A 133,187-nucleotide genomic window follows, 5' to 3' on the forward strand; every position below is an offset into this window, starting at 1 on the left:
CCGATGTTTCAGGCCCTCTCACCGGGATGATGGAACTCCGGCGTCAGAAGAACGCTCTCAGCGGCTTGAAATTCTGAAACGGCCGCTTCCTACCGGAGACCGTGGCTTCCAAAGTCCACAGGCCGTGCTGGTCGAAGCTCCAACACTAGAGATCTCGGCGAAAGATCTCGGGCTCCGCGGTGTTCAAAGTCAGCGCCTCCCGCAGCTGGATGCTCCGCGCCCATAGCTCCGCGATGTTGGAGTCCCAGCACGCTGGAGCTTACCACACGGTGACTCTCGGTAAGGCATCGCCCGCTCTGCGATGGTGCTTCAGCACTGCACCGCCGCCAAAGCTGAAGTTCTGGCTGGTCCCGGCAGGAAACGCCGCTCCAGTCCAGTTGGTAGGCAGCGAAGATGCGGCTCGGAGGAAAGACGCATCTCCGAGCAGATAGGGACTGAGAAAAACAGTTTCCCCCTTCCGCTCCCCACCCCCCACATAGAAAAACTAGAAGACCTCCAGGACAAAATGTTTTGACACTAAAATAAAAGGGTGAAAGGACGAACAGTTGCAGGCAGGGCAGCTATACTCGACGACGTCCCTACTGACAACGCGGAGCAGTCAATGCCTTACCGAGGATCGCCGTGTGGAGCTCCGGAGTGTTGGGCCGTTTAACACCGTGGAGCTGTGGTTTGCGGAGCTTCCAGCCGCGGGGGGTGCTGACTTTAACAAAGCGTAATCCTGGGATCTCATGTCAGGGGTCACCAGCATTGAATCTCCGCCCAGCTCGGCCTGTGGACTGCGGGAGCCGTGGTCTCCGGTAGGAAGTGGCTGATTCGGAAACTTCAAGCCGCTGAGAGTGTTCTCTGTTCGGACACCAGAGCTCCAATCATCCCGGCGAGAGGGTCCCGACAACGAATGAACAAAGGGGAAGATGACCGAACTGCATTGCCTTCCCTCACGGTGGGGAAACTTTGACTCTGCTGTGTGGAAATGTTCATGTCAAATTCTATCATGTATTGTGTTCTATTTATTCGTATGGCTGCATGGTAATTCAAATCACACTGTACCAATGGGTGCATGTGATAATAAATGTCTCTTCAACTCTCTTCAGTAGAAGGGCAGAAAAAAAGAAAATCAGGCATGGTGATGGTGGCTAGTTTTGTGGGAAGGGGGTTGCAAACAAGAATTGCATAATGTGTACCTTGCAAATCAAAAGAAATGGTGAAAGTGGGACTTGAGAAGGAATAGTAGGTATGAGCATAGCATCATCTTCAATCTTTTATCAGAAGGATGACTACTTTTCCCAACAGTGTAGGACTAGGATCTGATGAAATAACAATGACACCCATTACTTGGAGGAAATGTTTCAGATTATAAACAGATAGGAAACTTTGATAACAAATTTAATTAAAATTTATAAACACACTAGACCAAGTGGGACCCGTTGGGCCCCATTCCCCCAAAGCAATATTCCACCACTCACCTGTTCCCCCAACACAACCCGTTCCCCCAACGCAAAATTGCACCACTCACCCGTTCCCCCAAAACAACCCATTACCCCAACACAACCCGTTCCCCCAACGCAATATTGCACCACTCACCAATAGCCGCCAACTGCGCAGGTGCGGCTCATTTCCCCTCATCCCCCAGCACTCTTCGTCTCTTCACCCTCCCTCATCTTTCCCCTCTCCCACTCTCTCACCTCTCCTTCCCCCTACCTTCAATCACTCCCTCCCTTCATAACCCCTCTCCCCTCCTTACAACCCTCCTCTCCCTCTATCTGTTTAAATAACATTAAACAACAATCCTCTCCTCGTCCCCTTCCCCTCTCTTTACAACAATGTTACAAAAATCTCATTGGACTGGGAGTCCTGTCTTTGTTAACATTGTCCATAACCCCTCTCCCCTCCCTACCCCAAGTGGGACCCATTGTGCCTTGTTCCTCCAATGTAATATTCCGGTCTGGAGCCGTTGGAGGGGGAGGGAGGAGCGCGGCTCCGGGTCCAGTCCGTGTCTGTGTCTTTGTCCAGCCTGGGCTGTAGTTCAAGGCTGAGCTGGGTCTGGGGGCTGCTGCTCCGGGCCCGCGGGGAGGCCTCTCCCTCCCCCTCCCGCGGCATCGCACACACGGCATTTAAAAATAATTGAAAGTCTTGAGGAGAGGGAAGGAGGAGCCGGGCCCAATCCGTGTCTGTGCCCAGCGTGCTTTTATCGGGGACAGCGAGTTTTTTAAAATGTAAATGAGATGCCTTTGTGATGTCATAGCTGTAAATGCCATTGCAATGTTCAAACTGGAGTTTGTAAAGTGAAAATGTGAATAACTTTGAAAATATAACATCAATCGGAGCAAAACTTGATAAAAAACAAACCACAAGTAAGTAAGGTGGTCCAAAAGTTTTAGCGTTATCGTGTGCCGTTTTGACGTAATTCAGGGCATGAATTACACACAAACAGACTCACAAACAAACAAGATGAATGTTTTGTATATATATGCTTTAATTTGGTGAATAATCATCATTATGGGTACATAATGATGGATAAACATATCTTCCAGGCCCGACGTGGGAATAACTTCTTATTGCCATGTCTTTAAGCATGTAATGCTCGATTAATCAGTTTTCTCTTTGCTGGTGTAAGCTTACTTGGAAATTTGATATCAAACTGGATGATAAGATTTCCTTTGTGTGTTGGATCCTTGGATAAAGGCATTCCTTCTCCTGGAACTACCTTGCTGTATTTAGGACTATGAAGGAGAAACAAAAAATAATTACTATAAACTACGTTTTTGAGAATTTCAAGTAAATAGCAAGAGTCCACAATTCTATATACCATTTTCACTGAGTGCAACATATTGAATTTAGTAGGTGCGGAAATCATAAAGGATTTAAGGAACAATCTTTTCCTAAACGTTGGTTAAATTTTGCATTAGATGTTGAAATAGCTCTACCTTGTAGTATATTTGGCAACATTAATTGGGTGATTAGGTAGAACAGGTTACTGGGTAATTATTTTCAGCAAGGGCTGATTCAGTTCTTTGAAAGTTTTGCATATTTAAATACCGGAGACTTTTGCTAACACAAGGAATTCATATCAAGGACTGCAGTAGAATGGAGTCATGTTTCTACTTTGAACTAACACGGAATTTGATTAGGTGGGGAATTTGGTGCGGGTGTTCTGCTATTCTATTTTAGGAAAGGAGCACTCGGAGAGAAAGAGAGATGTTGTGCAGTAGAAATAGCAAGACCAGATAGTTGGAATCTAAAATTATTAATTAAAATTAGTGGTTTAATCAAGAGATTAACTGGATTCTGAAAGATATATATCCGATTTATCATTTCACTAGACCAAATGCAGAGATGCGGGCGCCAGCAGCCGTTATGGTCGCTGGCCAGCAGGAGGCGACAAAATGTGTGGGGGGGGGGGGGAGAAGGATTTTATTAAAAATGTGTACATAAACACGACAAAATTTAATGAGGCGTGGATACTTGGAATGAAAAGTGAAATCTCTACCGAAATGGAAAAAATGTCGGCGTTTCTGGGTCTGGCTTTGGCATAGCAACGAATCAAAGGCTGGCAACCACAAACCAGGCAGAAACACAGCCAGCCAGCAGCCACAGAGTTTTAATATATAGATTTAGATAGATGGTGGGCAAACAGACCTTACTGTATGTGGTATCAATAATATAGAGGTTGGGCATTGTGGTTTTGAGGTTTAATCACCAGATTTTCAGGAGATAGAAAGGAAGTTTAAAAGTATAACGTTGAAGGAGTATGTCTCTGGATTACACGTAGTAGTAAGGGTAGAAATAGGAAGAAAAGCAATGTATTGTTTGACCCATGATGCAGGAGCAAGGGCTTAGGACCTGTGGGACATTGAAGTTACTTTGGAATCAGAAACAAAAGAGTGGATTGTACATCCTCAGGACTGGGACCAATCTTGTGGAAAGGTTCACTAGAGTGCTTCGGAAGGTTAGAACTAAACTGGTGGTGAATTGACAGTTCATAACAGTTGAATAGAGGGATATGGCGTGTACAAAATGTGAGAGCATTGGTTAGCAAGAGAGAAGAAAGTAGTACCATATTAGAGAGGAGCAGGGTAGGAAGGATTAAAAAGAATAGAAATGCATGTACGTAACACACAATGAAGATTGACACAAAATGCTGGATTAAATCAGCGGGTCAGGCAGCATCTCTGGAGAAAAAGAATAAGTGATGTTTCGGGTCGAGCCTCTTCATCAAACCATACTTCATCAAACATACATTTGCCGAACAAACAATGGTGTAAATGGAAATGAGAATGAAGTAAAAAAGGTTGGAATTGGGTGTTTAAACATAGAAACATAGAACATAGGTGCAGGAGTAGGCCATTCGGCCCTTTGAGCCTGCACCACCATTCAATATGATCATGGCTGATCATCCAACTCGGTATCCTGTACCTGCTTTCTCTCCATACCCAATGATCCCTTTAGCCACAAGGGCCACATCTAACTCCCTCTTAAATATAGCCAATGAACTGGCCTCAACTACCTTCTGTGGCAAAGAATTCCAGAGATTCACCACTCTCTGTGTAAAAAATGTTTTTCTCATCTCAGTCCTAAAAGATTTCCCCTTTATCCTTAAACTGCGACCCCTTGTTCTGGACTTCCCCAACATTGGGAACAATCTTCCTGCATCTAGCCTGTCCAACCCCTTAAGAATTTTGTAAGTTTCTATAAGATCCCCCCTCAATCTTCTAAATTATAGCGAGTACAAGCCGAGTCTATCCAGTCTTTCTTCATATGAAAGTCCTGACATCCCAGGAATCAGTCTGGTGATCCTTCTCTGTACTCTCTCAATGGCAAGAATGTCTTTCCTCAGATTAGGAGACCAAAACTGTGCGCAATACTCCAGGTGTGGTCTCACCAAGACCCTGTACAACTGCAGTAGAACCTCCCTGCTCCTATACTCAAATCCTTTTGCTATGAATGCTAACATATCATTCGCTTTCTTCACTGCCTGCTGCACCTGCATGCCTACTTTCAATGACTGGTGTACCATGACACGCAGGTCTCGTTGCATCTCCCCCTTCCCTAATCGGCCACCATTCAGATAATAGTCTACTTTCCTGTTTTTGCCACCAAAGTGGATAACCTCACATTTATCCACATTATACTGCATCTGCCATGCATTTTCCCACTCACCCAGCCTATCCAAGTCATCCTGCAGCCTCCTAGCATCCTCCTCACAGCTAACACTGCCCCCCAGCTTCTTGTCATCCGCAAAATTGGAGATGTTGCATTCAATTCCCTCGTCCAAATCATTAATATATATTGTAAGTAGCTGGGGTCCCCAGCTAATTCAAAATTCACAATTTTCAGTAAATATTTAGGTAAAGCAGATTTGAGAGGGTAGAATTTATCTGGTTGGTGCTGAAAAGCAAAAAGAATGTGATCCTACCACAAGCAGTATTTTATAGGCCTTCAAACCCAGGGAGGAAGAAAGAGATGAAAGCAAATCTGCAAAGAGACTAGAAACATTTCAACTGGAGATGTTTGTGATCAGATAATACAATGGTGTTCCCTTAGCATCAGGGTAGCCGATATATATACGATTAATTTGCAAAGTAAAATACAGAATGAAATTTCAAAATTAGCTAAGGATGACCAGCCTTGGAGGTGTGGTAAACGGTGTCGGGAGCAACCATTCAAATGTGGCAATAATTAGATAGGTTGGCTGGCAAGTGGCCAACAATAACATAGTGTGAATACTTACTGGACAATATCATTGATTGGAATGCTGAGGAACCTGTCATCCAGAGTCTCAATTTCCACAGTATGACCTGTTAAAGCCTGAAATCCAAATTCATCATGAATGATTAAAACTCATGAATTGTGCAAAAGCTGAAAGTGTAAACAATAGTGTCATTCAACTGCTGTAATATTTATTGGAAAGTTGATAATTCTCTGTTTTTATACACTGCAGTTATTACACTTGTGCATGCTGGATCACAATCCTATGGATGCCAACAACTTCCAGTTTCTCAATCTAATCTTTGCATTTATGCCTTATCAGTATAGATAGATAGATTAATAGGGAGTGGTGACCACAGCTAAATTTGATCCGGTTCTCATGCAACATTTATGTATGTATATACAGTATATGATTTCTAGCAGGATTACAGCATAACACTCTGGACAAACCCCAATTGGTTTTGCTCTTTTCTCTCATCTAGGGTCACATGCATTAAAATTATATAAACACCAAAGGGTTTTTTTTTGGTAAATGACATGACATGTGATAATCGATCACTAATGGCCTTCAGGATGGGTAGAATACCTAGTTTGTGTTCATTCATTGAGCCTTACCACATGGTGTCTTCCTGCTCTCAGTCACAATGTTAATAGAAGCACTTGGAGCTGGTATAATGTCTAACTTTACCTTGGTTTATGCACATCTAAATTTAATTTCGTATTTCATATTGGGCTATTTAATTAGAATTCTAAGTAGTTTCAAGATCCTACACTTCTTAAAATAGGATATAAAGGAGTGCCATTAATGATTTATATTCTATATAGATTCAGGAAAATCTGATCTCATACTATGCTATCTAACTTCTTCAGACATGATTGATAATGGGATATGTCAGTTGACCCGAGTGTCTCCAAGCAAAGAGAATATTGTTGAGAAAAAGAAATACCAGCCAAGGCTTCTGACCTGCTCAGTATTTTATAGTCCCATACCAGACAATGTGAATAGAAAATGTTGCAACTTATCAATAGGCCTGACGAGTTGTGAAGCGAGGAAAATAATTAATATTTAATCTCACTATATTTTCATCAGAACTTGGCAAAGATAGATACATGCATGTTTTAAATTACAGAGAGGGTGGGGTGGAATGAACAAAGGTGATATAATGGAGACCAAGAGAGACTTTGATACAGAGGTGATGCAGGCTGAGACTGATGAAGGTGGTGAAGCTGATCTATCTGCCTGAGATTTAAATAGGGAGTTGAAAGATGACAGACAAACGAGTGAAACAAAGCTGGATCTGTGAGGTATCGACCATTGCTGAAGCTGGAAATCTGAAAAGATGCTGGGAAAAGGTTATTAGGTCGGGCAGGATTCATGGAAAAAGAAACACAGATTTATTGCTACATCTTAATGACCTTTCAGCAGAACTGGCCAGTTCTGGTATAAAATGGAAAGGTTAGTTAAGTGTTGAATTCATTTCCCAGTCCCAAGGACGGAAGAAGTATCTCTACCCGAAACATCACCTGTTCCTTTTCTCCAGAGATGCTGTCTGACCCGCTGAGTTACTCCAGCTTTTTGTGTCTATCTCAAGGACTGCGATTTGTTTGGTCAGGAGATGAGATGCTTTGACGCTTATATTAGAATCTTTGACGCTTATATTAGATGTTGTTGGAATAGAGTAAGATGCGGAAAAAGTGATTAGAGAAGGGAGTGGATGGAGAATTAAAGCAATAGACAATTTGAAGTCCAGAGTCACCACTGCAGACTAAAGAGGAGCTCTGAAAATCAGTCACCTAATCAGTGTTTAGTTTCTCCAATACAAAGGAGAATACCAAATGAAGCACACTAAGTTAGTAGCAGAAATTAATCACTGCTTCACTTTACAGGAGTGTTTGGATCTCTGGATGGTGGGAAAGGAAGAGATCTTATGTTGCTCGTCTGCAAATCAAAGACTTTTCCTTCTTCTCTTTGGTTTTAGCAGTTCCTCGGAAACAAGGAATATATTTTCATTCAGGTTTCTGAGGTAGCTAATGAAGCCAATGTTGGAACTGCAGGCTCTTCCACAGATAGGGGAGGAGTTGCCAAATGGGATGGGTGGGTGAATACTTAGTGAAAGTGTCACCCACACTAACTCAATATTTCAGTCTTTGAACTAAGAATCCAGTAATCCCCTAGATTTAGTCAGGATCAAATTGGTTTATAAATTCAGAAAACATAATCTTATCATCTCAAACTCCCAAGAAATCCATTGTCATAGGTTTTCATTGGAACTTCATATTTTCCAGCTGTGTAAGGTGATTTAGCCAAGGGGTCGTGAATCTGTGGAATTCAGTGCCACAGAGAGCTGTGGAGGCCAAGACATTGAGTATTTCTAAAGCGGGGAATTGATTGGGAAGGGTGTCAATGGTTATGGGAGAAGGCAGGAAAATGGGGTTGAGAGGGAAATATAGAACAGCCATGATTGAATGGTGGAGTAGACTCAATGGGCTGAAGGACCTAATTCTGCTCCTATGTCTTATGATCTTATGGAAAACTGGACAGAAAATTCTAGCTATTCAACTGCCCTGGTTAAAGATTTGACGGTCTATTTGTTTTCACAGCAATTCCCTGCTACCGATTACAGATCATTAATCAGAACCCCTAATGTTTCTCTTACTTAGCAGCAATTCGAGATACCTGTTCTGTACCGATATCAGGAATTACTCCTGCACAAATGCATTATAACTGAATAATATTTGCCCCACTGTGTGACATAGTTTATTCAATTACTGGATGAATATTCTGAAATCTGGACTACTGATCTGGAGATAACTTCAATTGGGTACTAGGGAATTTAAATGCAAGCGCTTAAATAAATCTGAACTTAAAATACTATTTTTGTAACTGTGACCCTAAAAACATTGCATTGTTGTAAAAGCCCAATGGGTTCACAAATACCTGTCAGGGAAGGAAATCGCCTGCCCTACTTGCTCTGACCTATATGTGGCTCTAGAATCACTAGTGATTCTTAACTGGCCTTTGAAATAGCAATTTAAAATTGGAAATGCACCCTTGCCTGCAATATTCACATGCTCTGAACAAATGAATAACAACTTGGCTCTCTGTGTGGCATAACTCAGCTGCAGACTATATTGTTTGAGCTCTATTAACCAAACATATTTCAGTGCCTGCTATTCCCATGACACAAAACATCACTTTCCTTTAGTTTAACACTTTTTTTTATAGTGGTCATTTTTTCTGGGTTTGATGCTTCTGGGGTTCCAAATCCCTTTAAGGGGAAGTTAAGAGGCAACAACATTGGCTTGGAGTGGAGTCATATTTAGGCTAAACCAGCTGAGGAGATCCTAAACTAGTTGTGGTTTTTGCAATGTTCTGACAATTTCATGAAAACTTTTGCCAGCTTTTAATTTTTAAATTTTCTATACTGATTTTTAATTCTTTTTCATGATGACTGCACATTTTAAGTTATGAGGCCAAAATATCAACCCTCTGAATCCTCTTCATAGCACAGTCTGTATTTTATTTCCACTTCTGCAATTTACAGCAAAGACGTCAGACCTGAGCTGGCGATCATGTGCTGGCTTTATCATTAGACTCAGCACTATGGCCACGAATGGAACACAAATACATTCACTTCAGATCTGACTTTCTCAACTATTCCTGTGATGTATTTCTGTGCCTTCTTCAATGAAGACAGACATGTATTTATATGGTGAGGAAATGGAAAAATGGAAAAATCCTTTGTAGATACTCATAAAATGTTGGAGTCACTCAGTGGGTTACCTTTCAAGTGACCTCAGCAAGTAACCTTTCAACCCATCAGCCATCATAGAGCACATAATCCTCCGATCATTTTTGCCACCTCCAATGGGATCCCAGCATTAGCCACATCTTTCCATCCGCAACTCCCTGGTTAACTCATCCCTTCCCACCCAAACCAGCGCCTCCCCAGGTACTTTCCCTGCAACCGCAGGGGATGCATCACCTGTCGCTCGACTCCGTCCAAAGACCCCAACAGTCTTTTCAGGTGAGGCAAAGGTTCACTTGCACCTCCTCCAACCTCATCTACTGTATCTACTGTTCCAGGCGTGGACTCCTATGAATCGGCGAGACCAAGCGCAGGCTCAACGATAGTTTTGCTGAACATCTCTGCTCATTCTGCCTAAAGCTACATGATCTCCCGGTTTAACTCCCCTTCCCATTCCCATATTGACATTTCTGTCCACTGTCAGAGGAAAGCCGCTGTCCCACTTACGTGCCTTTGGCACGCTAATTACGCGACCTCTTGGTCGCGTTAAGGCGCGACAGTCCCGCGAAGGTCACACGCGGCTTCATGCGCCTACACACCCGTCTGCCGGTCCCACTGAGTTACTCCTGCATTTTGTGTCTATCTTCAATTTTCTTGGCCCCGCTATGGGAGTAGAAGTGAGGGCAGATCTGGACCGCAATTGCCGTGAGCCACAGGCCGAGCTCGATGATCGTTTGCCTGCTTCTGCTGCTGTTGGAGGTGAGACGTTGCGCAGCGCCAGGGTCTTGGGCGTTTCTAAGTGGGACCGGCCTCGCGCGGCCACACGATGCCCGTGCACCTCAACACGACGACGAGGTCGCGTAATTTGCATGCCAAGGACACGTAAGTGGGACAGGGCCTTTAGGGAATGCAAATCGGAGGAACAGCACCTCATATTTTGCTTGGGCGGCTTACAACCCAGCGATATGAATATTAACTTCTCTGACTTCAAGTAACCCTTACTTTCCCACTTTTTCCATCCCTCCCCCATCCTAGTTCTCCGACTAGTCTGACTGTCCTCCTGATTAAATGTTATCTTTGTATGTTTCGCCGTTACCTTTCCCGATCTAACAACGCTTCTACGTTTTCCTTGACCTTCGCCCCCTTTGATGTATTTTTTTCACCCTTCCATATCTCTGTAAGCTTTTTAAAAGTTGACTTACAGGTAATACCATTGATAATATTGACCCAAATAAAAGATAAATGGTTGAGGCCATTTGTAAAACCATATTCTGGACTGAGATATATACATCGATTCTCTGGTCATAATGTAGGTCACATTCACACTTCCAATCTACTGGAAATTCTACGTACCTTTGCCAATGATATAGGAACAGAGAAGATTAGATCATTTTTGTCTCGACAGAACCACGGATGTGATTTCTCTTTCACAATGAATATTATGTCTGATGGAATATTATTTGGACCCTGCATGACACAAAAGTAACAATTCTTATTAACCAATACGAAAAAGGGGTTAAATGTCATAATTGTTTCATAATGCTTCTAAACATTATTTAATGGATCTTATTGCATGAATTATTCTATCATTTAACCAACTTATAAATACAGGTCATTTAGACAACTGATTACCAAGCTGCCTTGACATCCGACTGCCAGAATATAGGAGTACATTGATCTGGGCTTACACTGCATCTTTGATGGTATTGTCCCACATAGCATGTAATACTCATGATATAAGTTTATTTTATTAAATCAGATGTATTGCCAGTTATCATCGGTGTTATGCTTACTTTAGTGGCCCCACTTTAAGGCCGCCAAGCCTATTAGCCTAGATTTTCCTTAATAAGGTTCGCAGCCTGTCACTTGGGTTTTCCGTTTACTTTAACTTGTGTTCTTGGGATCTGGAAGGCCAATCATGGTGGCTTAGTCAGTCCTGCAACTGACAGGTAGGATTCTAGGTGAAGGAACTCACCTTTGAAGTGGTCAGGTAGAAGTCTAGCACGTAGGACATTGCAGAAATGCTCAAACACAGAAAAATGGGAACAGAAAGAGGCAATTCAATTGCTTACACCTATTCTCACATTGATTGGTCACTGATCTCTATTTTAATTCCATCCACCTATATTAGGTCCATTCCTCTCAACACCGTTGGCTAGCAAAAACATTAAACCACCTCAGAGTTAAAGCTGTAAATTGATCTGAAATGCTCTGCTCTGTTTTGTTTTGCACTACTTGAATATTCAAATAGTGCAAAAAAACAGAACAGTGCATTTCAAATCAATTTGTAGCTTTAATAGTTCAGGCAGTAAGAATATTGCTTGAGAATAAAACATATTTACTTTATAATGTTTCTGCTGATGACAAGGCAGCCATTACAAATCCACTCCAAAATTCTGTCTAGGGGTCTGGCAGAGCTGGAAGTGGGTACCCTTGTCTCTTGTGAAACTACTTAAATGAAACAAAGTCAGCAAACTGGACTGGCACATGATGAATGGGTTATGGCTGCTGCCAGGAAATTGGTCACAGCCTTCCAAAGTCCGTACACTATCTGGATATTGAGGAAGTGGAAATCGTTTTCAATTGCTAGAGACGCTTGTCTGAGGGAAAAGTGGAAGCATGCAACAGAACATAGAACTATGACATTCCGCACCTGGGAAAAGTGCTCTGTGCGTAACTGCGGGGCTCTCTTTATCTGCTTCACTGGATTCACAGGGAAAGTTATTTAGCTTTCCTCCCAGAGCAGAGCTTCAGCCACCTCCCTGATTCAGTAGTGGGAAAAAAACTGAGCTGTTAATGACGTCACCTGCTGCAGCTTGAAAGAAGATTGTGGCGGAAGCTTTAAGTCCCATGTGATGAAGGGAGGGGAAAGAAGGAATGAGGATCATGAGAGAGGAGAGAAAACTAAGAATTATGCAACATCTATAAAAATCATGTGTTTAATATTACTATGCATTTGTGTAGCACAAAATAATAGAAACTGTAAGTTATATGTAGCCTTGAATTTCAGCTAGCACACGTCAGCTGAATGTGAATGTCAGGTTCCATGCAACTCAGTCACATGACTGGCTAACTGAGTGCCTACGAAGGATGAATATCAATAGACTCTCAAGTGTAGTGGTAGTCAAGGCAGATGTAGCTGGCATCATAGTTAGCTGACACTCGAAAAAAAATCTTAGAAATAGATTATTTCTCCTTAAGGCTGCAAAAACACACCATTCATTCGCACTGCGTTGTGATCTGTGGGGGAAAATATCTGTGAACTATTTGACACAGGAGAAACAAACAAAACCTGTAAAAGGCTATTTAAAATATAAGCCTGCTTATATTTTCAGGAGTCATAAAAAATAAATTTAGTTGTACAGTTCTGTAGTTCTGTTACTGAGTAATCAGTGATAAAATCAAAAATAAAATAGGACATTTGATTGCTATTTTTGTGAGAACACATGAATATAGGAAAATAGGAACAGGCTACTTGGCCCCTTAAATCTGTCTGCTATTCAATAAGATTAAGGCTGATACCCCCGCCCTTATACCCTCTTCCCTGCCACCTCCCCATAGCCCTCATTTCCTTATCCTTCAAAAATTATCCATTTCCTCTTTGAATAGCTCCAATGATTTATCCTCCACAACCCTCCGAGAAAGAGAATTGAAGAGATTCACCACTTTGTGTAAAGTTCCCATGCACCTCAGTTTTAAATTTAAATGATCTCCCCTTAATCTTGCAAAGATGTCCCCTCATTTGCGATTCTCTCACTGGTAGAAATATCTCAACATCTACCCTGTTATGCGTCCTCAGAATCGTCATATATGTTTCAATGAAAATCAGCCTTTATTTTTATAAATTCCAAAGATTATAGATACAATTTCTTCAGCTGCCCATGAGGAGACAACCCTCTCATCGCAGAAATTAACCATATATATCTCTTTTGGACTGCTTCCAATGCCAGTGGAACCTTTTTTCAATAAGGGGACCAAATAAGTGTGCATTCTCCAATTGTGGCCCCACAACATACCCTGTCTAGTTGTAACAATTTATCCATATTTCAAAACTCTAACCCTCTTGCAATAAATACTAATATTCCCTTGCCTTCTGAATGAATTTCTGCACCTGTCTGCTTACATTTGCAATTCATAAACAAGAACATCTAGATCACTTGTACTTTGCTCATCTGCAATCTTCCTCCATTTTGATAACATTTTACCTTTAGATATCTCTTACCAAAGTGCATGAATTGACATTTTGCCATATTCGATTCGATTGACAAATTTTTACCCACTTACTCAACATTCTGCTGCAGAGTTTAAATATTCCCATTGCAACCACGCCTTCTACCTACATTTATGTCACTGATAAACTTGCACTCTGCCCTCTCTTCCAGATCATTAATATTAGTTGTGTATAAATGAGAGCCAAGAAATTATACTTGGGCACTTTACCAGTTAAGTTCTTCCAACCTGAAAAACATCTAGTTATTTTGACTACCTAATTTGTGTTAACCAATCTTCAGTTAGCCATGTAGCCCATACAACACAGAAACAGGCCCTTAGGCCTAAATTATCCGGGCTGACCAAGACACCCAATTTGCCTGCCTATGGCCTATATCTCTCTAAATCTTCCCTATCCATGCAATGTGAAAAAATACTCACCCTATCTTCTTTTCATGTTTTTATACACCTATATAGGATCACTCCTCAGCCTCCTGTGCCCCAATCAATAAAGTCTTAGCTTTCACAATCTCTCCTGATAGCTCTGGCACTCGAGTCACAGTAATATCTTCATAAATCTTCTCTGCACTCTTTCCAACTTAATGGCATCTTTCCATAGAAGGGTGATCAAAACTAAACACAATACTCCAAGTGCGGCCTCGCCAAACTCTTGTACAACTGTAAGATAACGTCCCAACTTTTAAACTTAATTCCCTGACTGATGAAGGCCAGTGTGCCAAAAGCCTTCTTCACCACCCTATCTAGCCGTGATAATAAGATCATAAGTGATAGGAACAAAATTAGGCCATTTGGCCCATCAAGTCGACTCCATCATTCCATCATGGCAGATCTATCACTCCCTCCTAACCCCATTCTCCTGCCTTCTCCCCAAAACCTTTGACACCCGTGACATTTATGATGTCACTTTCAGGGAACTATGTACTTGTATTCCTAGATCCCTCTGTTCCACAAAACTCCCTAGGGCCCTATCATTCACTGTGAAGGTCCTACCTCAGTTTAACTTTCCGAAATACAACACCTTGTATTTATTTGAATTAAACTCCATTAGCCATTCCTCAGCCCTTGCCCAGCTGATCAAGCTCCCGCTATAATTCTTGATAACTGTTTTCATTGTCTATGATACCATCTATTCTGTAAACTTTCTAATTGTGTCTTGCCCATTCTCATTCAAATTGTTGATAAAGATAACACACAGCCGTAGGGCCCAGCACCAATTCCTGAAGCACACCACTAGTCTGAAAAATAACCTTACACCACCACCCTCTGTTTCTACCACGTAATACACTTCCCCAATATCATGTGTTCTTATCTTGTTCACCAGCCTTTTGAGTGGGACCTTATCAAATGCCTTCAGATAATGGATCAGCTCTGCTTAATGGGAGGAATTACATCCTCAATAAACTTGAGCAAATTTATCTGGCATGATTTATGTTTCATACTACATTGACTTGGTTTATTAAATTGGGCTTCTCGTCAACCCAAAAGATCAACTATCTTTGTTTTCCAGAATTGCTGCCGGACCTGCTGAGTTACTCCAACATTGTTCTCTGTAAACCAGCATCTGCAGTCCCTTGTTTCTACACGCCTCTGAGTGACTATCTATTTCTTCCGTGATTACAGACTCCAGTATCTTGTCAAAAGGAGGCGTTAAGCTAACAGGCCTATCCACAGTCACAGAACACAAAATGGCATTTTAGTTTTCCTTCACCTTTAGCACCTTGTGAAACCACTATAGTCACACTGCCTGGTTGGTACATGGGTTCATTGCACTTTCTTTCAGAAAGTGGACAAAGCATTTGTAATTGACCCTGTTGACATACTGTTTTCAAAAAGCAAATCAATGCATTGAGAAAAAAAAGACTTCATTAGTAAATGTAGCTGAGTATTCTTGTAATTGAAATTAAAATTCCTTTATTGCTTTGAGATAGTCGGGCTCGTCTATGAGGCATATTAAAGTTTCCACCTAATCCGGTAACACCCTCCCCCTGGAGAGTTATCAGAATATGTGGAAACTTCAATATGCTTCATAGCCATATCTCAAAGCAATAAAGGAATAACTGCCAGCTACAGTCTAAAGGTCTTTAAAAATAATTGCAAGGCAACATTTACAATTTTCTGCTCTCCGAAAAGCAAGATACCATTAAGAAATCAAGAGTTTTAAGGTCATGTTGTAGCATACCAATACAGGATGTCCAGGGGTAATGAAAAAGTTCCCTTTTCACAGACATCCATATATCAAATTTATCCACAAGTTGGAAAGTACACAAAAATCACTCCATATCGTAACCACATCGTAATGAATGGGATCAAAACCATATAAGACTGATAAGTAAAAGCAATGCATTATAAAATCATGAGAGGAATAGATCGGGTAGATGATGAGAGTCTCTTTCCCAGAGCAGGTGAATCGAGGACCAGAGGACACAGGTTTAAGGTGAAGGGGAAAAGATTTGATAGGAATCTGAGGGGTAACTTTTTCACACAAAGGGTGGTGAAATGGAACAAGCTGCCAGAGGAGGTAGTTGAGGCTGGGACTATCGCAACATTTAACAGTTTGACAGGTACATGGAAAGGACAGGTTTGGAAGGATATGGACCAAACGCAGGCAAGTGGGACTGGTGTAGCTGGGACATGTTGGCCAGTGTGGGGCAAGTTTGGCCGAAGGGCCTGTTTCCACACTGTATGACTCTTCTAAAAGTGGAGAAAGAGAAGAAACTAGTTCTGCCACTTGTAGGAACAAACATATGTACACAGGCCCCCTTTTGAAATTAATAACATTTGGAAGTGGGAGTGTTGAGTGTTAAGAATCAGTCTTTAATGTTATAGAATCCTACTCCAAATCGTCTTTCCAACCATCCAATGGCTAGTGACTGTACATCCCCAGCAGCTTGGTGCTATAACGTTTATTTGCAATTACGCTCTAAGTACCTGGTCTCCTTCATGTGGGAATGTGATTTTGGTTCCTGACAACCAGCCTGGTTTAACTTGAATGGTTAGGATTTTATCCTTAATACTTGACGTGTGACCATCTTCATTCATAACCTGTTCAATAATAACAAACCACATGAATTGTCTTTTAGCATAAAATTAATTAAAAACAATTATAATCAGTATTTAGTCAGACGATAAACACATACCCAGGCCTCTAAAAATTCAATGTATCCATAGAGAGAATAGGCAAATGTATGAGATTTTATGCTAAGTGACTTCTCTATTCGATCTCTGCAAGTGGGCTTCATTTGCAAAGCCAACATTTAACACCTATCCCTTGCAGCCTTGAGATGATGGTGGTGACTCAAATTCTTTATGTGCTGCTGTGTGCCAAATAAATAGCAACAATAAAGGAACATTGACTGATTTTCATGTCAGGTTTAGGTGTGACTACATAAGATTTCATTTTAGAAAAATGAGGGGGGACCTCATTGAAACATACAGAAAAGTGAAAGGCTTGGATAGAGTGGATGTGGAGAGGATGTTTCCTCTAGTGGAAGAGTCTGGGACTAGAGGTCATAGCCTCAGAATTAAAGGATGGTCTTTTAGGAAGGAGATGAGAAAGAATTAAAAGCATAGATTTAAGGCAGAGATAGATATATTCTTGATCAGTACGGGGTCAGAGGTTATGAGGAGAAGGCAGGTGAATGGGGTTAGGAGAGAGAGATAGATCAACCATGATTGAATGACGGAGTAGTCTTGATGGGCCGAATGGCCTAATTCTACTCCAAACTTTTATCTTATGACTTTTCAGGCGATAGCACTCACCTGTAGCCTTTCTCCTACTGGCTGATGCAAGTTCCAGATTTGGAAGGGGTTATTGAAGAAAATTGACAAGTTACCGCAGTGTATTTTGCAGATGGTGTGGATTGCAGCAACGTTGCCGCAGTGGTGGAATGATTGAATGTCTAGGATGAGTGATGAAGTGTCAATCATACAGGTTGCTATCACACAGATGGTGTTGCACAGAACTTTAAATCGTGAAAAGGCTTTGAAGAGTCAGGTTGTGAATCACTCACTGGAAATTTCTCAGCCTCTGACATGACGGAGCCTATGGTGACGGAGGAACTGAAAGGAATTCTCATTAGTCAGGAGATGGTGTTGGTAGACTGATGGGACTGAAGGCTGATAAATCCCCAGGGCCTGACGGTTTGCATCCCAGGGTACTTAAGGAGGTGGCTCTAGAAATTGTGGACAAATTGGTGATCATTTTCCAATGTTCTGTAGATTCAGGATCATTTCCTGTGGATTGGAGGGTAGCTAATGTTATCCCACTTATTTAAGAGAGGGAGGGAGAAAACAGGGAATTATAGATCAGTTAGCCTGACATCGGTAGTGGGGAAGATGTTGGAGTCAATCATAAAAGATGAAATAGCCGCACATTTGGATAGCAGTAACAGGATCGGTCCGAGTCAGCATGGATTTACGAAGGGGAAATCATGCTTGACTAATCTTCTAGAATTTTTTGAGGATGTAACTGGGAAAATGGACAAGGGAGAGACAGTGGATGTAGGTGTAATTGGACTTTCAGAAAGCATTTGATAAGGTCCCACATAGGAGATTATTGGGCAAAATTAGGGCACATGGTAATGGGAGTAGGGTGCTGACATGGATAGAAAATTGGTTGGCAGACAGGAAACAAAAAGTAGGGATTAACAGGTCCCTTTCAGAATGGCAGGCAGTGACTAATGGGGTACCGGAAGGCTCGGTCGGTGCTGGGAACGTAGCTATTTACAATATACATCAATGATTTGGATGAAGAGATTCAAAGTAACATTAGCAAATTTGCAGATGACACAAAGCTGGGTGGCAGTGTGAACTGTGAGGAAGATGCTATGAGAATGCAGGATGACTTGGACAGGTTGGGTGAGTGGGCATGCAGGTACAGCAGCAAGAAAGCGAATGGCATGTTGGCTTTCATAACAAGAGGAGTTGAGTATTGGAGCAAAGATGTCCTTCTGCAGTTGTACAGGGCCCTGGTGAGACCACACCTGGAGTATTGTGTGCAGTTTTGGTCTCCTAATTTGTGGAAGGACATTCTTGCTATTGAGGGAGTACAGCGTAGGTTCACAAGGTTAATTCCCAGGATGGCAGGACTGTCATATGTTGAAAGAATGGAGTGACTGGGCTTGTATACACTGGAATTTAGAAGGATGAGAGGGAATCTCATTGAAACACATAAGATTATTAAGGGATTGGACACGCCAGAAGCAGGAAACATGTTCCCAATGTTGGGGGAGTCCAGAATCAGGGGCCACAGTTTAAGAATAAGGGGTAGGCCATTTAGAACGGAGATGAGGACATTTTTTTTTCACACAGAGAGTTGTGAATCTGTGGAATTCTCTGCCTCAGAGAGCCGATTATCTGGATGCTTTCAGGAGAGAGTTAGATAGAGCTCTTAAAGATAGTGGAGTCAAGGGATATGGAGAGAAGGCAGGAACGGGGTACTGATTGTGGATGATCAGCCATGATCACAGTGAATGCGGTGCTAGCTCGAAGGGCCGAATGGCCTGCATCTATTGAAAATTATCTATTGATGTTACATCAGAGTTTTTATGTGACTGGTTCCCAATCTCCAGTCGCAGCCCACTATTGGACTGGAAATGATTGGAACTGAGCCAAGTGGGGGTCCATTTTCTATTTAAACTATGGAAAATTCAGGCAAAAGTTGTTGAAATGGTGAATGTGCAGCCGTGCAGCTATTGGGCAAGGTTCAGCAACCAAGGATGGTTAGGTAGACATGACTTCAGAATTAAGGGACAGAAGTTTAGGGGTAATATGAGGGGGAACTTCTTTACGCAGAGAGTGGTAGCAGTGTGGAATGAGCTCCCAGTGGAAGTGGTGGGGGCAGGTTCATTGGTATCATTTAAAAATAAATTGGATAGGCATATGGATGAGAAGGGAATGGAGGGTTATGGTATGAGTGCAGGCAGGTGGGACTAAGGGGAAAAAAATTTGTTCGGCACGGACTTGTAGGGCCGAGATGGCCTGTTTCCGTGCTGTAATTGTTATATGGTTATATAAGAGCATTCAATGCCATGGGAATATTCATTGTGAGTCTTTTATTTCATTACATTTGTTTTCATTTATTTTTTTGATTTTAATTTTGTGATTATTAGCCGCAAAGCCAACATAAAATATTTTGAAAACTTAAATAATTTTGTCATAATTATCAGTTCATTTATCAGGCTATCTTAAAATATGAGCAGTCGGTCCTAATGTTTGATTTATATTTGGATGAAAAAGATTGTGAGCTACAGCTCTAGATGTTGATTCTGGGGAACCTGGCACTGGACATGCTGATGAATGCCAAAGAGGAGATTAGACTCTTTCTTGTTGGAGACAATCATTGTCTAACATCTGTGTGTTTCTCATTAATTCAATTTTGGGATGCGGCCATCGTTGGCAAGACCAAAACTTTCCTCATCCTTGCTTGACCTTGAGATAGAGGCAATAGACTATCTTCTTGAATCAATAAGCTCCTTCTGGTGAAGGTACATCAACAGTGTTTTTGGGTGGTAAACTGTATGATGCATACCCGGCATTGATGGAAGAACCAACAATTAATTCCAAGTCAGGATGAGGTGTGACTTTGAGGGGAACCAGTGAGTGGTGACGTTTCCAGCAGCATGGTGCGCTTGTCCATCTCAGTAGAATAAATCTTGGGTTTGGGGTTTCTATCAGATTAGCCTGGGCTGTTAACTGCAGTGCAGTTTGAAGATGTGTCTGGTAGATATGGGAAGTCTTAAATGTCAAAAGATGACTCAAGCACAGCAGAATGCCACCCACCTCTCAGACTTGCTCTTGCGGCTACAGCATGTATGTGGATAGTCCAGTTGAATTTCTGGTGAACGGTGACTCCAGCATACCATTGAACAGAACAGTAGGTGGGCTTGGCATCATTGGCAATTAAATGTCAAGGCAGATGGGTGGACACTCTGTTGGAAATGCTTGGCATATTTGTGAAGTAGTGCTAATTGCCATATCTTAGCGCATGCCTAAATGTTATCTAGGTCTTGCTGCATGAAATTATGAACCTCTTCATTTGCTGAGTCGCGAATAGAACTGAACATTGTGCAAACATCAGCAAACATTCATATTTCTGACCTTAGGATGGAAGAAGTTTGCCGGTGATTGTGATTAAACTCAAGCCGGTGTGTATGATGGGAGAAAACTGTTGGAAAGGAGGGAAAGGAAAGGAAAGTCTGAATGCATTGACAACAGTAAAAGTTAAATGTCTAATTAAGTATGACTGTAGTTCTGAGGAGTTATACCTGGAGCCAAACCTTTTCATTACAGCTACAACAGGCACATCTATATGACAATTTTTCCAGATTGGTCTCATCATTAAAAACAATTAGCTTTTACTGTTTTCAACGCATTCAGCTGTTTAATGATTTTGAATAGACTGGCTGAAGACTGGCATCCATGATGGTTGGGACATTGGGAAGTGGCCAAGGTGCATCATTCACTTCTGTCTGAAGAGCATTATAAACACTTCAGGCTCATCCCTTGCACTTCAGCCTTCAGTTCATAGCAAGGATGTACATGGATCTTCTTCCCCCTCATTCGTTCTGTAATGTTGCGTCTACAATTAAATATGTAGGTAATCTTATGTTGTTGCCTCTCTGTTTTGGAGCTTTTGAAGCGATCTTGGCACTGCTCCTGCATGCTCTCACAATCTCCAACGATTAAAGGGTGACCTCTAGTTTGATACGAATGATGGAGTCAGGATGACATTGGCTTATAGGGTCATACAAGAATAAACAAATTTAGGAAATTGAGGCCATACAGTGCCACAAATCTGCTCTGTAATTCAATATCATGATTGATCCTCCTCCTTGTGCCCTATACTACCTATCACCTTATTAGGTTTTATTGTGCCATTTTTGTAAAACCGTCTCTTGATAGGCTATTTCTCAAAGGGCAGTTACTTGTGAACCATCTTGCTATGTGTCTAACGTTCCACATTTGACAGGATAGGCAAGGGTGGAGATTTCTTTCCCTAAACGACATTTATAAACAAGAACAATTTTTACTTCAATTTCATGGTTACAAAGTCACCAGTATAAATTTAATTGTTTTTAAATTCCTGATTATTTAAATTGCCTGCCTGCCATGTCAAGATTCAAACTCATACCTCCGGATGATTAGTCTAAGTTTTTGAATTACTTACTAGTCCAGCAACATAAAGGCTATATTACAATTTTTATCGAACAAACTTTTTCACAAGCTTTTCGAGTCTCAGGACCAAGGCTGCGACCTCAGAATGCTTGCAGGCCGAAAAATCGACTGAAGCATCTGTAGTGATTTAGCTGACGTTTGGCCAGTGTGACAGTGTACTTACCATTGACTTCCTAGATGGAAGGTTAAAAAGTGCCTAGGCTTTAAATCTTCTAGGACACTGAGAACCTGCAACCTGTCGTTCAGATTTATGAACTTATTTACTCCTTAACTATTTTCTTTTTCACATGATAATAATAGCTTCATTTTGAAAGGGACAAAGAACAACAATGTGTACTTTACACTTCTGTCTTTCAGGATCAAATAAAAGAACAAAACAATTCCTATTTATTCTAAACACTTAGGCGACTGAAAGTACAACCCATTTAAATACTTAGCTGTATGATCTTAAATTAAATTTCATCAATGAGTTAGTTGAACACCGCATCTGGAGTCATTAGGTGAATGTTCCCATACATTTTCAGCATTATCTGTTGAACAAAATACATCTGTGTGATATTCATGCTAGTTCAGTAAACTTAAAGCATTTTACCCTGCGTGAGATTTTGATCTTCTTCAAACATCCATGAAACAAATCTTCCAAAGATAAATGCAGCTCCCGTTCAATCGGAGGATCTTGCGTCTTAACTCCACGCCCTCGGAGACCGCCAAATCCTATATTTATCTCTCCTTTCGCGTCAAAAAAATCTGTAAAGAGAGTAAAGAGTGGTAACCTTCACAAATGAATATGCCACGCATCAATTGCTCATCTGCACTAATCCCATTTACTAGCATTTACAGTACTTGGTCTGTAGTCTTACATGCCTTGGCAATTAAAGTGCTCATCTAGATTCAAAATCATGATAAATCTTACCACAGATATTTTCTGAATCAATGGTTCAATGGTGCTTTATTGTCTCGCATATCTAAGTACAATAAAATTCTTGTTTTGCATGCAATTCAGTGACAATCCTAATGTACATTAAGTATAATCATACTTAGTATAAGAGTGTAAGATAGTAGACCACACAAGTCACCATGTTTTAGGCACCATCTTGTACCTTCCAAGTCCGAAATTCTTTACAAATTGTTAGTCTTAATTTGGCCATAAAGACCCATTGTTGTGGTGGCTGCACTAGGTTGGAGTTGCAGGGGTTAGCCTGGTCAGGTGATGTGTTGAAATTCTCCACCACGACTTTGCCATTCTGTGCCATTGCAGGCTGCGTCTTGGAGTGACATCTGGCCTTCTTGAACCCCAGGCTGTACAATCAGTCATGTAGAATGTAGGTGGGCACAGCGATATTCCCATCACCTCCTCATTTAAATTAGAACATTTAATTCAATTTGAAATATTCTTATTAAATTCAGGACTAGCATTTCCAGAGTCAGTATCTTAAGGCATAAAATAAATTGTTTTTAAAGTTTTATACCTTGTGGCTGACAGTGTTACCTTGGCCTATATATAACTGGAATTATTAGGACAAATTATCTCAGAGAATAGTCGTAAAATAATGTATATTAAACATTGTGGAGCTGAAATTTCTCAGAGTTTGGTGCAAAAGAGGAGGGAGTTTCTTTCACTTGCCTCCAATGTTTATAGTGGTTGGTGGAAGCCTGAGGAACAAAGCGGTAGTCCATAATTAGGGGGCAGACAAGCAAGCAGGACAGGGAGTCCATATGATATGTTGCCAAAGTGAAGGACATCACAAATTGGTTTGATTAGATATTGGATATGGGAGGGATGATCCAATTGTTGGTACACGAGACAGCAGATATGAGAATCTAGGACATAAATGGGAGAGTTGCTGGAGAAACTGAGCAGCTCAGGCAGCATCTATGGAGGGAAATGAACAGATGATGTTTCAGATTGAGACCCTCCACCTGGACTGAAAGATAGAGGGGAAATAGCCAGTGCAAAGAGGTGGAAAAGAAAGGTGGGGCAAGACTTAGCAAGCAAATAAGGAGGCAGATAACAGTCAGGTGGGAAGGTGGGAAGGTGGGAAGGGTTTGTGGGAGAAATGGAGGCAGTGACAGAGGCAGGAGGGTGATAAATAAAGAACAAAAGACTACAGATAATGGAAACTGATAGAAGGTGAAAAGTGGAATGAAATGTCGGAATTGTGACAGATAGAAACAACTGAGGAGGGGGAGGGGTTGAACCGTGGTGTGGTAGGGGTGGGATGATCCAGCAGGAGGAGTGTGTGGGTGATAGGTCTGTGGGGTAGATGGAGGAAGGAGAAATAAATGGGGATATAATATAATAATAATAATTATTATTTATTTTATTGTCATTGCATGTCAGTGCAACGAGATTTAGTATGCAGCTTCCAACTGATGTAAAAGAAGAGTAAAATAAATAAATAAGCTGTGTGACGTGGCCATCAGAGGGAGACAGTCCGGGGGGGTGGGGGCACTCAGCAGGGCCGGTTCAGAGCCGCTATAGCTCTGGGAATAAAGCTGTTCCTGAGTCTGGAGGTTTGGGCGTAGAAGGCCTTGTAACATCTGCCGGAGGGAAGTAGTTCGAACAGTCCGTTACAAGGGTGTGAGGAGTCTTTATGGATGCTGATGGCCTTCCTGAGGCACCGTGTGTGGTAGATGGGAGGGGGGGTAGTAGGGTATTATTGGAGGGTGTATGAGAGGACCAGGATAGATGGGAGGAGAAAGAGATTACCTCCTACCACATCCGTCTTGTTTCTCTCTCCTCTTATTTACCCTAGTCTTCTTACATACATCTTTCTTCCCACAATACCCCACAACTCCTATCAGATTGTGATTTTTTTTTTAAATTAAAAAAGAGTTTTCATTTTTTAAGAAATCCAATTTTCCTTTGTCTCTTATTTTATTCCCTTCTCTCCTTTTTCTCTCTGTAGTTCTCTAGATTGGCTTTGTCACATTCTTTTACAAATCTCTCAGTCCTTCCTAAACTTATTTCCCCATACTAACATCTTATTGGTTGCTACTTGTTTCATTGTTCATCATGGGCGCTGATCTATTTACCTTATGGTGTCATCTTATTTTTCCCGAAATTGGCTTTTTTTAAGTCACGTGTACAATGCAAAATGCTCTGTTTCAGTAAAAGCAGAGTTAAAAAGTTAATATAAATAATAAATAATTTAATTAAATAATAAATATTTTAAATATTAACTCAGCAGCAATACTTTTAGGCAGCTAGAGGGGTGGTGAATGCATAAGTCCCTTATCAAGCTTGATGGACACATTATTATAACTGGCCAAGATTAGTTTTCTGTTCCTGTGTTATATGTTACAATTCTTCCCACACATTTTTTTTAGAAGAAATGTCCTTGCTTTTACTGGGAGAACCTGCTGCAGGTTATTTCCTCCGCCTGTTACACAATCAATTTATCAAGTCAATTGATTTATTATCGTTCATTATATGCCACCCAACTAACCCCACCACTTCCTAATCATGGCAATAACTACTTTAAATATATTATTTTATTTTAAAGTTAATGAATGAGTAACAAAGTGAGATTTGCAGTTAGAAGGTAATGTAGTCTGGTAAAGCTTAAAAGACAAAGCAAAGCTGCTGCTAGTATGGGATGCGGATCATCATGAGCAGTGTTTTAAAAAAGTTTAAAGGAGAAGTTGTGTACTTAGACTGGTGCGGTACTAACTTCTCTATGAAGGATTTGTTTAAGAAAGAACTGCAGATGCTGGAAAAATCGAAAGTCTGAAGACGGGTCTCAACCCGAAACGTCATCTATTCCTTCGCTCCATAGATGCTGCCTCACCCGCTGAGTTTCTCCAGCATTTTTGTCTACCTTCTCTATGAAGAACATTGATTTGTTTTATCACAGGAAAAAGGTAATACTATTAATGTTACAAGATAATACAGATTTCTCTAACTCTGATGATGACCATTTTATGTTTGCAAGTAAACATGGTCTGTCATAAAGAAAAGTTAAATAGAGCCATAGAGTGATATCCAGACAGGAACATGGCCTCCAGCCCAATGCATTATGTTTACTAAGATATCAATTCCATGCTGGTTTCATTTAATCCTTATCTCTCTAAACCTCTCCTAAACATATATCTGTCCAAGTATATTTTGAATGTTCTTATAGTACTTGCATCACCCATTTTATCTGGCAGCTGGCAGCTCATTAACCTGTTCACTGATAAGTTTGTTTTCACTAAGGGCCATGACCTGAGTATACACAGGGTGGCACTGAACAGGTTAAATCAATGTTTTAAATATGCAAATGTGTCTGGTTCGGCAGACCTGAAACAATGATCCACAGAATATATTTCTCAAATGTTCTTTTAACATAGAACAACATTCAGTCTATTGAGAATATGTTCACCTTTAGAGTTTTGCTATCAGACCCATCACCCTACATATTTCCTTACAACTTATTACATACTCATCAACTTTATCCAATCCTCCTGCCATCCATCTACACAAACAGCTTACAGTAACAAATCTTTGGGATGTGGATGAAATCAGAACACTGGAAAACACCACATAATCATAGGGAGTAAATACAAATTCTACACAGATAGCACTCAAGATCTTAAAAGAACATGGGTCACTGAAGGTGGGAGGCAGGAGCACTCCCTGCAGTGCCACTGTGCCATCACTAGTGAGGAATTATCCAAATACATTTGCCATTGTAAATTGCTACGTCAACATTCGTGTTCAGGTTTGCTAAATTAACTGTCACATTATTCGGTGCATCTTCAAGATCCAGTATCAATATTCCAATTAGAACCGTTGCCAATACTCTACAACTAACTGTGAATAACATCACTGACACATTGCTATCATCACATTAAAACACTGCCTTTAATTTAGAAATACATGCAGCAAGAATGTCAGCTCTGGGTCCGTGTTAGCACCCATGTTTGCTAAGTCAAAAAGTTATTAATTGAACTATTCATTCAATCTATCTAGTCACTTCAATCCAGGACTGAGAAAGGCCAGTAGTGTCAGCAAGCCCTCTCTTGAATGAGTGAGATTGAGGCCCTGTCTGCCTTTTGAGGTGTGCATCAAAAAATCCAATTTCCAACCAAAGGTGAGAGAGAATTGCACCCTTCTCAGAAATTCTTAAACCTTATTGAGATATAGAAAATCCTTAAGGTGGATGGTCACTGTGTTTTTCCTGAGTGGAGAAATCTAAAACTAGAGAGCATAGATTTAAGATGAGAGTGGAAAAGATTAAGAAAATTATCTGAGAGACAACTTTTTCACAGGAGGTGGTGGGTATATGAAAATGAGCTGCCAGAGAAAGTTGTAGCAGCAGGCACAAATATAATGTTTAGAAGACATTTGGACAGGTACATGGATGGAAAATAAACAGAGAGATGCGGGCAAAATGCAAGCAAATGGGACTAGTAAACATCTTGGTCAACATGGAGGAGTTGGGCAGGTTCCATGCTGGTCAACTCTTTGATAGTTTGCCAGTACTAAGTAGTGTCAGGGAGTAATATTTCTTCAGTAATCAATTAGTTTAGTTGCTATCTGGCAAAATAGAAAGTGTCTATCTGGCTGTTCTCTTTCCACTGTTATAATGCCTCATGTAAGTTTGAGAAATACCATATCATTTTCCAAATGGGCAGCCTTCTGCAATATTGAATTCTACAATTTCAGGTATCTCTTTTCCCTATTTCAAACTGGAATTTTAATCAGCCTTTTTCTCTCCACTAGCAGTGCTTGACCTGCTGGGTATTTCTGACAGTTCCACATTTCACAGAATTTACATCCCTTTATTCATGTTCTTTCTAACTTACCTCATTAAGCCATTAACCAGATAATGTCATCAATAACTGATCAATAACAACATTAAACATAGAAACATAGAAATTAGGTGCAGGAGTAGGCCATTCGGCCCTTCGAGCCTGCACCGCCATTCAATATGATCATGGCTGATCATCCAACTCAGTATCCCGTACCTGCCTTCTCTCCATACCCCCTGATCCCCTTAGCCAATGAACTGGCCTCAACTACCCTCTGTGGCAGAGAGTTCCAGAGATTCACCACTCTCTGTGTGAAAAAAGTTCTTCTCATCTCGGTTTTAAAGGATTTCCCCCTTATCCTTAAGCTGTGACCCCTTGTCCTGGACTTCCCTAACATCGGGAACAATCTTCCTGCATCTAGCCTGTCCAACCCCTTAAGAATTTTGTAAGTTCTTCTATAAGATCCCCTCTCAATCTCCTAAATTCTAGAGAGTATAAACCAAGTCTATCCAGTCTTTCTTCATAAGACAGTCCTGACATCCCAGGAATCAGTCTGGTGAACCGTCTCTGCACTCCCTCTATGGCAATAATGTCCTTCCTCAGATTTGGAGACCAAAACTGTACGCAATACTCCAGGTGTGGTCTCACCAAGACCCTGTACAACTGCAGTAGAACCTCCCTGCCCTATACTCAAATCCTTTTGCAATGAAAGCTAACATACCATTCGCTTTCTTTACTGCCTGCTACACCTGCATGCCTACCTTCAATGACTGGTGTACCATGACACCCAGGTCTCGCTGCATCTCCCCCTTTCCCAATCGGCCACCATTTAGATAATAGTCTGCTTTCCCGTTTTTGCCACCAAAATGGATAACCTCACATTTATCCACATTATACTGCATCTGCCAAACATTTGCCCACTCACCCAGCCTATCCAAGTCACCCTGCAGTCTCCTAGCATCCTCCTCACAGTTAACACTGCCCCCCAGCTTAGTGTCATCCGCAAACTTGGAGATATTGCCTTCAATTCCCTCATCCAGATCATTAATATATATTGTAAATAGCTGGGGTCCCAGCACTGAGCCTTGCGGTACCCCACTAGTCACTGCCTGCCATTGTGAAAAGGACCCGTTTACTCCTACTCTTTGCTTCCTGTTTGCCAGCCAGTTCTCTATCCACATCAATACTGAACCCCCAATGCCTTGTGCTTTAAGTTTGTATACTAATCTCTTATGTGGGACCTTGTCGAAAGCCTTCTGGAAGTCCAGATACACCACATCCACTGGTTCTCCCCTATCCACGCTACTAGTTACATCATCGAAAAATTCTATAAGATTCGTCAGACATGATTTACCTTTCGTAAATCTATGCTGACTTTGTCCAATGATTTCACCACTTTCCAAATGTGCTGCTATCCCATCTTTAATAACTGACTCTAGCATTTTCCCCACTACCGATGTTAGACTAACTGGTCTGTAATTCCCCATTTTCTCTCTCCCTCCCTTCTTAAAAAGTGGGGTTACATTTGCTACCCGCCAATCTTCAGGAACTACTCCAGAATCTAAAGAGTTTTGAAAGATTATTACTAATGCATCCACTATTTCTGGAGCTACTTCCTTAAGTACTTTGGGATGCAGCCTATCTGGCCCTGGGGATTTATCGGCCTTTAATCCATTCAATTTACCCAACACCACTTCCCGGCTAACCTGGATTTCACTCAATTCCTCCAACTCCTTTGACCCGCGGTCCCCTGCTTTCCGGCAAATTATTTATGTCTTCCTTAGTGAAGACGGAACCAAAGTAGTTATTCAATTAGTCCGCCATATCCTTGTTCCCCATGATCAACTCACCTGTTTCGGACTGCAAGGGACCTACATTTGTTTTAACTAATCTCTTTCTTTTCACATATCTATAAAAACTTAGTCTTGCCTCATCATAGATATTGCCTTTATCATGTCCATCTCTCTCTCTCTCTCTCTCCCTCCCACCCACTCTGCAACATTTTGATTTATTTGCCCAGTGGTATCATCTCTTTCATCATTTAATGTATCCTCCCCTACTCTGCATCACAGATGACAGATCACTGACTCAAAGCCCGAGCTTATTTGTCTCTCCAAAGAAACCTAGGATGTATTTTGAGAATTTTCTCCTTTGATTCTTGATTTTCTTCATATTTTTTTGTAGCCTTATATATAATGCGAAAGATTGTTGCAGGATGCTCAAATGGAATGGGGACATTTACACACATAGTATATGGTGACTTGATGTCCAGCATATTACAACAAATTACAGATCAAGGAAGAAGTGATCAAATTGTACATATTCTAATCCAATGGTTTAATACTATAATAAATTCCAGTTGCTGAGACACAACAGTGACATTCAAGATTGGAGACATCCACAAAGCTGCTCTCTATTGTCAACATCTGAGTTATGAGAAATGATTGGAGAAACATACTAAGTACTAAGTTACCCAGATGCTACTGGATGGAACAGTCAAAGCTCACAAATATCACAATAAAAGCACATATTCTTTCTTTCTTTGCATGAAACAGATACAGTCCAGCATCAATTGTTAGCATTTGTTTTCACAGTCTGGCAGTCTCTGGCATTATTTTCCAGCTGGCAAGTGTGAACAAACAGCTTGTTCATGACCCGGCATATAGAAGTAACATTACACTCTGAATTCGACTTTTCACATTGTTATTTGTAAATACCTGCGAATGGATTATCTCCGCCAAAGAAATCTCTGAAGATTTTGTTGGCATTGCCATGAAAAGTATATCCTGATGTCCAAGCGCCAGTGACACCAAATTCAGGTGGAATGCCTCCCTTCAAGCCATCTTCACCAAATTTATCATACGTGGCTTTTTTTTTTACTGAAAAAAAATAAGGTTATGTATTTCTTGATTTATTTTGAATTTCTGAGCATCCAAATATCTCAATCTTATTAAAATTCCAGTTGAATCATTTATAAGACTCCATTTTACACTAACACACCTACATGAGGGTTATGTACATAGAACTTGATCTGTATCCTGATGTTTCCACAAATCAACCATATCAATGTATTTTAACCATATAACCATATAAACAATTAGGCCATCTCGGCCCTACAAGTGTGCTTTTTTTTTCCCCCTGAAAAAATACCATAACCCTCCATTCCCTTCTCAATATGCCTATATGTATTTTAAATGATTTATTTGAACCTGCCTCCACCATTCCACTGGAAGCTCATCCACACCGCTACCACTCTCTGAGTAAAGAAGTTCCCCCTTATTAAACTTCTGTCCCTTAATTCTGAAGTCCAGTTTGAATCTTCCCTATTCTCAAAGGGAAAAGCTTTCCACATCAACTCTGACTCTCATCATCATTTAAAGACCTCTATCACTAACCCACTTCTGCGCTCCAGAGAATAAAGACCTAACTTATCTATCTCTGTAACTTAGTTGTTGAAACCCAGGCAACATTCTAGTAAATCTCCTCTGTACTCTCTCTATTTTGTTGACATCCTTCCACAAAATTGTACACCATATCCAGATTTGGTCTTTTCATGCCATGATTTTAACATTACATGTAGCTTCTATCTCAATTTATTTTTCATTGATTAAATATGTAGTTATCAAATGTATTGTTCATAAGGACAGAGCATGAGCATCAATTGTGTTTTATGATTTAAGACATGGGTTCCCAACCAGGGGGTAAATTTCACCCCCAGGGGGGTAAATTTAGCCTACCCAGGGGGTACATTTGTTGATTTTGGATTTGTTAAAAACAGTATTTTAATATTTCCCCTTTGTCAGTTGCTTTATTATAGTAGAAGTGTAAACTCAAATTACTGAACAAAACAGGGTGGGGGTAAATTTACTTTTGAAAAGTTGCCTGGGGAAAACGGGACGAAAAAGGTTTGGAACCCTGATTTAAGAGATGGTATCTAAAACAGTCTGCAGTCGGGCTAAAAAACCTGTTACAATTGAGCTTTGAAAGATAAAAAAACATTGATTTTGGAACATTCTTGTGACACTGCAAAGATCGATGGAGTTAGAAACTGATCACAAAGTTGGGCATCTAGAGCATGGGTCTTTTCCTCTAAATTCCAAATTTGTAATGAGGAAATCGGTGGCATCTACAAGTCTGACACCATACATCAAATATTATAATTTAAATTTAGGATGATCTACTGATTGGTCCCAGACCTGACATGAATTGTTTCTCTTTCAACAGGTATTGCCTGACCTGCGGTATTTTTCAAACATGTTCTGGTTTTTATTTCAGATATCTAGCATCTGCATTTTTTTGATTTTCATTTAAATTTAGGATGTAGGGTCTTTCGTAGCTGCAATTGTCACGCACATAAAGCAACCTAGATTACCAAAAACTATTGCAGTAACATCTTAAAGCTAACATTTTTGCATTTTAAGAAAAATGTCTGGCATTTGTACCAATGTTTTAGCTACATTTGTGCCTTTAATTTCTGTAATCAGTAATTTTCAAAGTTAAGAGTCTGTCACCCCCACAGTGAAGATGCGGATTACAGAGATGTCCGAGACACTACACTTGGAAAGCATTAGGCTTATCTTGGCGGAAAAAACCAGATCATTTTCTTAAGACATGGATACCCTTTACTGAATTTTTACAACAACAGAATGGTTAAAACACAAATTTAAATCCGATGCCATGATGGGTGAAGCGGGGGGTGAGGAAGGTACATCTCCATCTTTTTTTTATTATTACCTTTTCTCTCTTCTGCACTGCTTTGGTAGCTTAGGGGTCTTTTTCCTGCTCTTTTTTATTTCACAGCGTCATTCTTTTTTTTTCTTCTTTCCTTGTTTTCCTTTCTTTTTCTTTTTTCTTTTTTTTTTAAATTTAGGTTATAAGGTTAAAAATGAAGCTGTACAATAATTGTATAATTGTTATGCCGATTGTCTTATCCTTGTACAATTGCTTCTAGTAAAAATAAATAAATAAAAGAGTCTGTCACATATGGTGTGGTACCAGAGTCACAAACTGGCCAGACATGGTAAGAAGGAAAAGTTTGTTTTCCTTTAAAATTAGTAATCTGTTGCCTTTTTTTTTTTTTTACAAAATTAGCTTCATGTTTACTTTCATTAATACAAGACTTTTATCTTCAGTTGATTTTGTGTGATTCCAAATTGTCAAAAGTGCACATTAGGATTTGAACACATTTCAGGCATCTGCATTGTTCATGTAGTAAAATACCCAATTCATTGCAAATCCATATTTAATAATATCTACAATATTAAATGTTTATGTCCATCAGTTTCTTCCCAAGAATCCTCAAGATTGGCTGTATCTATCGCCGCAACATCATTGGACTCTGCCTCTATTATTGAAACCTTTAATCATACCTTTATTATCCCTTTATGCCAAACATATGCCCTACTGCCCAACCTCCTGTGGTCTATTATGAATACATTTGAGATCATCCAAACCATTACTATGTGTTATCTGATACCCTTAAACCACTATGTTTGTTGACCAAAATCACTGTAAAGCATTGTCATGCCGTTTACAAATCCCTCAATTGCCCTCCCTATATCTGTAATATCCTCTAGCCCATAACCTTGGAGATATCTGTGCTCCTCCATTTCTGTCTTCATGATCATTTATAATGAAATTACTCAATCACTGACAACCATTCCAGTTTGTCATAGAAATCCCTCCTTAAAATTATTCGCCTTTTCCCTCTTTAAGATGCTTCTTAAGACCTCCCATGTTTTTAGCTATTTACCCCAACACCTCCTAATATTGTTGCATGATTAATTTTGTTTAATAATACTCCTTCGAAGTTTTTGTCATATTAAAAGCACTGCACAGAAACAAATTGCTGTTAACAGAATGAAAACCACTTGAGTATCATGAAGGGACAAATGTTATTTCTCTGAGTAGGAAGATTCAATATGATTATTGTTTCCATTGTCCTGTTGATAGTTCCGTCCACTTTCCTTCATCTCATATGCTGTTTGCTACCTAACTGGGGGAGTGGAAAAAAGCATTTTGACAAGCATTTACAGTTAAAAAAGAGTGGAGTTCTTCCATTGAGCTTCAGGTTCCTCTTATACCTACAGTTGACCGTAGGGATAATTCAGGTTGCAGAAGACTCAGCTTTCATTTATTTCAAAACTAAACCGATAAACTGTAAGGTCTGGCAGTGAATATTTATGAACTGAAACATATGGGGCACCTTTCTATAATTACATCACTCCTATAAACATTGTTTGTTAAAGTGTATGACCAAGAAAAACCATCCCCATTCATTATACAAAATATTATCTTTGTAATGGAATAATTGTATTGAAAAAAAATCCATATTGAATTAGTAAGAAGCTTTAATCATTTAAGACTCTTTTTTAAACATTACATGCACCACTTTTCTGAGTGCATTATATTTAACAGACTACTAGAGTTTAGTAATGGATTAAATTGTACTGCAAAACCACAAAAGTAATTGTTTTAAAATTTAGTATTTCAGTTTAAAACCAATAAATGCTACATTAATCATACTGTGTGATTAGATACAAGATAAACAGAGTATGACATATGGTTCAGGCTGATCATGAGTTTTTGCAATTCAAAGCTGTGAAAATACATAAGAATCACAATACTCACAATCACTCAGAACATCATAGGCTTCTGCAATCTGCAAGAACTTTTCATTTGCACATGGATCTGCACTTCTGTCTGGATGATACTTTAAGGCTAATTTTCGGTACCTACAATGACAGATACATGTTGTCAGGAAAATACATTAAGAATCTTCTCACTTTTCATCCATTTGTGGTATAAAGCTAAACATGTTAAATAAATCACCCAGTCACGCCAGACTTTGTTCTGCCCTCCTCTCGACCTGCTTTCTCCTCCCCAACTACAATCATTCTGAAGAAGTCTCCCCAAAACATCACCTATCCTTGTTCTTCAGAGATACTCTCTGACCCGCTAAGTTTCTCCAGTACATTGTGTCTGTTTAAATAAACTGCCTCAATGCTTAATGCAAAAATACACTTATGTTCATGCCAAACAAACTCAAACATAAAATTATTTCCAACATAAAGCCAGAACACATAACACTGCATCAAAGTGGCCAAACAAGTTAACTTCCATTTTTAATACAGATTTGAGAATTTTCAAATATGTTAGGATCACACGTCATCATTATGCTTTTTATGGAAGGCAGACCTTCCTTAGGAGGAATTACAGGGAAACACAGTGGGTCACATGCTTGGTATAACAACCTGGAAATGTAGACATTTCATTATGTCCTGCCGTTGGGAAAATTATACTAAAGTCAAAGTAATGAAATTTTGAATGGAAGCAAACAATGAAATGAAAAAAAAAATGTGTAGAGGGATCTGGCTACAAAGTTACCAATACTTTTTTTTTTAACAGATCATTGCTGGTGCATTTTTCAGTATTTTTAAGTTTACTTTAATTCTACATTTGGCAAATCAGCCAAAAATAGTGAAGAGTGGGGAATGATGCGTTCTCTGGCCTGTCGACCACAGACATCACAAAAGGTAAGGCAATTCACAAGTACCCATCACAATAAAGAAATGAACAGAATGAGTGACAGAAGAAGTCAGTGTTGTCCACCATCTCCCAACTTATTCAATATAGACAATGGAGCTAAAAAGAAAGCACCTCAATATCGATCAATATCGAGCTAGCTTCCAGGTTCCTCATTTGGACTGTAAGGAACCTTGCTCAATCAATGAAAACAATGGAGTGAGGTTTCCCTGAGCTTACAATGTTTAGTAGTCTTGCCTGGCAGCAGTACTTGCACTGCGGATTCCTTAGGAGAGCAAAATACAATATTCACCTTTAACAACTCACATGAAGGCTCCTGAAAAGCCTGCCAACTCTTCTGAGTGTCCAAAGCAACCATACACACATTTCAATACAACCCAGAATACCATATCACAAACCAGTGATCACTTTTGGAATGATGAGAGGTAAATTTGAGTCTAGTATGCTGATAGCATAGAAAATATTGATTTTCACCACCATCATTTATACATAGATGCCACTCCAGAAACACTGTGAAATGTTGGTGGTAGCCATGCACATTTGTCAATCATACTATTTGAGCAATACCTGCAAGCTGGTATTAGCTTTTATTTAATTAGTTACCAAAGAAATGTGTGCATGTTATAAAATATTTGCATTTAAATGGGATGTTAAGGCAAAGTAGGAAGCTGGTGGTACAAAAAAACACAGAGAAAGGCAAAATAAATGCCTAATGAATGCAGTTCATGAAGTTTCATTTTTTAAATTCTTAGCCCCCAAAAAAACATTTACCATCTTTCATATCCCTTCAAACACTTCATTATGCTCCTTCTACCCTCTCTAGACCTCTTTATTTCTAACTGCCAGCATGACATCAACTGAGCACCAGGCCTTAATCTCAAGCACCATTATTGATTTCATCACTTCTGGCTGTCTGCCTTCCACAGCCTCCAACCTTATCGCTTCCCAACCCTGCACAACCCGTTTTTACCTTCTCTTCAAAATCCACAAGCACAACTGCCCTGGCAGACCCATTGTTTCTGCCTGCTCCTGTCCCACGGAAATGATTTTTGCGTACCTCGACTCCATGCTATCCCCCCCCGGGTCCAATCACTCCCGACTTATGTCCAAGATACCTCACATGTCCTTCGTCTCTTTAATGACTTCCGCTTTCCAAGCCCCCACCCTCATTTTTACTGTGGACGTTCAGTCACTCAACACCTCCATCCCCCACCTGGAAACCCTCCGTTTCTTCCTCGACCATCCAATTTCCCTCTACTAACACTCTAACAGCCTAGCCGATCTGGTCCTCACCCTCACCAACTTTTCCTTTGACTCCTCCCACTTCCTCCAAGTCCCAGACGTACCTATGGAGACCCGCATGGGCCCCAGCTATGCCTGCCTCTTTGTAGGGTACATTGAACAATCCCTGTTCCAGGCGTACACTGGCCCGATCCCAGAACTCTATCTCCATTACATTGATGACTGCATCGGTGCTACCTACTGCACCCATGCAGAACTCATCAACTTCATCAACTTCACCACCAATTTTCATCCTGCACTCAAATTTACTTGGACCATTTCCGACACCTCCCTCCCCTTTCTTGATCTCAGTCTCCATCACAAGAAATACACTATTGACAAACCCACTGACTCCCACAAATATCTCGATTATACTTCCTGCAAAGGCTCTATCCCCTACTCCCAATTCCTTCGTCTACGACGCATCTGTGCTCAAAATGAGGTGTTCCACAACTAGAACATCCGAGATGTATGGATTCTTTAGGGAATGGGGGTTCTCCTCTCCCATCGTAAATGGGGCCCTCACTCGTGTCTCCTCAGTACTCCACAACTCTGCCCTTGCTCCCCCTCCCCATAATTGCAACAGAAACAGAGTCCCCCTAGTCCTTACCTTCCATCCCATCAGCCGTCGCATACAACACATAATCCTCTGAAATTTCTGCCACCTCCAACGCGATCCCACCATTAGCCACATTTTCCCATCTCCACCCCTTTCCTCCATCCGCAGATACCGTTCCCTCCGCAACTTCCTTGTTAACTCATCCCTTCCCACCCAAACCACCCCCTCCCCAGGTACCTTCCCCTGCAACCGCAGAAGATGAAACACCTATAGCTAAATCTCCTCTCTCGACTCTGTCCAGGGACCCCAGCAGTCCTTTCAGGTTAGGCAGAGGTTCACTTGCATGTCCTCCAACAGCTGTATCTGAGGTTCACTTGCATGTCCATCTACTGTATCCGTTGTTCAAGATGTACCTCGGCGAGACCAAACGCAGACTGGGCAATCGTTTCACAGCACACCCTCGCTCAGCCCGCTTGAACCAACCTGATCTCCTGGGTGCTGGACACTTTAATTCTCTTTCCCATTCCTACACAGACCTTTCTGTCCTCGGTCTCCTCCATTGTCAGTGTGAGGCTCAACGCAAATTGGAGGAACAGTATCTCATATTTCGCTTGGGCAGCCCACAGTCCAGTGGTATGAATATTGATTTCTCTCACTTCAGGTAGCCCCGGTATTCCTTCTCCCACCCAAGTCGCACCAGCTTCTCATTTTCACCTGGCAGACAGCTTATAATGCATTGCCTGTTTCCTTCATCATCGATTTTTTTTTGCATATCTTTCATTCATTGTTCTTTATCTCTCCACATCACCATCTATATCTCTCGTTTTCCTCATCCCTAACCAGTCTGAAGAAGGCTCTCGACCTGAAACGTAACCCATTCTTTTTTTCCAGAGATGCTGCCTGTCCTGCTGAGTTACTCCAGCTTTTTGTGTCTCTGGTGCTTTATAACTAAATAAGTATCTCTGAATAGTGGTAATTTCTAAGTTTAAAGTTATTAAATCTATGGCAGATAATATCACGATCAAGTAAAATGCAGCAAGTAGCTTTTAGGGGGTAAATGATGTCCATGCACTCGCATCCCACTAATAGTTAAAGCATCTCAGGAACCTCCATAGTTGTTCATAAAAAACTTTTTTTTTAAACTCACGCTTTTTTAATATCCGCGTCGTTTGCATTTTTAGTAATGCTAAGGATGTCGTAGTAATCCTGCCCCATCTTCGTGCTTTACGAGTTTTTATACTTGAATGTTGTTGGGTTCCTCACTTATGTTTTCCTTCCCCCGCGGACCTTTGGTTGCTGAGGCAACGGCTTTGGACAGGAAGATGGCGTCGTGAGGTCGGCAACCATGGTTACCGATGCAAGCCCTTCTGGGAATTGTAGGCTGCACAAGTTCATTGTAGTCAGTGCTTTTCCTATAAGAATTATCTCTTTCTTCAATCAAGCAATGCATTACGAAACCTTTTTAAATTTGTCAGCAAACAATAAAATTAATATGTTTAATTGTTAAAAAATGGCACCTTCAGTGAGTACTAAACAGTAAAAAAGACTGTCAAGCACTAAGAATTCTGCCAATTTCCCATTCTAACAGCTGTAATAGTATTTTAATTTTTGATTTAGCGCTGATTTTAATTCTTAAAGTTAAATTAGGCTTCATATTCAGTTTGAGTATTAAAACATGTGGATCCTATACAATAATCCAAAAGGTACAGTATAGCTATACAGTATAAGGACTACAGTATAGCTATACAGTATAAGGACTGCAGAGAGTAGTGCGTTCGGCCGAACGCACTATGGGAACTTCACTCAGCCCCCTGCAGGAACTATACAACAGGAGGTGCAACTCCAGAGCAAACAAAATCATGAGAGACCTCTTCCACCCCTGCAACGGACTGTTCCAGCCGCTACGGTCAGGCAAACGCCTCCGTTGCCATGCAGTGAGAACGGAGAGGTTGAGAAGGAGTTTCTTCCCAGAGGCAATTCGGACTGTAAACGCCTTTCTCACCAGGGACTAACTCTACAGAACGTTTTTCCTTCTATTATTTATTATGTAAAATAATAGTGTGTTATGGTTGTGTTTATAATTTGTTTGGTTGTTTTGTTGTTCCGCGAGCATTGCCACTTTCATTTCACTGCATATCTCGTATGTGTATGTGACAAATAAACTTGACTTGACTTGACTTGTTCAAGAAGGAACTGCAGATGCTGGAAAATCGAAGGTAGACAAAAATGCCGGAGAAACTCAGCGGGTGTGGCAGCATCTATGGAGCGAAGGAAATAGGCAACGTTTCGGGCCGAAACCCTTCTTCAGAGTCTGAACCCGCACCCGCTGAGTTTCTCCAGCATTTTTGTCTACTCAGTATAAGGACTTACCTAAATCAAGTCAAGAGAGTTTATTGTCACGTGTCCCAGATAGGACAATGAAATTCTTACTTTTGCTTTAGCACAACAGAATATAGTAGGCATGAATATAGAACAGATCAGTGTGTCCATATACCATTATATAAATATATACACACATGGATAAATAAACAGATAAAGTGCAAATAAACAGATAATGGTCTATTAATGTTCAGAGCTTTGTTTCATTTGAGTTTAATAGCCTGATGGCTGTGGGGAAGTAGCTATTCCTGAATCTGAACATTGCAGTCTTCAGGCTCCTGTACCTTCTACATGAAGGTGGCGGGGAGATGAGTGTGTGGCCAGGATGGTGTGGGTCCTTGATGATGCTGCCAGCCTTTTTGAGGCAGTTGCTGCGATAGATCTCCTCGATGGTAGGGAGGTCAGTGCCGATGATGGACTGGGCAATGTTTACTACTTTTTCCACTCTTGGGCGCTCAAGTTGCCGAACCAAGCCACGATGCAACCGGTCAGCATGCTCTCTACTGTGCATCTGTAGAAGTTAGAGAGAGTCCTCCTTGCTCTCCGTAATCATCTCAGGAAGTAGAGGCGCTGATGTGCTTTCTTTATCATTGCATCAGTGTTCTCGGACCAGGAGAGATCTTCAGAAATATGCACGCCCAGGAATTTGAAGCTCTTGACCCTCTCCACCATCGACCCGTTGATATAAACGGAACTGTGGGTCCCCATCCTACTCCTTCCAAAGTCCACAATCAGTTCCTTGGTTTTGCTGGTGTTGAGGGCCAGGTTATTGTGCTAGCACCATTTGGTCGATCTCTCTTCTATACTCTGGTCGGTCGATCTCTCTTCTATACTCTGACTCGTCCCCATCAGTGATACGTCCCACAACAGTGGTGTCGTCAGCGAACTTGATGATGGAGTTCGCACAATGACCGGCTACGCAGTCATGAGTATAGAGTGAGTACAGCAGGGGGTCGAGCCTTGAGGTGCACCCATGCTGATTGTTATCGAGGCTGACACATTTCCACCAATACGAACAGTCTGTGGTCTGTGAATGATGAAAGTCGAGGATCCAATTACAGAGGGATGCGCAGAGACCCAGTTCTGAGAGTTTGGTAACCAGCTTGGAGGTGATGATTGCGTTAAATGCCGAGCTGTAATCAATGAATAACAGCCTGACATATGAGATGGTTGAAATGCTCAGTAAGCAGTCAGCTGTGGAAATAGAAAAAGAGTCTGGGACTCTTGATCAGGTCTGAACTATTTCCTTATTATTTTATTTCAACTTATTTGTAATCTTCCCTCAATTTAGGTAGGGTTTTAGCAAAAGTGTAACAGATAGATTATTTTGTAGGAATTGCATATTTTAATATTCAAACTGAATAAGAAGTTTGATTTAACTCTCAGTACCAAAAACAGAGGCAAATTTGAAAAGGTCAGATGTGGCCAAAGGACCTCAGAGAAACCATAATCATAGTCCTCTTCGAATAAGGAAACAAATTTGATTGCAATAACTTCATAAGAGATTTTGTTGTGTGACAACAAGAATAATGTATGGAGCTATATCAAGGATGCTGAGGATGAACTCAGGGGCAAAATTTTCATTGAGAGGGTAATCCACATTTGGAATGAGCTGCCAAAAGACATTTGGACAGATATGTGAATAGGAAGGGGTTAAAGGAATTATGGGTCAAATGCAGGCAATTGGGTCTAACCCAAGGACAAGTAGGGCCAAAGGGCCAATTTCCATGTTGTATATATCTATGACCCTGACTCGATGTGAGGAAAGAGTGTTATAAGATCTTCACAACCAACACAAAGTTCATTATCTACCAAGCAGATTCCCATCCTCCTGTTTGTTTCTGAGACACAAACTACTAATAGCGGGCACTTAAAGTACTGGAGAGATATGTACTGGAGAGATACCATAATTGTTCACAAAAGGCAGTGGAGGCCAATTCACTGGATGTATTCAAGAGGGAGTTAAATTTAGCTCTTTGGGCTAAAGGAATCAAGGGATATGGGGGGAAAAGCAGGAACGGTGTACTGATTTTAGATGATCAGCCATGATCATATTGAATGGCGGTGCTGGCTCGAAAGGCCGAAGGGCCTACTCCTGCACCTATTTTTCTATGTTGTCTTTACAAGGGTGGCGTCTGTAGGGAGTTCGTACTCTCTCTCCATGTGAGGACGGCTGGTCGGTGGGGACTCGGTGGGCCGAAAGGCCTGCTTCCACGCTGTGTCTCTCAACTAAACTTGTTTACACCGAACATAGACACAAAATGTTGGAGTAACACACTGAGACAGGCAGCATCTCTGGATAGAAGGGCTGGGTGACGTTTTTGGGCAGAGACCCTTCTTCAGACTGAGCTGAGCCCACTACCTCATGTCCATCATCTGCTTACAAGATACAAGATACATTTAATTGTCATTTGGACCCCTTGAGGTCCAAACGAAATGCCGTTTCTGCAGCCATACATTACAAACACATAGACCCAAGACACAACATAATTTACATAAACATCCATCACATTGCTGTGATGGAAGGCCAAATAAACTTATGTCTCCACTGCACTCTCTCCCCCCCCCCATGTCAGAGTCAAAGTCAAAGCCCCCGGCTGGCGCTGGCGATTGTCCCGCGGCCAATAAAGCCACGCCGGGTGGTGCAAGGTCGCACACCGGGTCTAGTTGTTAGAGCCCCCGGCGTGCGCTCGCAGAGTCCCGCGGCCATTCCAAGCCGCGCGGGCAGTGATGTAGGCCCCGCTCCAGGAGCTCTTCAACCCCGCAACTCGGGCGGGGGAAGTCGCCGTTGCGAGAGCCCTGAAAAGCGGTCTCCCTCCAGGGACCCGCGGGCTCCCGGTGCCGCCGTCCACAGACCTGCCGTTGGAGCCTCCGACTCTCCGGTCGGGCCGCGGGTTCTGCTATTCTGCTCTATCAAAGCATATCACACATTGCAGCTGGCAGATACATTGTCATTGTGAACATTTTAATAACTTCCTCTGAGTTTGTTTTAAAGCTCTTCATAATTAATTTACTCATTTACTTATGGTTGCAAGCAAATTGAACTGTTAGGTCCCAATGCTTTCACATCCTCTGGTAACTCGTTCCATAGCAATTACGTGGATGTATCTTCGACTGACAGGGAAGGAGAATGGCACTCTGACAGAGATCGACTGGTTATGTGATAACAGCGGCGCAAAAGACTGTAGATGCTAAAATCTGGAGCAAAAAAGGGGGAACTGCTGGAGGAATTCAGTCTGTCAGTCAGCGTCTGTGAAAGGAAATGTTCATTCGATGCTTCAGGTCAAGACGCTTCACCTGGAATTCCACCAGCTCTCCATTTATTGCTGCAGTCCATGCGGAGGGTCTCGGCTCAAAAGGTCAAGTACTAATTTTCCTCCAAAGATGCTGCCTGACCTGCTGAGTTCTCGAACCGAAACGTGGAAGAAGGGTCTTGACCAGAAACGTCACCCATTCCTTCTCTCGAGAGATGCTGCCTGTCCCGCTGAGTTACTCCAGCTTTTTGTGTCTATCTTCTGTTTAAACCAGCATCTGCAGTCGCTTCTAACACACGAGTCTCCTTAGCAGCTCTTTTATTTTTGCTGGTTACGTGTTATTGTTCTGGCTTGATTATTAGAAATTAAAAGCAGCAAGCTTGTGTTCATGTCAGTTTTGCAGAGCTGGAACAAACCCTGTGAACTTCCTAGTCTGTTTGCTTTATCCTCGACTTTTCCAAGTTAGAGAACCTCCCCTGGTATGTCATTTTATCACATTCTAGTCTTCTTCAAAACCTGCACTGGGTCAGACCTTTCCTTTCTAGAGACATAAGAGACTGCAGATGCTGGAATCATGAACAAAAAAAAAGTAATGGAAGAACTGAGCAGGCCAGGCAGCATCTGTAGAAGGAAATGGGCAGACAACATATTCTGTCAGAACCCTTCTTCAGACAGTTTTTACATATTTTCTACATTAGAAGTACAATTATATTTTCAGTGTGTGTCTCATCATATCACTGGGCAAATCCTAGATACACAAAGGGAACATTCTACATGCTGTATCAAACCTGTTTTTCAAGTTACTTGAGAAAATCTACCAAGCAAATTTGCAAATCAACTTTGTTGCTGATCATTAACTTACAACATAGGAAGCACAGGAACAAGCCCTTCGGTCCATAATGTTTGTGCTGACCTTAATGCTTGGCTGAACTGATATCAGCTGCCTGTACATTTGTACATGATCCATATCCCATGTGCCTATCTAAAAGTCGGCTAAAGACCACTATTGTGTCTGGCTCCACCACCATCCCAGGCAGTGCATTCCAGGCCCCCACCACACTGTGTAAAAATAACCTTGCCCTACACATCTCCATTAAAGTTTTATTTTTATTAATATATATATGTTTATATATATATATATATATATATATATATATATATATATATATGCCCATCTACACTATATAATTATAACAGTAAAATAAAATGAACATAATTCCAAATTATTTATACATATGACTTGTTGAATGAAGATGTTGCATACTTGGAAACTAGTTTTGCAAATAAAGAGCTTTCACCCTTAAATATTGGAGTTCTTACACAGAAAATCATAGCTGTGCTAAATGGAGCTGGTCCAGCTATCCTGAATAATTTAAATTCTATTTTTAATAGAACTGGCACAGCAAATTGTTACCATGTTTGAAGGAACATTGCTCAAAATCTTTCTAATTAAAACCTAATTTCTTTAATCCCTGCAGGAGATAGGGTTGTAATTACTATGCAGAAATTGGTGAAAGATTGCTCCCGTCGCTGAAAATAGTTAAAATATTACACCAATTAAGTTAGATATAAAGTCATAGCCTCATAGAGATGTATAGCACTAAGACAGATGCTTCAGCCCACAACTGACCATATTGACCCATATGCCCATGTACACTGATCTTATTTGCCCACATTAGGTCTGTATATTTCTATGCCTTGCCTATTCAACTGCCTGTTTGAATGTCTCCCAAAAGCAGTGATTGTATCTGATCTTATTGAAGGCCCACTGAGTTACTCCAGCACTTTGTGTCTATCTTTGATAGAAACCAGCATTTGCAGTTCTTTGTCTCTATATTCACTATTTAAATCCTTGTATGCATGCCGATGTATAAGTATAAGATGTATAAGACTCTTATACATCGGCGAGTCCAAACGTAGACAGGGCGACTGTTTCGCTGAACACCTTCGCTCAGCCCGCCTGAACCTACCTGATCTCCTGGTTGCTAAACACTTTAATTCTCCTTTCCCATTCCCACACTGATATCTCTTTTCTAGGTCTCCTCCTTTGTCAGAGTGAGGCTAAACGCAAATTGGAGGAACAGCATCTCATATTTCGCTTGGGCAGCTTACAGCCCAGGGTATGAACATTGATTTCTCTAACTTCATGTAACCCCGACATTCCCTCTCTCTCTATCACTCCCCCACCCAAGTCACACCAGCTTCTCGTTTTCACCCAACAAACAGCTAACAATGGCCTGTTTCCTTTATCATCTTTACTTTTTTGCATATCTTTCATTAATTCATTCTTTATCTCTCTACATTATCTATATCTCTCATTTCCCTTTTCCCTGACGAGTCTGAAGAAGGGTGTTGACCCAAAACATCACCCATTCTTTCTCTCCAGAGATGCTGCCTGTCCTGCTGAGTTTCTCCAGCATTTTTATGTACCTGCTGAGTTACTCCAGTTTTTTGTGTCTTTCTTCGGTTTAAACCAGCATCTGCAGTTCATTCCTACACATTCCATGCTGGAAAATGATCTGCAGATCAGCCAGCAACTGTGGAAAGAGAAATAGAGTTAACGTTTTGATTTTGTATTTCCAGCATCTGCACTTTATAATTTTCATTTACAGCTGTTTGGTAGAGTTGGAAGAATGGATCTTAACCCCCAGTGCTCTTTATTTATTTTACATCAGTATAGACAAATGTCTAGTGGTGTGTTTCATTAAATTTATTAACGTGAGCTTTATTCTAATCTAATCCTAACTAGCAGTGAATGATCTTGAGCCAGTGCATGTTTGGAGTGAACATGCTCTCACTATACTGTTTGGTTGGGAGATCCAATTTTCAGACGCAACGACAATGAAAGAACATGGTACATTTCCAAGTCCCCAATGTGACACATGAAGGGGAACTTCTGTTGACAATGTTTCAATATACCCGCCACCCTTATTCCTTCAGTTGACAGAAATCACAGCTTTGAGAGGTGCTCTTGAAGAACCTTTGTTGGATGCCCTGCAGTGCATCTTGTAAATTGTTCAATGCAGCAGAAGTAAGAACAAAGCTTTTGGTGAAATCAATGCCCGGTTGATGTAACACATTGTTCTGTTATTTGCAGATGGCACATTTTCACTGTCGGACATCAAGAAAAGGACAGTTCATATGAAATGTATAAGATAAGGAGGTTGGGAAATTGTTTGGATATCAATAAATGATGGATGATATGCATGTCATAATAAGAAGTAAAAAGGAAAAGAAATGAGCAAAAGCAATTCCCAGACAATTTAACATTTCAGCACGACCAGGAATTATATATATTTTTTAAAGTGGAATGAGAATTATTTAGTGCCAGTTATAATTTGAACATAATTTAATGAACTAATCAGCATTGTCTATTCATAGAATGTAAATGATTAGAGACTATATGGATTTTATCGTCACATTTAAAAAAAATCATAATAAATAACACAATGTAATTATCACAAAGCAGCTGCTCCTTTTATTGTGTGTAATTCATCTTCTGTTTGCTGATGCAAATGATACACAACAATTCACAGATATTACATTATGCTCTACTGTCTCTGAATACATTCAGATTTTTTTTAAATGTTCTGTACTTATAGGGATAAATGCAAGGTTTAGTGAGATCCCATGAACAATTCATAAAGTTTTCAGAAATTCAATAGTTGATACTTCCGAACAACGCTATCCCTGGAGCATGTGTAGACAAACTTTTCCTTTGCAATGACCTGAAATGCAAAGAATACACATAGCGAGGTCATGGCATTGAGAAATGTGTCAGTAATACGAAGAGATTTCGGCACAAGTTTTCTTACAAGAACTTATGAGGACATTCTCCCATACTTAATGTTGTACATAAAATGATATATTAATGCATTAATGATTACAGTAAGGGAACATTTGATGATCTTATTTTTCAGCCATTCATAGTCATGAATGGAAAATTTAGCTCAGAGAGAAATTAATCTTTCATAATGTTCATGCCTATAACAGTTAAACATAGCCAATACAAGATAAGACATAATTGTAGTGGTCACCTTATAAATAGGGTCACAATCAGGCCCTGAAAAATCAACGACATAATCCTGATCCTGTTGAATGATATAACAACTTCCATCACCTGAAAGATTAAAGTAGTTATAGATTAGTTTTCAAATGTTGGTTTATGTCTGTAACGGTTTTAGTAGAACTAGCTATTTACTTTCATACCCAATTTCTATTGAACAAAGTAAATATATTTTAATTCCAGGTTCTTGTGAAAATGTGTTTTCTCTATCTACTAAGGATGCTGATTTCTATATGGGGCAGAGATTCACTGTTGCTAGAAATATTCTGGCGATTCACCTAAACAGCTGTTTTTTTTAAATGAACGGGTCTAATAATTAATTGCCGGTGAACTTTACAAGTTGGACGGGGAGCTACATGGGGGGTTTTTCCACAAAATATCAATTGTCAGTAAAAATACCGAGAACATGATAAAAGATATGAATGCTAGATAATCACACTCATCTTTATTACTATTTCTCCAAGTTCATTTTGCTTTCCCAAGCAGCAGAATGCATGAAATTCAACTGGAAAATCTCTTGGTCATTTATGTTCAAAGTGTCATAAAACCGTTTGAGAAAATTTCAGTCAGTTTTCCAGTGAGTAACCAAACAGCCAAATGCTCACATTCAGCTTTTTGCTCACAGGGCACCAATGGCAGTAGATGTACAGTACAAGCAACCTGGAATATTAACACGTAAATACAAGTGAAACAGACGAGATGTCTGGTAAAGGATATTTTATTTTATAAACATGAAATTGGTCGAGATCTTTCGAATGACAAACCAGACTCGTGTTACAAAAAAAAAATGCTATTTAAATATTTTTGCAATGTGGACATCATTAGCAAGGCTAGCATTTATTGTTCTTTCCTGATGTTACTTGATAAACAATTTTCACAGGCAGCTAATAACCACATTGATGATACGAGTCACATATAGATCACACTGGGCAAGGGTGGCAGATTCACACCAAGATGACCAGATAACAACAATCTAGCAGTTTCATGGGCACCAGTACTGATAGTGGCTTTTTATTCCAAATTTCACACAAAGGTTGGTGGGTGTATGGAGGAGGTAGTTGAGGCAGGTACTTTACAATGTTGACATGGAAAGGGTCGGTTTAGACAGATATGTGCAAAACACAGTCAGATGGGACTAGTGTAGATGGGGTATGTTGGCTGGTGTGGCCAAGTTGGGCCGAAGGGCCTGTTTCCATACTGTAAAACTCTATGACTTTATTTATTTACTTCGGTATAAATTCTCCAGCTGCTGTCTTTAGATCAATAATTCATGCTACTGAATACCAGGCCAAAGATTTAACCACCCTGCTTCCATATAATTTAGGTATGCGTGTAGAAAAAGATAGGAAGCCTTACTGTGACTAGCCATAAAGCCCTCTCTAGAGGGCAACAACGAAAGCACGGGAGCCCCCGATCGATGGATAATCTGTATGGGAGTTCTGCAAAAAGACAAAACAAATTGAAAGCTCTTAACATTGACTGTAATCACAAACATCAGGAGAATGTGGCAAATTCTAGCAAAAACTGCTCACTTTTATGTAAAGTTATAAATTTCAATTCTTGACTGTTAAATTCTACTTGTAGGCCCTCATATTTTACGATGTAAATTATGGTTTATTTTCATTGCGAACTGTTCCTCTCCTATTCCACCTTGTCTGGTTATATTGGGGAAAAGAAAATCTTACTCTCATTTTCACTATCCCGCATGCAAACTTTTCAACTCCATGCCCATCTTCAGTGAAACTTACAATTCACTTTTCATTCTTCTCACATCCTCCAATTCAATTAAAGAGTGTGAAAGACACTTCAAATCATACAGGATTCTGGAGCATTATTCCTTCTCTATGCAGCGTGTAATGTGGTTGACCTCAGAAATCTCCTTTAAATTCACTGCAGTCCACCTTGCACGGCTGCATTCTTTTAGATTAGGTAGACAAAAAATGCTGGAGAAACTCTCCAGCATCTATGGAGAGAAGGAATTGGCGATGTTTCGGGTCGAGACCCTTCTAACGTTGCCAATTCCTTCTCTCCACCCTCTGAGTTTTGTCTACCTTTGATTTTTCCAGCACCTGCAGTTCTTTCTTAAACATTCTTTTAATTAGGTTGGGTTTATTGTTGTCATGTGGATCGAGATACTGTGAAAACCATATGGGAATGCAATTACAGCAATAGCTCTTCTTCTCTGCTTCACCATGACACAGAAGGCTCTGTTCCTATCATTCTTTATTCGCTCATTCATTTCCTTTTAAAACAGATCAATCTTCCCCATATTCCATCATCTGTAGCAAAACATTCAATGAACTCTGTGCTACTGTTGCAACTGTACATTTGATTCATTTTCATCTTTAAAATTTCTCAGGATTTATATGACTAAACCTTCTGATGAGTGACTATTTTCCCTTTAGTTAGTAATATTTTCTATTAATAGGGCATTCTGTAATTACAAACTACTATTAAATTGCAAGTAGTTTTGTTCATACTAAGAGAGACACAAAATGCTGGAGTAACTCATCGGGACAGGCGGCATCTCTGGAGAGAAGGAATGGATGACGTTTTGGGTCGAGACCCTTCTTCAGACTGATACTTTTATACATAGATATATATACACTTATAGATTATACTAGACTAAGTGGGACCCGTTGGGTCCCAGCATCACACGGAAGGGGTGGTCACAAACGCAATATTCCACCTCTCCACCAATTCCAATACTGCTCGCAAGGGGGGGGGGGGGTGGGGGGTGCGCTGTCTGTTGCGCTAGTATGGGTGTTGCGGGCTGAAGGTGCTGGTTTCCAGAGGGCTAGTATAGATATTGTGGGCTGTATGGATGCTTGGGCAGGCATCCAACTGTTGCAACGATTTTAAAAGCCAAGCCAAGGCAAACAATTGGGCTGCAGACACCCGACAACCAAAATTCATTTTGTGAATGAATTAATGAATCTCTTTATTGTCATTGCACATGGTACAATGAAATTTAAAAGTCAATCCCATGGTGCGATTCACAAGAGCAATTTTAAATATATAAGAAAAGGTAAAAATATATACATATAAAAAAAATTACAGATAAATAACAATAGCAGCTGAGGTAGAACCATTCAGTTGAACGTGAGTGTTATTTCTTATTTTGCATTGTTAAGTTCACGTATGGCTATGGGATAGGATCTGTCTCTGAGTCTGTTTGTGCGAGTTTTGAAAGACCTGTACCGTCTGCCAGAGGGCAGCAGGTGGAACAGGTTGTGTCCAGGGTGGGAGGGGTCCTTCAATATGTTGGCTGCCCTGTTGAACACAAACTTGTTAAAAAAAGGCGAGGCAAACAATTGGGCTGCAGACACCCGACAACCAAAATTCATTTTGTGAACACAAACTTTTAAAAAAGGGCTGCAGCCACTTTATAGCCGCATTGAGGGGACTCACCATGGAGTAGACGTGCGTTCAGTGTTATTCGCAGCTCAGAGAGCCGTGACCCTCTCGCTTTCTGGTCTGGCAGAGAATGAGTGAGGCACAACACTTCCTGGTTTTATAGTGCGGGGGCAGCAGAGAATGGAGAATTTTGTAAAAACATTAATATCTCCCTCAATTTTCATCGACGGAAAAAATCCTCCGCCCTTATTCGGCGGAGGGGGGCTCTGAGCGAGGTGGCCAAAAATGACGGCCGTAGGTGGCGGCGTTCTCTCGGAAATCGCAGCACAGTCGGCCAAAAGCGGTCAAGATCACAGATTTAGTAATATATAAGATAAGATGGGCAAGTGGGACATATAAAAAGTCTTGTCATTTTTCTTTCACTCTGTTTATGGTTTACTGATCAAATTATTTATCAATAAGAGTATCTGAAGCCAATGAAAGGGGGCACCGGGTCAATCATCAGTTTTATTTAGTGTTGTACAGCGCACTTACTGTGTGTTTCGAACATCCAGCTGATAAATGTTACCATCTTGTGTTCCCGCAAGGACATACGTACTTGAAAAGAAAGTACAACAGTTGAAGGCATCGGATCCCTCAAACATAAAAATCTGGAAATATAACCGAGAATTATATTAAATTTATCTGTAATTTTTAAGTACACTGAAGTTATTAAGATACTGAGCCACTATTCTCAGTTTTTTTTTAAATAGTCTAGAGAATGGACATTTCAGTGACACCTGCCACCAGTTCAAAAGTAAAGCCAATTTCTACCTAAGGAAATAACTTTGCAAAAGGCGAATATCACTTGTTTTTTGGCTCTTCTCCTTTTTATTGTAATTGTTGGGCACATCATTCCATTCCCCCACACCATATATTTTCCAACATAGTCATGTATGCATTCCCTTGAGGGATTGGTATAGCCACCCATCTGAAAACAATTGTGCCCTCAAAGAATAGAATAGAATAGAATGCCATTTATTGTCATTCAAACAGACATAGGTTCGAACGAAATTTCGTTCCTGCAGTCATAAACATCAAAAAAAGCCAAGACACACAATTAACATAATTTACATAAACATCCATCACAGTGAATCTGCAAACACTTCCTCACTGTGATGGAAGGCAAAAGTCTTGTCTCTTCCCTGTTCTTTATTCTTCTCCCGCGGTCAAACAGTCCAACTGCTGCGTCGAGGCAACCGGGGCTCCCAATGTTAAAGCCCCCGGCAGGCGATGGTAAGTCCCGCGTCCGTTAAGGCCGCGCTGGGCGATGTAAGGCCCTGCTCCGGAGGTCGTTTTAACCCTGCGATTTGGGCGGGAGAAGTTGCCGTTGCGGGAGCTCCGAAAAGCGGTCTCCCACCAGGGACCTGCGAGCTCCCGATGTTACCGTCCACCGGGCCTGCAGCCGGAGCCTCTGAAGCTGGGTCGCAGCCGCGCGCCACCACAGCTCTCCACGCTCCGAATTCGGCCAGCTCCGCGATGGTGAGTCTGCATGCTCCACGACTGGAGCCCTCGGGTTGGTTCCGGTTGGAGGCCACCCGCTCCACAATGTTAGGCCCAACGACAACGGAGACCCGACAGGGTAAAGGTCGGGTCCCCAGACAGGGAAGAGATTAAAAAGTCACCCACCCCCAACATATACACATCTAAATAATAAAAATAAAAACAGATGGACAGACTGCAGTCGAGCCGCTGCCACAAGGTGCCACCACACCACACTTGCCTTGCCTGCATCCACCCTTTCTTCCCAGCTCCCTGGTGAAATTCAAAGAATACCATTCATCCTTCTCATAGCACCGAGAAGAAATTGAATCAAAAGACATTAATGACCTCAGGCAATCATATTTACGATTTGGAGCTTGGGCACTCATCAAATCGACATTTGATATTGTTAATTATGCTACCCTCCTTTCTAGTCTTCATTGTTCAGCTCCACGGGATTGACATTGCATGTTTCCACACACATTCATCCGAGTACTTTTCCAGCAATTATTTCTTTGCTCCCCATTACATTTTCACTGAAGGATCTATTTCATTAATTCTCTTTAGCAACAGTGCATTCAGAGGCAGAGTTAGTTTTTGCTTGTTCTACCTTTCCATTATCCCACCAAGGAGCTGACAGCACCTCACTGGGCCAGGCCCTCCCCTACTACCAACCATCCAGTGTCGCCAGGACACCAGGCCTTAAACTGAGAAAATAAGAAATTGCACATCTCCTTTTGCAAAGATCGCACTTTTCAGAGACTTGTAACTTGCAAGATGACGCCAGAACATGGCTGCACTGCGTGCTATTCCAGAAGAGGATCTATTGAACTCATGTATAGTATGATTTGACTGGATAGCATGCAAAATAAGCTTTCCATGAGTTCATAAATCATAGGAGCAGCATTAGGCCATTTGGTCCATCGTCTACTCTGCCATTCAATCAATAGGCAATAGGTGCAGACAGAGGCCATTCGGCCCTTCGAGCCAGCACCGTCATTCAATGTGATCATGACTGATCATCCACAATCAGTATCCCCTGACTTTCTATCTTTAAGAGCCCTATCAAGCTCTCTCTTGAAAGTATCCAGAGAACCGGCAGAGAATTCCACTGACTCACAACTCTCTGGGTGAAAAAGTGTTTCCTCATCTCCGTTCTAAATGCCTTACCCCTTATTCTTAAACTGTGGCCCCTGGTTCTGGACTCCCCCCAACATCGGGAACATGTTTCCTGCCTCTAGCAAGTCCAAATCCTTAATAATCTTATAAGTTTCAATGATACCCTTTCATCCTTCTAAATTCCAGAGTATACAAGCCCAGCCGCTCCATTTTCTTAGCATATGACAGTCCCGCCATCCTGGGAATTAACCTTGTGAACCTAGACTGCACCCCCTCAATAGCAAGAATGTCCTTCCTCAAATTAAGGGACTAAAACTGCACACAATACTCCAGGTGTGGTCTCATTAGGGCTCTGCACAACTACAGAAGGACCTCTTTGCTCCTATATTTGATTCCTCTTGTTAAAAGGCCAACATGCCATTTGCTTTCTTCACTGCCTGCCGTACCTGCTTGCTTACTTTCATGGACTGATGAACAAGGACCCCCAGATCCCTTGTACTTTCCCTTTTCCCAACTTGATACCATTTAGATAATAATCTGCTTTCCTGTTTTTGTTACCAAATTGGATAACCTCACACTTATCCACATTAAACTGCATCTGCCCACTCACCCAACCTGTTCAAGTCACCCTGCATTCTCATAGCATCCTCCTCACAGTTCACACTGCCACCCAAATTTGCTAATGTTACTTTGAATCCCTTCATCTAAATCATTGATGTATATTGTAAATAGCTGCGGTCCCTGCACCGAGCGTGCGGTACCGCACTAGTCACTGCCTGACATTCTGAAAGGGACCTGTTAATCCCTACCCTTTGTTTCCTGTCTGCAAACCAATTTTCTATCCATGTCAGCACTCCACCCCCTCCATGTGCCCTAATTTTGCCCACTAATCTCCTATGTGGGACCCTATCAAATGCTTTCTGAAAGTCCAGGTACACTACATCCACTGGCTCTCCCTTATCCATTTTCCTAGTTATATCCTTAAAAAATTCCAGAAGATTAGTCAAGCATGATTTCCCCCTCGTAAATCCATGCTGACTTGGACCGATCCTGTTACTGCTATCCAAATGTGCTGCTATTTCATCTTTTATGATTGACTCCAGCATCTTCCCCACCACCGATGTCAGGCTAACTGGTCTATAATTCCCTGTTTTCTCTCTCCCGCCTTTCTTAAAAAGTGGGATAACATTAGCTACCCTCCAATCCACAGGAACTGACCCTGAATCTATAGAACATTGGAAAATGAACACCAAGGCGTCCACGATTTCTAGAGCCACTTCCTAAAGTACCCTGGGATGCAGACCATCAGACCCTGGAGATTTATCAGCCTTCAGTCCCATCAGTCTACCCAACACCATTTCCTGCCTAATGTGGACCCAACACCATTTTCCTTCAGTTCCTCCGTCACCCCAGATCCTCTGGCCACCAGTACATCAGGAAGATTGTTTGTGTCTTCCTTAGTGAAGATGGATCCAAAGTACCTGTTCAACTCATCTGCCATTTCCTTGTTCCCCATAATAAATTCACCTTTTTCAGTCTTCAAGGGTCCATCTTAGGTCTTAACTAATTTTTTTCTTCTTCACATACCTAAAGAAGCTTTTACTATCCTCCTTTATATTCTTGGCTTGCTTACCTTCGTACCTCATCTTTTCTCCCCGTATTGCCTTTTTAGTTATCTTCTGTTGCTCTTTAAACATTACCCAATCCTCTTGCTTCCCGCTCATCTTTGCTATGTTGTACTTCTCTTTTATTTTTATACTGTCCCTGACGTCCCTTGTTAGCCACAGGCACCCCTTACTCCCCTTGGAATCTTTCTTCCTCTTTGGAATTAACTGACCCTGCACCTTCTGTATTATTCCTAGAAATACCTGCCATTGTTGTTCCACTGTCATCCCTGCTAGGGTCTCTTTCCAGTTAACTTTGGCCAGCTCCTCCCTCATGGCTCCATAGTCCCCTTTGTTCAACTGTAACACTTACACCTCCGATTTACCCTTCTCCGTTTCCAATTGTAGATTAAAACTTACCATATTATGGTCACTACCACCTAATGGCTCCTTAACCTCAAGGTCCTTTATCAAATCCGGTTCATTACATAACACTAAATCTAGAATTGCCTTCTCCCTGGTAGGCTCCAATACAAGCTGCTCTAAGAATCCATCACGGAGGCCCTCCACAAACTCCCTTTCTTGAGGTCCAGTACCAAGCTGATTTTCCCAGTCTACCTGCATGTTGAAATCTCCCATAACAACTGTAGCATTACCTTTAAGACATGCAAATTTTAGCTCTTGATTCAACTTGCACCCTATATCCAGGCTACTGTTTGGGGGCCTGTAGATAAGTCCCATTAGGGTATTTTTACCCTTACAATTCCTTAGCTCTATCCATACTGACTCCACATCTCCTTTTCAATGTCACCCCTTGCAAGAGACTGAATTTCATTCCTCACCAACAGAGCTACCCCAACCCTCTACCCACCTGTCTGTCTTTTCAATAGGAGGTATACCCTTGAATATTCAGTTCCCAGCCCTGGCCCTCTTGCAGCCATGTCTCTGTAATTCCCACAACATCATACTTGCCAGTTTCTAACTGAGCCTCAAGCTCGTCTACTTTCTTTCTTATACTTCGCCCATTCATATACAACACTTTTGGCTTTGGTATTCACCTCCCCTCTCACACCGCTCACAATTGGCCCTGACCGTACTTTCTTATCCCTTCTCGAACTTTCCTTCCCATTAATTCGGGAGTCTTTTGTAACTTTTCCTGTACTCACTTCCCCTTCAACTCCATCTTTATACTCCCAATTATAGTCCCCCCCACTATTTAGTTTAAACCCACACGTGTAGCCTTAGCAAACCTGCCTGCCAGAACCTCAGTCCCCCTCCAGTTAAGGTGTAACCCGTCCCTTTTATACAGGTCACCCCTACCCCAGAAGAGATCCGGGTGGTCTATAAATCTAAATCATTGCTTCCTGCACCAGATCCTCAGCCACACATTCAGCTCCCCTATCTCCCTGTTCCTGTCCTCACTAGCACGAGGTACTGGAAGCAATCCAGAGATAATCACCCTAGAAGTCTTCTCCCTAATTCTCTAAACTTACTTTGCAGAACCTCCTTCCTCTTCTTCCTGATGTTGTTTGTGCCCCAGGGCAACAGACCATCCTCGAGTCTCGCCTGCTGCCACAGAATGTCCAGTCCGCACCTTGGACAATCACGGCTGATCTATCTCTCCCTCTCAACCCCATTCTCCTGCCCTCTTCCCATACCCCCTGACACCCAATACAAATCAAGAACATCTCAATCTCCACCTTAAAAATATCCATTAACTTGGCCTCCACAGCCTTTTCACTGTGTCTCTGTATAGGTGACAATGAATAAACCAGTGAATCAACATTTCAATCACTCAAATATTTGCTTTAATTAATATTCTAACCTCTCACCTTCATCTTTAATATATTCACAATGTATGACTGGTTATGTTAATCTCCCATCATGCTATGCCAGTGTAATCCTGATCATAACGTGCAAATACGAAATTCTAATCTCAGATCTGTTTTTTTTGGCAACCATTTTAAATCAAAATCCTCTGCATATTGGTGCTGAAAATGGCTTTACCTTACTAGCTATTATAAAATGTTTCATGATTTTGAACACCCCCCTTCACCTATTCTGCAGTAAAATGAATAGTCCAAGTTTCTCTAATCTCATCCCACTGTACAGTACATTTCTGATACCATTCTAGTAGGATTTACGGAAGACATTATAAGGTTCTGGTATCTTTTTGATGGCATGGAACCCAATATAGCACACAATACTCTAGATTGGTTAAATATTTCCTGAATGACTGCTCGAATATTTTGCTTTTATAGTCTCTAACCAACTATTTTTAACCCTTAATCAGCCCACTTCATGTTGACTTTAGAATCTCACCATTACAATTGTGCTGGTGATTAGTAAGGCTCAGACATACGCAGTTACCAGTGTAATTTTGTCTGTATAAGTAATCTTTGTATCTTAATGAAGTTGACAACATTCTTGGTTTAACCTAACTGAGTGCATTATTTGGAATTTTCTTCTGAAACATTTTGAGAAAATGTCTCAAACATAGCAGAAAAGTTAATGACATTCTCAATAATCAAATATTTACTTGTAAATAAAGGTCTTCATTGTTATTTACTGTCTGCCTTAGCTGTTAGATGCCTACAATTACTACATTTTAAATAAAGAACTTCCTTGGTAACAAACAATAAATTGCACTTACTGGTTCCCTGCTAAGCAGTCCGATTCCTTGCAATTTTTTATCTTCACGAGCTAGCAATAACAATTTTCCTTCAGTCCCTATTTCACGTTCACCTAGGTACATAATTCATGTTTAAAATATACAGTACTGAATAATTCATGTTTAAAATATACAGTACTGAATACAAGTACAGGTACATCTATATATTATAGATGCTAGAGATTTTATGTTAAAAGGTCCACAATATTATTTGAAAATCATGAACTAATCTGTAAAAATAACCACAAACTATAATGCATTTTCCACATTGTTTTACATACTATTTCTCTACTTTACATGAAACCATACAGTATATTAACATTTAGAGAAAAGCTAGATTACCCTCAATTTACCTGGAATAGTGCAACTTCAAGACCACTTAAAAATGACAATACCTTCTAGGATAGAGCTACACATGTGATTGGCAACCATCCACCATTATAAAGATTAATTCCTGCCATCAATGGCACTTCATGGTTGCAGTGTGCACCATTTGCACCACAAAATGCATTAAACCCAGGCTCCCTTGGCAGTATCTCGCGAACCCACGACTTCTACCACCTGGAAGGGCTAAGGGGGCAGAGTTTGGAATTGTCGTCTGCAAGCTTCTCTCCACGTGAGGGTTTCAAGTGAGGCAGAGGTGTACCTGCACCTTTGTCTACTGCACTCCCCCTACCTGGTTTCATCAGCCCATTGCCCCCTCACCATTGATCCCACTTATTAGATGCAATTTATTGATTTGCGTAGAAAAAAAACCAGGAAACCTGATTATCTGAATGACAATTGATTGGGAAAGGGAAAGGTGCAAAGGGACTTTGGAATCCCTGTGAACCAGCCCCTGAAAGTAATCATGCAAGCGCAGCAGATGGATGAGGTGGAAAATGGGATGTTAGTCTTCACTGAACGGAGTTGAGTATAAGAGACCAGCCTTGAATGTTGTGTGCAGTCTTGGTTTCATTTGAGAAAGGATGTTCTTATTGTGGAGGGAAAGCAGTAAATGTTCACCAGCCTGATTCCTAGTTTGGTAGGAATGACATTGGTAGGAGTGACATTGAGAAGAGACACATGGAACTGGAGCTGCTGGAGATGCAAATAAAACATAGGCAACGTTTCAGGTTGGGACCCTTCTTCAGACGGTCTGAAGAAAGGTCCTGGCCCAGATATCACCTAAACATGTCCTCCAGAGATGCTGCCTGACTCACTGAGTTACTCCATCCAGCACATTGTGTTTTTATTACATATTAGAAGAAATTGGGTTGATTACACTTATATTTGCTGGAAATGTAAAAACACTAACAGGACTGGACAGACTTGATGCGAGAGAGTCCAGGACCAAAGGCCAATTTCTAAGGATAATGGTAAGTCAGGTAGGACTGCATTGAGGAGACATTTCTGCACCCAGAGGCTGGTGATATTGTCGAATTCCACCACGGAAAGTAGTTGAAACTAAATAATTCAATATATTCAAGACGGAGTTATAGTTCTTCGGCTAAAGGGACCAAGGAATAAGGGGAGAAAGCAGGAGCAGGGTACCTAATTTGAATGATCAGCCATAATTCATATTGAATGAACTGGCGGTAGCTCGAAGAGCTAAATAGCCCACACATGCTCCAAAATTCTGTGTTTCTTTTAAGAAATAGCTGATAAAGTTTTCTCCTCAAGGATGTCTTGCATTTTCACCTGAAAAAAATACTTGGGTCAAGACTTAGAATTTATAACTGCTGTTGACAGGTTGTATGTATGCACGTGAAAGACGTATCACCGGAATTTTAATACTGCCACTGTTGAACTGCACAGAGGGCAAGCTACAAATCTTAGGAAAAGCACATGAACATTGTTTTCGAATGCTGACATAGCCTCGTAAATGCTGACAAATCCTAAACATTTAAAGCTGAAAAATAGCCAAGAATAAAGACTTCAGATCAAGGCCGCTGCTTGATGGTAATGGAATAAATTAAGTTAATTTTTATTGCATTGGATTCCTGGATGTTTATTAGTACCTTGTAATCACAGTTTGCAACGCTATTTTATCTTTGCATTGAATAAGTCTTGTTTTCCAAGGACAATGGTCCTGATTTCTTCATAACAGAGGCAGAAACCTCTCTTCCTAAAACGGCTCATATCTCCATGTAGAGAGATAGCATCAAGACTATTAGCTCAACAGGTGCTAGAGGACATGCCAAAGCAGGGCAGCCAAATGCATCACCCACCTAATTCAGAAGGATCTTACAGAGAGATGTGTATTAGACTGTTTGAGGAAATTGCAAGGTTATAAAGCAGCTGGCATTAATATTCAAATAATGCAGTTTTATTGAATAATTATTTTGCAATTAGGTTCAAACTTGGAGAATTTGCCTAGAGAGATGATTAACTTTGAAAGAAAAGCAGAAAAAAATATATAAAAGATCACCCTCACCCTAGGTAGACAAAAATGCTGGAGAAACTCAGCGGGTGCTGCAGCATCTATGGAGCGATGGAAATAGGAAACGTTTTGGGCAGAAACCCTTCTTCGGACGTTGCCTATTTCCTTCGCTCCATAGATGCTGCTGCACTCGCTGAGTATCTCCAGCATTTTTGTGTACCTTCGATTTTCCAGCATCTGCAGTTCCTTCTTAAACACCATCTCACCCTAAATGTAGCTTTACTTCTTTTGTAGAAAACATAGACATGGAGAGAAAATGATCTCCTACCTCATTAACTAACAGCAAGGTGACAAATTTTCATCCCTGTCTCTTTGGTCTCTTGAATCCCTGCTCATTTCTGCAAGGCTCCAGCCACCTGAGGCATGACTTTTGCTTCAGGTAATGTGCGACTGACTTGCAACCCGAAATCCTGGGAGTGTGTTTCATAGACTTACCTGCTTCCATCATAATGCAAAAGCAAGCTAGTGCTTAAGTATAAGCAAGTCATTTGATAATTTCACTCAATCTTTATTGTAACTTAAATCTTCACCAGCAGATGTAACGCAAGTTGTGACTGAATCCCCATTTATCAGTGATTAAAAAAAAACACCAGAAGAGTGGCAATATTATTTAGGTGAAGAAGTAGAACAACCTGCATTTGCTTTGGAGTAGAATAAGTATCACAAGGTTCTTCAAAGCAACAGTCATTTAAAAAATGATTGTGAGCCAAGGCAACAGACAATAAGTACCAAAGGTCTGGTCAAATATCTGCATTTATTGGACAACGTAGGTAGAGGTTCAGAAGCAAGTTGGAAAGAGGAAAGAAGAGAGACACAAAATGCTGGGGTAACTCAGGGTATAGAAGGAATGGGTGACATTTTGGGTCGAGACCCTTCTGCAGACTGAGAGTCAGGGGAGAGGGAGACACGGAGATAAGGAAGGGTAAGGTGTGAAGAACGATACACCAAAAAAGATGAAATTCAAGGACAATGTAGGATAATTGTTAGCTAGGTGAAGGCGATATCAAAGCAAACAGAGATAAAAAGACATGGGTACATGAGGAAGGATAGGTGAAGAGAAGAGAGATGGGGGGAAGGGGTGGGGTAGAGGAAGCAAGTTGACGGGATGTAGTAGCGGTGGGGCTAGGATGATAGGCAGAAAGTTTCAGAGTTAATGTTAAGGCAGTTGAAGGCATGTAATGTAATCCTAGCCGTTATAATATTAAACCTTCGTTCTACACTGTGGTCTTTGTTCAATCTGGCTCACCTCAGGAGAGTATGACATTAGTTAGTGCGCAGGACTAGTTAATTCTCCTCCTCCTAGACCAATCCTTCCATATTCCAGGACTAATTATAACTTAGTCACCATTGCCACATTATCTGGTTTCATGCACAACTAGAGAATAAATCAAGGATCTTTCTGCATTATAAATATTACAAGTATGTAGAGTAAACTCAAGCTATAGAGGAGGTTGCAACAGCCTACCGTAACAATTTACTTGTTCAAAAAGGAACTGCAGATGCTGGAAAATCGAAGGTACACAAAAATGCCGGAGAAACTCAGCAGGTGCAGCAGTTTCTTTATTGTCATTGTAACATGAACCATGTACAACGAAATTGAAAAATGTCAGCCAGTCAGTGCACCATTCAAACATTTCTAAAAGGTAACGATACATACAAGGTAAAATATAAAAAAAAAAAAGATAAACAACTAAAATAAATATCATGAAAATAGCACGCATAAACACCCAACCCTACATCCTTCTGTCTATTTCACAGTGTACCATTGTCCCTTAGTATGTATTGCCCCTGCGTTCCTTGGCGGCTACATTTAGTGCCTTTATAGCAGTGAGGTTAAAAACTGTTTTAAGTCTGTTTGTCCTTAGACATCTATGGAGCGAAGGAAATAGGTAACGTTTCGTGCCGAAACCCTTCTTCGTAACAATTTACTTACTTGGTTGATGCTGAGGAGAACCCAAATTCAATGTGTTTTCAGCTTCACCAATTGAACATCCATTAATTGGAGTCCCACAATCTGCTAAAACTGCAAGACAAGTGGACATGCCGCAGTCCCACAATCTTGCTGTTCCATCTCTCGAGCTTGAGATGATATTTCTTCCACGCTCTACAATTGCTGTATCGAGAATACCTTTGTAAAAGAAGGAAACATACCATGAACAAGTATTTTCCTCTACTTTAATACAATCTATAAACAAAAGTATTTTCAAAATTGAATAACTGATTCAATTTTGCAAGAGCAAGACAAATAAGATTTAGTACTTAGCTACTCTGCTTTGCCACGTCCTCAAGCACTTGTAACAGCCCCGATGCCAAGTCTCTTTATAGAACGATGACTGCACAGTTGGGATATTTTGTTAAAGCGATGCTTATATCTTCTTAAAACATTTAACTGCAATGAATTATTGTGCATTACTTAGCCAGATAGTGACAGGAGATGTACAACAAAGACACATGTTGGTAAAAAGAGATGCGAGACTTGCTTAACCTGGCAAATATGAAAGGATGACTGTAAGGAAGCCAGCAGAACTGCAGACTTCGAGACTGACACAGTATTCTTGGGTTTAATCCTCCTTTTGTCAATTATCTTTCCACCCCTGGGTAATGTCCTCGTTCAAAGCCTCACAGTCAGTAGTTTTAATTTTTCTTTCATGAAACACATTTTGAATTGTTAAATTTTTAAAAATTGAATAATTATTTCTATATAGGTAAGCAGTTTTGCTTTGATTTTTGTTTTAAAATTAGAGCATTAATATCCCGGAACTGAAGAAACTGAGAACTCAAAAGATGACTCTTAAACAGCTAGCCATTAACTCAAAGATAGACACAAAATGCTGGAGTAACTCAGCAGGACAGGCAGCATCTCTGAATAGAAGGATGGGTGACATTTCAGGTCGAGACGCCTTTAGAAGAAGGGTCTCGACCCGAAACGTCACCCATTCCTTCTACCCAGCGATGCTGTCTGTCACGCTGAGTTACTCCAGCATTTTGTGTCTATCTTTGGTTTAAACCAGAATCTGTAGTTCCTTCCTACGACACCTAGCCATTGACTCAAGTCCTTTTTAGATTTGTTTAATTAAAAAAAAAAAAAAATCAAAGCAGCTTTACAAGACATATGGAGCTACTAGGAAAATGGGGGAGAAAAAAACAAAGATAAACTGCACTAAAATATAGAAAATTGCTGGAAAATACTCAGCAGGCCTCCAGCATCTGTAGACAGAGATATAGAGTTAATGTTTTAGGTTAAAGACATACAGGAGGTGCAACCTTAACTACTACATTTTTCTATTATTTCAGTTTTCAGAATCAATTTTACTAAATTTCAGATACCTGCAAGGTATGGTTTCACTTTGTAGAATATTTTACTGAAGAATAAATCCTAGCAGTCAATGAATAACGTCTAAGCCTAAAGTGAGGTTTACAATAACCAAACTTGATTTTTTTCTTCAGAATCCATTTTCTCAATGATTTGCATACATTTTGTTTGTGCATAAAATCCATAAAATCAGCTGTTTACCTCCTTTGTGTCCATTTAAAGTTACGGAACAATTTCCATCTTCAACGGACCAGATCTTTAACTGAGCATCCATTCCTCCACTTAGAACGACAATGCCAGATGGAAAAAATCTACAAGTATTCACGTCGTACACATGGCCAACCAGTTCTCTCTAAAAGTGAACATTTATCAAGGTTTAGAGATACGAATAATCATTTAAATTTATTTATAAACACAAAAAATGCACATGCTTTGAAACACTGGAAGTATTATTTCTAAGTGATCAACTCATTACAATAATCCAAATCTTTAATGATTGTTATGTTACTATTCTTGCCTATGCATTTGCATTGGAGCCCAGCACAAATACAACAAAAGGTGATGAAAATACCTGCACAATAAGGATCAGTTCTAACAAGCTATATCAGAATGATTATAGGAGAATAATCTTAGAAGAAGCAAGAAACAAAATGCAAGAGGAACTTAGCGGGTATGGCAGCATTTGTAGTGGAAATGGATAAATGATGTTTCGGGTCGGGACCGTTCTTCAGACTGACTGGAGTAGGGGAGAGAAACCTAAGCAAATGATAGATGGAGAGAGGAGGACAGATGAACCATTCTACATTTCCTTGATCATCATCTGCCTTGATCTGTCCTTTTCACATCTTACCCATCCATATCTCTAGCCTCCCTTTCCCCTGACTCAAGACCGCTCCTCAGACCAGTCTGAAGAAGGGTCTCGATCCGAAATGTCACCCATTCCTTCTCTCCCGAGATGCTGCCTGTCCCGCTGATTTACTCCAGTATTTTGTGTCTACCTTAAGTGATAGGTGGATACAGGTAAGGGGAGGTAGGTGATTGGCAGAAGGGTGGAGTAAGCGACAAGCACTAGAGGTGTAAAGGAGACAAGAGGGTGCCGGATAAGGAAGGAGGAGGAGAAGAAAAATGTAAAGCCGGAGGGAGTGATATGGGTTAATGGGACGGGGGGGAGAGAGGAAAGAAGAGGGGGGAGAAAAGGAAAATGTGAGACTTGAGTATGGAAGATGAACGTATGGAAGAGGGGAAAAGAGCAACATGACAGAGGTGGTGGAAGATTGTAGGGAAATATGTGTGTGTTGTTGTTGGGGGTTACTTCTTGAAATTGGTGAATTCAATGTTCATAATGGGTTGTAAGCTACCTGTGGAATATGAGGAGGAATATGCTCTTCCAGCTTGTTTTAAGATACCCAACCCCAATCAGTCCGAGGAAAGGTCCGAACCTGAAACATCATCTGTCCTTCAAAGGTCCCAACCTGTCCATTCCTGTCCTGCTGAGTTCATCTAGTACTTTGTTTTTTTGCTCAAGATTCCAGCATCTGCAGCATCTTATGTCTCAATCTCATATCAAGGTTTTATTACAACTGTAATAAGTTGATTCCGCATCAGTTTCCTCACTTATGAGGTGACTGGAAAATGCTGATGTCATTACAGCTTCATAATCTCCCCAGGCTGTCCAAACAAAGCGAAATTTTAACTACGTAATCTCTCAAAGCCCTCTTAGTTATTAAAAATGCACGTTCAATTTTGTGTGATATTTAATATGATTCAAAAATAAACTCAGAACAAAAAGGTCACAATCTCTCCAAGGAATCTGATCAAGACAGTCTGAAATGTTTTCCCCTTAGTCCCGAAAAATAAAATTGTCAGGACAAAATTATCTTGTGTATTGTGTTACTAAAACTTGAAAAGTAATTAAATAGACACTCACCCTCAATTCTCCAGTGTTGGCCTGCCAGACTCTCATTGTTCCATCTGTGCTGCAAGATACCCCCAGTCCGCCACCACTAGATATATCCATGCTGGTTATCTAGATGCAAGATTTAAGGAAGCAATGCTGTACTTAAATCTAACATAATACACTTTATGTCTGAAACATGCAGAGGCATATGGCTAAATTCCAGGAAGGATGGCAGACTGAGTGAATTAAGATCTTGCATTACTGTTAATATTGTTTGGCTGTAGTTTTTATGTGGAGATGTTTATACAATTACACATTACATCATAATTACGAAAGATCTAAATGTTTTATTGTCAAATTTTAGTAGCTGCTGCGTGATAAAGATTGTAATAATTTATGAAAGAAAATCTTGCATGCAATTTTTTTTAATGCTACTCACTTCATTCAATAAAGGATGAATTTGCATTCAGGCAATGAAATAGTCTGATTAAATTCTGGAGCCCATCTCTCAAAAGTGCAATTAATATCTTGGCACTGAAAGATTAACTACGTTAATACCAAGTAATCAGGGGGTATGACCAATAAATAAAACGTACAATCTTGTTCAATAATGCCATTAGTCGAGGGTACTCCCATTAGATTAGCTTTCACAGCTTTGTTTGTGGGAAGTCTTCCTTGCCCAAGACTTGTGACAGACAAAAGGCTGCAAGCAATGTGTTACCATCTTATTCTCTTCTACACAAGAGTGAGATTTCTTAAAAAATAACCATATATGGCATGAAGAGTTTAGTAAAAGACCTGTTGCTGTAATAGTTGAGACAAAATCTACAAAATAATTATTTTTGATGGATAAGTAAAATTCCGATAATCCACCACCGCACTATTTGGATTTTCCATCTGGTTCACCGATTGCTGATCCCTGTGCTCACTAATGTACAGCAGCTTCTGTTATCACACATCCTTTCCTTCACCAGATCCAGGAGGTTCCCTTGCTCCCTTTCACCAACTGGGGCCCCAGTTCCTGCACACCCTTCAAACTCACCCAGTCACTTCCAGAGGTTGTTTGAAATTCACATAGTTCTGTTCCCCATGCTCCCTTGAAACTTATTTTGGTTCACTGGAAAATGTATTATTCTACTGCACTATATCCAAAAAAAAAAAAAAAATTAAGTGCGTAGAGATATTTATTGGAATGACATCCAAAAGTCTGAATAATCTGCTGGTTCGGCACCGCCTAAAACAAACTTTTACAGTACTTTATTCTCCAAATAAAAAATGTTAAACTAGTCAATTAAATTTTATTAATCCAATTAATCCTTTTCCTCATCTACTTAACAAAATCTACAGCCAGCACTAACACTGTAGGAACCTGAGATGCTCACCAACATATTAATAAAGTCAATATGAGATTATTAACACACACAATTTTCAAATGAACATTGCAGTCAAATTAGGCTCAAAGCAAAGCCTGCTGTTGTCCCAATAAAAGTACTAACATCTCTCTGTTTATATAGGTAAGGAACATCTCAGAAAAATATGAACTTACACTTTTGGTGTGTATTCTAGAGAATATTGCATAAGGCACAAGAAATTTTGAGGCTGCATTTCCATCTGGGCAGGAAATTAAAATGCTTTTCTGCAAGAGAAAAAAATAGACTTTTAAAAATTGAATGCATCACAGATCATACACTGCATCTTCACTAATGATAATATGAAAGGAAATTATATTGAGGAGTAGAAGGTAGACAATACTGGAGAAACTCAGCGGGTGAGGCAACATCTATGGAACAATAGACAATGGACGTTAGGTGCAAGAGTAGGCCATTCGGCCCTTCGAGCCAGTATCATCCCCAATCAGTACCCCGTTCCTGCCTTCTCCCCATATCCCCTGACTCCGCTATTTTTAAGAGCCTTATCTAGCTCTCTCTGGACAGCATCCAGAGAACCTGCCTCCACTGCCCTCGGAGGCAGAGAATTCCACAGACTCACCACTCTCTGTGAGAAAAATTGTTTTCTCGTCTCCGTTCTAAATGGCTTACTCCTTATTCTTAAACTTTGGCCCCTGGTTCTGGATTCCCCCAACATTGGGAACATGTTTCCTGCCTCTAGCGTGTCCAAACCCTTAACAATCTTAGGTGACAGGAATAAGGAATAGGTAACGTTTCGGGACGAGACCCTTCTTCATACTGATGTGGAGGTGGAGGTGCGGGAAGAAGAAAGGAAGAGGCGGAGACAGTAGGAGGTGGGAGAGCTGGGAAGGGGAGGGGGAGGAGGGAGAAAGCAAGGACTACCTGAAATTGGAGAAGTCAATGTTCATACCGCTGGGGTGTAAACTACCCAGGGCTCGAAATTAATGGTTGCCCGCTTACCAATGGCCAGCTAAAGTCTCACTGGGCAACCTAAAAGCCATTTTGCCTGGCTTGGCAAGCAGCCGGGACACCTGCCGTTCAACTGAGAGCGGGTCCCCCTCTCTATCTCTCTCTTTGTCACTCTCCGTCTCCGCCCGTCATCCGTGTCGGGGCCGCCTGGTCTCCAGCCGCTCCTCATCCGCCGGCACGGCCGGCCGCCTTGCACATGCGCACAACCACAGCCAGCACATCATCGGCCAGCCCTGCACAAGCACACAACCACGGCCAGCACATCATCGGCCAGCCCTGCACAAGCACACTGTCACGGCAACTGGTCGGCACCGGGTACTTTCTCCCTCCCTTTGCATTGTGGGAGATCTGGCTGCCATTGATGTCCGGTCGCCGCCCCGCCGCGACCGCTAAAAACCAACGCAGAATCACTCCGTGGAGCTGGAGTAACTCTTGCTTCTTGGTTTCCTGGGCCCACAAAAATATTCCAAATGGAATTTAAACTGGAGGTGGTGGAGGGTCCAAACTCTGAACAATAACAGCCTATTGCACTATCTGTTTATTTATTGTGTATATATATGGTCTATGGTATACCGACACACTGAACTTTTATCTCCTGTTCTGTATTATGTTTACATATTCTGTTGTGCTGCAGCAAGCAAGAATTTCATTGTCCTATCTGGGACACATGACAATAAACCTCTCTTGACTCTTGACTTGGACTTCAGCAAAAAAGGGTTTTTGGGAAAAAAGAGCTACCTTAAATTGAGTTGTGTCTGGTTGGGTAACTATAATAATAATAATAAATTTTATTTATGGGCGCCTTTCAAGAGTCTCAAGGACACCTATGGTAGGGTGAAGACTATTCCATGCTTTAATTGTGTGGGGGAACTCCATGGAGCAGCCAGCATCTCTGGATAGAAGGAATTGGGTGACGTTTCGGGTAGAGACCCTTCTTTAGACTCCCTCTGGTTTTAGTGTTTTTAGTTTAATTTAAAGATACAGCAAACTCCATACAGACATCACCCATATTCAGGATCAATTTTGGGTCTCTGGCACTTTTAGGCAGCAACGTTATGGCCAATGTACTGCCCCATAGTCTTGAACTGAATTAAAACATACAGTAGCTGTAAAGGGGAACATAGCGTCACTTAAGAGATTTAAGACTGAAAATGGATAGTTCCTTTTTTTATCAAGGTATATTTTTTTGTGTGTTGGAAAACAAAATATAGTGGCACAGCTAGTAGACTTGCTGCCTCACACACCTGAGATCTGTGTTCTATCCTGTCCTCAGGCACTGTCTGTGTTGAATTTGCATTCTCCCTGCAAGCATGTGGGTTTCCTCCCACATCCCAAAGACGCATTGGCTTTATAGGTTAACTCGTCTCTGTAAAATTGCCCCTAATGTGTAGGGTGTGGGTGTGGAAAGTGGGATAACAGAACTTGTGTGAATGGGTGGAAGACAAAAAAGCTGGAGAAAATCAGCGGGTGAGGCTGCATTTATGGAGCGATGGAATAAGCGACGTTTTGGCTCGAGACCCTTCTACAAACTGATGTCGGGGGGGGAGGGGCGGGAAAAATTCCTTTCCGAATCGGAGACAGTAGGCTGTGGGAGAGTTGGGAATGGGAATGGGAAGGGAAGGAGGGAGAAAGCAAGGACCACCTGAAATTGGAGAAGCCAATGTTCATACAGCTGGGATGTAAACTACCCAAGCAAAATATGAGGCGCTGCTCCTCCAATTTGCAGTGGGCCTCACTCTGGCCATGGAGGAGGCCCAGGACAGAAAGGTCAGATTCGGAATGGGAAGGGGAGTTGAAGTGCTGAGCCACCGGGAGATCAGGTTGGTTATTGCGAACTGAGTGGAGGTGTTGTGCGAAGCGATCGCCAAGCCTGTGCTTGGTCTCACCGAGGTTGATCATACGCTGAATAATCCAACCACATTTTTGTTTGGAAGTGGAAAGAAATAATAGAAATTACATTCATTGCAACGTGTAAAAAGAGTTGAGATATTGTATAATAATTTTGCTGCATGTCATTGTGGTGTGGTATATATCATGACTTGATTGGTGAATATGTTTAGTTTGTGACTATATTTGAAGCAGAAATAATATGTGTATGTTTCATTGAGCATAATTCCGACTGGTAACTACGCACTTCGTCCGAGCACATTATCGCATGCGTCATGCAAGCCGTCTTAACTGATCACTGTCATTTGGCAACCTAAAAAGCTGCCTAAGTTAAGTGAGAGCCCTGCTACCCAAGCGAAATATGAGATGCTGCTCCTCCAATTTGCGGTGGGACACACTCTGGCCCAGGAAGAGGCCCAGGACAGAAAGGTTGGATTTGGAATGGGAGGGGGAGTTGAAGTGCTGGGCCACCGGGAGATCAGGTTGGTTAGTGCGAACCAAGCGGAGTAGGGCAGCTGATAACAAGCCCACGCTTGGTCTCACCGATATAGATCTGCTGACACCTAGAGCAGCGGATGCAATAGATGAGGTTGGAGGAGGAGCAGGTGAACCTCTGCCGCACCTGGAAAGACTGCTTGGGTCCTTGGATGGAGTCAAGGGGGGAGGTAACACGACAAGTGTAGCATTTCCTGTGGTTGCAAGGGAAAGTACCAGAGGATGGGGTGGTTTGGGTGGGAAGAGACAAATTGACCAGGGAGTTACGGAGGGAGCAGTCTCTGCGGAAAGCCAAAAGGGGAGGAGATGGGAAGATGTGGCCAGTGGCGAAAATGTCGGAGGATTATCTGTTGTATGTGACGGCTGGTGGGGTGGAAGGTGAGGACAAGGGGGACTCTGTCGTTACAAGTAGGGGGATGGGAAGTGAGAGCGGAGCTACGGAATATAGAGGAGATCCTGATGAGAGCCGCATCTATAGTAGAAGAGGGGAACCCCCGTTCCCTAAAGAATGAGGACATCACCGATGCCCTGGTGTGGAACGCCTCATCCTGGGTGCAGATGTGGTGTAGACGGAGGAATTGTTAGTAGGAGATAGAACCAACAGAATGTTGCCTGGGGTTTCAGCAACTAAGTTACAGAGAAAGGTTGAACAAGTTAGGGCTTTATTCTTTGGAGCGCAGAAGGTTAAGGGGGGACTTGATAGAGGTTTTTAAAATGATGAGAGGGATAGACAGAGTTGACGTGGAAAAGCTTTTCCCACTGAGAGTAGGGAAGATTCAAACAAGGGGACATGACATGAGAATTAAGGGACTGAAGTGTAGGGGTAACATGAGGGGGAACTTCTTTACTCAGAGAGTGGTAGCTGTGTGGAATGAGCTTCCAGTGAAGGTGGTGGAGGCAGGTTCGTTTTTATCATTTAAAAATAAATTGGATAGTTATATGGATGGGAAGGGAATGGAGGGTTATGGTCTGAGCGCAGGTATATGGGACTAGGGGAGATTATGTGTTCGGCACGGACTAGAAGGGTCGAGATGGCCTGTTTCCGTGCTGTAATTGTTGATATGGTTATAGAGTCCTTACAGGAAGCAGGGTGGAAAGAAGTGTAATCCAGATAGCCATGGGTTTATAGTAGATGTTGGTCAGTAGTCTGTTACCTGCAATGGAGACAGTGAGGTCTAGAAACGGTAGGAAGATATCGGAAATGGTCCAGGAGAATTTGCGTGGCGGATGGAAGTTGATGAAATGGATGAAGTCAGTGAGTTCTGCATGGGTGCAGGAGATAGCACCAATACAGTCGTCAATGTAGCCGTGGTACAGTTCGGGGATAGGGCCAAGGTACGCCGCAAACAAGGACTGTTCGACGTATCCTACAAAGAGGCAAGCATAGCTGGGGCCCATGCGTGTCCCATTGCTACGCCTTGGATTTGGAGGAAATGGGAGGGGTCAAAGGAAAAGTTGTTGAGGGTAAGGCCCAGCTCTGCTAGGCAGAGGAGAGTATTTGTAGACGGGGGGTTGGTTGGTTCTGTGGTCGAGGAAGAAACTTTAAGACCCTCCTGATGAGGTAGAGTGACTGGACATCCATGATGAAGATGAAGGAGCGGGGGCCTGGAAAACGGAAGTCATGGAGGAGACGAAGAGCGTGTGCGGTGTCTTGGACATAGTAGAATCTCACCTTTGTAACTTCAGTTACGTCAAATCCCTCTGAAGCGGTGACGACAGGAATGCCATCATTGCCAAGCCCTTGGCACTTAATCGAGCCATATAAAGTGGTTGCTCCTAAAATGAGCAAAAATGAATATTGTTTAAAAATTAAATAACTCTTACTTGTAATTAGAATTTTTGCAGAATGTCTACTGCAAATCCATGTTTAATCTACTTTTAAATCTTTTTGATGAGACATTAAGCCTAAATGCTACCAGGTAACACCTGAAAAGTATGACTTGGTTTTGAAAAGGAAGTTCTCCCCAATGTACTTGATAATGTTTATCCCTGAAATGATATAACTTAAACAAATTATCTGGACAGTATCTCCTCACTGTAAACAGGTTTTAAGCCATATTGCCTAACAGTAGATGAAAAAAAAATGTAATTAGCTCTAAGTGCCTTGAGATAACCCTGGATTATAAAAGATATTCCATGAAACCAAGCTTCTATTTTGCATGGGTTTTTTGGCAAGGATCTAAAATTATGGCACAAATTTCCAAATAACTTCTGATATCTCTTGAAATTATTGTGGATTCAATGCCAACACTGTGAATTGTTTTTACGTAAAATTCAGCGAGAATATTGATCTTTTTTAAATGACCCAGCTCTAATTTTAAGATTATTCTCATTTGTCTTGGATTTCTACATTAGAGAAAATAATTTATCTGTGCCTCGTCTATAAACAATGTTATCATTTTAAACACCTTGATTAGATCAGATTTCAAGATCTTGAACTCAGGAGAATATAAGATTATGCAACCTGTACTCAGAATACTGCTGAGGTACCTGCTTAAAGCAGACCACTATCATCCACGGATGAAAAACAAGGTAGCATGCCTTCGAGAGACGACTGTCTGGTCTCCCAGACAGACTAGATCGATTAGCCTACTACTGCAACAGGTCCAGAGCAGATGCCATCTCCCTGGGCTTACACTCATCCCTGGAACATCAGGATAACAACACCTATGTCAGGCTCCGTATTGATTCTAGCTCTGCCTTCAGCACCATAATTGGCACAAAACTATCTCCAAACTCCTAGCCTTAGCAACCCTTTCTGCAATGGATCCTTGAGTTCCTGACCCATAGATTGCAATCAGTATAGATGGGCGACAAAACATCCCCCACGATAACTCTCAGCCCTGGTGCCTTTAAGGCTGTGTCCTCAGCCCCGACTATACTCCCTGGGCGCTCACAGCAGAGCTCGGAAAATGACGAGATGGGAGTACAGGAAGGAGATCGAGAGCTTAGTAGCATGGTGTCAAGTCAACAACCTCTTCCTCAATGTCAGCAAAGCAAAATAGCTAGTTATTGACTTTAGGAAGCAAAGCGGCGTACACATTCCAGCCTGCAACAATGGTGTTGAAGTGTAGATCGTTGAAAGCGTCAAGTTCCTAAGCATAATCATCACCAAACATTTGTCCTAGCCAACCACATCAGATAAGGTCCAGAAAGCACAGCAGTGCCCCAAATTCCTCAAATGGTAAAGGAAATTTGGCATGTCACCAACTAATCTTGCCAACTTCTACAGATGCCATAGTAAGCGTTCTATCAGTACGCATCACAACATGGTATAGCAACTGCTCTGCCCAAGACCGCAAGAGATTTCAGAGAGTAGTCGACGCAGTCCAGTCTGTCTTGCAAAGTCTACTCCATCCACACTTCACACTGCCTTGGGAAAGCAGCCAACATAAGCAAGGACCACTCACACATTTGTCATTCTCTTTTCTCCCTTTTCCACTGGGCAGAAGATACAAAAGCTTGAAAGCATGTACTACCAGATTTGGAAAGTTGCTTCTGCATTGTTATCAGAGCTTTGAACCGACCTCTCATAAGCTAAGGATGTCGTCCCAATCTATTTTGTTGCGGCCCTTTGACTCTCTTTTAACATGCACTTTCTCTGCAGCTGTAACACAATATTCTACACTCTCTTTTCTACCTTTTTTGTATTTGTGAATGGGATGATTGCACTGAATGGTGCCGAAACTAGGAATACGGAGATTGAATGGTTATTCATTGTATCTAATAAAAAAATAAACCAATAACAAAGATAGACATAAAAAGCTAAATTAACTCAGTGGGTCAGACAGTATATCCAGAGAAAAGGAATAGGTGACGTTTCAGGTCAAGATCCTTCTTCAGACTGAGAGTGAGGAGCCCCTGACTCTCAGTCTGAAGAAGGGTCACGACCTGAAATGTCACCTATTCCTTTTCTTCAGAGATACTGTGTTCAAGAAGGAAATGCAGATGCTGGAAAATCGACGGTAGACAAAATTGCTGGAGAAACTCAGCGGGCGCGGCAGCATCTATGGAGCGAAGGAAATAGGCAACGTTTCGGGCCGAAACGTTGCCTATTTCCTTCGTTCTATAGATGCTGCCGCACCCGCGGAGTTTCTCCAGCAATTCTGTCTACCTTCAGAGATACTGTTTGATCTGCTGAGTTACTCCAGCTTTTTGTGCCCATCTTTGGTTTAAACCAGCATCTACAGTTCCTTCCTACACATAGATCAATACCAGCTTATCACAGGGTAAATCAATTATTAAGAATATTATTTTGTTTTGTTTATATCGATAAATTGGAATGTAAAGTCTGAAAATCATGAACACTCTGGTCAAATGAGTGCTTAAATCCAGCATGCAGTTCTGGTCGCTGATAAGCAATACTGACATCTGGTAACTGGATGGGCTATGATAGGCTGGATCAATGAATTAAAAAATATGATATTACATTGAAACATAGGTAAGAGAATCACGGGCACGTAATACCAGTCTTGAACCTTGTATTTTGGGTTGATCGTGATTGATCCTCCACTTTCCCAACTAATCCCCATATTCCGAGTTTCCAAACATCTATCGATTTTCTTCCTTGTGGTGACTCACCATCTATTTGCCTCCTGGATAGACATCCAAATATTTACAACTCATCGAGCTCACAAATGTCCCCTTATCTCCAAACTAAATGGCTAATCCTTTATCCTGTGATTATAAACTACACTGAACACACAACCTCTTGGGTAGAGACCCTTGCTGATCCTTGGACAATGTTATGTTCATTGATAAGATCACTTTTCATTCTTCTAAACACCAGTGAATAAATCTTATTCAATCTCTCTTCAAAAATACCCAATATCCTTGGAATCAATCTAGTACATCTGCAGTGCAGTATATCCTCCCTTAGCTCTGAGATCAAACTGATTTTACTAAAACCATGCATAACTGCAGCAAAACTTCCTAATGTCTGTACTTCAATCCCTTGGAATAAAGGGATTCCATTTGCTTATTGCATTTCCAAGTTTACTTACTGTGTTTCACAAAACAACATACTATATAGCATCTATAATGTTTGGGACAAAGGCCCATTATTTATTTATTTGCCTCTGTACTCCAAAATTTAAGATTTGTAATAGAAAAAAATCACCATGTGGTTAAAGTGCACATTGTCAGATTTTAATAAAGGCCATTTTTATACATTTTGGTTTCACCATGTAGAAATTACAGCTGTATTTATACATAGTCCCCCCCATTTCAGGGCACCATAATGTTTGGGACACATGGCTTCACAGACATTTGTAATTGCTCAGGTGTGTTTAATTGCCTCCTTAATGCATGTATAAGAGAGCTCTCAGCACCCAGTCTTTCCTCCAGCCTTCCCAGTACATTTGGAAACTTTTATTGCTGTTTTTCAACATGAGGACTAAAGTTGTGCCCATGAAAGTCAAAGAAGCCATTATGAGATTGAGAAACAAGAATAAAACTGTTGGAGACTTCTTCCAAACCTTAGGCTTACCAAAATCAAGTGTTTGGAACATCATTAAGAAGAAAGAGAACACTGGTGAGCTTACTAATCGCAAAGGGACTGGCAGACCAAGGTAGACCTCCACAGCTGATGACAGAATAATTCTCTCTATAATAAAGAAAAATCCCCAAACACTTCAGATTCAGATTCTGACTCTGACTGCATTTCGTTGTCTCTGTATTGTACACTGACAATGACAATGAAAGTTGAATCTGAATCTGAGAATAGCTCTCTCTATAATAAAGAAAAATCCCCAAACACTTGTCCGACAGATCAGAAACTCTCTTCAGGTGTAGATTTCTCAATGACCACTGTCCGCAGAAGACTTAATGAACAGAAATACAGAGGCTACACTACAAGACGCAAAAATAGGATGGCCAGGTTACAGTTTGCCAAGAAGTACTCAAAAGAGCAACCACAGGTCTGGAAAAAGGTCTTGTGAACAGGTGAAACGAAGATTAACATATCAGAGTGATGGCAAGCGCAAAGTATGGAGGAGAGAAGGAACTGCCCAAGATCCAAAGCCTGCCACCTCATCTGTGAAACACAGTGGTGGGGGTGTTATGGCCTGGGCATGTATAGCTGCTGAAGGTACTGGCTCACTTGATGATACAACTGCTGATGGTAGTAGCATAATGAATTCTGAAGTGTATCAACACATCCTATCTGCTCAGGTTCAAACAAATGCCTCAAAACTCATTGGCCGGCGGTTCATTCTACAGCAAGACAATGATCCCAAACATACTGTTAAAGCAACAAAGGAGTTTTTCAAAGCTAAATAATGGTAAATTCTTGAGTGGCCAAGTCAATCACCCGATTTGAACCCAATTGAGCATGCCTTTTATATGCTGAAGAGAAAACTGAAGGGGACTAGTCCCCAAAACAAGCATAAACTTAAGATGGCTACAATACAGGCCTGGCAGAGCATCACCAGAGAACACACCCAGCAACTGGTGATGTCCATAAATCACAGACTTCAAGCAGTCATTGCATGCAAAGGATATGCAACAAATTACTAAACATGACTACTTTCATTTACATGACATTGCTGTGTCCCAAACATTGTGCCCTGAAATGGAGGAACGATGTATAAACATTGCTGTAATTTCTACACAATGAAACCAAAATGCATTGAAATGGCCTTTATTAAGATCTGACAATGTGCACTTTAATCACATGTGATTTATTTCTATTACAAATCTCAAATTGTGGAGTACGGAGGCAAATAAATAAATTATGGAGGGCACTGTACCAAGAATGGCAGGCAGTGGCGAGTGGAGTGCTGCAAGGCTCTGTGCTGGGGCTGCAACTATTTACAATATATAGTAATGATTTAGATGATGGAATTAAATGTAACACTAGAAAATTTGCAGATGACACAAAGCTGGGTGGCAGTGTGTAATTCTGTTTTTCATTGTACCTCAGTATACCTGATAATAAACTAACATTGAAACATATTGGCCCAGTTATTTTGCTTAAATGCAGTTCTCTAAAATGGACAGATGTTTAAAGCACACGATGCAGAAGTTCTGAACTTCCCCACAGCTGATTGCTGCTCTTTCAAATTTCCCAGCACCTAGTCGAGAGCACCCGTTAATCTTAAATGGAAGAAACAGATGCACCAGTACAAAGCAAATAGATACATTATTATTTAATGGAATTGATTTAATGATAGGTAATTGTTCCCTGGTGTTTAAATTACTTATTTATTCTTAGTTTTACCGATCATTTTGGAAGAAATGATTCCAACATTTAATCATTTGAGTAACTTTGAATGTGAATGTCTGAGACAATTAAAACTCCTTGATGGTTTTGACATTCAGTAAGTTTGCGGGTGTGGTATATTGGACTCTCAGAGCAATTCTGGGAGAGTTTGACAGTCAGAAATTACTTGTGTCACACAGCTGGCAACCAGCTTCTGCAGATTAAATTTTCAGTCTCACTACAAATAAGAACAAGCCCAGAAACCAGGTAGCCTGCAAGCTTAAGTGTTTCACCAGTCAACAGACCTTCTGAGCCATAATAAGTCCCTAAATAATGTTATTGCATGCTTAATGCTACTAGCATGATAGGAAGACACTTCATATCACTTTGTTTTTCAAACATTATGATAAGTGATATACAATGTTGGAACCAATGGTTCTCTTTTATGTGTTTAAGAAGGAACTGCAGATGCTGGAGAATCGAAGGTACACAAAAAAGCTGGAGAAACTCAGCGGGTGCAGCAGCATCTATGGAGCGAAGGAAATAGGCAACGTTTCGGGCCGAAACCCTTCTTCAGACCCTTCTTTTATGTATTTGATTCAGAGATTCGAAAAATGGTCTACTTTGCCTAATTAGTAAAATGATTACACCAGTAATTAAATTAGTTATTAGTAAAATGGACCACTTGTCAAAATTGGAGGCCGCCTCTGGCAACAACACATCTGATTCCTGGGCTGTCAGGACTTTCACATGAAGAAAGACTGGATAGACTCGGCTTGTACTCGCTAGAATTTAGAAGATTGAGTGGGGATCTTATAGAAACGTACAAAATTCTTAAGAGGTTGGACAGGCTAGAGGCAGGAAGATTGTTCCCGATGTTGGGGAAGTCCAGAAGAAGGGGTCACAGTTTAAGGATAAGGGGGAAATCTTTTAGGACCGAGATGAGAAAAACATTTTTCACACAGAGTGGTGAATCTGTGGAATTCTCTGCCACAGAAGGTAGTTGAGGCCAGTTCATTGGCTATATTTAAGAGGGAGTTAGATGTGGCCCTTGTGGCTAAAGGGATCAGGAGGTATGGAGAGGTAGGTACGGGATACTGAGTTGGATGATTAGCCATGATCATATTGAATGGTGGTGCAGGTTCAAAGGACCGAATGGCCTACTGCACCTATTTTCTATGTTTCTATCTCTAGCAGATGAGCTCAGAGTCTATTACGCCAGTTTTGAACAGAAAAACTAAGCTCCACCTTAGCGAGTCTGATATCCCCCGCTAGCTCAGTCCTATACATCTTAGTGGCAGAAGTCAGATCTGCTTTTCCAGGGAGAGGCCAGCATGGATGGGAGTCCCTGGACGGGTTCTGAAATTGTGCGCCAATCAACTGGCCACAGCCTGCACTGACATCTTCAACCTCTCACTTCAACAATATAGGGAAGCTGGGTAATCAAATGACGTCACGTGCCCCAGATGACGCGACCTGTCGTATCTTGCCGTATAGTGTCGCGGGTGGACGTACATTGACACCACTTGATGGCTGTGACGTCACAGGCGCTGTTCTATGCTGTTGCATGCCGTCCTATGGCGATGTATGGTGACGTGTCCTGTCCTATGGTGATGCGTGGAAATTGGTGAGGCGGAGTGTCATACCTTAGCGCGGCTGTGTCTTATCCTGTCGTACTACTTGACGGTTTTTAGGCGACATCGGGCGTCAGTCACTGACACCCGTCGTCGCTCATAAAATCGCAAAGTGGGACAGGACCTTAAGGGGAACAAGGCTCAGTGTTCAAGAAGGAACTTCAGATGCTGGAAAATCGAAGGGGAGACAAAAATGCTGGAGAAACTCAGCGGGTGCAGCAGCATCTATGGTACGAAGGAAATAGGTAACGTTTCGGGCCGAAACCCTTCCTCAGTGATGTGTTGTGATTCTGTCTAGCCAAGAGGCAGAATCTTTCTGTGCATTCAGCAACAAAGTCTTCAGGGGACAAGTGGGAAAAGGCACAGTTGTCAAAAGTATTGCAGATGATAAGAGGTTGTCTGTTGCTGTAGCATGGAATGCAGATGTATATTCACTATTCCACCAGGTCATATTGTTTAAAGAGGGGTTGGGGCGAGAACAAGCCAGGGGTCAGCACTGTAAGCCTTGTTGGGCTGATACACTCTCTGGTGTTTATTTTAAACATTAAGTCCTGTCTTAGCGCTTACCCGGTATTTTACAGGAAACCCAGGCTTCCCTCTCATTCTCCCTGTCGGGACAAAAAGAGAAGAGTCATTAGAGCCCCGTCGGCAGAGAGAGAGGGTTGTACAAAGGAACAATGTGGGATCAGCTCCATTTACCACAAGGCCCTCGCCCAGTCGCTCTGGATGAAGATGCGACCTCCTGCCCCTGTCATGGCGGTGCCACACTGCCGTACACCGCAGTGACCAGACAGTCGCAAACGCTGCCTGCAATTCCCTCCCACCTCCCTCCCCTCCTCCCGCTGCTGAACGGCTCAGTCAGTGGGAGAGAGCGTTTGGAGCAAAGAGGCTGCTGTAACCTGGACTCTGGTGCTCCTCCCAGTCGCAATGAAGCTCAACAACTGAACTAGTTACATTTTAAAGATATATAATTATTGAGCAGTATTTTACATTTAGCCATGTGATTTTATACATGAAATATACTTTCCAAACCTAATATACTTATTATTTAAGGCTACATTCAATATATATAATATACACATACGTACAAACACTCAAACATACTCAAATCTACACACAAACATTACATAATATACACATGCACACATTATATATTATATTAATTTGTACATACGTACAAATACTCAAACATACTCAAATCTACACACAAACATTACATAATATACACATGCACACATTATATATTATATTAATTTGTACATACGTACAAACACTCAAACATACTCAAATCTACACACAAACATTACATAATATACACATGCACACATTATATATTATATTAATTTGTACATACGTACAAATACTCAAACATACTCAAATCTACACACAAACATTACATAATGTACACGTGCACACATTAATATATTATATATTATAATGTTCCTATACAATATATATATTGATCCAATACACTATATATATTATATAGTGTGTTTGTGTGTGCATATAATGTGTGTACTAATGTGTATGCATATATTCAATATATATTGCTCTTAAAAATGTTTTGTGTATATATATACTAGGCCAAGTGCAGGTTGGGTCTGCTCCCCCAACGTAATATTCCAGCACTCACCCGTTCCCCCCAACGCAACGTGGGAGTGTGTGGAGGGCAGGGGCGTGTGTGGGGGGAGGGGGGGTAACTTTATGCCTTTGCAATGTTGGTCCTTCGTCAGAGCAAATTTCAGAACTATGTGCATTGAAGTCTCTATGGTTTCTGAGCTGTTGTCAGGAATGTGAAGTTGGAGAATGACCTTGAATAATTTAGAAGCTGGTCTGTAAGTGGTATTAAATATCTCCGGCCCCAACCCCCATCCTTGCCATGTGTTCACCATCCCCCCCTGACCTCCTCCTCTCTGATACCGAACCGTCTGTCCTCAGCAGGGGCCTCACCTTTTTTCCCCCCGTCTCCACCTCAATGAGTTCCACGTCCTGCCTCAGAGGGTGGTGGAGGCAGGTTATCTGGATGTTTTCAAGAGAGAGCTAGATAGGGCTCTTAAAAATAGCACAGTCAGGGGATATGGGGAGAAGGCAGGAACGGGGTACTGATTGGGGATGATCAGCCATGATCACATTGAATGGCGGTGCTGGCTCAAAGGGCCGAATGGTCTCCTCCTGCACCTATTGTCTATTGTCTATTATCTTCTTCCGTCGCCTCTGCCTCAAAGTGTTCTTTCATGGGAAGGAGTCCTCACCCCCTAGTGATGACTCCTTCTCCCTTCTCCAACAGACCCCCTCCTCTTGCACTCCCCCTCATGGCCATCTACCGGCTTTAGGCCATTTTATTTTAAACTGCCGGCGGGACATCAACCGCCTCAACTTCTCCACTCCCCTGTCTCACTCTAATCTCCCCCCCCCCTGAACTTACAGCCCTCCACTCACTCTACAACAACCCAGACTGGGTGATCAAACCTGCCGACAAGGGAGGTGCCGTGGTAGTCTGGCGCGCTGACCTCTACAAGGCTGAGGCCTCACTCCAATTGTCAGACACCTCCTCCTACTTTTCCTTGGACCATGACCCCACAGACGAGCACCAGGCCACTATCTCTAGCACCATCACTGACTTCATCACACCCGGCTCCCTGTTCTCCCAAACTTCCAACCTCATTGTTCCCCAGCCCCGCATGCACGATTTTACCTTCTTCCCAAAATCCACAAACCTGACTGCCCTGGAAGACCCATTGTTTCTACCTGTTCGAGCCCTACTGAACTTATTTCCACATACCTTGACTCCATCCTATTCCCCCCCTGGTTAAATCCCTCCCTACCTATGTTCAAGACACCTCACACGTTCTTCGTCTACTCCAGAACTTCCATTTTCTAGGCCCCCTATTCCCTCATCTTCACCATGAATATCCAGTCACTCTACACCTCCATCCCCCACCAGGAGGGTCTTAAAGCCGTCCGTTTCTTCCTCGATCGCAGAACCAACCAATCCCCGTCTACTGATACTCTCCTCCGCTGGTCCTTACCCTTAATAACTTTTCGTTTGACTCCTCCCATTTCCACCAAATACAAGGCATAGCTATGGGCATGCGCATGGGCCCTAGCTATGCCTGCCTCATTGTAGGGTACGTCGAACAATTTTTGTTCGAGGCGCACCAGGGCCCTATCCCCAAACTCTACCTCAGCTACTTCGACGATTGCATTGGTGCTACCTCCTGCACCCACACACAACTGACTGACTTCATCCGTTTCACCACTAACTTCTACCCAGCACTATAATACTGCAATACGGCACTATAATACTTTCGACTGCAAGGCAATGAAATTTCGTTCAGACTGAAAGGTCTGAATGATAATAAATGATACTTTGACTTTGATAATACACCTGGACCATTTCCGACATTTCCCAACCATTTCTTGACCTCACAATCTCTATCGCAGGTGATAGATTACTGACCAACATCCACTATAAACCCACTGACTCCCATGGCTATCTGGACTATACTTCTTCCCACCCTGCTTCCTGTAAGGACTCCATCCCCTACTCCCAATTCCTCCGTCTACGCTGCATCTGCACCGCCACCCAGGATGAGGTGTTCCACAACAGGGTATCGGAGATGTCCTCATTCTTCAGGGAATGGGGGTTCCTCTCTTCTACTATAGATGAGGCTCTCACCAGGGTCTCTTCAATACCCCGTAACTCTGCTCTCACTCCCCATCCCCCCACTCGTAACAAGGGCAGAGTCCCCCTTGTTGTCACCTTCCACCCTACCAGCCGTAACATACAACAAATAATCCTCCGACATTTTCACCACCTCCAACGGGATCCCATCACTGTCCACATCTTCCCATCTCCCGTCTGCTTTCCGCAGAGACCGCTCCCTCCGTAACTCCCTGGTCAATTCATCCCTTCACACCCAAGCCACCCCCTCTCCAGACACTTTCCCTTGCAACCGAAGGAAATGCTACACTTGTCGCTTTACCTCCCCCCTTGACCCCATCCAAGGACCCAAGCAGTCTTTCCAGGTGCGGCAGAGGTTCACCTGCACCTCTTCCAACCTCATCTATTGCATCCGCTGCTCTAGATGTCAGCTGCTCTACATCGGTGAGACCAAGCGTAGACTTGGCGATCTCTTCGCCCAACACCTCCGCTCAGATCGCATACCTGATCTCCCGGTGGCTCAGCACTTCAATTCCCCCTCCCATTCTGAATCCAACCTTTCTGTCCTTGGCCTCCTCCATGGCCAGAGGGAGGACCACCGTAAATTGGAGGAGCAGCAACTCATATTTTCCCTGGTCAGTCTGCACCCCCGCGGTATGAACATTGACCTCTAATTTCAGGTAGTCTCTGCTTTCTCCTCCCCTTCTCAGTTCTCCCTCAGCCCACTGTCTCCGCCTCGTCCTTTCTTCTTCCCGCCCCCCCCACCCTCACATCTGTCTGAAGAAGGGTCTCGACCCGAAACGTTGCCTATTTCCTTCGTTCCATAGATGCTGCCTCACACGCTGAGTTTCTCCAGCATTTATGTCTACGTTCGATTTTCCAGCATCTGCAGTTCCTTCTTAAACAATGTGAGTAATAATCTGTAAAAATTTCAATTCTTAGCACGTAGCGTTTTGACGAAGGTAGAAAAACATAGACACACACATGCATACATACACACACACACACACACACACACACACACGTATACATAATACAAGATGAGACTTTTAATAGTATATACTAGACCAAGCGGGACCTGTAGGGCCCTGTCCCCCAGCGCGGTGAGGGGGGGAGTGCGGAATCACACGGGAGGGCTGGTCCCCGAATGCGGCGTCCGCGCTCACCCCGGAGGCAGGCGCCCCCCCCGGAGCCAATCATCCCCATCACCCGTTCCCCCCAGGGTCGGCGTCCCCTGAAGGCAATGAATCCTTCCCACATGGGGGAGGGATGGGGTGGCAGTCTGATCTTCCAGGAGTCAATGAATGGACTTCACTTTTGAGTCGGTGCTCCCTTGAGTCAAATCAATCCTTCCCACGTGGGGGGGGGGGATCTCACACTCTCCTTTCTCCCCTTGAAGCTGCTGATCCCATTGCCTTTCTCTCCTTTACCCTACCCTCAGTCACTTCCTCCCTCACCTCTCCCCTTTTCGCACTCCCCCACTAAAGACAATGTTTAAATAACAAATTGTCTCCTCCCACCCCCACTCCGTCAACTCTCATAGCTTGTGTATTGGCAGCAGAGATCACGTTGTGATGTCATTTCCGGTTGTCGGAATCTTCACGGTAGCGTGCGTAAATGAGATCCCATTGTGATTGGACGACTGTGATGGGCCATTGTGACATCATCACTGGAAGCTTCTAGAAAACTTTCCCACTCACAGGCAGTTATTATTTTCAAAGTTGGCTGTAATTTAATTTTAAATATCAATCACTTGTGAAATATAACATCAAATGTGAAGAAACTTGATACTAACGACCACGGGAAAAAGCTAAGTAAGATTCTGCAAACATTTTTGTGTCCCGTTTTGGTGTAGTTCCTTGATCGCACAGACAGACAGACAGACAAACAAGATAGATTATATATATATATATACGCACAAAACATTTTTACGAGCAATGTTTTAAAATGACCACGTGTTTTATATTGCAGCTTGATTGTAATCATGTATAATCTTTCTGCTGACTGGATCGCACGTAACAAAAAAGCTTTTCACTGTACCTCGGTACACGTGGCAAAATAAACGGAACTAAACTTTCTAATTCTGTGTATCTGAGTGCTGGTTTGGGGGTTATTAGTTCAATAGAAGAGTTCTAATGAGACATAATTTGCGCTGAATGTCTATACCATTAGTACACGGGGCACAGCCTCAGAATCAAAGGAAGTACCTTTAGAATGAAGCATAATCTCTACCCAAAACGTTACCTATCAATGTTCTCCAGAAACGCTGCCCGACCCGCTGAATTACTCCCACACTTTGTGTCTTTTATTTGCAAACAGGCATCTGCAGTTTCATGCTTCTACCTTTAGCATGGAGATGAGGAGGAATTTCTTTAGCCATAGGGTGGTGAATCTGTGGAATTCATTGTCACAGATGGTGGTGGAGGCCAGATTTTGGGGTATTTTTAAAGCAGAGATTGATAGGTTCTTTTTCAGTGAAGGTGTCAAAGGTTACAGGGAGAAGGCAGGAGAATGGGGTTGAGAGGAAAAAATAGGTCAGCCGTGATCCAATGGTGGTACAGACTCGATGGGCCAAATGGCCTAATTCTGCTCCTTAATATCTAAAAACCTATCAATCTCTGTGTTTAATACCCATTGGGAACTATATCAGAAAATCTACATTATTCTCTCAATTGTCATTTAAAAAAATAAATCAAGGCTAAAACATAAATAGATAGCACATCCATCAAGAAAAACATGCAATAACTCCAAGATTCTCACGTATAAAACTATCTGGAAATCTATTCTAAATTCTTCACATGTAAATCTTCTTGTCAAGCTTAAAATTTCCTGTCAATTTCAATCATGTCTGCTCCAAAGCTTAAGGATATCTTTTTAGTTCTCAACCAAAACGTAAGGGACCCGTGGCACTTTAATTACCACAGATACCGCTGAAGCTGCTTCAGCATCTTTTACATCTTATGTACACTTCTTTACACATTGGGACTCCTTCTTAATCAGTAAGAACCAGTAGCCGTTTAAAATATGCAGCTAAATCACGTTTTGCCCGCACCTTCCTACAATTAGAGCAGCAGTTAGAAGTGAAATAGCCACATTAAACCTGTTTGGCATATTAAAGTAGGTTTCTTTCTCCGGGGAAAGTACACTTGGCTGCTTGCAGAAGCACAGGGGAACGCTGCATTTTCAAAAGACTCATGAAAATCTTGGCCAACATTGCAACCTGAGTAATTTACATATCAAACCACCAGCCTGCATCCACAGACCATCTGTCTTGCCTTCCCTTTTTTTGACATGATAAAAAAGTTTTCTCATTTTAACTTTAAAACAATAGTCTTGGAATTTCTGGTTAAACAGTTTAGTTTATTATTGTCAGATGTACCAAGATAAAGTGAAATGCTTTTGTTTTGCGTGATATCCAGTCGAAGACTATGCATGAATATAATCAAGCCATCCACAGTGCACAGATAATGGAACAACATTTTGTAAAAGATAGAACATTGAAGTCTGATAAAATCCGATTAAAGATAGTTCAAAGGTCTCCAATGAGGTAGACCGGAGGGTAGGACCGCACACTAGTTGATCGTTCTGTTGCCTGATAGCAGCTGGGAAGAAACTGTCCCAAAATCTGGAGGTATGAGTTTTCAAACCTCTCTACCGCTTACCTGATAGGAGAGGGGAAAGAGAGAGTGACTGGGATGATGCTGGTTCTTGATTATGCTGGCGGTCTTGCCGAGGCAGCATAAAGTGTAGATGGGGTAAATGGAAACATAGAAAATAGGTGCAGGAGGAGGCCATTCGGCCCTTCGAGCCAGCACCGCCATTCATTGTGATCGTCCCCTATCAATAACCCGTGCCTGCCTACTCCCCATATCCCTTGACTCCACTAGCCCCTAGAGCTCTATCTAGCTCTCTCTTAAATCCATCCAGTGATTTGGCCTCCACTGCCCTCTGTGGCAGGGAATTCCATAAATTCACAACTCTCTGAGTGAAAAAGTTTTTTCTCACCTCAGTCTTAAATGACCTCCCCTTTATTCTAAGACTGTGGCCCTGGTTCTGGACTCGCCCAACATTGGGAACATTTTTCCTGCATCTAGCTTGTCCAGTCCTTTTATAATTTTATATGTTTCTATAAGATCCCCCTCATCCTTCTAAACTCCAGTGAATACAAGCCTAGTCTTTTCAATCGTTCCTCATGACAGTCCCGCCATCCCAGGGATCAATCTCGTGAACCTACGCTGCACTGCCTCTATCACAAGGATGTCCTTCCTCAAATTAGGAGACCAAAACTGTACACAATACTCCAGATGTGGTCTCACCAGAGCCCTATACAACTGCAGAAAAAAGGTTGGTTTCTGTGGACATCTGGGCTATGTCCACAACTCTCTGCTATTTCCTGACGTCTTTTTTTTTTGGCCTTACTTTGGCAATGGAGGAAGGAGTCCCAGGACAGAAAAGTCAGTGTGGTAATGGGAAGAGGAGTTAAAATGGCTAGCAATCAGGAGATCTAGTCGGCTTTGGTGAACCAGGCACAAGTGTTCAGTGAAACAGTCGCCGAGTCAACGGTTAGTCTTGCCAATGTTCAGGAGATTACGGAGAGTCGGTATGTCAAGGAGGACTCTCTCGAACTTCTACAGGTGCACAGTAGAGAACATGCTGACCGGTTGCATCGTGGCTTGGTTCGGCAACTTGAGCGTCCAAGAGCGGAAAAGACTGCAAAAAGTTGTAAACACTGCCCAGTCCATCATCGGCTTTGACCTCTATCGAGGGGATCTATCGCAGTCGCTGCCTCAAAAAGGCTGGTAGCATTGTCACACCATCATTTGTCACACCATCCTGGCCACTCACTCATCTCCCCGCTGCCTTCAGGTAGAAGGTACAGGAGCCTGAAATCTGCAACATCCAGGTTCAGGAATAGAGTTCTTCCCCACAGTCATCAGGCTATTAAACTCAACTCACACAAAACTCTGATCATTAATAGCCCATTACACTTCATCTGTTTATTTATGTGTGTATATATATATTAATTGGTATATGGTCACACTGATCTGTTATCTTCTGTATTTATATATGCCTACTATATTCTGTTGTGTTGAAGCAAAGCAAGAATTTCATTGTCCTATCTGGGACACATGACAATAAACTCTCTTGAATCTTGAATCTTGAGGTCACATCGGGAATACTGGATGTAGTAGATGAAGTGCATGTAAACCTCTGTTTTACCTGCAAGAACTGCTGGGGTCCCTGGGAGGAAGCGAAGGAGGTATTAAGACAGGTGTTACATCTCCTGCAGTTGCATGGAAACATATCTGGGGGGGGCGGCTGGTTTGGGATGAGCGAACCTTTCAAATATTAATCACACTTTAACATACAAATGTCTGGATTAGCACAGGTGGCAAGGGTTATGGGGAGAAGGCAGGAGAATGGGATTAGGTGGGAGAGATAAATCAGCCATGATTGAATGGCGGTGGAGGCTTGATGGACCGAATAGCCCAATTCTGCTCCTATCACTTATGATCTTGCATTTTAGTGAGTGTATATATACTTTTAAATCAGTGTTTAACAACAGTGTATAATATTGCTGATTATATTTTATGAGTAAAAAATGCTTTATTTTTTGAATAATTACCCAGATGCATTGCGTGCAGTCTATAATGTTTCAAAATATGTTTTTTCTTCTAGTGCAAATGTTGTCCAATACAATAGACACCATGTGTGGTTAATTAAAGTTAGGGTTATCTGAGCAGGCTAATAAATAAGCAAACAAAATTGCTGCTGGATCTCAGCAGGTCAAGCATCATCAGTGGAGGCAAAGGGATGGTCGATGTTTGCTTGTGGAATTCTCTGCCACAGAAGGCAGTGGAGGACAATTCACTGGATGAATTAAAAAGAGAGTTAGATAGAGCTCTCGGGGCAAGTGGAATCAAGGGATATGGGGAGAAGGCAGGCACAGGTTATTGATAGGGGACGATCAGCTATGAATGGCGGTGCTGGCTCGAAGTGCCGAATGGCCTCCATCTGCACCTATTTTCTATGTTTCTAAATAGGCTGTTGATTTGCTTTCCTTTCTTAATTTACTGTTGTCTGTCTGCCTCTGCTAAAATTATCAACTCTTCCACCTTTATCATTTTTTTGGAGATCTCCATTAATATTGTTGAATGACGGTGCTGGCTCGAAGGACCAAATGGCCTCCTCCTTCACCTATTTTATATGTTTCACGGCAAGACCTTGTATCAGCACTGAGCAACGTACATCTTTTCAGCCCACTACATCCATTCTGGAAGTCAAATGGCAATTTTCCTTTCTACCTCTTGGCCCGGAGCTCCATATGCCATAGCATTTAAGATGTTCATCCAAATATTTGAATGTCGTGAGAGTACCTGCCTCCATCACTCCCTTGTTCAATTATATTTATGCGCAAGGCATTTTACTAACACTTGTGCACAAGGCTAAATTTGTCATAAGGAATGGGAGTAGAATTGGGCCATTCTTCCCATCAAGTCTACTCTGCCATTCAATCATGGCTGATCTATCTCTCCCTCCTAACCCCATTCTCCTGCCTTCTCCCGATACCCTCTGACACCTGTACTAATCAGTCACCGTTCATCTACGACTATTACAATCGCTACTGTACAACTTCTCTGATGCTTACCTAAAAATGTCAAACACCATCCTCTCACTGTATTGCAATGCCCAATTTTTTGAAGTAACTTAACAAAAAACTTTTCAGGTTATTATTTAGCATTTGCAGCTATGTAAAATATGAGACTATACTAAGTGGCTATAATTCATGTTCATGTTAAAGCGTATGTTTGAAGGTTGTAGCATTACCCTGTTAATACCATTTTGATGTACTGAGAATAAACTATGTGTTCATCAGTTCATGAGACATAGGATCCCAATTAGGCCATTTGGTCCATCGAGTCTACTCCGTCATTCAATCTTGGCTGATTTATCTTTCCCTCTCAACCCCATTCTCCTGCATTTTTTCCGTAACTTTACTAATGAAGAACCTGTCAATCTCCGCTTTAAAAAGACCCAGAGACTTGACCTCCATAACGATCTGGGGCAATGAATTTCACAGATTCACCACTGTCTGGCTAAAGAAATTCCTCCTCACCTCCTTTCTAAATGTATGTCCTTTTATTGTGAGGCTGAGCCCTCTGGTCCTAGACTCTCCCACTAGTGGAAATATCCCCGCCACATCCACTCTATCCAGGCCTTTCATTAATCAGTAAGCTTCAATGAGATTCCCCCTCATCCTTCTTCACTCTGAAGACCGAGAGCCACCAAACACTCATCATACTTTAACCCAATTATCCCCGGAATAATTCTCAAAAAACACCTCTGGACCCCTCCCAACCTCAGATATGGGGCCCAAAATTGCTCACAATACTGTCTGACCAGTGTCCTATACAGCCTCAGCATTACAGCCCTGTGTTTATATCTAGTCCTCTCAAAATTCATGCTAAATTAATGAATTGTATTTGCCTTCTTTACAACCGATTCAACCTGCAAATGATCCTGTTGGGAAACATGCACCAGCACTCCCAAGTCCCTTAGCCCCTCCGATTTCTGAATCCTCTCCCCAGTTAGAAAATAGTCTATGCCTTTATTCATACTACCAGTGCATGACCGCACACTTTGCTATGCTGTATTCCATCTGCCAATTCTTTGCCCATTCTCCCAACCTGTCCAAGTCTTTTTGCAGACTCCGTGCTTCAACACTACCTGCCCCTCCACCTATCTTTGTCTGATCTGCAATCTTGGCCACAAAGCCATCATCCAAATCGTTAATATAAACCGTGAAAAGTAGCGGACCGAATGCCAACCTTTGTAGAATACCACCAGCCACCGGCAGCCAATCAGAGAAAGCCCCCTTTATTGTTACTCTTTGCCTTCAGCCAGTCAGTTAATCTTCTATCCATGCTAGTATCTTCCCTGTAATACCATGGGCTCCCATCCTGTTCAGCGACCTCACGTGTGGCACCTTATCAAAGGCCTTCTGAAAATCACAACATCACTGACTCTCCTTTGTCAATCCTGCTATTTACTTCCGCAAAGAATTCCAACAGATTTGTCAGGCAAGATTTTCCCTTCACAAAACCATGCTGACTTCAGCCTATTTATTATGTAATAAGTACTCGGAAAACTCATCCTTTATAATGGACTCTAAAATCTAACCAACCACTGAAGCCAGGCTAACTGGCCTATAATTTCCCCTCTTTTGCCTCGCTCCCTTCTTGAACAGTGGAGTAACATTTACAATTTTCCAGTCCGCTGGAACCACTCCAGACTCTGGTGATTCTTGAATGATCATTACTATGCCTCCACAATGCCACTTTCGGAACACTGGGGAGTAGTCCATCTGGTCCAGGTGACTTATCCACCTTCAGAACTTTCAGCTTCCCAAACACCTTCTCTTTAGTATTAGCAACTAGACTAACTTCTGACCCCTGACTCTCGTGAATTTCTGGCATGTTGTTAGTGTCTTCCGCTGTGAAGACTGACGCAAAAAACGTGTTCAATTCATCAGCCATTTTGTTATTCCCCATTATTACTTTGACTACTTTATATCATCTATCTAACTTCACATCTCATTTATTTTTCATAATAGATTTGCACAGTGGCCTCCATAATGTTTGGGACAAAGACCCATCATTTATTTATTTGCCTCTGTGCTACACAATTTGAGATTTGTAATAGAAAAAAAAAATCACATGAGGTTAAAATGCACATTGTCAGATTTTATTAAAGGGTATTTTGATACATTTTGGTTTCACCATGTAGAAAATACAGCTGTGTTTATAGTCCCCACTATTTCAGTGCACCATAATGTTTGGGACACATGGCTTCACAGGTGTTTGTAATTGCTCAGGTGTGTATAAAGGCCCCGTTAATGCAGGTATAAGAGAGCTCTCAGCATCTAGTCTTTCCATCACCTTGGGAAACATTTATTGCTGTTTATCAACATGAGGACCAAAGTTGTGCCAATGAAAATCAAAGAAGCCATTATGAGACTGAGAAACAAGAATAAAACTTGTTAGACAAATCAGCCAAACCATAGTCTTACCAAGATCATCTGTTTGGAACATCATTAAGAAGAAAGAGAGTACCGATGAGCTGACTAATCGTATTGGGACTGGCAGGCCAATGAAGACCTCCACAGCTGATGACAGAAGAATTCTCTCTATAATAAAGAAAAATCCCCAAATACCTACCCGACAGATCAGAAACACTCTTCTGGTGTTGAGTTGTCAATGACCACGGTCCGCAGAAGACTTCATGAACAGAAATACAGAGGCTACACTGCAAGAGCAAACCACTGGTTAGCCGCAAAAAATAGGATGGCCTGGTAACAGTTTGCCAAGAAGTACTTAAAAGAGCAACCACAGTTCGAGAAAAAGGTCTTGTGGACAGATGAGACGAAGATTAACTTATGTCAGAGTGATGCCAAGAGTAAAGTATGGAGGAGAGAAGGAACTGCCCAAGATCCAAAGCATGCCACCTCATCCATGAAACACGGTGGTGGGGGTGTTATGACCTGGGCATGTACGGCTGCTGAAGGTACTGGCTCGCTTATCTTCATTAACGATACAACTGCTGATGGTAGTAGCATAATGAATTCTGATGTGTATGAACACATCCTATCTGCTCAAGTTCAAACAAATGCCTCAAAACTCATTGGCTGACGGTTCATTCTACAGCAAGACAATGATCCCAAACATACTCCTAAAGCAACAAAGGAATTTTTGAAAGCTAGAAAATTGTCAATTATTGAGTGGTCAAGAACCCAATTGAGCATGCCTTTTATATTCTGAGGAGAAAACTGAAGGGGACTAGCTGTCAAAACAAGCATAAGCTAAAATGGCTGCAATACAGGCCTGGCAGAGCATCACCAGAGAAGACACCCAGCAACTGGTAATGTCCATGAATTGCAGACTTCAAGCAGTCATTGCATGCGAAGGATATGCAACAAAATACTAAACATGACTACTTTCATTTACATGACATTGCTGTGTCCCAAACATTATGGTGTTCTGAAATGGGGGGGGGGGGGGTAAAAATTCACTGCTGTAATTTTTACATGGTGAAACCAAAATGTGTAAAAATGGCATTTATTAAAATCTGACAATGTGCACTTTAACCACGTGTGATTTTGTGCTATTATAAAACTTAAATTGTGGAGTGCAAAGGCAAATAAATAAATGATGGGTCTTTGTCCCAAACATTATGGAGGGCACTGTAGATTCTTGATTAGTACAGTTCAGAGGTGAACAAGTGAAATTAGGAGTCCACTGGTTAAAAATAACTTCTAACATCAGGTTGGATAGAATTTTATCGCTGTAAATGGAAAGCCAAAGGTTATTAACCACTATGAAATAAGTAAAATCCTACTGTGTACTTCTCACATTTCACTAATGTGAGCACTTTATCAGGTTCATGTTCAGTAATGGCTGTCTGTGAATTGTGGGAAACATGTTCAAGACAATGAAATTCAACAGTAAAAGTAAGATTACAAAAAAAGGGAATTTGTTTTATTTAATAATTGGTATCCAAGTACACCACTTTTACCTGCTTGTGTGGGAATCCTTGAAACAATGATTATTACATATTATTTTCCATCATAGTTCCCCGATGTCACTACTCAAAGTAGCCCATAATTTGATTGGTAAACTGTCATCCAAAATAGTCACAGTCTTTGGATTTCTTCTCAATTTATTTGTGCGATTAATCCTTCTAATTCTGGCCTAGCCTTGAAGCGGGAATGAAAATCAGCTTCCGTGTGCTGTGGAAACAATGAAGAACAATTATTATCTGGAATGTCAAAACTCAACATTCAAATTTCTAGATCACAGCAGCACTTTGATAAATAATATTTTGAAACATTTTAAACAATATTTTTACAAGGAAGAATTGTTCACAAATAATATCATTGCAGCAAAGAATCAGAACTGAATCCCTGGAAAAGCAATTCAGTCTCTTTCGTAGTCCAATTCCATTTTGAAAGGCATATCGCCGCCATCCTTTCAGGATTAATAGTAATGTCGAGTCCATAGATTAAACAAAGTCAGTGGCAACAAAGATGCAAAATTGCCTGAAGTACAGAAAGTGTTTAAGCTAAGCATTTTTATTGTCAAATGAAGACACAACAGACTGTAGATGTTAGAATCTGGAACAATCTACTGCATGAACTCAGTAGGTTGTCCTGCATTTGTGGAGGGAAATGGACTGGGTGTGACAGATGAAGAGTCTAAACCCAAAATGTCAACTGTCCATTTTCCCCACAGATGTTGCCTGGCCCACTGGGTTCTTCCAACAGATTGTTGATCGTTATTCTTAAGCTCCGAGTGCATTCAGCCATGTTTAAATTGCTGATAGATCTAATGTACAAGAGCCAACATGGTAATGGGGGAGGGGTGGAAGATTGCAACCTTCATGCGGCCCGCCCTGTTTCGACGAATGCAATCAACCCGGCGTGCACAATCAAATAATATCAAATAGAACAAGTTGTCCAACGACTTTAGGCTGTGCACGCCATACGCAAGAAGAAGATGGGGGAAAATATTTATTTAATCATGCATCCAAGCTGTTTTTCTTTCATGTTGTTGAACTACTAAGCATGAACCATTGATCTGTTGACTGCTGGTGTATAAAGTTAATTACTAAGAGGGGAGGGAAGTTTTGACCAGAAATCGAGAGTGAGATTTGCCCTCTTATCCATTTAGTGATGAAGGTCATCCAAAGGTGACTGGATTGGATTTGCAAATCAAGAATGTCAAGATTCAGATGACAACAACTTGGAGGTTTGGTAAAGAGCGTGGAGAATAGCCTGCAAGGTGATAGAGTAGGGAAATGGGATCTCACTTTAATATTTCATGATGCTACTGCTATTGCATACTACTATGAATTGTTCACCTAGACCAAGTCCTGACATGTAAACCATGAATATAAAAGTTACATGATCTCGTAAAGATTAATTGAATGCTAAACAGGAGATAGATGCTAGAAAGTTGTGTTATGAGATTCTGTTCTGACGGTGGCTTGCGTACATGTCCACATACATATATTTTCTCTTTAATGCTCACATTCACTTCCTATGCATCGTTCTTCAAACTATGGAAAAAAAGTTCTTCCAGTCTTTTTTGGTTTGTAATTGTAAAAGAAAATATTTATTAAAGCAGCCAGGCATATTCTTGCCACTGTACAAAAAGAGATGCCAAAGTTCATCACATTGAACTGATTATCTGAGTATATTTTTTAATATAACAATTCATTTTAAGAACATAGGCAATACTGCAGAGCTATATCAAATTCCCAACCTGAGTTACCCTGCAAGGATTAGGAGTCAGCTACATAATGCAGGATTGGAATCATGTATCAACCAGGCCACGAGAAGCATCAAATTCCATTTCAAGGACATTAATATAGACATGAGTCTGTTTACCACCCTCTACAATGCAAAGTGGTAGATGTACAGTACCCGCTTTGGCACTTGACTGCAGTTAAGCTGAAATATTCAAAATGTATGAAAATAAAGCAAAATATGCTGATTTAATATATACCTTGTCCTACAAGTACGAAGATATTATTACATAATTAGTTTAACCCAAATTTACACCATATATTTTATATTACAAAATAGATGGAAGACTCTTTTATATCACTAAATTGACGGAAGAAAAATGTATTTATCAATATCAAAAGAAATGCCTAAAGCTAATAACATTTCATATCGAAACAATTTGAAACTGAACAAATGAGTGTTGATAGAGTTAATAGTTGAAATCAGTGCTTCTTTCCATCTTTGGGCAGTTAATAATTTGCTTGGAAAAATAAAACCGTAAGACCAGAATTACATGTTTATGTTAAATATTAATGTAATATTGTGTCTTGTTGCTTTTTTTGGTGCGACTGTATGGTAAATCAAATTTAATTGTACCTTAGGATACACGTGACGATAAAAGACTATTGAACTATTGAGAATTACAATAGGCCATTCAGCTCATCGAATCTGCTCTGCCATTCAATCACGGCTGATCCATTTTTCCCTCTCAACGTCATTCGATCACGGCTGATCCATTTTTCCCTATCAACTCCTGCCTTCTCCCCGTAACTTTTGACGTCCTTATTAATCAAGAACCTATCCATCTCCGCTTTAAAAATACCCAATTGCTTGGCCACACCAGTGGCAATGAATTCCACAGATTCACCACACTCTGGCTAAAGAAATTCCTTCTCATCTCCATTGTAAATGAATGCAAGTGGTAACAGACCCAAAATATGAATGAGATAAACTGACACGGTTGACCACACCATTCCTCTCAAGTCTACTCTTTCAACCTTTCTGCCGTCTTTCCACACCCATATTTATGTGGAGGAGCCAAAATGTGTGGGAAGGAAATGCAGATGCTGGTTTACATCAAAGATAGACACAAAAAGCTGGAGTAACTCAGCGGGTCTTTCATGTGGCGTGCACAGCCTAAAGTTGTTGGACAACTTGTTCTATTTGATCTTCCGTTTGTGCACATCGAGTTGATTGCATTAGTCGAAACAGGGCGGACCACGTGAAGGTTGCAATCTTCCACCCCATATTTATTGCCAGTTATAGACATTTACCATTAAGCAGCATGATGCTGCATCACTATTCTCTGTCACACACTATATTCCTTATCCTTGAATTTGACCTTTTTCCTGGCAGGTGAAGCAAAGCATTTCCAATCTTTTGGAACACCCATTCACACAAACACCCAAATGCTGAAATTCTTATCCTTGCACTCAAACCTCTCCACAGAGGGTAGTTGAGGCCAGTTCATTGGCTATATTTAAGAGGGAGTTAGATGTGGCCATTGTGGCTAAAGGGATCAGGGGGTATGGAGAGAAGGCAGGTACAGTTTACTGAGTGGATGATCAGCCATGATCATATTGAATGGCAGTGCAGGCTGGAAGGGCCGAATGGCCTACTCCTGCACCTATTTTCTATGTTTCTATAGCATTGTCTTCTTCTTGTCTTTTCCAGTCATATAACATTGAACAGTACAGCTCAGGAATATGGATTCCTGACCCATGTCTTCCATGGGTAAACCAGTTCTGAATCCAAACCAGCAGTGACAAAGATCCGATGCTTCTTAATCTTCTGGGTCAGCCTACCATGTGGGACTTTATCAAATGACTTACTAAAATCCATGGTAGTCTTCTTCCACGGCCCTATCCTCAATCACCCTCGTCACCTCTTCAAAAAAAAAACTTTAGTCCTCAAAGCTCCTCCAGTTCCAGCTTCTTGAGTATTTAATATTAACTGCTCACAACCATTGTTCCAGCCAGAGAAATAGAATTCCTTCTCTAAACCTCTCTACTTCATCGTCGTTCTTAAAGATGTTTCTTAAAACCTCTCTATTTGACAAAGTTTTTAGTGATTTGTTTAAAAGATTTTTAGGTGAGTTGCTGTCAATTTTTTTTAAATATATTGCTCCTGCAATGCAAACTGTGACATTTTATACCATTAGGGGCACTATACAAACACAAACTCTAAGCTGGATTTCAATTTATTCCGTATTACTCATGTTCCCGGAATGTCACTTTACGTCATTTATCTCTTATCAGCAGAAATTTAATTAGGCTGCAAGCTCAGGTCACATTGAAACATCACTTTTTCTAAGGCTGCACTTTTTGAAATACATCTCCCATATGGAATAATCTTTTAAAACCAAATCCTCATTTTAATTTTTGGTTTGTATTAAGCATTTTTTTATGGTTGAGGCACAGATAGTTCTTTCACACGAGTATGATGTTTGAATCAAATGCAGACTAAATGAAGGAATTATCTCTAATGGTTACAGCTAATCTGTAGATTGAGAATTATCATGACTAAGCATATTTTACCATCAAATAACAGACCCATTCGGCAAATTATTAATTATAATATATAAATAACAGCAAGACATGACAAGGGCAAATCTGTGAATGTGGAATTCATAGCCTTTCAGATGATTTTCAACAAGGTGTTGTACAAAATACTTGTGAGAAAAGTTAGGGTAATCAATTCAGAGATCAAGTGGCAAATGGGTTTTAAAGATGCAAAGCAAAAAAGAACATTTCCTGGCCAGGCTGAAAGTACAAAAAAACTGTTCTACAATGATCCAAGCGAGATCCCTGTGGTTTATCACATACATTAATGATTTGGACCACCTAATTGAAAGCGCGACATAAACATTTGACAATGATGTTCAATTGGGAATACAGATGGCAATAATAAGGAATGCACAATACTAGAAAAGGCTTGCATGTCAAATGAAATTCAGCACAACAAATAAAGCAAAGTTTGAGTGAATTTAATTTTTAACAAAAATAAGGGAGAGATTGGGTGACACAGTGAAGCAGCTAACAGAGCCATTGCGTTGCAGTGCCAACGGTCTGGGTTCATCAGACCTCCAGTGCTATCTGTGTAGAGTTTGCACGTTCTCCCTGTGACCACAAGGATGTCCTCTGGATATTCCGGTTTCATAGAAACAGAAAAAATAGGTGCAGGAGTAGGCCATTCGGCCCTTCGAGCCTGCACCGCCATTCAATATGATCATGATCATCTCGGTCCTAAAAGATTCCCCCCTTATCCTTAAACTGTGACCCCTTGTTCTGGAATATTCTTCCTGCATCTAGCCTTAAGAACTTAAGAACAACCCCTTAAGAATTTTGTAAGTTTCTATAAGATCCCCCCTCAATCTTCTAAATTCTAGCGAGTACAAGCCGTTTCATCCCCAATCCCAAAGAATTGCAGGTTGGAAGGTAAATTGGGCAACATAAACTACCCATAACATGCAGCTGTGTGGTAGAACCAGTGGAGAGTTGATTGAACGTAGAGTACACAAAGGGATTAGTGTAGGTTTGCAGTAAAATGGGTGCTTGATGGTTGGCATGCGCTCAGTGGCCTGAAGGGGCTGCTTCCGTTATGTATATCTCTTATCATTTATTCTTTGGTAGGTATGAAAATTAATGCACAGGAGGGGCATAAAACTAAATTACTAAAATAATACAAATTGATAAGACCATAAAATGAAAGCAATGTGGCAGAGAATAGAGGAACAGAATAGCATTAACAGAGAAGTAATGTTGAAGTAAAATAGAACATTACAGCACACTTGGTTAATGGAGAATAGTGTTGTCTCCAGACTAAATAAATAACATTGAGGCAAGGAAGGGGAAAGACAAAGTTAACTTTGAAGCCCTGAACATTTTGCAGGAATTCAATAGGATTGAGGTGGAGAAACTACCACTATTTGTAGAAAAAATTAGTGAGGCGCAGAAGAAAATGATATTGTCTCAAATGTAATGAAATAATTTTACATAAATGTCTGCATACAACGAGTAATGAGATGGAACTTCCCACCACAAAAAAATGGTTGATGTAGCTTTATGCTTTTAAGAGGAAACAATGTATACCATGATTGGTAGGGGAACAAATGTGGAAGAGATGATTAGGTTTGTGTGGAATATAAATATAGACTACTTAAGCCCGTGTCCTTTTTTACTGCTTTTTATGAAATTCCCATGCTTTTAAATCCAGAAGTTATCTAGATTTGAATAAGTCACAGCACCCATGTGCATTAAATACAGTCTAATGATTAAATTAACAAATTTTAAGGCACTAACTGGATAAAATTCAGAATTTCAGCTGTGAATGGGGCAGATATTATTATTTTGTACAATGTTGTTATTAAATGCAGTAATTTGCAAAAGTCAATTGGCACATTTCTTACAGCACACACACACCATTGATGTTTCCCTGTCCCACGGTACGAGTTCATTCCAAGAGCTCTCCCGAGTTTGCCCTGATTTGAACTCGGAGATTTACGGTAACGGCCGCTCGTCGGTACTCGGGGCTCTCGTGGACATTTTTCAACATTTGAAGAATCTTCACGAGTCTTCCCGAGCTTACCTGCCGTTAGCGAGTCTTCCCGAGTACCTGCCGTTAGCGTTACGAGCCACTAAGAGACGTCCCCGAGCTCCGACGTACCCGCTACGTTCATTCTCCGTGCTTACCACCAGTTTGATTTTTTTTAAACTCGGGAGAGCTCTTGGAATGAACTCGTACTGTGAGACAGGGCTATTAGGCCACAAACACAAAACCCTAATGTCAATTTTCTCCTCGTCTTCCAAGATTTATGAATTCTTGCTTAACTTTATTTATTTTGCGCACAAAGGTTAGAAACCTAATGCTACTGAGCTAAACACCAAATTATTTGACTAAATAATTTATGGTGGCATTTCAGTTGCTGCGTAGACCACAGAATGAAAAATAATACAGTAAATTAAATGAATATACAAAGTCCTTAATGCAATTATGTGCTGAATGTTTGTGTTTCCAATTCCTTACATCATAAGTAACTGCAACAGTGCTATTTCTGATGTATAACGGTTTGCCTTGAAAAGACAAACCATACAACAACTGGCATGTTAAATTCTAAAGTGCAGGACAGCTAATGCTAGGCAAGGGATATCCTTATGACTCCCTCCTCCTTAACATCAGTGCAGTGGCCTTGCAGAATTTTCCATTGGAATTAATAATTGCTTCTGATGCACTGTAATATATCCACTCCATTAGTGACTATTCTTTAATATTAAAAATCTATTGACTGCAAAATCTAAAGTTAAAACAAATACTGAGTATTTCATTCTGGTAGAATTTATGATCGCAATTCTTTTTTCAAACTAATTAATCAATTTTGTTTTTTTTTTTAACCCTTTCCTTTTTGTTGGGTAACTTACATTTTTTTTATTTTCTCCTTTCATATTTTTATTGCATTACTATTTTTTATCAAATAATCTATTCTTGGTTGTTTTCTTTACCTGCATTTTTAAACTAATTAATATGCAAAAGGTGAATCAAAAGAGGAATGCAGAGAGAATCCAGAACCCAAACACAAGAAACAATAAAATGTTTAAGAAGGAACTGCAGATGCTGGAAAATCGAAGGCAGACAAAAATGCTCGAGAAACTCAGTGGGTAAGGCAGCATCTAAGGAGCGAAGGAAATAGGCAACGTTTCGGGCCGAAACCCTTCTTCAAACAATAAAATGTGGAACTTTGTGCAATGCACGTGGCAACTTTATTGTAGCAAGACACTTCGCGGAAGCTTTATCAAACTAAAAAGCAACAATGAGCTACTTAATGAATATTGGCGAAAATGACCAAAAGTTTGGTCAAATGAGGAAAGAGAGGTTTCGGGAGGGAATTTCTGAGCATACCATTTTAGCAGCTGTAGCATGGCCATAAATTACATTTTGGAGTGCTTAAGATACCAGAATTGGAGGTGAATTACGAACAACAAGGGGTAAGCCATTTAGAACAGAGATGAAGAAAAACTTTTTTCACACAGAGGGTTGTGAATCTGTGGAATTCTGGGAGAGCTCTTGGAATGAACTCGTACTGTTCTAGTGGAAGGCAGTGGAGGCCAATTCACTGGATGCTTTCAAGAGAGAGTTAGATAGAATTAAAGATAGCGGAGTCGGGGGATATGGGGAGAAGACAGGTACGGGGTACTGATTGTGGATGATCAGCCATGATCACAGTGAATGGCAGTGCTTGCTTGAAGGGCCGAATGGCCTACTACTGCACCTATTATCCATTGTTATAAAACCACAAGAGAATACAGAGACAATTAACAGTGAAGCCTTGGAGGATTTGAAGGCAAGAATAGGAATTTAAAACGGTCAGTGCTTAACTGAGAGCAGAAAAAGGACAGAAGCACAGAGGTGAATGGAATTATGCAAATTAAGATAAAGGCAGCTGAGTTTTAAAAGACTACTAGACTAAACTAAAAGACACAGAGGGGCAGAGACAGAGAGGGAGGGGGGTGGAGGGGAGGGGGTGGAGGAGGGGAGGGAGGGTGGGTGGGGGGGGGGGGGGAAGGTGGGCCAGGAGGGGAGAGAGGGGGCAGAGAGAAGGGAGGGGAGAGAGAGGGGAGGAGAGAGCGTTAATCCATTACTTGATGTCAGTTAAACAATCTGAAAATCAGAGACAGATGGAGTCTGGGAGATGTTGTGCTTGATGTTATTATTTGGAACATAAAAGCTGGTCTGATATTACTGTCTGATATTACAGCGTGAAAACAAATAAGATGTCCTACAACCCAAGTCAAAATGTGGTAGCAGAGCCAAAAGGGATAAACAATCAACTGGAGATTTTTTACTTCAGCTCAGCCAGGAGAAATAACAATCGCTTCACTCAGCTGCACCCCTGACTGCTTGGTATAAAGCTCCATTACCTGAGATCTGGCTGTTTCTCTCGGCAGAGGAATAGTTGTGGGGATACTGACAGAAGGTATTGGAATAAACATCTCGTGGGAATACCAGCAAGAAAAGCAAACAGTGAGAAAAAAGACTGCATTCAAGTACATGGACCGAGGGACCAGAAGTATTTCATGTGAAGAAGATTTGCATGTGAAGAGGCAAGGGAATGCAGATGTGGGAATCTAACTGCTGCCTGACCTGCTGAGTTCTGCCAGCAATTTGTTTATTGAAGAAATGCACATGTCTGTGCAAGTAGAGTTATTTCACTGTGGTCACCCCTTTATTTAAGATCTTATTCATGACAGTCAGAATTTTTGGCAAGTACTCAAAACAGGCATATCTTACACCTAGGGAAGAAATCAATGGAGGGATGTGGGCACAATGTGGCAAGACATCATTTGAACTGAAGGCCAGATAATTCTAGTAAAAATACTGACTTGACTGTTAGCCTGTTTCTGTGCTGTAAATAGAGAGTCAAGTCAAGAGTCAATTTAATTGTCATTTGGACCCCTGGAGGTCCAAACGAAATGCCGTTTCTGCAGCCATACATTACACACAAATAGACCCAGACACAACATAATTACATTTTACATAAACATCCATCACATAGCTGTGATGGAAGGCCAAATAAACTTATCTCTCCACTGCACTCCCCGGCTGGCGATGGCGATTGTCCCGCGGCCATCAAAGCCACGCTGGGTGGTGCGAGGTCGCACTCCGGGTCTTGATGTTGGAGCCCCCGGTGTGCGCTCGCAAAGTCCCGCAGCCATTCCAGCCGCGCGGGGCAGTGATGTAGGCCCCGCTCCAGGAGCTCTTCAACCCCGCAACTCGGGCGGGAGAATTCGCCGTTGCAGGAGCCCCGAAAAGCGGTCTCCCTCCAGGGAGTCGCGGGCTCCCGGTGCCGTCGTCCGCAGACCCGCAGTAGCAGCCTCCGACTCAGCAGCAGCAGCGGCATCGGCAGCAGCAGCAGCAGCGCTCCTCCACCGCTCCACCCGCTCCGGTCTCGGCCAGCTCCGCGACGGCAACGGTGAGTCGGCACCAGAGTCCCCGGCTTCTTCCCGTTGGAGGCCGCTCCTCGTTGCGGCCTCAACGACACCTGAGACCCGACGAGAAAAGGTCGGGTCTCCAGTGCAGGGAGAGATTAAAAAAGTTTTCCCCCCCCCTCCCACCCCCCCCCCCCCCCACCCCCCCACACACACCCCAACAAAAAATAACAAAAACTACATAAAAACACAGACAAAAAATAATAAAAACGCAGACAGGCTGCAGAGGCCGCTGCTGGCTAGAGCCGCGCCGCCTAAATTCCATGCCATTTATGCTTAACATATGTTGATTAGTTCTATTAATGTCTGTGACTCCTGGTGCTTTTGTTTTCTTTCTTAAACTATAGATGCAACACAAAGTGAATCGGCATATGCGCTTGGAGGTTAATTGGACTATGCTGTGAAAATGTTCAACGTGATCAGTCTTGACACTTACTTCTTTGATGCACAGATGCACACCTTCTGGCTGATTAGTCTGAAGGACTTCCACAACAACCGGCAGGAGAGTCGAGCTCAAACCACTAACCTAAAAAATGTAAGCACAATAAAAACTGTACAAATTAACTTTGCACAATATTAAAATAACTAAATATCAGCCAATTCACAGCAAGATCCTTTTATACGTAATAGATGTTCCACTCTCAGTTAAATCACTGAAGTGTATGTATACAATTAATTTATAAGGACCATTGCAGCTTATCACAGAAACTATTACAATGCAATGGAAGGCAGTGCGAAGATTCAAACATTTGCATGGAAAGATACATGTTAGCCAAGCAGCAGCTAACCATGGGCACTAGACGAATGCCAGTTCGATGTCAACAAACTGTCCCACTTTCAAACATTGCCAGCAGCAAAATAAACTATTTACGATTGAAGGACATGCCAGAGAAACTAATGCTGAACCATACATCAATTCATTTTATGTTGTGTCTTAGTCAGCTATGGTGTCATTTAAACAAAGCAGATTATTCAAATAAATGCATTATATTGGTCCTTGGTGTCAGAGACATGAATGGAGTTTGGAAACTTGTACTCAAGAGATGACCACTAACTTATTTTAAAATATTTTTTTACATATTATGTCAAACTGACATACATTCCTTCCTACACATTTCGTCTGCTCCACTGCAAAATCTCAAGGTATGCCTACTTTGAACAAGTTCTCCTCCTCTCTCCGATGAGAATCCTGCAACACCCTCTCTCACTGTTGCTCATTGTCACCTCCCCCTCAGCTAACAGTGAACCATTCTACTTTGATCATCGTCCCCTTTGATCTATCATTTTCACGCCTTACCCGTCCATATCTCTATACCTCCCTCTCCCCTGACTCTCAGCCTCAAGATAAATCTCGGTCTAAAATGTCAACCATTCCTTCTCCAGCATTTTGTCTCAATCTTCATTTGACTTAAACTAGGCTTCAACTGTGAGTGTAGGATAATGGGAATAAAAGAAAAATAGGAATTACTAGACTAAGTGGGACCTGTTGGGTCCCATGTTCACACGGGAGGGCTGGTCCCCCGACGCAATATTCCACCTCTCCACCAATTCCAATATTGGTGGCCGGTGGGGGGGCTTTCTGGAGCGCTAGTATGGGTTCTTGGGGTGGTAACTCAGTCCCTCAAGCCTGATCTGCTGGCAGCTCACTCACGGCTGGTGGGCTGGCAGTTGACTCATGGCTATTCCTTGAAATTCCATTTCAAGCAGGGTGCAAAGCCACCAAATTCAAGTGCAGTTTCTTACCACTTTGACCAGGGTGCAAGGCCACCAAATTCAAGTGCAGTTTCCTACCACTTCAAGCAGGGTGCAAGGCCACTGAATTCAAGTGCAGTTTCCAACCACTTCAAGCAGGGTGCAAGGTCACCAAATTCAAGTGCGGTTTCATACCACTTCAAGCAGGGTGCAAGGCCAAAAAATCACAGCCGTAAGTAGTAGCGTTTTATCTAAAATCAATATAAGTGCATTTGCAGTAGTGCCTTTCAATCTCAAGCAAAAGGCACCCAAGCCACCATTTGCAGTAAGTAGTGCCTTTTAACTTCAAGCCAAAGCTCCCAAGCCACCATTTGCAGTAAGTAGTGCCTTTCAACTTCAAGCCAAAGCACACAAGCCACCATTTGCAGTAAGTAGTGCCTTTTAACTTCGCCAAAGCACCCAAACAACCATTTGCAGGCAGTGCCTTTTTACTTCAAACAAACCACATTTTAATTTTCAAATCACATTAAGGGGATTCACAGTTGAGTAGACATGTGTTCAGTGTTATTCAGAGCTCAGAGAGACGTGACCCTTTGGCTTTATCCATCTTGCAGAGACTGAGTGAGGCACACCACTTCCTGGTTTTATAGTCTCTCCCCCTCCCTCCAGCAGGGGCAGCAGAGAGAATGGTGAATTTTTGCCCAAGTTGGCATTTTCCTACCGGAGTCCGCGGCTTCAGGATGTTATAGGCCACAGGCCGGCGATCGGAGCTCTCCTCGGGCGAGGGATCCCAGGTCCCGGATGGTAAGTCCACACCCCGCCCGTGGCTAGAAGCTCCGCAGACCATGGCATCAGGATGTTATAGGCTGCAGGCCGGCGGCCGGAGCTCTTCTCCGGCGAGTGATCCCAGGCTCCGCAATGGAAAGTCCACGCCGCGCCCACGGTTAGAAGCTCCGCAGACCGCGGCATCAGGTTGTCCTAGTCCGCGGGCCAGCGATCGGAGCACTCCTCTCTGGCGTCCCCTGGCAAGGGTTCGCCCGCTCCGCGATGGAAAAAGTCCACGCTGCGCCCGCTGCTGATGCTCCGGGCCCGACTCCGGGACAGGCCGCTCCAATCCAAGCTGTTGGGCCACGAGAGAGGAGGCAGAGAAGCGACCTTCTGCATTCTGACCTTCTTGTATTACATTTTAGCATCCATTTCTTTGATAGGAATTCCACGATTTTTGTTTCCTACATCATCCAGGAAAAAAGTCGCCCTCTGTCGAAGGTGACTGAAGAACGGTTTCCCCCTTTCCCCCCCTCCCACCACCCCAACACAAGACACACCGAGAAACACCTTTGAACATCTTAAGTCGGTTCAATATCATAAAATTAAATCAAAATTAAAAGGTTATCTCCTTTTTAAAAAAATATTAGAATCTGCAGGAATGAGTCTCCACAATTCAGAAAAAAATTGAGTGGCTGTAATTAAAAATTTATCAAGCTATTAAAAAAATATAGGCAAATGGAAAAATCAAGATTTTCTGAAATAAAAACAAAACATAGCAAGTCCTGAATATGATCCGCTGTGCTTTGCAGTCATTTAATGGACAACTACTGCAATTTCATACCCTATCTACAATTCCTGGCAAGGTGGTGACATGGAGTATTTCAAGAGAACTTGGATAGCAACTACATTTAACATGTCTACATTTAACTGTGCATGCAGAAATGATGGTAGATCTTGTCAATTAACTTCTCCATACTAGTGACTGTCGGTAGCTTCATTGTGTATCAACAGGAAAATCCTGGCTACTGAATATCATCCTGGATTATGTAGGAAACCGTCCAAAAATCGTGGAATTCTTATCAAATAAATGGATGCTAAAATGGAATATAAGACACTAATGATACGTGGATCATTTGTAAAAGAACCAAAAAGCCTCCCTTATCCATAGTTTATGCATTATTTTGCAAATAAACTAATGCTCATTCTTAGAATCCAGAAAAAAAGTGTCAGATTTTGTATTTGGCCTTATTCTGTTCCTAGAACTTATGTAAAGTAAAATTTGTATTTAGAACCAATTCAAAATTAATTTGCAGGTGATAAAATTGATTATTTTAAAAATTTCTACAGACTTTATATAAATTAAAATAAAAACAAATTCTTTAAATTAGTGTGACAATTAGTCCACAAATCCACACTTGCGGTTCCCCACTGGCATCTTCCCGATTTCTGAAATGCCCCCATAAGATTAATAAAATGTCCATTATATTCTCGCGAACCAACCAGTGAGGTGTTCGTGAGTAGCAGTAGCACAGCTTAGGAGAATAATTAATTTCTTGTGTGCTAAACAAAATGTCGCACATAAATAACTTTTAAATGGTAAGTTTGGGATATTTTTAGTGATGAAACATGCAATACCTGTACAATTCTCTCATGGGTGAGAATCACAGCTTCCACATTCATCTTGGTGCCTTTTTCCTGTAACTGTGAGATCTCAGTGGATTTGGTGGGCATTGCATAGCTGTGGAAGAGAAAAGTAGAAATATTTCTACCCATTACTTTAACATTTCAATAAAATTAGACATCAACAGTAATCGTAGAATGGATTTCAAGATTAATGTTATCACTGAATTAGTTTGAGAAGGTCAATTGCATTGTTCATGTAGAATTTGTACTTTTTGTTTACATAAGACTTGGGGGTGATTTTCTAGAAGCTTGAAAAGAAAACCTTTCAATCATCATTTGATATACTGGTCAAGTCCATGACTCTCTTCCAAGTCACTTGCACCTTTATTTCCAGATTTTTAAGTGCCTTTAATCTGTGGAATCTGTGGAATTCTCTGCCACAGAAGGTAGTTGAGGCCAGTTCATTGGCTATATTTAAGAGGAGTTAGATGTGGCCCTTGTGACTAAAGGAATCAGGGGGTATGGAGAGAAGGCAGGTATAGGATACTGAGTTGGATGATCAACCATGATCATATTGAATGGTGGTGCAGGCTCGAAGGGCCGAACGGCCTACTCCTGCACCTATTTTCTATGTTTCTATGTTAAGATTAGATTCCTGAATCTATTGCTTTATTTTGAACCACACTATTTAATAAACACTATCTCTTAAGCTCTCAACCCATCTCTTCCTCAAATATATCACATAATCCAACTCTTAGGTCAAAACTCTGGATCACGCTTTATAATCTGTGGTTCATCTCCTTTGTCGATTCGATTTATTTTGAGTGTTCGTTGTGCTACATAAATACAAATTGTTACCATTGCAATTGATTACATATGGTCTTTTTTTGCTACCTTTCCTCTACGTTGATCTTCAATTGGTTGCAGAGCCTATGGATGTACTGACTGTAGTGTTCCAAAATTGTCATGTCATGGCCAGTGACTTGGATATTGAGAACGCCATATTCTGTATCAGTGCCCATCTTGAGTTGCTTCATTTGTAGCTTCTCTTTTCTCTTCCGTTGCTGATGAATAATAAAAAAATACATTTGCAATCTTTAGACAATATGCACTGAGAATGAAGGCAACAATATTTGTCTTAGCCCAATGTGATTGACCCTGGCTAACCTCCTACTCCTGGACCCATTACTCGATAAAATGCAGAAAATCCTCATTCTACAAGTCAATGGTGCTCCAGCAAAAACTCTGTCGCCGATGCTTATTCAACTAGAAGGCTACAGCAAATAATGTGCCAATTTCCACACACCGTGAAGGTCGGAGAGAAGCAGTAGCCAGAAGCAGCAAGAGCGAGTGTTGTCTGAAAGAAGGCGAGTCAGAGGGAACGAAGATGGAACACAGATTTAAAAAGAAGGCAAAGGCCAGGTTGATTAGGTAGCGGAGAAGGTGAAAGGCACAACCAATTGGCATCTATCAATGATCTATAGATACTGGATCAGTTCTTATGGATTGGAGGGGAGGTAATGTTATCCCACTTTTTAAGAAAGGAGAGAGAGAAAGCATGGAATTATAGACCAGTTAGTTCTCACCAGAACTCTTTTTTGCCTATAGTTTTTATCCATTTTCTCTTTGAATCCCATGACTGAAGATGTCTCAACAATCTCCACTGCTCCAACCATTTAAAAAACAGCATTTCTTAATGCCTTGGGTTTTTTTTCCCTACATGTTTTACTTGAACCCTTCATGATTCTAAGTAAAAAATAGGGGCGGCGCGGTGGCACAGCGGTAGAGTTGCTGCCTTTATGCCCCCGTCCCACCTTAAGAGCCAAAGACCCTGGTTCGATCCTGCCTATGGGTGCTTGTCTGTATGGAGTTTGTACGTTCTCCCCGTGACCGCGTGGGTTTTCTCCAAGAACTTCAGTTTCCTCCCACACTCCAAAGACGTACAGGTTTGCAGGTTAATTGGTTTTGTATGCATGTAAACATTGTCCCTCGTAAAAGAGAGTGTTAATGTGCTGGGATCGCTGGTCTGTGCGGGCTCGGTGGGCCGAAGGGCCTGTTTCCGCACCGTATCTTTGAACCTAAACCACCTCTCCAGTTTACCCAATAAAGATCCTCTTTGCTGGAGTTACTCTCTCGTCTGTAGTCTGTCACATTTTTGTTAGAAATTGTGCTAATTATCCTGACGTTGCAGGGATACTTGGTATTACATCTCTTGTCAGTTGTGTAATAACCAACCAGTGACCAGTTATTAGGATGCACCACTGCAGTAGTTTGGATCAAATCTATTATTTTAGATAGGTCTACTATGTTGCAGAGCACATTTACTGATTAACTCATTTGAGGTTAATTTATAGGGAATTTCTGGTTTAACCAGATACCTCTAGATAAGCAGTGTGCCAACATTGTAAGATATTCTAAACCTAGCTGGATAATGTGCTTGTAATTTATGACAGCAATTTGTACTGTTCTCTTAATTTTGCAGATTTTATTGATCAGCCGCACTAAAAATGGGTCTGAAGTTTTAGTTCAAAAGGTGAATCATGTTAAAATGGGTGAGTCACACCAAAGATTACCTGCAGGTTTACCGGGATCATTAACCTAACCATCATCATCTTGCAACCCTGTACAGAAAGCTGCTTCCACTGGGATTCTACATGCCATAAATATCACTGAAATTACTGAATTGTAATCAGATGGTCAAATGACGAAGAGATACAAATCTTGCAGAATCCTGCAATAAAATGTACCCAAGGTCACAAAGACCTTCACCACAGCCTTCTTGTAAGCATTCTTTAAACTTGAATTATTCTTATAGCAAAAAGCAGCATTCGAATATCTTCTTCTTGACTCTGGCAGCCTACATAATAATATTAGCAATATAAATAATTTAGTCAAACCTTTTCAGAGTCTTAATAACAAACAGTCCAGAAATAGACTGACAAAGCAGAGCTTGAACCTTAAATTCTTCTCATACCAGCACACAGAACCAAATTAATGTCACCAGTCACTGATTTTACAGATCTATCTGCTACCAGTATCAACTCTGGGTTTTTAAAAAAAAATTGATTTACGATGTAAATTGCCTAGACTGAATGATTGTATTGTAGAGGAGTAACAGGAGTTGCTGTGGCTGCCTAATGGCTCAGGGGTCAATTTTTTGGCCCTCAAATGCAAGCAGATTAAGAAAATTCCAGGTACAGTCTCTAATGTATGCTGGGTTATGGAATTGGAGCCATGCCCCCAGTTGTGCCTCTGTTCCCAATTGCCAACCAATGACAACTGAAAAATGAACATTAACTTTTTTTTTTTCGTGATTATTGGACGAAAACAAATTCAAGTAGAAAATACCGTACCAAAATTAATGACCTGAACACCAAGAATGGAAAGCAGCCATTTCTCTACAAATATTAGAACTTGTTTTTGTCAGGATTTGTATGCATTCTATAGCATTTTTCAATGGATCCATTTTTCAGCATTGAATGTGAAAAGCTTTGCGATATTTTGGGGTCATGAAAGATATCACATAAGAACAAATTCCTTATCCACAAGATGATGAGAAAACCAAAGGTGGAACACAAAGCTCCAGAAATTCTATAAGGACTGAATTTAAAGAGTGATAAAGAAAGCATGTATAACTGCTAAAAACATAATCAGGGCTGCGTCTACAGTATTGTCACATGGCATTCACAGCATCGTTGCATAGCTAATGGGCAATATTAATGGAGATCTCCAAAAAAATTATAAACTAATTATTTTTTTTTTTTTTTTTTTTTTTTTTATAAAGGTGGAAGAGTTGATCCTCTTAGCAGAGGCAGACAGACAACAGTAAATTAAGAAAGGAAAGCAAATCAACAGCCTATTTAGAAACATAGAAAATAGGTGCAGATGGAGGCCATTTTCGGCACTTCGAGCAATCAGCACCGCCATTCATAGCTGATTTTCGTTCAATTTATTCCCTATCATTATAACCTGTGTTCCATTCCTGTCCTTATTTCAAAAATATAAAGTTTTTGACTCCACTAGTTGCCCCTAGAGCTCTATGGATAAAACTCTCTTTTTAATACTATTTTTAATTAGATTATGTCTTACAATGAACATTTGTAAATCACAACCATTAAACCTTCGTAATTTTACATTAATCCCACTCTTCTCTAATACCTCTTAATGAATTTAGAATACCATTATATAAATAGGAATTAATTTTTGTGAGTCACTTACAATTTCTTTTGGCAGTAGATACTTTTTGTACCTCACAAAGTCGCAAATCTGAAGATATAAAATATTGGTTTGGGCATTGTATCTATAATGCCTATTGCATATCCCTGATCCTTCTAATTGGAGATGGTTATATGTCTTAGTCACCTGAGGGTAGGCAAAAAGTAAAGATAATTTTATTTGTTTATTTGCTTATTGTACCAATACATTGGGCCATGTATTGTGTTATTCAGTTTTTTTTGGGGAAAAGAGGATCTCACAGTGGCTCTCCATTTTTATCCATTCTGTCTGTTGTGTGAATTCATAAATAATAATACAAATTCGTAACTGAGTCCCCCACTCTTTGAAAACCAAATATAATAATAGCATTTTCTGTACGAAGATCATTTTTAAACCTTAATAGGAAGTGTTTTCCAAAATTTAATCCGTGTATTAAGTTTATCTAAAGGTATTTAGCATTGAATAATGCTTTATATTTTCTAGTAACATCCCTTAATTTTTCTGTTAAAGGGGCAGTAAGTTTATCTAGGTTTACCTAGTCTTTCCAGAAAAAGACCCAAATTCCTCTATTAAGTTTAATAAATTTGGATGGGTTTATTATAAAAAAATAATGAAATCACAAAATCTGGTATTATAGCCCTGAACATTCGGAAATATAAGGGGTTCTATCATAAAAAAGCAGGGGTGATAGTGCACATGTAAATGATAGTTGAAATTTTTGAGATAACATGTTATTAGTTAAAATTCTTGCCATCGGTTTAAAGGAAAATAAAGTTATAAAAACAAACATGAACTGTAGTGATATAAATTGCCACATTCAAAATGAAACAGATCAGTCTACTTTACATTTAAAAAGAGATTAAAAATCTTTTAGGAAACCCCGTTTGATCAGGGTTTATCAGTTTGGAAAGTTTCTTAATCAGAATTGCTAAAAGCTGATCTGATTTTGTAATCCTTAAACTTCAAATTAGAAAATACAAAATCTGCAAATTGTAAAAATCTGAAAGAATGGAGATCAGACAGTATTTGTGGATAGAGAAAAACAGTTACCATTTCAGGGTGAAGGTAGACAAAAGTGCTGGAGAAACTCAGCGCGTGCGGCAGCATCTATGGAGTGAAGGAAATAGGCAACGTTCAGACTGAAGAAGGGTTTCGGCCCGAAACCTTGCCTATTTCCTTCGCTCCACAGATGCTGCCGCACCCACTGAGTTTCTCCAGCACTTTTGTCTACCTTCGATTTTCCAGCATCTGCAGTTCCTTCTTAACCATTTCAGGGTGATGTCGTTTCATCCGCACCAATGACTGTAATTCTATTATTATACATTCCAATGAATGTTTTGTACCAGATAAGGAGCAGGATGGAACCTCTTGGACCGGCACCGATAAAGCAACAAATTAGTAAGACAAAATGAATTTATGACAAGGCACAACAAACAGCATTTGTTGGCAACCAAATTGATGTTTTGGATATGGGTGCTTAATACTTGGAAATATGAATGTAGCTATGACTTGATTAGATGAAACAAAACGAGTGGCCGGAATGGATAGAATAGCATAACCATGTCTCCATGGCTCCTATTGGGTCAAAAATACATGAAAAATATAAAAAGTATGAAAACTACCATTGTGAACAAAAATAGTGACATAAGGAAGAAAGGTTAAGGAAGTTTATCTGAAAACATAAGAAATGCAAATTTGCTGTAAAGTTAGTATTTGATTATTCTTGGCAGAGGCGTGTGGGAGAAGAGAAATCAATGTACGAGCGGGAAGCTATTTTTTACGCAATGACCACAAGCTACATTCGATTTTCCAGCATCTGCAGTTCCTTCTTAAATGAAATCATCCGCACCTCTGCTCCCCAAGTCTTACCTACAGACCTGAGCCCAGGCTCAATCAAGGTGAATGCAGTGAATGCCACTTGGCCAAGACTTTCCATATCAATCAGACATGGGAAGGATTCTAGCAACGGACAGTGGAAATGCTGAATTCCTTAAAACCTTGTCACTGTTTCAGAGCTTTATCTTTCCAGTTTTACAAATGGCGCGCGAGCCATTTGACCTTTCTGTCCTGGGCTTCGTCCATTGTCACAGTGAGGCCCAGCGCAAATTGGAGGATTAGCACCTTGTATTTTGCTTGGGTAGCTAACATCCCAGTGGTATGAACATTGACTTCTCTAACTTCAAATAGCCCTTGCTTTCCCTCTCTCTCCATCCCCTCCCCTTCCCAGTTCTCCCACCAGTCCTACTGTCTCCGACTACGTTCTTTCTCTGTCCCGCCCACTCCCCTGACATCAGTCTGAAGAAAGGTCTCGACCCCAAACGTCACCCATTCCTTCTCTCCAGAGATGCTGCCTGTCCCTCTTATTCCAGCATTTTATGTTTACCTTTGATCTGCAGATCTGAACCAGCATCTGCAGTTCTCAAAGGTTCATTTATTGTCACATACACCTATTGGTGTAGTGAAATTCAAGTTGCCATTGCAGCACACTAATAAGACTACAACACAACATTAAAGACGAATTTAACATAAAACATAAAAACACAATGGCTCCCACTGTGGGGAAAGGCACAGTCCAGTCCCCATCCCCTTGTCCACCCATAGTCCGGCCTATTGAGGCCTCCGCAGTCGCTGCTACGGGGGCCGATGTTTCAGGCCCTTCTCGCCGGCTTGGGATGCCTGGAATGGCCACTTCCTTACCCGCGGTTTCCGCTGGATGAGGCTCCACCACTGGTGATCTCAACGAAAGATCCCAGGCTCCAAGGTGTTAAAGTCAGCGCTGCCGCCCGCGGCTGGCCACTCCACAGACAAAAAAAAAGTGAAAGGACGGACAGCTGCAGGCAGGGCAGCCATACCCTACTGGACGGCGTCCCCTCTTTCCTACACATTGAAATTTATAATCTCCATCGCCATTCTGTGCACTGATCAAAATTTCCCAACAAACAAATATTCGAAACAATAAAAGCCTATACTTTCTACAAATTAAGTAAATATATATATTTACTTGCTCTCCTCACTAAAGTTTCCCATCATTAAAGATAATTTAATAACTGTTCATCACAAATAACTGTTGAATATGATCTACCTCCTCAACAGAGACCTTCCTATCAATACAGTTGCTATTGGACAATTGATGGGAACATGTTTGACATAAAGCAGAAATGCATTTAGCAAATTAAACAAGTATGTTCTGTGAGATCCACAAACACTTTTGTCATACAATGTGAATTAATATACAAGATTTAAAAGGCAAACACAATTACCAGCATCTGCAGATCTTTCCTACACATTATGAACTTATTAATTGTGTTTCTTGGATCCACATCAACATGGTCAACAATTTTACATCTATAATCCAGTTAGCTGTTTATAATAATGAAAACATATCTACAGCAGGATTTAGACACATTGATAATTGATTTCTTCGCATTTATTTGAATTATTGACACTGCTATGCAGTTCTGGAATTTTCAGTCTGGTGATTATGACACATTATTGCAATGACACAATTTTCATTCACACTTTTCCCTGGAGTTAAATAAACATATAAGTAGTCACATTAACATCACTACTGCGACCATTGCAGTCTCCTTTTGATAATAAAGCCCTGAAAATATATTCATACATTGAAAGGCATCAGGTGCAGCACTTGCAGGAATTTCTTTTTATATCAGATCTAAACTGGCACATGTTGGTTCTATGAACCCCTCAGCAAAATGCTGGGGAAGTACTCTGCCAACACAGGATTACATCTGCAGACTGACAGTGAACAGTTGTCAGAAAGTTTTGGAATTCAGTACTCATGCATGCATGGAAATATTGAACTTCTGCATCTAATGCTCATCCTCTATGTTAATGGAGCCCAAACTGTATGAATTATAGATAAGACTGAAGCATTCACAACCATGTTCAGCTAGATGTCTGAGTGGAAGACGTCGAGTTGAGTTAATTGTCATATGCACAAGTGTGGTTAGCTCCAGTTGCAAAGAAAGGCTTACTTGCAGCGGCAGCACAGAGATTCAGACAACACAGAATATAATTTAAGGTAACGAAAAGAAAACAATTAGAAACAAATCCATGGAAGTGTGATAGATGCCCCATAGTTGTTGAGGTACGATTAGGTTTATGCAGATCGGTTAAAGAACTAGAAGCTTGTATGAAAGTAGCTGTTTCTGAACCTGGTAATGTGGGATCTCAGGCCTCCTACAGCATGGAAACAGGCCCTCAGCCCACTGAGTCTGCACTGCCCAGCGATCACCTGCACACTAGTTCTATCCTACACACTGGGGACAATTTACAGAAGCAAATTGACCCACAAACCTACACGTCTTTGGAATGTAGGAGGATACAGGAGCACCCAGAAAAAACCCCACTCTATCACAAGGAGAACGTACATACACCCTACAGATAGCACCCATAGGCAAAATTGATCCTGGGTCTCTGCCACTGTGAGACAGTAAGTCTATCTTCTCCTGAACTAATCATGCATCTTGCTAAGCTATTCCGATGTAGTTAGAACAGTGATATCTACCTTACAGTGCCCTCCATAATGTTTGGGACAGACCCATCATTTATTTATTTGCCTCTGTACTCCACAATTTGAGATTTGTAATAGAAAAATATCACATGTTGTTAAAGTGCCATTGTCAGATTTTATTGAAGGGTGTTTTTATACATTTTGCTTTCACAATGTAGAAATTACAGCAGTGTTTATACATAGTACACCCATTTCAGGGCACCATAATGTTTGGGACACATGGCTTCACAGGTGTTTGCTCAGGTGTGTTTAATTGCCTCCTTAATGCAGGTATAAGAGAGCTCTCAGCACCTAGTCTTTCCATCACCTTTGGAAACGTTTATTGCTGTTTATCAACACGAGGACCAAAGTTGTGCCAATGAAAGTCAAAGAAGTTTGGAACATCATTAAGAAGAAAGAATTACGAAGAAGTATAAAACATCTGTAGTTCTTTCTTAAACATTAAGAAGAAAGAGATCATTGGTGAGCTTACTAATTGTTAAGGGACTGATAGGCCAAGGACGATCTCCACAGCTAATGCCAGAAGAAATCTCTCTATGATAAAGAAAAATCCCCAAACACCTTGTCCGACAGATCAGAAGCACTCTTCAGGAGTCAGGTGTGGATTTGTCAATGACCACTGTCAGCAGAAGACTTCATGAACAGAAATACAGAGGCTACGCTGCGAGGTGCAAACCACTGGTTAGCTGCAAAAATGGGAAGGCCAGGTTACAGTTTGCCATGAAGTACTTAAAAGAGCAAACACAGGTCTGGAAAAAGGTCTTGTGGACAGATGAGACGAAGATTAACTTGTATCAGAGTGATGGCAAGAGAAAACTATGGAGGAGAGAAGAAACTGCCTAAGGTCCAAAGCACACCACCTCATCTGTGAAACACGGTGGTGGGTGTGTTATGGCCTGGGCATGTATGGCTGCTGAAGGTACTGGCTCATTTATCTTCATTGATGATACAACTGCTGATGGTAGTAGCATAATGAATTCTGAAGTGTATGGACCATCGTTTCTCGACCATTTTACCTTTGCGGAACCCTTGATATAATTTTCATGTCTCAGGGAACCCCTACATAAAAATGATTATATATCTTTATTAATCTCTTTCGTTTATTTCATATAATTAAAAGTTCATAATGCAAACATAATATATTTTTCTGATGCCTGGTTTAAGCAAAAACTTATGTTTTTCTCAAGCTTATTGACAATGCAAAAAAAATAAAAACTGAAATCAAACTGCTTGTTCAAGAGACGTCATAAGGAGGTTTTTATTCACACAAAAAAAAATCAACCACATCTGTAAAAACAGCTCCTGTCCCCTGACCACTAAAGGCAGTTTCAGTATAGACGTCACTAATGATAAAAGATATAGCAGGTTGAAGACTTTATTATAATACCCAAGAATTTTCCAAGAATATGCCGCACATGTATAATAAAATTACGAATATGAAATTAAACACAAAAATGACTCAAAAATGCATTTACATATGATTAGCCTATTTATCACTATTTCCCACGGAATCCCGGTTGAGAAACGCTGGTATGGAAACATCTTATCTGCTCAAGTTCAAACAAATGCCTCAAAACACATTGGCCGGAGGTTCATTCTACAGCAAGACAATGAACCCAAACATACTGCTAAAGTAACTTTTCCAAAGCTAAAAAATGGCCAATTCTTGAGTGGCCAAGGTTTCCACCTGATCTGAACCCGATTGAGCATGCCTTTTATATGCTGAAGAGAAAACTGAAAGGGACTAGCCGTCAAAACAAGCATAAGCTAAGGACGGCTGCAATACAGGCTTGGCAGAGCATCACCATAGAAGACACCCAGCAACTGGTGATATCCATGAAACCCAGCAAGCAGTCATTGCATGCAAAGGATATGCAACAAAATACTAGACATGACTACTTTCATTTACATGACATTGCTGTGTCCCAAACATTATGGTGCCCTGAAATGGGGGGACTATGTATAAACACTACTCTAATTTCTCCATGGTGAAACCAAAATGTATAAAAATGGCCTTTATTATAATCTGACAATGTGCACTTTAACCACATGTGATTTTTTTTCTATTACAAATCTCAAATTGTGGAGTACAGAGGCAAACAAATAAATGATGGGTCTTTGTCCCAAACATTATGGAGTGCTCTGTACATGTGTAAAATTGAATAGATAAATAAATCGGATCTAAGAATATTAAGAAGTATAGTGAAACGAGGTAAGTGGTTTAGCATTAATTAGCAGAGTGTGCTTATGAGTCCATATAGCTTGGAATATTTATCATAAATTATTTCAGCAAGACAAAATATTTGTAATAGAGGAAATAAAATCTATCTAACCTGTTAATGACAAAGGAAGTTGTCTTAAAGATGTAAACCTGAAAAAGAAAAAGACCAGTGAAAGTCCATTTTCTGCCACAAAGATGCAGACGTAATTAGAAAATTACTTTCATTTTAAAGACATTATTATTTTGTGAGGTCCAAAATACTAACAAATGAAAAGTATCCAAAATTATATAAACACATAAGACGCTGAAAATGGAGTTCAGTGAAGAGGGAAAACCATTGTTATTTTAGGTCAATAGCCATTCATCAGAGGTTAGCTAATGAACATATTTTAAGCTTCAGTGAAGGGATTGGGTAGAAAGACCATGGGTAATGTCTGTTCATGGAGATGGTACTGGACTGACTGAGAGAGGAAGGTGAAGACATGTTCATTGATGTTCATCTGTTGGAGATGATACGGATAGGAGATGATGAAATGTTGGAATTGTGAAGTATGAAATTAAACAGAAAGCCAGAAATACTCAGGAGGTCAAGTAGCATCTACAGAGAGAGTAAAACAAAGTTAACATTACAAATTGATGACCTCTAATCAGAATTGATCAGTACTGATACAAACTGGAAAGGTTTACAATTTGGAAATACTGAATTCAATATTAAGTATCGAGGGTTACAACATGCCTTGTCAGAAGATCAGATAATTACTATTTACAATACAAAAGGAGACCATAACACCTATTAGATCCATGCGACCTACCATCAGAGCAATGCCACCAGTGGCATTCCCCTTTTCTTTATTTCTAGGTAACACTGGTATTTATTCTCTCTCATGTCCATCTCTTTCCCTTTGGATGCCTCTCATCTACACTCGAAGTAATTTACAGTATTGGGATGTGGAACACCCGGGAACCCACACGATCACAGAGAGAACTGGCAAACTCCACATTGCAGAGGTCAGGATGAAAGCCAGAGAGCTAAAACTCTGATTCAGCAGCATTAAATATCACCTCACCTCCCTCTATACTGAAACACTGCTGTAAATTACCTTCTAAATTAACCTGTCATTTCCTTGCTTTCTAATATTATTTCCCCAGATTCGCTATCTATAGGACTACTAGCTCCTTTAAAAAAAGAAAAAAACTCTAACCAACTCTTGTATTTCTGACTAGCTTCATTTTGTACAATAATCTTCCCTTTCTGATTAACCTTTTAATGATTCTTGGCTCGCTTAAAACTAATTTGTCCAATCTCAAGAGTCAAGAGTGTTTTATTGTCATATGTGCCAGATGGGACAATGAAATTCTTGCTTCTTAATCTGTGACCTGCCATCCAACTTTGTTGCAATTGTGTGCTTTTTCCTCATGTCTGATACTAGCTTTAACTTGGGATGTCTGTTTTAAACACGAAGCCAAGAAAAAGATAAACTCCTCTGCCCACACATGATCCATATCCATCCATATCCATGTCCCAATGTTTGGTTAATCTTGACTGCTGGCTCCTCCACCTCTTGCCATTTTATCTCTTCCCTTTCCACCAACCAGGGATGAAAACGATGCTTCCAGGTGAAGTAGCAAGTCACTATTTTTTTTTAATGTGTACTGCATTCAGTGCTCTTGTGCATCTCCTCTACATTGGGGAAATCAAATATGGATTGGCTGACTGCATTGCAGAACTCCTCTCTTTAATTTGAATATTGATGTGGTATGTTATAACCCTCTGGACTTCATAATGAATTCAAAAATTTCAGGTAACCAGATTTAAGGGCCTGTCCCACTTACGCGACCTTTACAGGCGACTGCCGCCACCCGTGATAGGTCACCAAAATTTTCCACATGTTTTCAACACATTTACGACCATACAGGCAACCCCTGGCGACATGTCGCAGGTGACCTCTCACGACCATAGGAGACCTCCTCTAACGACCATACAGCCTGTATGGTCATGAGAGGTCTCCAAAGAGTTGTAGTGTCTTTCTGGTCACCACTGAATTTTCAACATGTTGAAAATTTCGGCGACCTATCACGGGTGCCGGCAGTCGCCTGTAAAGGTTGCGTAAGTGGGACTGGTAGAATTGTCCTTTATATCATAATTTTCTCTTTTAAATTCATAGTTCCAGCATCTGCAGTTTTTATTTTCCTTTTCTAACTTGATATTGTAGTTTGTAAGCCAAACAGACATCTGCATATAAAAGAAATGCTGAAATGAAAACAGGAAATACTTAAAATAATCAGCAGATTGAAGAAATGGACAGGCTAATGTTTCGGTTTGATGATCTTTCATCATTTGATCAAATTTAAATGTTAACTTTGTTTCTCAGATGCTACCTGACCTGCTAAGTACTTCAAGCATTTTCTGGCTTTATTTAAGAATGATATAGGAATACTTTGAATGTGCAGAAAAGATGGTTAATGATATTACAAATATACATCAACGATAGATGCCTGAATGATTCTAGAAAGCATCATATATTTTCACAATATTGTTAACCTACTGATTTAGAATGAAAAAAACGTACAATTACATCACCAGACCATCGAATGTATGGTCCATCGATGTATTCAAGTGAGAGTTATCTATAGCTCCTAGGGCTGACGGAATCAAGGGATATGGGGTGAAAGCAGGAATAGGGCATTGATTCTGGATGATCGTCCATGATCATAATGAATGGCGGCGCTGGCTCGAAGGGCAGAATGGCCTACTCCAGCACCTATTACAGGTGCACAACCTATCCGAAAGCCTTGGGACCAGACACTTGTCGGATTTCGGACATTTTCGGATTTCCGAATGGAAGATTTTTAGCGTAGATTAGGTAGGTAGCGCGGGCGGCTTGAAAAGTCTGGAGCAGCTGCCTCCTCCCCGGAGACCGGGAGAATCATTGCATAAATGTTAGTCAGTTAGTTTGGAGGGATTTTATGTGGTGGTGGTGGAGTAGGGGTGAAGGGGGAAACTTTAATTCTTAGTCCCCTACCTGGTCGGCGACTCCCAACCTCGCGGAGCTGGGGGCTTCGTCCGGCCGCGGGCGGCGCCGGTTGGAGCTCCGACCCCGGCAACTCTACCCCCGGCTGTGCGGCTCCAAATCCAGCGACGCTCCGCGAACGTTGGGTCGGCGGCCACAGCGCTCCGGAGCTTGCCGCACGGCGACCCGGTAAGGCATTGCCCGCTCCCCGCTGGTATCCCAGCGCTGCGACGCCGCCGACTCCCGACATTCGCGGAGCTGGGGCGTCCGGCCACGGGCCGCGCTGGATTTGGAGCGCCTCACAGCCAGGGGTAGAGTTGCCGGGGTCGGAGCTACAACCGGCGCCGCCCGCTGCCCCACCGGCCACAGCGCTGTGGAGCTTACTGCACGGCGACCCGGTAAGGCATTGACCGCTCCCCGCCTCTCCGACCAGGTAGGGGACTAAGAATTAAAGTTTACCCCTTCACCCCCCCCTTCACATAAAAGCCCTCCAAACTAACTGACTAATATTTAAGCAATGATTTACAGATGTTTAAGCGTCTCCCGGTCTCCGGGGAGGAGGCAGCCGCCACAGTAGTACAGACCTGGGTTGACCGTGGGTCGTTTCGGGTCAAGTTTGCGCCAAACGCGAGCTTTGGTGCGCAGACGACATCTGGGAAAAATGGCCGGTTTTCGGAGTTTTTCGGTTTCCGGAACACCGGATAAAAGGTTGTGCACCTGTATCTATGAATGTTACTCTGTCCTAAAGATGATTTGTTGCTCAAAATTCTTCTCCGTTATATGTCATAAATGTTCCTTTCATTGGTTTAACCTATGCTCTCCTTTCTCATGTTCCTATGTCCTTATATTCTGCATACCTTGATGTCGATCAAAAAACTGGAATCCTGAAATCTGATAGGCGTGACAAAGCGCCTTCGATATGAAGAATTCATTCTGTTTCTCTTTCCACAGACGCTGCTTGAGCTGCTGAGTGATCCCAGCTTTTTCTGCTTCTATACCTTGAATGCTGTCAACTACAGCTGATTTTATATGATTTTAGCAGGTAAAGAACAGGGTAAGCTACAAATTTGATCTTACCAATTATTTGCAACACTAATTGAAACCCATATCAGATGGACCTTAATCTCATTATTGTTTCAATTTCACGTTTGAGATTACAGAAATCAAGCACCGTTGCTCCAGGATACAGGATTAATAATTAAGGAATTAAGCGTCTTGACCTGAAATGTCATCCATTCCTTCTCTGCAGAGATGCTACCTGTCCCCTTCAGCATTTTGTATCTACCTTTAATAATTAAGGACCTGGATGAAGAATCAGATACATTCAAAGTTGGAAAGCTTTGGAATTCTCTGTCCCAGAAGACTGTTTAGTATTTTAAAGAATGACCTTAGGATACATTTCAGGACAACAAGGGAATTGAGGAATAAGTTAGAAGATCGCTGGCCCTCCACTCCGCTCTGGACCACTTGGACAACAAAAACTCATATGTCAGGCTGTTATTTATCGATTACAGCTCGGCATTTAACACAATCATCCCCTCCAAGCTGGTTACCAAACTCGCAGAAGTGGGTCTCTGCGCATCCCTCTGCAATTGGATCCTCGACTTCCTCATTCACAGACCACAGTCTGTTCGTGTTGGTGGAAGTGTGTCAGCCTCGATAACAATCAGCACGGGAGCACCTCAAGGCTGCGTGCTCAGCCCCCTGCTGTACTCACTCTATACTCATGACTGCGTAGCCAGTCACAGTGCGAAATCCATCATCAAGTTCGCTGACGACACCACTGTTGTGGGACGTATCACTGATGGGGATGAGTCAGAGTACAGAAGAGAGATCGAGCAACTGTCCATATGGTGCCAGCGCAATAACCTGGCCCTCAACACCAGCAAAACCAAGGAACTGATTGTGGACTTTGGAAGGAGTAGGAGGGGGACCCACAGCCCCATTTATATCAACGGGTCGATGGTTGAAAGGGTCAAGAGCTTCAAATTCCTGGGCGTGCACATCTCTGAAGATCTTTCCTGGTCCGAGAACACTAGTGCAATTATCAAGAAAGCTCATCAGCACCTTTACTTCCTGAGATTACGGAGAGTTGGTTTGTCAAGGAAGACTCTCTCTAACTTCTACAGGTGCACAGTAGGGAGCATGCTGACCGGTTGCATCGTGGCTTGGTTCGGCAATTTGAGCGCCCTGGAGAGGAAAAGACTACAAAAAGTAGTAAACACTGCCCAGTCCATCATCGGCTCTGACCTTTCTTCCATCGAGGGGATTTATCGCAGTCGCTGCCTCAAAAAGGCTGGCAGTATCATCAAAGACCCACACCATCCTGTCCACACACTCATCTCCCTGCTACCTTCAGGTAGAAGGTACAGGAGCCTGAATACTGCAACAACCAGGTTCAGGAATAGCTACTTCCCCACAGCCATCAGGCTATTAAACCTGGCTCGGACAAATCTCTGATTATTAATAACCCATATTCTGTTTTTTGCACTTTATCAGTTTATTTATTCATGTGTGTATATATTTATAATATGGTATATGGACACACTTATCTGTTTTGTAGTAAATACCTACTATGTTCTGTTGTGCTGTAGCAAAGCAAGAATTTCAATGTCCTATACAGGGACACATGACAATGAATTCACTTGAACTTGAAGAGCAGGGTTACAATAGATTATCTTGTTGAATGGTGAAGCAGGGTCAGAGTCAAAACCCCACCTCCACATTTTCCATGTGTTTTGTAAATGAGCAGATAATATTTTTTTAAAAACAATAAAGTATGCTTGTAATCTAACATAGCACTATTTTACAACAAAATAGTAAATATATTTTCACAACACATGCTTCCAGTTTGAAGCCCCTACCTGACGACCATAGCAGCAGCTTGTTTAAGGAGGATTGCATTTCTCACACATGGGACCTAAGAGCAAGATAGGAGAACATATGATGAAAAATTGCATTTGAATTCACAGGAACAGAAGGAAATAAGAGCAGGAGTGGGTCATTTAAGCCTTCAAGCCTGCCTGGCATTCAATATGATTGTGGCTGATCTATGCTGGCCTCTTCTGTGCCAGTTCCCCATAACTCTGAATTCCTCAATCTTTCAAATATTTATCAATCTCCATCTTAAACGCATCCAATGATCTGGCCTCCAGCACCCTCTGGGACAGAGAATTCCAGTGATTCACAACCCTCTAAGGAAGAAAATTCTCTGTGGACTAGGCAGAGAGCCCCCTTATTTTATAACTATAGACACCCCCACACCCCTGTGACAATATCTCAACATCTCTCCTTTAACTGCCCTATGAGTATGAGACTTACTGCATTCATTACAAATAATTAACTGGTCACAATTTGATAAATTAGTTGAGTTGAGATGTGAAAAAGTCAACAACAGCAAGTCTTCTTGAACAAGTTAGGGCTTTATTCTTTGGAGCGCAGAAGGTTAAGGGGGGACTTGATAGAGGTTTTTATAATGATGAGAGGGATAGACAGAGTTGACGTGGAAAAGCTTTTCCCACTGAGAGTAGGGAAGATTCAAACAAGGGGACATGACTTGAGAATTAAGGGAGAACATCTTTACTCAGAGAGTGGTAGCTGTGTGGAATGAGCTTCCAGTGAAGGTGGTGGAGGCAGGTTCGTTTTTATCATTTAAAAATAAATTGGATAGTTATATGGATGGGAAAGAATGGAGGGTTATGGTCTGAGCGCAGGTATATGGGACTAGGGGAGATTATGTGTTCGGCACGGACTAGAAGGGTCGAGATGGCCTGTTTCCGTGCTGTAATTGTGTATATGGTTATATGGTTCTTTCTTTGTTAATTTCACTCCTTCTCTATTGATGATAATGCTTTGCTTGAGTACTGATGCACGGGCAGCAATCACCTCCAGTAACTCAATCAAGTGATCATTATTCACCTACACGAAAAGAGTAACTCAGTAAGTCAGGCAACATATCTGGAGGACATGTACAGGTGATGTTTCAGGTCAGGACCTTTCTTTAAACTGAGTATTGTGCGTGTGTGATGTTTGAGGTTAGGATCTTCTTCGAACTGAAAGCTGGAAAAGAGGTGGGTCCAACTAAATGAGAGTAAGTCTGAGGTCATCCTTCTCGGCCCCTCGGACTCAATCAAAATGATAGCAGGCAGCCTTGGAAGCCTTACCCCACTTCTCAAACGTCACGTCAAAAACCTCGGCGTGATATTTGACTCGGCACTGAAATTTGACAAACAAGTCAATGCCGTGGTAAAAGCTAGCTTCTTTCAGCTTCGGACGATAGCTAAAATAAAACAATTCCTCCACTTTGATGACCTCGAAAAGATCATCCACACATTTATCTCCTCCCGCCTAGATTACTGCAACTCTCTTTACACTGGCATCAACCAATCTTCCCTGTCCCGCCTGCAACTGGTCCAAAACGCCGCAGCGAGACTCCTGACGGGCACCCGAAAAAGGGACCACATAACCCCGATCCTGGCCTCTCTCCACTGGCTCCCTGTGCGGTTCCGTATACATTTCAAGACCCTCCTCTATGTCTAAAAAGCCCTAAATGGGCTTGCCCCCTCCTACATTACAAGTCTTCTCACCCACCACTCCACCTCCAGGTCCCTCAGATCAGCCGACTTGGGGCTGCTGAATATCCCGCGTTTTTAGGGTGACCGCACCTTTGCGGTTGTAGCTCCTAGACTGTGGAGCAGCATCCCCCTTCCCAACAGAACTGCCCCCTCCATTGACTCCTTTAAGTCAAGACTAAAAACTTATCTATACTCCCAAGCCTTTCCTGACGTCCACTGAGCGAGGGCTATATGTATATAGTTTGTTTGTTTATACTATACTTATAACAAATGTAAAGCCCTTTGGCCAACGAGAGTTGTTTTTTAAATGTGCTATATAAATAAATGTGACTTGACCAAAGCATGGCATGTAAATAGGTGGATACAGGTGAGGGGAGTTTGTAGATGGGAGGACAAAGGCTAGAGACAAAAAGGGGACAAAATGGTGTGAAATAATCCAGACAAAAAATATTTTTTTGTTCATGTCCTCCAGAGGCCTGACCCACTGAATTACTCCAGCACTTTGTGAACCTTGTATTTCCATTATTCACATACAAATCTTGGCACTGTCAAAACCTATTCACTTCAAGCATATATACAGTTTTAGCATACACTTCTGGCAGAGTGCTACCCAGTGATTAGAAAATAAATCTGAATTTCCCACACCAAATTATTAGACAGATATATAGGGCCTCCAACATAGTTCAGAAAGCCTTGTGCTTCCCAAGTTCAATTACACTTCAATATAAATTCTGAGCCATCGCACAAGTTAAGCTTAAAATGAGACAATTAAAAAAAAAAATGTTATACAAGAAGGAAAACAATGAAGACTAAGTCTATTATATAGGAATGTTTTGGTATTACATTAGCCACTGAGAAACACAAAATGACAATCTGCTATATCTCATCAATGAAAAAACATAGCATGCTCATGCCAGTAGAATACGTTTCCTTCTGTTCTATGTTAAAATACATTTTCCATCCTGCTTCTGAATATTATTTCTGATGAGCTGTCAAGAAACACCAAATATTTAAACTGTTTCCCATTTAAAATTTATGTTAGTATGCAATATTATTACTTTTCATCAATAGCAAAGTAAGCAGCACATGCAAACACCATGTGTATTGCCCTGGACAATGGTTTGGTGGGCAATGACTAAAATTGAAGAACCCTCATTCTTACACAATTGTTCAAAAAAAAACCTAGCTTCATCTTTTTCATATAAGGGTCTTGCTTTTATATGGCACCATTCAATCATTTCACTACATCGTAGAGGTCCACAGCCAATTTGTGCCACAGGTGCCTGTGTGACAATAACCAAGTTTAGTGACAGTGCTATTTAAGAGGGGATCAGGTGCCAACCAAAACATCACAGGTTTTCCCCCTTGCTCTTTTTGGAATGGGCCAGTGGGTTTTTTCTGTGTCAACTGCGAAGGAAGATTGGATTCCGATTTAATATTTTACTCAAAACATGGCATTGCACTACAGTTGGGCTGGACTTTCCTGATCAAGACTCCGCAGTGAGACCCGATAATCCGTCACAGACCCCCGTCTCCCGACATGATCTTAGGTCCTCTGTATGTTTAAAAGTGGGAGAGAGAGAGAGATGCCAGCTATATGAGATATGAGATATAGCTATATAGCTATAAGATATGATCTTATAGCTATATTAGCTTATAGTTATAGCTATATGATCTTATAGCTATGTAGCTATAATATATGATCTTATAGCTATATTAGCTTATAGTTATAGCTATATGATCTTATAGCTATGTAGCTATAATATATGATCTTATAGCTATATTAGCTTATAGTTATAGCTATAAGATATGATCTTATAGCTATAAGATCTTTGGCCAGCAGTTTCCGTAAGACGCTCAGAAAAGTATTATTTTATTAAAAGGAAGCCCTGGCCCATCACACCCGCTCATTCTGTGCATTTACAGTACACTCACACGCAACTCCATGGAACTGCTCTTATCACATAAAACAAGGACTCTCTGTTGCAATGCAAGTCACCTTGGTCACCTTGGTCAGGACACGATTCATACTTGGAACAAAACTACAGCACCAACCAGTCCAGGCCCCACAGCTAAACCCCCGCCGGAAACCGGCCCCTGAAACCTCCCGCTGCAGCACCAACAACTAACGTTCCGGCTTCAGTCTGGTTCACCAAATACACTCACAATCAAAAGAAAAATGTAACAAAAGGGAGTCATATATTTAAAGAAGAATTCAAATTGAATTGAAACAGAGAATGTTAGTTTATACAGATGGATGAAAATAAAAAGAGTGAGGCAACCGAAGTTATTTAATTTCACACAGAGAGTGGTGAAATCTCTGGAAACTCTCTGCCACAGTAGGTAGTTGAGGCCAGTACATTGGCTATATTTATGAGGGAGTTAGATGTGGCCCTTGTGTATAATAAAGGGGGTATGGAGAGAAGGCAGGTACGGGATACTGAGTTGGATGATCAGCCAGGATCATATTGAATGGCGGTGCAGGCTCGAAGGGCCAAATGGCCTCTACTCCTGCGCCTAATTTCTGTGTTTCTATGTTTCTAATTACTGTCAGTGAATGACAGTGTGGGATGTGTACATATTCAATACAATACAATACAATACAATACAATACGGTTTATTTGTCATAAGTGCAAGTGAAATGAATATGTCAGCAGCGGTACAATTATAAAGAACACACACAAAAACACAATAAAAATTTAACATAAACATCCACCACAACATTCATCACTGTGGTGGAAGGCACACAATTTGGCCAGTTCCCCCCGTGGTTGGGACCTCAACCCTCCGCAGCCGTTGCTGCGGGCGTCCAGATGGTAAAAGGGCAAGGTACAAGTCCAGGTAAGTCCAGAGTCGGCTCTTCCCCACCGGAGACCGCGGCTTTAAGTTGGTGTAGGCCGCAGGCCGGCGGTCGAAGATTTAAGGTTTAAAGTTCCCGCCGCGCCGCAGCCAGAAGCACCGCAGTCCGCAGGGCCGGCGGTGGAAGGACCCTTCTGTTGTGGTGCTGCAAGTAAGAATTTCATTGCTCTATCTGGGACATATGACAATAAAACACTCTTGACTTAAAATTGTTAAAAATATATATTTCAGCATGATTTGTTTTGTAAAGAAGAAAATAAATGTTTAAATATGATTCATTTTTAGCTCTCTTAAAGTAATGATAAATCTATTATTGTTTATTTTAATGATGATGATGATGATGATGATATATACAGAAGATAGACGCAAAGATAGACACAAAGTGCTGGAGTAACTCAACGGGTCAGACAGCATCTCTGGAGAAAAAGGATGGGTGACGTTTCAGGTCGGGTCGGGACCCTTCTTCAGACTGGAAAACAGCTGGCGGGATATCAACCGGCTTAACTTTTCTACTCTCTTTACCTACTCTAACCTCAGCACCTCCGAAAGTACAGCCCGCTCACTTTCCCAACATTATTATCAAACCCACCGACAAGGGAAGGGCTGTGATCTTGGGGCTGACCTCTACCGGGCTGAGACCAGGCACCAGTTTTAGATATCTATATAATGAAAAGTCTCATCTTGACCACTTCCTGTCAGTGCTGTATATTGACTAGAAAAAACGCTACCCTGTATCGCTGTGATTTTTGGCCATCACACTCACGGTGCTCCTCTGCTGAGCCAGCCACGAGGATTTTTCACATCGATGCAAAATAAAAAAATGATGAGTGTTTTAAAAACCTTGAGATCAGCTGATTGATCCATACGCCTGTCATTCACCGCGATGAAGGTAACGCCCCTTCGGGGGGGGGGGGGGGGGGGGGGGGGGGGGGGGGGAGCAGGACTACAAAACCTGGACATGAGCCAGTCCCTCTGCAAGATCGCGAGGGAGAGGCCACCACTATCATTCTAAGCTGTGAATCAACTGAACTGTGAGTCTGCAATGTACTTGCAATAAATAATTTGTTAGCCCTTAATGACAATGCCATGAGTTGTTTTACCTGCTGCCCTGCCTGTGCTTGTAAGTGCAATGCATAATTGGAAATGAAATAAAATGAAATAAAATGAAATGAAATGACAATGCCATGAGTTGTTTGGCCTGCTGCCCTGCCTGTCCTTGAAACTGCACTGTTTTATTAGGTCCGACTGTGTTTGGAAGGAATAAAAGCTTTATTAGGTCCGACTGTTTAGAAGGAATAAATGCTTTATTAGGTCCGACTGTGTTTGGAACGAATAAATGCTTTATTAGGTCTGTCTGTGCTTTATTAGGTCGGTCTGTGTTTAGCCCAAAAGTCCCATTAATTTCGTGACTTCCGCTTAGTGGACAGGTCGCGCTGATTGCATAATTTCCGGTGAGTGCAGAGGTTGTGCTGATTGCGGAAGTGCCGCTGACTGCAGAAGCCCCGCAGTGGAGAGGCCGCGTTCAGCCATGTGAGTAGATTCAAGAAAGTTTACGTTAATATATACGGTGTGTGAGTCAGTGTGTATGTGAGTGTGTGTGTGTGTAAGTTTGTGTGTGTGTGAGTGTGTGTGTGTAAGTTTGTGTGTGTGTGAGTGTCAATGTGTGTGTGTGTGTAGGTGAGTGCATGTTTGTGTGAGTGTGTGTGTGTGTGGATGAGTGTGTGTGTATGTGTGTGTGAGTGAGTGTGTGAGTGTATGAGTGTATGTATGTGTGAGTGAGAGTGTGTGTGTGAGTGAGTGAATGTGTGTGAGAGAGAGAGTGTGTGTGTGTGTATGTGTGTGTGTGTGTGTGTGTGTTTGTGTGAGTGTATGTGTGTGTGTGTGTGTGTGTGTGTGTGTGTGTGTGTGTGTGTGTGTGTGTGTGTTGGAGGGTGTGTGTATGTGTGTGTGTGAGTCTTTGTGTGTATATTGGAATTGGTGGAAAGGTGGAATATAGCGTTGGGGGACCAGCCCTCCCATGTGAAGCTGGGACCCAACGGGTCCCACTTAGTCTAGTTTTTAAATAAATAGCAGTCTGAAACATAGAAAAATAGGTGCAGGAGTCGGCCATTCGGCCTTTCGAGCCAGCACCGCCATTCAATATGATCATGGCTGATCATCGAAAATCACTACCCCATACCTGCTTTTTCCCCATATTCGTTGATTCCTTTAGCCCTAAGAGCTAAATCTAACTCTCTCTTAAAAACATCCAGTGAATTGGCCTCCATTGCCTTCTGTGTCAGAGAATTCCACAGATTCACAACTCTCTGGGTGAAGAAGATTTTCCTCCTCCAAAGAAGGGTTCGGATAAAAAACGTTTCCCAACCTTTTTCTCCAGAGATACTAACTCACCCGCTTAGTACTCATCCAGTACATGGCTATCAAAGTTATTTAATTACCGACAATAAAATTCTTTGTTTAAAAATATTTCTGCATGATTTTCTTTTTGTAAAGAAGAAAATAAATGTTTAAATAGTGTATTTTGTAGTTTATTTTAATGAATTATATCTGTTGAGAGAGTAGCTATCTGCTTATTTTGAATGTGAAAATTGGGAAGAATATTCTTTGGAGACACAAGGAACAACAGGCACTGGAATCTTGAGCGAAATGTAAAGTTAAGTAGTGGACTCAGTAACTCAGTGGGCTATTCTTTGTTTTTTCCAGTTTCACATAAAATATGCAACTTGCAAGCATGTGGGTGGACATACTGACATGATGAATACTTAAATGTGCATGGATCAATTTTCTGTAACTAGGAGTAATGTGTTATACTGTATTTTGTGCATAACAAAAATGACAGCTGTTACAAACATTAGTAATTTTTCTCTCTCCAACTTGCAAAACTGAAATGGTCTTTCAACGTGATAAGATCCATAGCAATGGTTATTTCATATGGTGAAAATAAAATTATCGCACACTGCTTGGGGTTGCTTACCCAATTGAGCTCACATAATATCAAAGATAGACACAAAATGTTTGAGTATTTCAGCGGGATAGGCAGCATCTCTGAAGAGAAGGAATGGGTGACGATTCGGGTCGAGACCCTTCTTCAGACTGATGTCGGGGCAGAGGGAGGACCATAGATGAGGAATTGTATAGATAAGGAAGTGTAAGGTGGGAAAACAGGACAAAGGAATGGATACATAAACAATAGGTGCAGGAGTAGGCCATTTGGCACTTCAAGCCAGCAACGCCATACTATATGATCATGGCTGATCATCCACAATCAGTATCCCATTCCTGCCTTCTCCCCGTAACCCTTGATTCCACTAGCCCTAAGATCTATATCTAAAGCCCCTATTCCAATTTCACGACCTAATTGACGAACCTTGCTGCACCCCACTAGTCACTGCCTGCCATTCTGAAAAGGACCCATTCATCCTTACTCTTTGTTTCCTGTCTGCCAATCAATTTTCTACCCATGTCAATATCCTACCCCAATACCATGTGCTCTAATTTTGCCCACTAATCTCCTATGTGGGACTTTATCAACGGATTTCCAGATACACTACATCCACTGGCTCTCCCTTGCCCATTTTACTTGTTACATCCTCAAAAAATTCCAGAAGATTAGTCAAGCATGATTTCCCCTTCGTAAATACATGCTGACTCGGACTGATCCTGTTACTGCTATCCAAATGCTATTACATCTTTGATAATCGACTCCAGTATCTTCCCCATCACCGATGTCAGGCGAACTGGTCTATAATTCCCTGCTTTCTCTCTCTCTCCTTTCTTGAAAAATGGGATAACATTAGCTACCCTCCAATGCACAAGAACTGATCCAGAATCTATAGAACATTGGAAAATGATCACCAATGCGTCCACGATTTCTAGAGCCACCTCATTGAGTACCCTGGGATGCAGACTATCAGGCCCTGGGGATTTATCAGCCATCAGTCCCATCAGTCTACCCAACACCATTTTCTGACTGGAGATCAAGGAAAATGTAGAATGTAGAAATGACAAATAAAATTGTATTGTATTGTATTGTAGAATAGATCTCAAATATACTGGACCCTCAAATAGAAGCTTCTGATTAAAGGATTGTCAATTGTGCAGAACGTGAGCTTTGAGGTGTACAATATCTAATCAATCATTTTCAAGGTTCTCTGATGACATTGGATGCTGGACCCAACAGAGGTTGGTTTGGCCAAAGAACCCCAATTATTCCTTCTTGATGTTGCACCTTGCCTCTGTCTTCCTCTATGCATTCCTCACAAACCACAACTGCTCCTCCACTCTGTTCCACTTGGCAGCCATTTGGAGTGCAATCTTTACCATAATCTCACCTATCCAATTATTTCCTTCTGCCCAGCACAGCAAACTGAATTTACTGACTACTTCTAGGCTCCGGCTATTTATCCATGCTATTAATAAAATTATCTATAGCCAACTCTGCCTCAGCTTGTCAGCCCCCAAAGCCCTCATTTATATGTTCGCTATTGCTCCAGTGAAGCATTGTGATCCATTTTATTGTGAAAATTACATGTTGCTGCTGTTACCATGATATTGTCAGTAATCAGTATAATTGTTCTTCTTCCCTTCTGAACCCATCCTTCTTCGGAAAGTTTCACATCTGCTTATATTTAATTGCCTACTCTGGCCCTAGTTGCTGTCATCTATCAACCTATAAAACTATAGTTTAATTTGAAAAGACAATGCACCTATTTTGTGACTGGTGACAACCACGGGGCATCAAACATGTAAATACCCCAGACAATCGCAATAGTCTGTTTTAATTTGCGCTTTTCTAGTTTTCATTTGAATTTATATTCAACTTATTACGTTTGAGATGTCTCCATAGATGAGATGTCAATTTGCAAATATTTTTCCTATTGCTGACCCTTGGGTAATGCAGCATCAAGTTTACTGATTTAATTAAACCTTGGCATAACATCTGTGTACACTTATGCTAATACATTGTATTGAGGAAACCAGGGTAAGAATGCACGCAAAATGTATGAGACTCTGAAGTGACTTGGTTCTAGCCTGGATTGCTATTTCTTCCCCTGACTTTGGTGACAGAAAGTGATTACATTCCCTTCATAAATTGAGTGCTATCGGCTACTAGCATATACCCAAAATGCATTTTTCTTAAAGTGGTATGCAGCAGAAAGGAGCACAAACTTGATAATATTTACAGCTACATCAACGTTGTAAAAATATAGTTGTTTTAAAAGATAATTTGAAAATTACTCACATTTTGCTGATCTTCCCATTACCTGTTCTGCAATGGGTGACCTATTTGGAGCCATATTGTATATGTAGAAGAACAAGGTTTGTGAAGTGTCTATCAGTACCAACAGAATGAGGCATCACCACATCATAACAACAGGATCTCATTGGCATCATTTTATCAACTGGAAATACTGGGCACAAGAAGGTAAACCTAGAACACACAAATTTACCGGGGAGACAGAGACATGTTTTTAAAAAAAATAATTTTATAGGGGAATCTAGGTCCTACTTAATGCTAATGC

The 133,187-nt window shown here is 41.3% G+C and overlaps 3 protein-coding genes across 4 annotated transcripts; all 3 read right to left on the bottom strand.

Moving 5' to 3' along the window:
• Positions 1-2,451: 2,451 nt before the first annotated feature.
• On the bottom strand, positions 2,452-38,291 carry dnajb13 (DnaJ heat shock protein family (Hsp40) member B13). 2 transcript variants are annotated; one of them, XM_055636578.1, is made up of 8 exons: positions 38,129-38,289; positions 34,227-34,330; positions 30,314-30,475; positions 22,453-22,607; positions 16,614-16,727; positions 10,809-10,922; positions 5,729-5,805; positions 2,452-2,720 (listed from the first exon to the last, which is right to left on the bottom strand). In XM_055636578.1, exons 1-8 carry the CDS (start codon positions 38,194-38,196, stop codon positions 2,567-2,569), a joined length of 948 nt encoding a protein of 315 aa, XP_055492553.1. In that variant the 5' UTR covers positions 38,197-38,289; the 3' UTR covers positions 2,452-2,566. The 2 variants fall into 2 exon arrangements, with proteins under 2 accessions (XP_055492553.1, XP_055492554.1); XM_055636579.1 differs by lacking the exon at positions 16,614-16,727 and having other exon boundaries at positions 38,129-38,291.
• Positions 34,227-78,990, bottom strand: LOC129697877 (proteasomal ATPase-associated factor 1-like). Its single transcript, XM_055636577.1, has 13 exons — positions 78,879-78,990; positions 78,747-78,787; positions 71,017-71,120; positions 66,131-66,220; positions 64,615-64,713; positions 62,889-63,039; positions 61,308-61,502; positions 56,935-57,026; positions 50,572-50,687; positions 48,037-48,119; positions 46,652-46,734; positions 45,045-46,342; positions 34,227-34,330 (listed from the first exon to the last, which is right to left on the bottom strand). The coding sequence occupies exons 1-12, from the start codon at positions 78,932-78,934 to the stop codon at positions 46,265-46,267; spliced, it is 1,188 nt and encodes a 395-aa protein (XP_055492552.1). The 5' UTR covers positions 78,935-78,990; the 3' UTR covers positions 34,227-34,330; positions 45,045-46,264.
• A 13,363-nt stretch (positions 78,991-92,353) lies between these two features.
• On the bottom strand, positions 92,354-126,905 carry mrpl48 (mitochondrial ribosomal protein L48). The gene is made up of 8 exons (XM_055636437.1): positions 126,806-126,905; positions 123,097-123,152; positions 117,334-117,371; positions 110,470-110,582; positions 107,146-107,315; positions 106,264-106,366; positions 102,605-102,694; positions 92,354-92,629 (listed from the first exon to the last, which is right to left on the bottom strand). The coding sequence occupies exons 1-8, from the start codon at positions 126,833-126,835 to the stop codon at positions 92,555-92,557; spliced, it is 675 nt and encodes a 224-aa protein (XP_055492412.1). The 5' UTR covers positions 126,836-126,905; the 3' UTR covers positions 92,354-92,554.
• Positions 126,906-133,187: the final 6,282 nt, after the last annotated feature.

This window comes from Leucoraja erinacea, chromosome 6, assembly GCF_028641065.1.
Source record: "Leucoraja erinacea ecotype New England chromosome 6, Leri_hhj_1, whole genome shotgun sequence".
In the NCBI taxonomy this organism is placed as follows: Eukaryota; Metazoa; Chordata; class Chondrichthyes; order Rajiformes; family Rajidae; genus Leucoraja; species Leucoraja erinaceus.

Coding starts and splice junctions, on each gene's coding strand:
- dnajb13 (XM_055636578.1), bottom strand. CDS start 38,196: ATGGGGCAGGATTACTACGACATCCTTAGCATTACTAAAAATGCAAAC. Junction 30,476..34,226: donor CTATGATGTTCTGAGTGATT/GTGAGTATTGTG, acceptor ATTTTTTTTCAG/TAAAAAAAAAAGCCACGTAT. Junction 10,923..16,613: donor TCCCACATGAAGGAGACCAG/GTACTTAGAGCG, acceptor TGTGTCATGCAG/GGTCCAAATAATATTCCATC.
- LOC129697877 (XM_055636577.1), bottom strand. CDS start 78,934: ATGACAGGGGCAGGAGGTCGCATCTTCATCCAGAGCGACTGGGCGAGG. Junction 78,788..78,878: donor GACTGGGCGAGGGCCTTGTG/GTAAATGGAGCT, acceptor TTGTCCCGACAG/GGAGAATGAGAGGGAAGCCT. Junction 64,714..66,130: donor CTAGAATACACACCAAAAGT/GTAAGTTCATAT, acceptor TCTTGCATCTAG/ATAACCAGCATGGATATATC.
- mrpl48 (XM_055636437.1), bottom strand. CDS start 126,835: ATGAATCGTGTCCTGACCAAGGTGACCAAG. Junction 117,372..123,096: donor GCTGCTGCTATGGTCGTCAG/GTAGGGGCTTCA, acceptor TTTCTTTTTCAG/GTTTACATCTTTAAGACAAC. Junction 106,367..107,145: donor AAGATCAACGTAGAGGAAAG/GTAGCAAAAAAA, acceptor TCTCTTCCACAG/CTATGCAATGCCCACCAAAT.